The sequence below is a fragment of the Astyanax mexicanus genome, chromosome 22 (genome assembly GCF_023375975.1).
Source record: "Astyanax mexicanus isolate ESR-SI-001 chromosome 22, AstMex3_surface, whole genome shotgun sequence".
NCBI classification, from domain to species: Eukaryota; Metazoa; Chordata; class Actinopteri; order Characiformes; family Acestrorhamphidae; genus Astyanax; species Astyanax mexicanus.
Genome location: NC_064429.1, coordinates 4,649,181 through 4,793,359, shown reverse-complemented (window position 1 = coordinate 4,793,359; position 144,179 = coordinate 4,649,181). Strand labels below are relative to the sequence as shown.

General features: G+C 38.1%; 3 protein-coding genes and 1 long non-coding RNA gene across 4 annotated transcripts; all 4 read left to right on the top strand.

The window, feature by feature from the left end:
- Positions 1-78,789: 78,789 nt before the first annotated feature.
- Positions 78,790-134,828, top strand: LOC111191572 (deoxynucleoside triphosphate triphosphohydrolase SAMHD1-like). The gene is made up of 8 exons (XM_049470840.1): positions 78,790-79,072; positions 129,662-129,740; positions 130,278-130,328; positions 132,753-132,913; positions 133,020-133,132; positions 133,417-133,484; positions 134,532-134,689; positions 134,774-134,828. Exons 1-8 carry the CDS (start codon positions 79,017-79,019, stop codon positions 134,826-134,828), a joined length of 741 nt encoding a protein of 246 aa, XP_049326797.1. The 5' UTR covers positions 78,790-79,016.
- LOC111191578 (deoxynucleoside triphosphate triphosphohydrolase SAMHD1-like) lies at positions 83,412-111,754 on the top strand. Its single transcript, XM_049470462.1, has 19 exons — positions 83,412-83,489; positions 84,014-84,070; positions 88,811-88,971; positions 89,062-89,177; positions 91,542-91,609; positions 91,745-91,891; positions 94,333-94,433; positions 96,243-96,354; positions 96,436-96,527; positions 98,989-99,095; positions 99,394-99,554; positions 102,141-102,203; positions 104,124-104,198; positions 107,626-107,730; positions 107,811-107,908; positions 108,785-109,197; positions 110,562-110,692; positions 110,994-111,077; positions 111,543-111,754. Exons 2-19 carry the CDS (start codon positions 84,035-84,037, stop codon positions 111,648-111,650), a joined length of 2,178 nt encoding a protein of 725 aa, XP_049326419.1. The 5' UTR covers positions 83,412-83,489; positions 84,014-84,034; the 3' UTR covers positions 111,651-111,754.
- A 2,224-nt stretch (positions 134,829-137,052) lies between the features above and the next one.
- On the top strand, positions 137,053-138,341 carry LOC125786846 (uncharacterized). Its single transcript, XR_007428847.1, has 3 exons — positions 137,053-137,956; positions 138,041-138,132; positions 138,253-138,341. It is a non-coding gene; the product is annotated as an uncharacterized LOC125786846 (long non-coding RNA).
- A 1,694-nt stretch (positions 138,342-140,035) lies between these two features.
- On the top strand, positions 140,036-143,705 carry LOC125787059 (deoxynucleoside triphosphate triphosphohydrolase SAMHD1-like). Its single transcript, XM_049470839.1, has 4 exons — positions 140,036-140,059; positions 141,224-141,310; positions 142,840-142,944; positions 143,064-143,705. Exons 1-4 carry the CDS (start codon positions 140,036-140,038, stop codon positions 143,226-143,228), a joined length of 381 nt encoding a protein of 126 aa, XP_049326796.1. The 3' UTR covers positions 143,229-143,705.
- Positions 143,706-144,179: the final 474 nt, after the last annotated feature.

Sequence of the window (144,179 nt, the reverse complement as noted above, 5' to 3'; positions counted from 1 at the left end):
CACTCAACATTTACATCAAATATAAACAAAATACAAAAAAAGTCCAGGTAGCTGCACTGATAAAATAGCAATCCGCCAAAGTCAGAGTGCACCTGCTCCCTCTTAAAGGGAATGGTGAGAGACGTGCTGATTGGTTTATTTCAAGTTATGGCTGAAACACACCCATGATTTACTAAGAGAATTAGTATACAATATGTACTTTTCCTGTCGTTACGATAGCAAAGACACACTGACACACCCTAAATCAAGCAGTGCAGTGCACAGTTATTGGCTTGCCCAGAGATCATTAAAATAAAGGGCCCTATTAGGGCTTTATTTCATGCACAAGTAAACGTTAAGAGCTAAAAACTGCTAAAATAACTTAATAATAACTAAATAATTGGGGGGTTTCCTTAATGATTATAAACGGTGTCCACATACTTTTGGTTATATACATCAATTCATAGATACTGATGCAAAAAAGTTTAGTTTTCTGGGGAACAAACTTGGAAATTCCATAAAAAAACAATAGAAATTAATTAAACCAAGCAAACCAAGCAATTCAGTCTATTTGATTAGATCTGACTCCTTTGAATCATTAGATGATAAGGAGAGAAGATAAGTGGGTGATATCTTCCCCTGGGAGGGGCTTCTTCCCTCCAGTTACCCTACCAGTGATAAAGTAATTGGCTCATGGTCATAATTAAAGTAATCCAACTCACTTTTTGGTGTTTAGCATGCGGCTATTAATATTCTCCTGCATGAATTACTGAGTTTCTCCAACGCTTAAGGTACTTTAAGTATGTTTTGTATATTAAGTCGACCCTCAGAGGCGGGCGAATTAAAAGTCGTTTAATGTTTCCAGTCCGTGCTCTCGGCAGACCTCTCTCAGCTCCGTAATTCGGAATGGGCTTTTTTTTTTGTGTGCACGATTAGCGCATGATTAACAATAGCTCCTTCGCCAGCGCTCGATTAAAAAAAAAACACGGTAGCATGTTTGCTTTAATTAAGCTGTGTGGACTTTTTTTTTTTCTTTCTTTGGAGGCGAGTCTATTTGCAAGATGAAGCAATTAGGAGCTAGCTCATTGAGAGCTTGCTTTGTCATTTATATCATGGATATATATATCATAGCATTAAATAATGGACTATGGAGGGTGAGAAAACATGCTGAACGCTTTACAAAGCATGTCGCATGACGCTGCTCAAAGCTATTAAGTGGGTTCCTGAGAACATATGGCCAGGGACTTGAGCAACATGTATTAAATGTCATTAAAAATCTATAAATATGCATACATACATTGCATGGCTAGAAAAAAGGGTCACCACCTGGATTTAACTTAGCATATAAGTAAGAGCCTCCTATTGGATAATAATTACTGCATGGGTGATCATGGCCCAATTCCATTTTACCCCTTGGCCCTACCACTTACCCATACCCCTTGTTTTGTTGTTGGAGTGTAACCCTTCCTCTTGGAACAGAGTTAGAAGAGGAGTTGAGAAATTTAAGAATTGAGAAACCCTTCAAACCCCCCGATCCGACATCAGAAGCTCTAAAGTTTACAAACCTAGCTGTTGGTTAACAAGTTATTTTATTGTATGTCTTCAGAAAGGGGGGGGGGGAGGGGGGGGGGGGGTGGTGCAGAAATTAATTTGTAGTGTCCATACCATTATTCCTCTGTGATGGGGAGCTCAAATTAGCTTTAATTAGCTTTTACTTTATTTTATTTTTCCATTCCGCCTTAAATGCAGCAGCTTCTGCTGTCTGTTGCAGCATTTAAGGTGGAATAGGAACGTTAGCTAGCTAGCTACCCACTGAGACAAACTACTAGCGATCTTGTTTATGCTTGTTATGAAGAATTCGACCATAAAACATTGAAACTACACATTAAACTCTGGTAAAATAGTGCTAAATGTCACTTTTTTTTGCCATCTTACCAGTGATGCTTACACCCCCTTGGTTTGAAGTGTGCTGAATCTGAAAAAAAAATAAATTTAAAGGGCTAACAAGCCATATCTCTTCCCCCTTACCTAACCCTACAGCCTAACAAGAATCGGACACCCCTTCCCCTTGGCGTGCAGATGCAAATGGTATTGGGCCTATGTATGTTTCAGTTATTTAACCCTAACTGATGCAGGGAGTAGCTTCTCATTGGTTACACAACCATTTGGAAAGGACTGGAACAACGTTATCTTTAGTGTCAAATGCAGGTTCTGTTTGAAATCCAGCAATGTTCAGGTTCAATTATGGAGAACTGGAAATACTTTAGTATGTATAGGTCTTTTCGATAGTACACCTCTTGGTAAAAAATTGATAACTGGTAGTCATGCCTCTAAAGTGCTCTTACAGACATTTGACAGTTGACAGTCTTCGAGAGAGGGCATGTTATTTGACATATAGAAGCAGTATAGTAATTTCCACAAATTGCCTCCCATATAAGCCATCCATCAGGCAGCCACTGTCAGCTTTGTCTGCAGTGGTGTCATGAACGAGAAACCTGAACAGCAGGAGACTGGAACCACATCGTCTTTAGCTTCAAACTCTTTAAATAAAATTAAATTCTGTTTGGAATCCAGTGAAAGTCCAATAACATAGCCAGTCAGTCACCCCTACACCCCTACTCATACGATGTACACTAGCAGCTTAGCGATATGTCCAGGAAGCAGGAAATCCTTTAGTACGCGGGAGCGTATGGCCGTGGATTCAAGCAACATGTTGTAAATCTCATTAAAATCCGTTAATATACAGGAAATAAGAGCTCCATCAATTGGAGGCTTTGAAATAGTTCCGATCCTTCTCTCTCCCTTCATTATTCTCTCAAAGCCACTTTCATTTGCCCCTGTAAAGTTCCTCGGCTGTGAGGATTAGTCATTACAACCTCTTTTCAATTTCCGATCCCGCTGAATATGGATGGGGTGAACTGGGGAAGATTTGGTGGATTCATTCCCAAGGCCGGGAAAGAGAGAGAGAGAGAGAGAGAGAGAGAGAGAGAGAGAGAGAGAGAGAGAGAGAGAGAGAGAGAGAGAGAGAAAGAGCTTGGAGGGGTTCATTTCCAGCCTGGAGCTAATCTCACCCAGAGCATAAAACCATTGGTTGCCTTTACTCCACATCGAAATGAGCCTGCTGTGTTGGGCCACAAGATGTGACAGTGGGCCAAAACCTGAAACAAAAGCTCCTGATTGACAATCAGGCCCTGATTAGGCACCTGCACTGACTAAGCAAAGAAAAGCATAGAGCACCAATCAGCAAAAACACCATGGAAAAGTGTGGAAAGACAAGAAAATGATAAAAATAAAATAAAATAAGGAAACGAACGTTTTCAGGCCTTGTGTCAATGTTGAGATGGATCGGGGGTGTTTAGTGGTGCAGTTTAAAGTATATTAAAAATGGGAAATAAAGGGAAAGATCTCAGAAGGAGGATCAGCGCCATTTATCAGTGTTCTGCTGAGTGCACACTTCTGAAATACCATTTTAATTTGGTTTTTTTTTTACTTCCACAGCTTAACATAAATGCATACATCACTGTTATCCAATGGCCCCAACCAAACCCCCAAAGAAAGTTTCCAGAGAAATAAATCCCAGGAACGTCTTCATACATTGCATATTTAATTAATTAGACCAGTGTTTTCCAACTCTGCTCCCAAAACCCCAGATCCACTTAATCAGCTAATTAATAATCACTTTCCCGGTTCCGAACATGAGTGTTAGAGCAGGAAAGCAATGAAATAAGCAGTTTCCGAACCAGGATTGGGAAGCATTGCATTAGATCACTGGCATTTGTATTAGTCATTTTTATACTCAATTCATGTCACGTCCTGGTCTTGTCTCATGTCTCTGTGTGTTATTCCCACGTGACCTGTGCTCCTCTGTGTCTCTTGTCAGTAGTTTTCCACCACGTGTTTCTTATTTGTAGCCCCGCCCCCTAGCCCCAGGTGTTTCCACTTCCCTTGTGTGCTATAAAGCCTTCCTTTGTCACTTGTCCTCCGTCTTTCTTTACACCTTTACCTGTCGTTCGTCTCTCTCTGTGTTTCAAGCTTATCTCAGTGTCTCTCATAGCCTTAGTTCCTTGTTTCTTGTTTATTTCTTGTTTTCTCGTTTATAGTTTATTTCCTTGTTTATTTCTAGTTTCTTGTTTTATTTTATGTTCCCTAGCTCCTTGTATATATTCCCTTTTTGTTTATTATTTTCATTATCTCTAGTTTATTTATGTTCTCTAGTCTCCCTCGTTTATTTTGGTTTATTATCTTTGTTACGTGTTTACTTGTTTGTTTGTTTATTTGTTATTTATTTATTAAATTATTTATTTCGCCCTGCCCCTGCACTTGGGTCCGTCTACCTTGTCTACCTGCCTGGGTCACCCCACGTGACAATTCATAGTAAATTAGTTAATGTGTTTAGATAAAATATGTGTGCCCATGTAACCCCGGGGTTCCTCCAGTGTTTCTCTAAGTATTTATTAATTATTTAATAATCAAGGAAACTTTTAAGCCATTTAAGCCTAATTACACAAAATGATAATTAGTATATTAATGCATTATTAATAGGTTACTCACATTTACATGAAATAGCACACACAAATAGTAAATATCAGATTTTATCCTACAAATGTGTCGAAATAAAATGCATGCATGAATCCAAAACAGCGACTTAACAGGAGAGAGAAAAAAAAACTTCTTTCACTACAAGTCAATGTAGAAATAACGAATATTTATTTTGCTCTATTTATCATGTAATTTTGAAACAAATAAGAGACAGTTTGTAGGATTAAATTATGTAGTAAACTAAAAATGAACAAACAGCGAAATCCAAACCATCACTGATCATCAGTAAATTGTACATTTCATTTAAAGTAAATCAAGGGAGCAGAGTCTGGAGGAAGAGTGGAGAGACACACAGTCCAAACTGCTTGAGGTCTAGTGTGAAGTTTCCACCAATCAGTGATGGTTTGGATATAGAGAGACATGTCTGTCATCTGCTGGTGTTGATCCACTGTGTTTTATTATCAAGTCTAAAGTCAGTTCAGTTTTGTTTTCCCACAAAATCTTACAGCACTTCATGCTTCCCTCTGCTACTGACAACTTTTACGGAGATGAGGATTTCATTTTCCAGCAGCACTTGGCACACTGCCCACAGTACTGCCAAAAGAACCAATTGATCTTATATAATATTTTTTTAAAATTCTGATACATTGATTTTTGGGTTTTCATTGACTGTAAGCCAAAATCAACAACAATAAATGAAAGAAACACTTAAAATAGATCACTCTGTGTTTAAGACATCTATATAATATATGAGTTTCACATTTTGAACTGAATTACTGAAATAAAGTAACTTTTTGATGATATTCTATATTTATATATATATATTATATATAGCTAGTTCCAGTAAAGCAAAACTGGGTCTATCTATTAAAATAAATCTTGCTAGTAAATGAAAGCATATAATTACTGACCTCATCACCCTGCACTACAGTTATTACAGGAACTTCTTCAGTTAATATGTTTTATCATTAATGCTGCAGGTGATTCCAGTGCTTATGCTGAGTCTGCTGTAGTAAAGGAGCAGGAATTAAACGTTACACTGATTAAAGAGGAAGGAGATGCTTGTTGAATACCTGCTGATTACATGGAGAGTCTGCCCTCTCCAGTCGATTAGCCTGAAAATAGAAAGAGTATCTTGATGTTAAGTTAAAAAGACAGGACTCCTGTTTTCGTCAGGGTGATTTAGTAATACACATCAGCTCCGGGCCAGACCTTCCACTCACTGTATGCAAATCAGAGACATACTTAAAATTCTTTAAAATTTCTTGTTTCTTTCTGCACGGTTTACAAACCTGCGTGCTGGGAACATGCAGTGTGTGTGTGTGTGTGTGTGTGTACACTATACTGGATTTAGAACTAGATCTTTATTTTTTAATAATCCAGTAGCTGCAGTGTTGTATGACCCAGACAATCTGCTTTTTTTATTTTTTCTGTATCTTATCAATGACTTTTTGTCAGGGTAATGTCAAGTTTGGACAGAATTTTGTCAGGGTAATGGCAATTTCAGACATCATTTAATCAGCAAATTTCAAATTTGGATAGTATTTTGTAAACTAATAAAAAAAATGTTTTTAAAGCTCAGCACACTTTATAAACAATGTATGATATACATATATATATATTAAAATATTAACACACTAATATTTTTGTGTTATTTTTTTTAACGCCAATGACACCATCATTAAAATTACACCATCAAGTAGATCTGGGCGATATGGCCCCAAAAAAAACAGATTTTCGATTTAAATCGATTTTTTCCCCTAGTAAAATCTCCCAAAAGTCGCTAGAAGTCGCGAAATGACGTCATTGCCTAATTTATATAATACATGTTTTTGAAGCTGTAAAGGATTAACATTGTGAGAGAGAAAAAGGTGAGTAAAAAACACTTTAAATATGTTAGAAACGATAAAAATAAACTCCAACAAATGAACAACTTCTGTTGCTTTTTAAATAGGCAGTCACGTCTCAAAATAACTTAATTTTTACATAAATTACATAAATCAGTTTTTTGCCGTGTTGTTAAATGTTATTATAAGAGCAGTTTTTATTTTATAATTATTTTTTTTAGCTTTCTTAAGTTTTCTTTATTTTTAAACCTGTTATAGACAAATTGTTGAATAGCTTTTTATAAAGAGGAAGACACTGTGGAGGAGGTGAGTGACAGGCTACGTGGTGAACAGTGGCGGATGCTGGTCTTTCAAGGAGGGGAAGCTCAATTTTCTTAACATATGTAGTTTTATTTATACGTAAATTCTTCTCTCCCTGAGATGTTTTTTTTTTGTAAACAAAAGGCATTATTTTCAAGTTTTCACTACACAACAAAAAGGTACCCATTCTTTACACTGAACAATTACATAAAAAAGACCCTATGACATGAAAAAACATAAAATGATCAGTAAAAAAAACATTACGCAAAATCTTTGAAGTTGGTAAAGGAAAAAATGCAGGTAAATTTAGTTCCTTTTAGGACAGTTTTAATTTCCTTAAATAATCCCTTTATTAATTTAAATTATTTTAATTATTTTTTATGATAACACAGTACTTACTACTGGCCCCTGTTCATTTATGTCCTGAGATGGTTTCATCAAGAGGAATGGCCATCAGTACATTTTATTTATTACAGCACTTCCAGTCAGCCAGCTCACTTTATCAAACCAGAACAGCTGAAAATACCTGTAACTTTTCCCCACCTTTTACACCAAATTAATCAGAAAAGCACCAGAAATAGAAGCTGGATTTGTCGCTAGTCGTTTTTAATAAAGAAAATGCCGCTATAAGGATTAGGAAAGTATCTGGTTCAACTCAGAACAGAATGAAAATGCTTTTTACACTAAAAGATCGCTGATTTGCTCATTTCGCTGTCAATCAAAAAGGGACTCCGCCTCAGACAGATCATCCAATCATCATGCAGAAGCTGAGCGTCCGGGCCGGCCGAGGACAGCCCACTGCTCCATAGACCCCCAGAGACGCTGAGCGTCCGATGGGCGGGACAAAGCCCAGCATTTATCCAATGACTCTTCTCGTTTCGCCGCACGCTTTGCTCCGCTATTGAAGTCTGTGCACTGTTTAAAGCAGCGCTGTGAAGCTGCGGGAATGAGTGAGAGGAAAGCCGCGGCGTTACCGGTGATAAGAAGAAGCTGATTCTGAACTAAGTTCAGCGCGGTGTAGCGCATATTTAATCAGTGACATGTACACACAACAGTATATATTTAATCACTTATTTTATTACATTTTAGGGGAAGCTGAGCTTCCCTTGCAGTCTTAGAGCAATCGCCACTGGTGGTGAATGAGGTGAGGGATTGACTGAGACTTTGTGAGTTAAATTCAGTGAGTTTTTTTTTTCGTGTCACACTGAAGACACTTTTATATTTATATTGCTGCTCTGTAAATAAGGGGCGGGGTCAGTCAGCACGCACAGTGTGTTGGTGGAGTGTTGAGTGTGTGAGACTGCACTGTGAGTGGTGTGGGGCGGGGTCACGGCAGCGCTCGCTGAGGACAGTAACTGACGTCTCTGTCGTCAAAAGTCTCCAAAAACACCACAAAAACTTGTGTCGCTAGTCACTTTTTTACAAAAAAAGTCACTAGAGGGTCTAAAAGTAGCTAAATATAGCAACAAAGTTGGCAACACTGCTCCGCCATCATGGTGCGTGTGTGTGTGTGTGTTGGGGGCGCGGGAGGCAGAGAGAAAAGGGCGGGGCTGCGCGCGGGAGAGAGGGGCGGGGCTAAGCTCAGGGGAGCGTCGGTGGTGAAAATTAAAACTCAGAGAAAATCAATTTTCATAAAAACACATCGTCCTTAACTGTAAATTCGAATTAATCGATAAAATCGATTAATCGCCCAGCTCTAGTATCAATTTTGACCCTGTGCTTGAAATTCAAAAATCCTTATATCCAACGAGATAGTAAAGTAAAAGAAGTTTCCTCTATCTATTTTATTATTACTATTAAATGACTTCATTTCAGTTTTTATTTCAATTGATTTCCTTGATAGTCCTGTTATTGGCTGGACCTGAAGAGATGAAATGGCAAAAATAAAGGGAAAAAATTGGGGTGACCCTGTAGTGTGTGTGTGTGTGTGTGTGTTTTTCAGTCTCTGTGGTGACCCAACGTCCCCAGGATGATGAGAACATGAACACTGTGATGTTTTGGTGACATTTAGCTGATCTGAAAATGTTCCTCTCACAGCTTTTATAATAAAAAGGCCAAAGTTTTATTTTGGGTTCCTGAGTTTAATGTCAGGGTTGAGTTAGGAGCAGCACAGCAGTATGAGCAGAATTCACCTGAACACACTTCATCAACTCAGACTCATACTTTATATTATTCCTGTTTTTACATTTGCATTTCTAATGAACTTTTATATTAAAAAAATGTTTGACTGCTTTACGTTTTTGCTGTACATTTTATTTGAGCCTGATTTTCTTAAACCTTAATTTAATCACTTCTAATATTTTAATCAGATTTGTAAACAAAAAAACTGAATGTTGGGACAGAATGTTCTGAGGTTATAGTCAAGCTGAGATAGAACATGTTAACATCTACAGCTAAAACTGAATTTTGCCAGGTATTTGTCAAATTTGGACAGAATTTCTTCAACAAATTTCACATTTGTACAGATTATTGCCAAGGTAATGTAAAATTTGGACAGAATTTCTGCAGCAAAATTTTAAATTTGGACGGAATTTTGTCAAAGTAATGATACATTTGGACAAAAATTCATCAGCAAATTTTAAATTTGGACAGAATTTTGTCAGGGTAATTGGCAAATTTGGTCAGAATTTCCTCATTAAATTTTATATTTGGACAACATTTTGTCAGTTTTATTTCACATTTGGACAGACTTTCATCAGCAAATTTAAAATTTGGACAAAAATTTGTCAGGTTTATGTCAAATGTGGACAGAATTGTATCATGCTGTGTGGATCTTTTTCTTCTTTTGTAAAATTTGGACAGAATTTCATCAGCAAATTTTTAAATTTGGACAGGCTTATGTCAGGGTAATGTCAAATTTGGACAGAATTTTGTCCCCACTGTGAAACATGGTGGTGGCAGCATCATGCTGTGGGGATCTTTTTCTTTAGAAGGGACAGAGAGGTTGGTTAGAGATGATGTGAAAAAAACCTGTTAGAGGCTGGAAAATCTAAAGATACAGTCAGACCTACAGTGGAACGGATTAGATCAGAGAATGCTCTTGATTCAACCTGGCTGAGCTTGAGCCCTATTAGTATTAGTTCCTTAAAATCTCAATAAAATATATTTAAAATGTGTGGTTCAGAGATCAAGCAGTATAAATACTTCTGCAAGCCGCTGTATCGATCCTGAGAAGTGAGACAGACCATTCTTGTGAGCGTCTTTACCTGTGAAGCCAGCGTAACACACTAACTGAAACACAACAAAAGACAACAAAAGCTCAGAAGAGCACTGCCTACAAAAAGCGCTTTTGACGCAGCACAAAACTGGCAGAGAATAGGTGTAAGAATGACCCGATAGGAGCGAGTGCCAGTGCAGGAGCAGCTCCTGACACTGTGTTAAATCACAGGTGGCACCTCCAACTTCCACAAAGAGAGCGAAGAGAAAGCCTGGCATTTAACGGAAAAAGGAAAAAAACTTTCCCTGCTTAAACTTTTCTTTTTTCGCGACGAGAGAGACTCCACAATATGGCTCTCATTTATCAAACACGGCACCAGACAAAACACGCAGTTCAGACTTCATCGACTTCTCCTGGGCGCGTATATTTCAGCCTGCTCAGAACAAGAGCGCTGGGCTGGCTCCATTCCCCACAAACATGCCATCATATTAACTACAACACAAAAGGCCAAATACGGGTCTGGCTCAGCACTTTTTACCCAGAGCTGGAGAAAAGAGAGCCAGCCTTTTAAAGTGGGTGCAAATGAGTGGCTCCTGGCCAGGCTCTGCTGTTCCTGGGACTGAACAGAACCAAGTGGATATTGACACTGGTGGCACTTTTCCATTTCAGCTCCTGGGCACCAGGAGAACCGCTGCATACACTGGCATCCGATGCATCAACATAAACGCACTTGAACCATAGACTGTGTATAGCAGGACAGAGCATCGTCTCCGAAAGTGAAGCCACCACAGGTCGGGCGCCCCCTGCTGTTCGGTTGCAGAAAGCTGTGTAACCCCACCCATCCCCATAGGTTTCAATGGCAAAACAGACAACTTTCAATCACATTTTTTTTTCAACATACTGTAATTCTACCTCCATTATTTAAATGTGACAGCTAGTGTAACCTCTGCTTATATTGTATATAAATTTTTATATCTCCACAGAATTAGTTTTTTAAAACGTTATTCAGCTCTATATAAAAAGGTGTGGTTATTGTAAAAGGGCTGGGTTACGCCTAGCCGGGGTGGGACCAATGACTGTATGGCCGGGATCATAGACTGTGTATAGCTCTGTGGGGGCAGCCCTCAGGGGCTCCCTCCCTCCTCTGGTCTCTACTGCGCTCTACAGACTCGGGTTTCAGGATCGCCAACATGGAGGAAGATTTTGGCTTCATTTTCATTTAATGAATGGGAACAGCGACATGGCGTCCATATTTTTTTACAGTCTCTGACTGCTTCCAACTGGTCGCATGTGGGGGATTTAATAAATAGGAAATGGTTTTATTCCAGGTTAATTTTCTGTAAACTAATGTAAATAAATTTATATTTATAAATATAAATGTTCGACTGAACTTCATTAGTCTTGTAAACAGCATATAGACTAACAAAAGCAAACTTTTAGAATTAAATTCTATGTTAATATTTAAAAAAAACCCACCAGAGACCCCAAAGATCTCTGCAGCCTTTCTGCACACTGTACTACACTGATCAGAGTCTCTGTAAATCAGCAGGGATTGATCATAAAGGACAGGGAAGTTTAAAGCCGCAATGATTAGCTTTTCTTCAATGCTTCTCTGTAACGCTTGAAAGCGAAACTAAAATGATTTCATAAACTGCGCTGAGGACACATATCAGGCAAACATCTGCTCTCTGATTGGATAGAAACATCGCGTTGGATAAATTAATTTGCATAAAGTTTACCTCACAATTAGATGATGGGGCCATGGTGAAGGCGAGCAACAACTTGATTTAATATTTATTGTGTAAAGAGGGAGAACAGGAGACATTAAACTCCAAGTGTTGGTCCCGTTAAGCTCCTGTCTGATCAACTCCAACTCCAACGCCAGGCTTCGTGCATCAATTGGACACAAGTGCGTCCTCAACTTCGTATCTAATGTAAACTGCTCTGTTTCCCCATTGGATCACCAAGACTATTTCTCCAGCAAATCCCAAGTGAACTTTGTGAATCGTGAGTACTGTCCATGTTGCACTGTTGCCATGGGTATCAAGACACTAACTCCACTTGCACAGGCTACATTTGGGTAGTCCACGTCTTGGTGAGATCGTTGATTGCTAGACATGATTTTTGAGACTTCCTACCTACATTCACTCCTGAAGGCTTACGCTACCTCCCGCTCGCTGTCCTCCTCCAATGAATGTCGCCTCGCTTTACCAAACAAACATTCACACAAAGTAATCCAGACTGTTCTCATACAGAGTTCCCCAATGGTGGAACAAACTACCTTCTACTACCAGATCAGGAGAATCTCTCACTATCTTTAATAAACTCCTGAAGACAGAGCTCTTCAAAGAGCACTTACTCTCCTAACACATCTAACTAACTACCTTCTACTACCAGATCAGGAGAATCTCTCACTATCTTTAATAAACTCCTGAAGACAGAGCTCTTCAAAGAGCACTTACTCTCCTAACACCTCTAAATAACTAACTACTTCTAACCTCATTTCCTTCTTCCCCTCCTTCACTTCTCTATCCCATTATTTACCTTTGACCTCCTTTAAGCCCTGTCTAAAAATGTTTTACCTTTAACTTCTATTACTTTTATACTTGACTATTGTAAGTCGCTTTGGACAAAAGCGTCTGCCAAATGTAATGTAATGTAATGTGATGTAAAACTTCATTCCATTCCAACAATCCACTACTGTGGTGCACTAATTTGATGCCAATGAATGATTTTAGCATGGCAGTGATTGTCAAGGTAGCGCTGTGGTCACAAACTGACCATTGATAAAGGTTTAGAAGATGGCTAAAACAAACAGGGCTCACACCACAATCACCACAATCACAAATGCTATGACAGTGACAGAGGTGACCATTATGACCTGGAGGCCGGCCGTCTGACCAGCAGCTGCTCTGTAATTTTGCCCCTTCTTTCGATTTCTTTGCTTTCCTCTAAATTGCTGAGATGGATGCACCTATAAAAGCAGGCCAACGGCTGAAGATTTTAGAATGCTCCGAGGGAAGCTTTCGGTGGTAGCACATGTTTTATTTATCAGCCATGTTTCCTGCTGGGTTATCGCTTTTACATACTGCTTTATTCATAAACACAGTGCGCACTTGCCTCCTCACATACTATCCCTAAATTTGATTTATTAATCTGTGGGACTTTTGGGGAATGCTATACACAGCTGCTGCTGCTGTTCTGCTCCCTTGATCCAAAGGACCCAGTTTATTCTGTTTTTATATTGGTATGAGGGATGTTCTGCAAAGTCCCCTCCAACTTTTTTACAAACATCTACCTTGTAATTCCGCATCGCTGGTATATATAAAGTTAGGGACTGGAGCCATTGGGCGATCTATAGGTAAGACATCAATCGTGCACCATGCAGCTTGATTTAAAGTAGTGTGTCAGTGAGTCTTTGCTATCGTAACAATGGGAAAAGTACGCCTACAACTGTACACAGAGTGTGAGATAGCAATGAGCACTGTGATACACCTTACAGAGGGTATAATATAGGGCCCATTCTGTTGATGAATAAGAGGTTACTAACCAATAATCAATCAATAATTGTATGATTTTGACAGAGAGATCCTTTTCTAGACTTTACAGTACAGGTTCAGCAGCTCAGCTCGTGAAACTCACAGATCAATCACATGCATTGTATAAGCCAATCAGATACAGTGTCTGCTAAAGGGAGGTAGAAGTAGGGGTTACCAATAATGTGACCACTGAATGAAAGTAGAAGGTAGGGGTTTCCAATAAAGTGGCCACTGAATGGAAGTAGATGAAGTAGGAGGTTCCAATAAAGTGACCACTGAATGGAAATAGAGGTAGAAGTAAATGTGAATGTAAATGTAGAAGTTAAGGTTTCCAATAAAGTGACCACTAAATAAAGGTAGAAGTAGGGGGATCTAAAAAGTGGTCATTGAATGAAAGTAGAGCTAGAAGGTAGGGGTTTCTAATAAAGTGGCCACTGAATGGAAGTAGAGCTAGAAGGTAGGGGTTTCCAATAAAATGGCCACTGAAAGAAAGTAGAGCTAGAAGGTAGGGGTTTCTAATAAAATGGCCATTGAATGAAAGTAGAGCTAGAAGGTAGGGGTTTCTAATAAAATGGCCACTGAAAGAAAGTAAAGCTAGAAGGTAGGGGTTTCCAATAAAGTGGCCACTGAATGGAGATAGAGGTAGAAGGTAGGGGTTTCTAATAAAATGGCCACTGAATTAATATTAATAGTTCCAAAAAGTGGCTGCAAATTGAAGGTAGGCGTTTCCGTTAAAGTGGCCACTGAACGGAGGTAGAAGGTAGGGGTTTCCAATAAAGTGGGCACTGAATGAAGCTGGATGTAGAAGGTAGGGGTTTCCAATAAAGTGGCCACTGAATAGAGGAAGAGGTAGAAGGTAGGGGTTTCTAATAAAGTGTCCACTGAATGGAGGCAGATGTAGAAGATAGGGGTTTCTAATAAAGTGGCCAACTAGTTAAGGTAGAAGATTCCAAAAAGTGGCTGCCAAATGGAGGTAAAAGTAGGAGTTTTCAGTAAAGTGGACACTGAATGGAGGTAGAGGTAGAAGTAGGAGTTTACAATACAGTTTTTGTCAATAAGGATAGAAGTCAGGGTTTCCAATAAAGTGGCCTTTGCATGAAGGCAGAGGTAGAAGTAGGGGTTTTCAATAAAGTGGCCACTGAATGAAGGTAGAAGGTGGATGTTTCTCATAAAGGTGCCTGGAGTCTGGAAGTAGAAGGTAGGGGGTTGTAATGAAGTGGTCGTTGAGTGTATATCTAAATGGATAAGGCGTAGCAACAGTTTTGTGTTTTTTCCTCCTGTAGTGGTCGAGCAAAACAAATCCTGCCGGGGTAACAGCGGGAGAAGGCCTGTCCGTGTCCCTGTCACAACCCGTCGCCTCGCGCTGGAAAATGAGCCGCTCCAGGCACAGCCAGAAGGAATGAAACCTCTTCACTGATTCTGATCCAATTTGCGGCCTGCAGGTTACAGACTTGTGCATCCATTGAAAAGGACAAGGCTCCGTGATTGGTATTCAGGGAGGCGCGTGGACCGAGCACATGGGGATTGATGGCCTCTTTTTCTGGGAGCGAGGTGGCGGGGTGGAGCAGAGAGCTTTCCACACGGCGAGGCCTCGGAAACGGAGGAGCTCGCAAACGCTAATAGCAGGGGTTCCTAATCCCGGCTGTCCTGCAGGACCTGCTGCCACGAGGAAGCGAGGACTCGACCACACATATTAGCGCTGTCTGTCTCTCCGAGATAAGTGGGGCGGAAAGTGTAGGCAGCGGGGTGGCGGCGGGGTGGATCCAGAGTGCAGTCGTCAGTAGCGTGAACATGCAGCCGGTGCCGAGTTGTTTGTAATTGTATGCGCTTTATCAGCAGCGATGCAGGTCCAGCGCTCGAGTCATGCTTTTCCATACACCCGCGTGGTTAGCGGATAACCGTGCGGTTATCTCGGTGGCATTTCCAATGCATAGATGCATTGTGGAGAACGCGGGTTTGTCACTCCCTCCTGGAGAACATCAGATACAACAAGCCGAAACTCATGCAGTTCCTGAAGAAGCCTTTCTGCAAATTTTATTAGGAACCCTCAGCTCCCGAGATTAAGATTCAGATCACCTTTTCAGGTCCTGAATGTGATTATATTGGGAGAACTGCATGAACAGAAGACTGTACAGACCCTTGCACACCGAGTACCTTAAAAAAATTAAAGTGATTTTTGATCATCATCACAGAAGACAGTACATTTTTGTTGCCTTTCGTAAACTCTATAAACAGGGCTAGATACTCTAGCATAGTGTTTACACTTTACATACCCTTAAGCAAATTTTTAAGTATTTTAATCCAAACAAAATGAGCTGTTCTTCCAATGTCTTTGTGATCATACAGTCATATGAAAAAGTTTGTGCACCCCTATTAATCTTAATTATTTTTAGTTCTAAATATTTGGGTGTTTGCAACAGCCATTTCAGTTTGATATATCTAATAACTGATGGACACAGTAATATTTCAGGATTGAAATGAGGTTTATTGTACTAACAGAAAATGTGCAGTATGCATTAAACCAAAATTTGACCGGTGCAAAAGTATGGGCACCCTTATCATTTTATTGATTTGAATACTCCTAACTACTTTTTACTGACTTACTGAAGCACAACATTGGTTTGGTAACCTCATTGAGCTTTGAACTTCATAGCCAGGTGTATCCAATCATGAGAAAAGGTATTTAAGGTGGCCAATTACAAGTTGTTCTCCTATTTTTCTTGGCCTGCCACTTCTGGGCTTAACAAGAACTGTCCCTGTGCTCTTCCATTTCCTTACTATGTTCCTCACAGTGGAAACTGACAGGTTAAATCTCTGAGACAACTTTTTGTATCCTTCCCCTGAACAACTATGTTGAACAATCTTTGTTTTTAGATCATTTGAGAGTTGTGTTGATGAGCCCATGATGCCACTCTTCAGAGGAGATTCAAATAGGAGAACAACTTGCAATTGGTCACCTTAAATACCTTTTCTCATGATTGGATACACCAGGCTATGAAGTTCAAAGCTCAATGAGGTTACCAAACCAATTTTGTGCTTCAGTAAGTCAGTAAAAAGTAGTTAGGAGTATTCAAATCAATAAAATTATAAGGGTGCCCATACTTTTGCACCAATCAAATTTTGGTTTAATGCATATTGCACATTTTCTGTTAGTACTATAAACCTCATTTCAATCCTGAAATATTACTGTGTCCATCAGTTATTAGATATATCAAACTGAAATGGCTGTTGCAAACACCCAAATATTTACAACTAAAAATGATTAAGATTAATAGAGGTGCCCAAACTTTTTCATATGACTGTATGTTTCGTCCAAAACCCTGAACATATATTTATACTGCTCGACTATTATTTTAAGGAATCTGACAAATGAAAAACAAAAAAAAAATAATGAAAAAAACACCTCAGATAGCATGAAGAGTTGGCCTGTGCTCAGCTATTGTATGCAGCATGGAACTGGGTTTGAATGTGTTTTATATTCAGCCCATTCCCATACTATACTCTGCAACTGGGGTGTTGATGCATGTAGGCCGGGTCAATTCCAGTACTGGAACATAAACTCAGGTTGATTCCTATAGATAGACTCAACCTGCGTTGGGCTGATGAATTTCAGACATGTGCTATTCAGCCCAGAAATAGCCTGGGTATTTTTGACATCTGGGACCATACATATATGTTATTGTTTTTAAAACCTACTGTGCATTTTCTTCACACAGAAAAATGGTGTGAAAGTGACCTTAAGTGTGAAATATAATCCCACCATCAAGCGAATCAAGCATGCGGTGCATGTGTGTGTCCCGCTGTTTTTCTCTTCAGAAAACTTGCACCTGTGTGACGCCCCTTCAACGAGCCGTCTGTCAGCATTCAGTCTCTCCGCTGTGCAGAGAATGAGAGAGAGAGGGGGTTATAAAGAGAGAGAGGTTTAGAGAGAGATCATAACACTATCAGCCAAATACGTCTCAGCTCTACATCATCACATAAATCAGCTTAATCACCAGTCTAATCACAACTCTTCTTAAATAATTACAACATATAACACTGTTATGAATATCTTATTTAGTTATCCCTTTTTATTATGTGTTTATATGATTTACTTTTATATGTAAGATGTGTTAATGTTTGTGTATGTATGTATGTTTTGTTTATATACATTATACGTATTGTTATATATTGTTTACCTTTTGTATATTAACTTCTTGTTTCATTGCTTTGGCAAAAGTTGTTAATAGCAATTCGTGCCAATAAAGCTTAAATTTTAAATTGAAAAAAATTAAATTTAGAGAGAGAGAGAGAGAGAGAAAGAGAGAGAGAGAAAGAGAAAGGGTTAGAGAGGGGGTCGAAAGAGAGGGGTTAGATAGAGAGAGAAAGAGAGAGAGAGAGAGAGGTTTATAGGGAGGGAAGGTTAGAGTGAGAGAGGGGGTGAGAGAGAGAGAGAGAGAGAGAGGGTTGAAAAAAAAGAAAGAGAGAGTGTTAGATTGAGAGAGCTTTATAGAGAGAGGGTTAGAGTGAGAGAGAGAGAGAGGGGTGGTTAGAGAGAGAGAAGGGGGGTTAGAGAGAGAAAGAGAGAGAGAGGGGGTTAGAGAGAGAAAGAGAGAGGGGGGGTTAGAGAGAGAAAGAGAGAGAGAGAGAGGGGGTTAGAGAAAGAGAGAGAGAGAGGGGGTTAGAGAGAGAAAGAGAGAGAGAGGGGGTTAGAGAGAAAGAGAGAGAGAGGATTGAAAGAGAGAGGGTTAGAGAGAGAGAGAAAGAGGTTTATAGAGAGGGATGGTTAGAGCAAGAGAGGGGGTTAGAGTGAGAGATGTTTATAGAGAGAGGGTTAGAGTGAGAGAGAGAGGTTGTTAGAGAGAGAGAGAGAGAGAGAGAGAGAGAAGGAGGAGGAGAAGGAGGCGACGGCGTCTCTGGTCCCTCCCCAGAGTGAGCTCTGTCTCGCAGGCTCTGGGCTGATTGATGTTGGCTGTCATGTTGGGAGCAGATCTGTTTTTCTGGAGCTGGGCCGTATGTTAAGCGAGCGCAGCAGGTAAAAGGGGGGTGTTTAGCTCCCGTGTGCCGACAGCGTCACGCCGCCCCGGCGCTGCCACCGACACCGGGACCCTCGCTGCTTCAAAGTCATGCGGCGCGTGACTGAACGCCGAGGCTGCTCCGAGAAGGACGGACGAGGGACGACTTTAAAGTAGCGGCCCGACGAAAAAAATCACACTTACAGTTTCTCACAGTAAATGCAGTTGATCAGACAAGACATGCTGGCTGTCTGAAGTTCAGCTTCTTTAGTTTTACTCTGCTGGAGCTGTGAGGCCAGTGTAGCAAACAAGCAACAGATAACAAGCAGGCCTACAGTATACTCTACCAGTTAGCACAACAATACTAGGCCTGTTAGGATTACTATTTTAGTAATTTATTATTGTTACTAATATAACTAAAAAATAGTATGTATTTCTACAGAAGTCACTGTATTAATTACATTATCAGTCAAACCAGAATATGTTTTATATTTTAGATTATTTTAAGTAGCACCTCTTGCTTAGATGACAGTTTTGCAGATCTTGGCTTTATATGAGGTAGATTCACCTGGAATTCAGGCTTTCAGTTAACAGCTGTGCTGAATTCATCAAGAGTTAATTACTTGAATTTCTTGCTTTTTAATAAAGTGTTTGAGAGCATCAGTTGTAAAGTAGAGTTACAGGTATACAGTGAATAGCTCGAATTGAGTAATGTTCTAATCCAGATTATGAGAAGCAGAACTACTCAACTAAGTAAAGGGAATTTTAAGAGCTTTGAAAGTATTCTCAAGTGCAGTCACTGCAAAGACTTCATTTAAATTTCATATTGGTGAAACTGGCACTCATCAGGACTACCCCAGGTAAGGAGCTAGAGTTTCCTCTGTTGTACAGTTCAAGTTAAGCTCAGATAAGAGCACCTAAATGCTTCACAAGTTGTGATAGCCTATCACTGATGTCGGAGGATACTTTCTTAAAGGGGCGGGGTTATGCCAAGATAACAGGGGTGGACAGGAAATTCTTGGACAGTGAGGTTTATACAGCTTGCTATTTTCATTAAAGACGCTAAATGAATAATTGAAAAACCTAAATAACAAAAAAATTACATTTTATCTCTAAATCCCCAAACACTTATTGCTATATTTCACCCCACCAACAGTCTATTTTCACTCTTTTGATGGCCAAAACACAGTCATGAATAATAAAGAGAAGTAGTTCATGCCTTTTGCTCAGTTCGAGATGCGCGAGGTGTACTTTTCCCGTCATTACGATAGCAAAGACACAATGACCCGCTCTAAATCAAGCTGCATTGTGCGCAGTTGACAGCTCGCATATAGATCACTAAAATTGGGACCAATGACACGTTGGAAAACTAGAAAGCTGTATTAAAAGTTGTTTAAAGTGAAGGTTAACTCTATTCTATCCTCTATACATGTAATAATTTGATCATAAACATTAATAAATGTATTATTACACAGTGTTTGTATGAAACGTGAACTTTAAGTTATGCTGCGACACAAAAGGCTTGTTATATTGATATTGACCCTGGCCGTTATTAAATAACAGTCAGAGCTTCTCCACGTCTGAAAACATAAAACAGGGGCCTGAAACCATTTGTTCAACTGTGAAATTACTCTCCTACCCCAGTCCGCAGGGTGCTGAGCGTGTGCTGCAACATAAATATTTATTCTATGCTCTGACTCTCTCTCATCATGATAAGAAATATGAGATATGTACAAAAGGAGAGCTGAGATTTGACTTTGGAATGTAACACATAAAAACTCCTGTCCTCTTTTTAAAGTCTGGAGAACGGCGAGCTCGTACGAGAACGCGTAGCCGGTTTCAGAGCTGTAGATTTCAGTAGCAGAGCTCAGATAAGTCCTATCTTTCCTGGAAAACCATCTGTGGACTTGAAAGCCTTTGAGAAGAGCAGATGAGAACAGTGGGACACGAGCAAACAGCAGTTTAAAATGCCAACGCGATCACTGCACACTGTCTGCTTCAGCCAGAGGAATATTACACTAAACAAAAACACACTTATTGGTGGGATAATGGTGCACCAGTGTTTAATGGCATCTGTTTGGAGCCTAGCAGTAACTGCAAGTCTGAATAGTGTTGTTAGATAACCAGAGTTGTTTACACAGTGAAGCAAATCGAATAAATTGACAATGTTCTAGTTTTTTTCCCCCAAGCTATTAGACTGTTAAACTCCTAAAATCTTGGTCAATTTAAGGAAACTCTGAGTCATATGCTTAACTAGTACTAGTATTTACTTTTCACACTTTACATATTTCTAACTGCATAAGTCACTTTATTAATAGATATTTATGTTTCTATCATAGAGGTGTGTATATTTTTGCAGATGTACATTGTATCTATGTATCTATTTGATATATCTATACTTAATATTTATGCTGCTAAATTTTATATATCTTGTATTTTACTTACATGCTATATTTATTTATTTTTCTCTGTTTTTTTGCGAGTCAATGCAACAAAATTTCGTTCTCTGTACAGGAGTGTATTAAGAATGACAATAAATGAAGTCTAAGTCTAAGTCTTTTAAAGCTCCACTAAGTAGGATGAGGATAGAGATTTTGTGCTCGTGGGCTCCCCCTACAGTTGCAGAGTGTAATAAATGTTTCAGGCGGATTAGTTTCTCCTTCTCGTTTTCTGGCTTTCACAGACATATTCGGTCTCTTTCCAGCTTCTGTCAGAGTGTCTGTATGTTAGTTTGTAAAGAATGAACCAGTAGTTCTTTTAGAACTGTTAGAACTAAAGGTCGGAAAGCAGGTCGCAGTTCTCGCGAGCGTTGGTGGAGTCTGGTTTGAGCTTAGAGGAGCTCCGGCACAGACACGAGAGCACCGCTATTCCTCCTATTACACCTCAATGCAGCGCTGCAGTGAGTTTCAAGCTGTAATTTTACTTCTTTAAAAAGATCAAAAATCAAGGAAATCCTACCTCGTGCTGCTTTAAGGTCCTTCGTTGGCATCAGAACCATTCAGTTCAGCCAGCTGCAGCAGTATTCAGCATTGCTGTCTACCAATCACTATTACTGTACTTACTGTTTTTTTTATTAAGGATTCTATGTGTAGTATCTTTCTATGAATGTTATATCTATGGAATGACGTATATACATTATACGTATTTATGTCTAAGAAATGTATAAGACAATATAGCCGTGTTTATTATGTATTATAAATTGTGATTAAAATGCATCATCAGCTCAAATTGTAACATGTTACAAATCTAGGTTCAAATATCCTTTTTCTGATCCTATTAATAATATATTCCCATGATTGACTATCACTCTATCACTTTACTTAAGAGTTTACAACAACATAATGTTATATATTGTATATTATTATAAGTTATTACATAATATTTAACATAATAATAATAATAATTGATAAGTGTTTAAGAGTAATAAACACAGCTGATAAAGGATTATGATCTCAATTCATAATGCATAAGAAACAAGCTATAATGTGTTAATCCATTTTTATAAATATGTAAAATCATGTTTATAATGCCTTATGAATGCATTTTAATTTGTTATAAGTATGTCCGAGTAAAACTGAGAGCCGAAAAAGGAAATGAAAAAGGAAGGAAAAACAAGTATCTTCATTTTTGTTGATTTTTATTTTTCTAAAATTGTTAGTTACATTGTCTCAAAATGTCTTGATTAATGGAACAATAGAAATGATTTAGAATTACCTGAAATAAACTATTTTTACATTTACTTACACTGATAGTAGAGAAGATTTTATCTCCCTCATGTAAATTTCTGTTTCGGAGATACATGTTTTACATTGGACATCGATGACATAAAATACTTAAATATACATAAATATATATTTTCAAATGTAGTAGGTTTCAGTTAATGACAGCAACTTCACCTAAACTAGTCCAAATACAAATGCTATCAAGTATAAAACATGTCTAATGCAAGTACTAAGTACTAATACCAGCACAATCAACACAAGTTTGAGAACAAATACCACAGAGTCTAAGTGCAAATACTATTAAGTTTAGGTATCACGGTACAATACGATAAAATACAATAAAAAAACTAAGGCAAGTTAAGAGTGCAGGTACTCTAAGACAAATCAAAGTACATATAGTTCTGATTCCTAAACAAATTCAAGTACTAAATCTCTAAAATCCAAGACTAATGTGAGTACTACTACCATTAAGTCCAAGACAAATCAGAGTAAAAATACTAGCAAATACAAGTACAAATACTATTAATTCTAAATACAAATACTTTCAAGTACAAATAATATCAAGCTAGAGTGCAAATACAAATACTATAAAGTACAAATATTATCAAGTCCAAGACAAGTCAGAGTACAAATACTATCAAGTCTAAATACAAATACTAGCAAGTACAAATACTATCAAGTTCAAGACAAGAGTACAAATACTATTCAGTACAAATACTATCAAGTTCAAGACAAGAGTACAAATACTATTCAGTACAAATACTATCAAGTTCAAGACAAGAGTACAAATATGATTAAGACCAAGACAAATCAGTAGACAAATACTATCTAGTTCAAGACAAATTAGAGTAGAAGTACTAGCAAGTAGAGTACAAATACTATCAAGTCTAAATACAAATACTAGCAAGTAGAAATACTATCAAGTTCAAGACAAGAGTACAAATACTATCAAGTTCAAGACAAGAGTACAAATACTATCAAGTTCAAGTCCAAATACTATCAAGACCAAGACAAATCAGTAGACAAATACTATCTAGTTCAAGGCAAACTAGAGTACAAATACTATCAAGTTCATGTCCAAAGACTATAACATTTAAGACAGGTCAGAGTACAAATACTATCAAGTCTAAATACAAATACCATTCAGTACAAATACTATCAAGTTCAAGACAAGAGTACAAATACTATTCAGTACAAATACTATCAAGTTCAAGACAAGAGTAAAAATACTATCAAGTTCAAGACAAGAGTACAAATACTATTCAGTACAAATACTATCAAGTTCAAGACAAGAGTACAAATACTATCAAGGTTAAGTCCAAATACTATCAAGACCAAGACAAATCAGCAGACAAATACTATCTAGTTCAAGGCAAATTAGAGTACAAATACTATCAAGTTCAAGACAAGAGTACAAATACTATTCAGTACAAATACTATCAAGTTCAAGACAAGAGTACAAATACTATTCAGTACAAATACTATCAAGTTTAAGTACAAATACTATCAAGACCAAGACAAATCAGCAGACAAATACTATCTAGTTCAAGGCAAATTAGAGTACAAATACTATCAAGTAGAGCACAAATACTATTCAGTACAAATACTATCAAGTAGAGTACAAATACTATTCAGTACAAATACTATCAAGTAGAGCACAAATACTATTCAGTACAAATACTATCAAGTAGAGTACAAATACTATTCAGTACAAATACTATCAAGTAGAGTACAAATACTATTCAGTACAAATACTATCAAGTAGAGTACAAATACTATTCAGTACAAATACTATCAAGTAGAGTACAAATACTATTCAGTACAAATACTATCAAGTAAAGTACAAATACTATTCAGTACAAATACTATCAAGTTCATGTCCAAAGACTATAACATTTAAGCCAAGTCAGAGTACAAATAGGGGATAGGAGAACAAATCACAAAATGTATTTTGTCAAAACAAACAAATACCATATCTGTTGATTCTGCAGATAGAAAGTGTTTAATTAGTACATAAATATAGAAAGTTGTGACCCGAGAACATGAGACAGTGTGAACTGGAGGTACAGTCACTGAAGCTGCGTTAACGCTGCACTTACGTGGTTCTGACGTGTCCCGTGTGGTGTGAATCCGGGGTAGGTATGACTCAGCGAATAAGTGTGATTAAGTGTGACTACTAGTCCAGGACAGACAGTGATTTCCAGTGATGAATCACCACTAATGGTCATCAGCAGATCTGAGTTAACTTAATCTTGTCCATGTCCTTCTTCTTCTGCATCTGCCACATGAAAAGCTACTGTTTTCCAGCTGGTCTTTTAGAGTTCAAGCTCGTCCACAGAAAGACTAGACGTCCAAAACATGCTTTTTTTAGGTTCCTCTCTTTGACAGTGACATTTCACAAGCTATCTCCTTCAAAGTCTTGGGATCAGCAATAACATGTTGGCCTTATGAGTGAAGATTGGGTGACAATTAGCAGAAAATGTCATCTATCCTCGATATGGAGCCGCAGCGTTTATCTAGATGTTCCACGGGGGGATAAGGGTAGCCAGGATCCAGTAAATGGCAGAGCGTCTCCTGAACCGACTGACAGCTTCACCTTCAGCTTGCCGGAGCTCAGAGGATGTGGATATCTCTTACATAGCAAAGGATTGCTTATCCAGACACATGAAACTACCACCCAGCTAACAGAGAACGCTATAAGAACGTCGTTTAGCGATGTTTAGAAAAGGTTGCAAGAAGGTTAGCCTGTAACATTACAGAAATAATAACAATCCAGGAAACCTGTGATATAATAATGGTTTGCATCACAAAGTTAACGTTAACATAAAATGTTAACATTCCCAAAACTAAGAATTAAAACATTGACGCAAGTAATGCTGCAGGGATGATACACAGTAAACCTTCTAAAAACATTTCTGGCGTGTTGCCATTGCACACCCCATCAACAGTCTATTTTTACACCTTTTACACGCACACATCCTTAAAATAGCATTGGACTTTTGGAATATACAGTCATAAAAAGTTTGGGCACCCCTTTTAATCTTAATCATTTTTAGTTGTAAATATTTGGGTGTTTGCAACAGACATTTCAGTTTGATATATCTAATAACTGATGGACACAGTAATATTTCAGGATTGAAATGAGGTTTATTGTTTATTGAAAGAAGCATTTTCTGCAAGCCACCTGAAGTGTGCTTTTGCATTTGACTCTGTTTGTGGCGTGCTTGCAGAAATGGCTTCTTTTGCATCACTCTTCCATACAGCTTCTCCTTGTGTAAAGTGCGCTGTATTGTTGACCGATGCACAGTGACACCATCTGCAGCAAGATGATGCTGCAGCTCTTTGGAGGTGGTCTGTGGATTGTCCTTGACTGTTCTCACCATTCTTCTTCTCTGCCTTTCTGATATTTTTCTTGATCTGCCACTTCTGGGCTTAACAAGAACTGTCCCTGTGCTCTTCCATTTCCTTACTATGTTCCTCACAGTGGAAACTGACAGGTTAAATCTCTGAGACAACTTTTTGTATCCTTCCCCTGAACAACTATGTTGAACAATCTTTGTTTTTAGATCATTTGAGAGTTGTTTTGATGAGCCCATGATGCCACTCTTCAGAGGAGATTCAAATAGGAGAACAACTTGCAATTGGCCACCTTAAATACCTTTTCTCATGATTGGATACACCTGGCTATGAAGTTCAAAGCTCAACGAGGTTACCAAACCAATTTTGTGCTTCAGTAAGTCAGTAAAAAGTAGTTAGGAGTATTCAAATCAATAAAATGATAAGGGTGCCCATACTTTTGCACCGGTCAAATTTTGGTTTAATGCATATTGTACATTTTCTGTACAATATGCATTTCTGTACAATAAACCTCATTTCAATCCTGAAATATTACTGTGTCCATCAGTTATTAGATATATCAAACTGAAATGGCTGCTGCAAACACCCAAATATTTACAACTAAAAATGATTAAGATTAATAGGGGTGCCCAAACTTTTTCATATGACTGTATTAACGCTGATGGGTGTGGTGGTCTGGAAATTATGTGTGTTCAGGTAAATTTCTGGCGCGTTTCTGTGTGTGGAAAAGTACACCTTGTGTGGCTCGAATTGCACAAAAGGCATGTACTAATTCTCGTAATTAATCATGGGTGTCAGCATGTCGCTTGCCGTATCATTCCCTTTAAGAGCCAGGAGCGCTCTGACTTTGGCGGATTGCTATTGTAACGGCTCAGCGCTTCTTTATTTCTCAGCAGAGTATATTCTGACACGCTCGTTCACGCTGTAAAAGTGCTCCATTTACGGGAAGATTTTATTTAGTATATTTTATTTAGTATTCTGTTTATTGTTGATGTAAAAGTTGGGGTTTGTGCACTGCTACACCTATCATCATAGATATATTCACAAGCACTGTTGCTATTTAAAAATAGACTGTTGGTGGGGTGTAAGATAGCAATGAGCATCGTGACATGACGCACCTTGCGCAGAAGTTTTTTTTTCTGTTGCATTCTGAGCACATAAGGAAACGAATAATGAAGGGAGGACAAATCCCAAATATCATGTGACCCATGATTTGGAATGTAAGAGACCTGACCAGAACCAGAGCAATTATTCAGCAGCTGAACTACCAACAAGAGAGCGTCTGCCGTTTCTCTAATGGACGCGGGAGATGTGCGCAGACGAAGCACATCACATTTCCATAACAATTCTGTTCAGTGCAGCATCTTTAAGGCTGCATCTTTATCTCCTGACTCTGAGAATGACCTTCATGTTCCTCCATGTGCTAAATCCCTTGTTGGTGTTATTGGTGATGTGTGTGCATGTCTGCACTGGGCTTTATAATGTATTCCTGTTTGTTTTATTCTCTCGAACGGAATAACTGAGTAGCGCAACACACAGTCTGGGCCCACCTGCGCATCCCTCTCACATTTTTCGGCGAATGCGCTCTTAGCTCTGTAAGATTGGACCCAAACAAACGCTGCTGCGCTGCTTTATGATGGGAAAACCTTATGCACAGGCAGGCTGAGGCAGGAGCGATGCGTTTGGCCCCGGCGGCCTTCATGTTTAACCATTAAAGCAGGCCAGTTTGCATGTAAATAAACGCAGAGCCGTGCGCTCCATACAAACAGCGCTTTCTGTGTTTCAGTGTTCATAATCGCCCAGCTGCTGCATATAAAACAAGACGCTAACGCAGGAGAAGCATTCAGGACACCGGGGACTATTCCCCATTGTGCTTTAAGGAGTAATCGCTACTTTTCGAACAGATTAAAGCCGTGGAGTTTGTTAGCTCGCAGGGTCCTCGCGGCTTCATCCGCGCATTTGACTTTTCTTGTTTATTCATGAAGAAGAGCTAGCTGTTGGCTCAGTGTGGCCCTTCGTCCCCAGGTAATTCAATGTGTTGGCAAAAAAAAAAAAGAGAGAAAAAGAGAGAGCGAGAAAGCATAGTGCGAGAGAGATATAGTGCAAGAGTGAGAGAGAGAAAAAGAGAGAGAGAGAGAGAGAGAGAGAGAAAGAAAGCATTCCCCAGGGACACATTACCAAGTGTCTTCGTCCCCCACCCTCCCACTCACTTTACGGCCACATCCATCTTCTGCGCCTAAAACAATCTGTCTGAAAGGCTTTTTACCGAGCATCCTGATGAAAAAAACAGGGGTAAAGAAGGACTTTTCAAAAGGACACTCTACATATTATTGTCTACACCCTTCACCCTTCATCTTTAGCCTGCAAAAAAAAGTAAAAAAAAAAAAAAAAAAAAGTGATCCACTGCTTTAATATCTCAGAGGGGCCAGTCGCACCACCGTTACCGGCAATTCAGAAATGCAAAAAAGAAAAGTGTCGCCCCTAAACAGGAGCATCGGCTCGGCTCGGCAGGGCTGGCGCTCCCCAGAGACCGGGATTTCACCGTAAGTCGTAAGGAGGTTTGAAATGAAAATCTGCTGACATGTACTGATTGAGCCGTCACTTCAATTTCGCTGTTTATAATTCAACTCCGTGTCTCCTAACTCCTAACGCCATTTAATACCCCGGGGAGGCGAAGCCGAGCCGCTTAACTGACGTCTACCCCTGAATCCAGATTCTCAATGTGCTTTAAATATTTGTGTAGACTATAATGGATTTCCACATTATCCACACTAAAGGTCCGCATGGAATAAAACACGGGGCCCCAACCGGATCCACCCGTACCTGTGACTTTCAGACACCCAACACCCAGTACCTCAAACCTGACCAGGTACCAACAATACTTTTAGATTTAAAATCTGAACCAGGCACAACCCCCTCGTTCTGCACTCAAAAAAAACTATGCTAAAATAGGACTGTACTAATAGAGTGTGAACAATTACAATATATCATCTGTAATCTTCAATGTTTTAACATTATTTAAAATGTAACGTTATTCCTATTGCACACTGACAAAAATAGTGTGCTTGATCTACTTAAAAAATTCATGTAAACTTTTGCATCAGATAATAAGGTAGATCAAGCAAGAGTAGTCATTGTATTTACTACTTAATTTTCTCCAGTAGTGCTAACATACTTTTTCAGGAAGTGTCAACTTAAAAGAGTTCATTAACACTACATGGTTTTAAGTATTGTCAACTTAATTTCCTCTTGTACACTGCTGCCTTAAAAAGCTGAGTTAACTCAACTTAAGTGTTTAATTTGTCCTTTTTAAAAATGATCTGTTTAGTCAAATAAACTAACAATTCATCTTTATTTTAACTCATGCATTCAAGTTAATAAAATTGTAGTAATATTTACATAACTTATCATTTTAAGTTAATCATGGGTATCCTCAACATATTTAGTATATTATTATTTAGCTAGCAATACTGACAGTATAATAATGGATCAATACAGGAGTAAACTGGGTAAAGAGTGAACTCTGTAGCTCAAATCCAGCATACTGTGATCAATAAATACACAGAATAACGTTAATGTGCTCTTACAGCTCTACAACACTGAGACCTGCCAATCAACAGGTATATTATAATTACTGCACGCCCAGGATAAGGTAGCTTTGGGCAACAGACAACACAAAGATGGTAAGTAAGGGAGAGGCCACACCCAATATGCAAATATCTGGTACCAGGAGCCTATAGGAAAGCTGCATGAACCAACACTGTAGAAAGAGCATTGACTAAAACCCGAGTAAATATAACAGGATTTTTGTTTGTTGTGCAGATTTGTTGTGTACCTAAAAAGATTTGTTGGGATTACAGAAATAAATTATATTAAGGAAAAAATACACAATGTGGAGTAATTAAAAACTAGATATATTCATGTAAAGGTAGAAACATATTTTTTTGTTGTTAATAAAACAGATTTAATTACGTTACATTTACTAACGCTCAAAACTAAACTGAAACTGTTTATATAATTGAGCCTTGAATAAGTTATTGAATAAGTTTTAAAAAAAAAAAGCAATTTTATGTAAAGGTATTGCAATATCACGCATTCGTTAAACCAAATAAACTAAACCAAACCCTGCTGTGTGAACCAAACCTAGTTAAATAAAGTTAAATAAACTTAACACACCATGTCTTTACAGCTTATTTGAGTCAAAACATGATAATGACTTGACTGAGTTAAGTTGAGTCAACAAGTCTCTTAGTAAAGTAGTTATTGAGTAAAGTAGGTCAGTACAGTTCTGTAATATTCAGTGATATAATACTTGTGCTTTTCAGTTTTTTATATAAAAAGCAGGAACAGGTCATCTCCATGCTTTGTCTGGCAGTCCCATCATTAAAATTCTGAAGCTTCCTCAGTGGGACTCCTCTGCTGTACCTTTGTAAGATCACGTTGAGTAAAGAGTAATTGTCAAGGCAGACCAGTTCTTCATGAAATTGACTTTGTTGGGTGAGTCACATCTCATCTTAAAAGATCAAAAGTGCACATCCACCACATCGCCGCCAGTGGAAATCGCAACGGAATATTGCATATCAAAGAGAATGGAGCTCCGTCCTCCGGAGGAAGAGATCTATCTTCCCCTCGCTTGCTGTGTGCAACCTATGCTAATCAAAGACACAAGTATATCTATATGATTTATAGATTATAGGGAGTCGAGTATGTGAGCGTTTCCTAATTTCCTCAGAGAGAAAGTTGTGGAAATGTGCACTAAAACCGTCGAGACTGTGGTTTATTGGGAGGTGCAGTGAGCTTAATTGTAGTGCTGTAATACATATTGTTTTTGAATTTGTTGTTTCATTCCTAGACTTGGAATTGATTGTGCAACTTGATCATTAATGGCTATTTCATTAGTTTCAATAGCAACAGTGCTTGTGAATATAACTACGCCCATATGTACATTTCTGACGTATTGCTATCTTGGCAATGGAAACACAGGTGCACCACTGACTGAATACAAGCCAGTCATACATCAATAGTCAGATGTTCATTGCTCACGATCATGTACCTTGGCCAACAGGCGCACAGGATGTGCCAATGCATGTACACCCCCATGAAACACACAGCAGTGCACAAACCCAACTTTTACAAGACTAAATAATAACATTGGTGTTCCCATAAATTTGCTTCACAGCGTGAAAAAGCAGGTCAGTTTTCTTTGCTAAGAAGCATTGCACACGTCTAGGTAGCTGCACCCTTAAAATAGCAATCCGCCAAAGTCAGAGGGCACCTGGCTCTTAAAGGAAATGGCAAGTGACACTCACCCAAAACAGATCCATGATCAATTAAGAGAATTAGTACATCCTTTTGCACATTTCGAGATGGACAAGGTGTAGTTTTCCCATCGCTATGATAGCAAAGATACACTGACATACACTGATCAAGCTACATGGTGCCAAAATAGGGAGCATTGTATGGGAAAAATGACCTATGATTGATGTATGAATAAAACTTTAATCGTTTTTCAAAAGTTAAGTTGTTGCAGCAATGCAGGAGCACTTATTGTGATTGGCTGTAGAAATCCAGGACTCCACCCTTATGTGAAATAAATAAAAAAAAGATTGTTTATTACTCAGACAACAAGATCAGATTGCACAGGCTGAAATTATAAACACTGACACGAGCACAGATTACCGAGCGCATTATACAGTCGACTCACAGATCAATAGGGGATCATTACTCCTAGAAGGGAGAATGAATCATTGCCCCAGAGGACGTCTGATTAAGAGAGTCAAATGATGGGCCCAGACGGAGTCTTTATTGATCTGGAAAATGATTTTGGGACGTTTGTCTTCATTAAGGGGTCATTCCCCTGTCATCGCCTCAGTGTTTGTGCATCTGCCACTGCTAACGCGCAGCCGGCGGAACGCACGCGAGTAAACACGGCACAATGAAAGTGACAAAGTGACAGTTTACGAAGTGCGATTCTCCTCACCTCCTTCTCCTGCTTCTCATTTCCAAAAGCATCTGCTGGGCTGCAATGAACAAGGGAAGATAAATCGTCTATCAGCCATGCTGCAGGGAGGGCCTTCGCTTTTTTCTTCCTCTCTGGATTCTTCTTTCAGAGCAATTTATCTAAGTTGAGCCTCGCTGAAGTCGAGTAGAAGGTTCAGTCCCTTGGAACGGCGAAAACATGAGGGGACGAGTCAACACCGACTAGAAGAGCGTGTCGATCCTCGCTTACGGAAAAAATTAAACTTAAAAGTTCATCAGAGTATCCAGGACCATTTTTTTTGTAGGCCAGCTGTCCCTTAAAGAGTCGCCGGCTGTAATCATTCTAAAAGACCCAATTATGTATTCTGGGGAAATGGGTCACCTGCCAGCCCCTAACGTGGAGCCGCTCAATCTCTCCGGCTCTGGTCTTTCCAACGCAGCAATTAGTTACAGTCACCCTGAAAATAACCCCGGTGTTAATGACATCCACAGCTCTCATCATAACTCCGCGCGCCGCTCCACAGCCGTCCTCCGAGGCGCCGCGGCACCTTCATTTGCATTTACTTATGGAACGACGAGGTCGCAAACACCGAGGAGAGGAACAGACATGACTGGGTTTGGAAAGCTGAAACTTCCTGAAATTATCAGGGAAAAAAAACGGTCACTTATCCCTTTAAAGCACTGGTCCTTTTAATGATTTCTGTTTTCTTTTTAAATTAAAACACTTCTCACTTCCAAAAAGTCACACTTCTCATTTAGATCTCATTTAGTATTTAATATTAACCCTTGTGTGGTGTTCATATTTTTTTGTTACTCGTTTACTTTGTTACTTGTATTTAATTCAGCAAAATTAAGCAATTTTACATTAAAATGCTTTACACATGCTCGCTTCACCTAAATTGCAAGCAATATAAACAGCTTACATGGTTAATATTTGCCCTTTACCTTTCTTATGTTACATTTCTTTCAAAAAGTGCTACTCTTTTTTTATTAGTTTTTTAATAAAATGTAAAAGAAAATGAATTAAACTCAAGATATGAGTAGAAAATTTGTTTAGTTTCAAATTTACAAATGAAGCAATGTTTATTAACCCTTGGCCAAACATACTGTATGTAATATAAATGTGTGTGTGTGTGTGTGGGGGGGGGGTGTACAGTGTGTGTTTATTGAAAATGTGTTTTGATATATGTTTCTCACAAAAAATGAGCCAATGCCAATGAGTTTGAGTTAGAAAAAATATTTTTTTTAGTATCATTTGATGAAAAATGAAAACGGGTCCCACAGACCCGAACACCACACAAGGGTTAAAAGATGCTTTACTGCAAAAAATCTATAATGTCCTATGGGACTTTACAATTAACAGTTGTTAAGACTTTAAAAAAAAAAACGTTTTAAATAACTTATTTATTTATAACGCCTGAGTTAAGACATTTGTGGTCTTGTAATTACTGCTTTTACATTTACCTGGTAATCTGATTACTGTAATAACCTGTCTTACTAAGCCATTGTCACTAATCAATAATCAATACATGTACACAGACATTTATAATTTACTAACATACCATACTTAAGTAGAAGTTGCAGTGTTCTTTAGGTTTAAGCACCAAAATATTAAACTGTTTTTGTACTCAAGTATTGCAAGTAGTTTATCGTAAAATGTATAATAAACTGTATAACACTAATGCTATTACAGGTGTAGTAATGTGCAGGGCAGCCATATTGGATTCTGAACTTGGAGAGACTCTCTCAAATTGATTAAACGAAATCTGACCCATCACACCTGATACATGGCAAGTCGCTCATTTTAGCCCTTTTTCCTGCCATCCTTCTGTATTAGGATTTTTCTGTACATTTTCTGTCATATATTACAATAAAATAAAAACATTCCTGTACAACCTGGACCTCTCCAACCTAAAATTTCACTAACTTTGCGAGAACTGCCCTGGAACAACAAATCAGAAACATAGATGGATGCAAGGAGAGAGAGATGGCATTACGGCATCACGGTTAGGTGCAGGGAAGACGTGGAGGCGGACGTAAATGCAGGTAAGAAAGAAATATTTAATAAATAAATAACAAATAAACAAAGAAACAAGGAACAAGTAAACACGTAAACATAAAACAGGGAGATACATACAAGAAACAAGGGAATGAAGTAAATAACTGAAACTAGATAAACAAATAACTAAAAACCAAAACAAACCAGAGCAACCCGAGTGTCACGCCGCCTCAGTCTCCTTCTACACTGTCGGACTCCATTTCCCAGAATCCCTCTGATTATGACGTCAACAGCACCCGTTCGTCTTCACCCAATCGCATTACACTCCGACGCTCTGATTCTCCCATGTTCTGAGTTAGTTCCGGTTCATCTCTATCTGGCTCCGGTATTTAAGGCAGCAGTTTGTAAACAAACACCGCGAGGTATTGCTAACTTATGTTACATACTAAGCGTTTTCCTGTATATTGTTTTTGCCTTCTCGTTACAACCCTGTTTTCGGATTATCGGTTTCTGTCTTTTGTTTTGCCCTTTCTGGATTTGATGTATGGTTGGACTGCTTCTCGGTTACGAACTCGGACTGTATTTTTGACTACGTTTTCTGTCATCTGTGAGATCACTGTTTGCCTGGCTATTCTGTTAGCAGTGTCTGTTAGCCATCCTGCTAATAAACCTGTCTGTATTTTTAATTCGGCTCGCGTCACTCCTCACTACCTGGCGTCACACAGAGAACATAAACTAAACCAACTAGAGATAATGATAATGAATAAACAGGGAATATATACGAAGATGAAATATATATATATATATATGAACAGGAAACACACCAGAAGTGGAAACACCTGGGGAAGGGGCGGAGCTACAAATGAGACACGTGGTGGAAAACTACTGAGACAAGAGACACAGAGGAGCACAGGTCACGTGGGGAAAACACACAGAGACATGAGACAAGGCCAGGACGTGACAGATACACACTCATACATACTATGTACATATGTATAGTATCATACCTACCTCTTCTGACTGCAGAAAATACCATTGATCACAACAAAATAACATTAAAATAAAAATACCATATATAAATACAGTACAGGCATAAAGTTTGGACACACTGTAAACTTTAAAAAGTACATAAAACTCCACATGTGTTCATTCATAGTTTTGATGCTTCAGTGAGTAACTACAATGTAAATAGTCATGAAAATAAAGAAAACACATTGAAAAAGAGAAGTTGTGTCCAATTTTTTGGCCTGTACTGAATATAATATAATAATTAAAATGTATCTTATTTTTAAATCCGAAAGTTTACAGATTTGCAGCTGGCCACCAACGTCAAAAAACGTTAATTTCAGGTTGAATGTTGGCCATGATGCCCGATGTCTAAAATGTTACGTCAGGATAACGTTTAATACTGTTACGTTCCTGCAGGGATGGATATTCCAGGTACATTTTCCTACTTTGGGCTAAGAAATTCCAACATCCCAAGTTGAACAGGATGGCAGCATTAGTTTGTCACAAAGTTGGTGTTGAGACCCACCAGTAGAGGGAAGCAAAGCTGGGTAATTCATTATGACTGTGTATATTAACAACTGCCTTCAGTCCAGGTCCTGAAGGCATGCTGCCCTGCCCATTTAACTGAGAAACACTAAAGCCCAATTTCATTTCTCTTTTGGAACAGAGTTAGAAAAGGAAGGGGTGAAATCCTGCCTCTAAGAATTGAAAAACCCTTCAAGAAGTCAATACAGAGCTAGTTGTAGCAGTGGACCGCTAAAGTTCAGCAACCTAACTGCTGCTGCTTGACTAGTTAACTTTAGGACTTTATCTTATGTCTTTAGAAAGGGGGAAGGTGGTGCAGCAATTGATTATTATTGTCCATTTCTTAATTCCTCTGTGACGTAGAGCAAAAAATTAGCTTTATCAGTTCCACCTTAAATATTGCAGCCTCTATCATCTCTTGCACCATTACTAGCAATTTATTATGCTTGCCCTGAAGGAAATGGCCATAAAACATTGAAACTGCACATTAACCTATGGTAATAAAGTGGTTATTGTACTTTTGAGCAAGGAAAATACTCAAATTTGTGGGTTTAATTGGTCGCTTGTGTTTGTTTCTGTGCCATCTTGCCTGTTATTCTCATAGTCTTCTGTTTTGAGTGTTCCTCTTCAAAAAATCTCAATTTAAAGGTTCAAAAAGCCCCAACATTTCCCCTAATCTTCCTCTCCAGCCTATCAAGAATCAGGACACCCTAGCTCTAGATGTGCACACTCATAACAGAGGGGTATCTGAATGTGAATGTATAAGCTACATGTAATCCTCACTACATAAAACCTATACAAGTTTAATACAGCCATTGTGTTCTGCTTGTTTCAAGAATCTGCCGTTCCTGATAAAGACAAACCACTAAACTTCATCTGAAATGAACTGGAGGGCAGAGATGACAAGTGAATACAGAAACCATCAAATGAGCTTCAGTGACATGTGGGTTAATGACACTCATTAAATATTCCAAATCAATTAATGCAGATCTTTCTAACAATTACTGGCTGCAATTTAGATGATAAAATGCCGTAATAGACGCTGATTTAGGGAAAATGTCAAGTCAGAGATATTGATTATATGCCAGGATAGCCCTGAGCTAAGAAAACAGCTTACTGCATCAGTTCTGACAACTCCTCCAGTTCCTACAGTACACACTGGATATTACAAGCAACATGCACTCACTGGCCACTTTATTAGAAACACCTGCCATCTGCTTCCTGCACTCAACTGGCCACTTTATTAGAAACTCCAAATTTGTAGTTCCACTCACTGGCCACTTTATTAGAAACTCCAAATTTGTAGTTCCACTCACTGGCGACTTCATTAGAAACCCCAAATTTGTAGTTCCACTCACTGGCCACTTTATTAGAAAACCCAAATTTGTAGTCCCACTTACCAGCCACTTTATTAGAAACCCCAAATTTGTACTTCCACTTACTGGCCACTTTAAATTTGTAGTTCCACTTACTGGCCACTTTAAATTTGTAGTTCCACTTACTGGCCACTTTATTAGAAACCCCAAATTTGTAGTTTCACCTACTGCCCACTTTATTAGAAAGTCCAACTTTGTGCTTCCTCTTACTGGCCACTTTATTAGAAACCTCAAATTTGTAGTTCCACTTACTGGCCACTTTATCAGAAACCCCAAATTTGTAGTTCCAGTCACTGGCCACTTTATTAGAAACCCCAAATTTGTAGTTTCACCTACTGTTCACTTTATTAGAAAGTCCCACTTTGTGCTTCCTCTTACTGGCCACTTTATTAGAAACACCTATCCTCTGCTTCTTGCAATCAACTGGCCACTGTATAAGAAACCCCAGCCTTAAATCCCACTCAACGGGGCACTTTATTAGAAACCCCAAATTTGTAGTTTTACCTACTGGCCACTTTATTAGAAACCCCAAATTTGCAGTTCCACCTACTGGCCACTTTATTAGAAACCCCAAATTTGCAGTTCCCCTCACTGTCCACTTTATAAGAAACACCTACCTTCTGCTTCTTCCACGCACTGGCCACTTTATTAGAAACGCTAACCTGTTGTTATGCACATTGGCCACTTTATCAGAAACATCAACATTGTGCTTCCATTATCTGGCCACTTTATTAGAAACCCTAGCTGAACATCTACCATGTGCTTCTCCTATGCAATGGCCACTTTATTAGAAACTCCAGCTTTGTACTTCCTCTTACTGGCCACTTTATTAACACATGGTGAGCTACGAGGTGAGGATATCTAATGAAGTAAAGGTGAAGGTTCCAGCTTAACACATTCCTATTTATAGTGTAAAAAGGTACTAGCTCCCTTCATTCTTCATTTCCAGTGCAAAAAATGAAGCCTCACAGCCTAAAACACAGTCTAACAGGAACATGCTGTGCTAATAACACATCTGAATAATTCACCGCATTATCAGACCTTTCACAGTCATGTGGTTATGAGAACCACACATTACATTAACCACACGATGACAGCCTCTCATTTGAAAATCAAAAATTACGAAAATCAATCTACAGCTAAAGCCCTGGTTTCATTTAAAGGGCTGCAGGGAAATGCAAATGGTATTGCAATTTTTCTCCCTTAGGCCTGAAAGCCTGAATGCTGAAGCTCGCATGCCTGATAGCATCTTCAACAAACCACAAATGCAAAAAAGTTGGGACAGTATGGAAATTGCAAATACAAACGAGTGTTTTTTTACATTTACTTTAACTTTCATTTGATTGCAGACAGCATTTGCACAAGGTGTGTTACATGTGTTTTATCTGATAAACTTTTTTGCTCAATTTAATTTATAATATACAGTGTGAAAAAGTATTTCCCCCCACAGATTCCTTGTGCTTTTTTTTTTATCAGATGAACAAACATATTAATATCAGAGAAAGATAACTGAGTAAATATATAAAAAGCAATTTTTAACTGATAATTTCATTTATTAGGGAAAAAGAAATCAATCCAAACCAACCTGGCCCTATGTTAAAAAATATTTGCCCCTAAATTAACATTATAAGCTTTGCTTAAGTTTTTTTTTTTGTGTGTGTTTTTAAAGATTTTGTGGTAGAGAGAAGAATTCATGGTTCTATCGGTTACAGCAAGTTATCCAGACCCAGATTCAGCAAAGCAGCGAAGCAGCCCCAGACCATCACACTAACCCTACCACCACCATGCTTTCCAGCATGATGTTCTATGTTTCTATGTGTTCATGTTAATTTTACACCAGATGTAACAAACAGGACAAACACCTTCTAAAAAGCTGAACTGAATATTTTTCCAATATCCTAGAGATCATTAAGCGTTTTTTTTTTTTTTTTTCAAATGTAAGATGTTCTTTAAGAAGTTTGAGTCCTTTTTTGGTCAGCAGTGTTTTTTGCCTTGGTGATCGTGATGGCAGCAGATGATTATAATCATGATTTGGTCTATCTATCTCTTTAAGGAGATAGATAGGCAGAGGATCTCCTGTTTGTAATGAATGCTTAAGACAATTATTAAAATGCAAAATATTTAAAAGGGTACAATCAGTATTATTGTATGAGCTCAAGACCAAACATGAAAAGGACCATCCAGACTGTTATCAGCAACACGTTCAAAAGCCGGGATCTTTCATAGCATAGTTTTTTTTTTTTTTTTACAAAGTGGGAAGCTGCTCCCAAAATCTTTTCTGATTTTGGGTACACACTAAGAAAAGTAAGTACAGATTTGTATTTAAAAGAGTACAAAGTTTATCGCTGGGTCTGTACCTTATATTGAGGTACAAAAAAGTACCTTTCAGTGAAAGTCCTTTTTTGCACCCATGTTTTTTGTGCCAGTAAAGATTATAAAGATTATAAACATTATCATCAACTAAATATGGCTCAAAAACTTGATTATCCAAAATTGTCTGGCTTTTAAATACAAATATGTGCAAATAAAATATATATATTTGTAACGCTGTGTTGAAGGACGGGACGAGGAGAGCGGACGCTAATGCAAGTAATATTTATTGAAAAACAGAAAACAAAACATAAACCAAACAGAAACTCAGACACATGGAGACCAACTAACAGACGGGATTAACACAGCCGTGACAGACGTGAAAACGCACAAGAACCGTCAAAAACACTACTGAAAGAGACGCTTAAATACACACACAAGGCGGGAAAGAGAACAGGTAACACCTGGGGACTGACTAACGAGGGGCGGAGCTACACATGGACACAGGTGAGTGGAAAAACACCAGGGAAGAAACACAGAGAAGCCGGGACACGTGAGAATAACAGACATGAGAAAAGACAGAAAACAGGCAAAAGATGTGACAGAACCCTCCCCTTAACGCGCAACTCCCGGGGCGCGAAAAAACAAAACCCCAGGAGCTGGTCAGGAGAGGGTGGAAAACAAGGAACAAGACACCAAACAAGACTAAGACTGAGCACAGAAGACAGGAGACTGGCCAGAGGATGGGACAGGAAACTGAAATGCAGACTGGACAGGGGAGAAAAGCCGGGACTGGAGATTAGACACAAATGGAGACTGGGACTGGACCGGGGACAGGACACAGGGCTGGACAGGAAACTTGAAAGGAGACTGGACAGTGGACTGAGCTGGGGATGGAGCTGTGGACTGGACATTGGACTGGGGACTGGACACGAACAGAGACTGGACAGGGGATTGGACAGTGGACATGAACGGGAACTTGATGTTGGACGGAGACAGAACAGGGGACGGAGGCTGGACAGGGAACTGGACGGTGGACGGAGACTGAACAGGAGACTGGACATGAAACTGGACAGGAGACTGGACGGGACTGGACATGGGAACAGGGACGAGGACATTAACAGGGACTGACACGAACACAGTAATAGGGACAGGAACAGAAAAACCACTGGGGACAGGAACTGGAACATGGACAGACACGGGAACCATGACAGGGAGAGACAGGGGCACAAAAAACACAAGAGGCAAAGTCAGGAGGTCTAGCTGGCCTAGGGACACGGGGCCTAGGGCCAAACATTGTTCTTGGAGTGGGAACAGGGGTAGCTGGAGCTGCTGGTGCTTGAGCAGGCGCGGCGGGTGCAGCTTGAGCAGGCGCGGCGGTTGCAGCTTGAGCAGGCGCGGCGGGTGCAGCTTGAGCAGGCGCGGCGGGTGCAGCTTGAGCAGCTTCTGCCGACACGGAGGCTGGAGCAGCTTCTGCCGACACGGAGGCTGGAGCAGCTTCTGCCGACACGGAGGCTGGAGCAGCTTCTGCAGACACGGAGGCTTGAGCAGCTTCTGCAGACACGGAGGCTGGAGCAGCTTCTGCAGACACGGAGGCTGGAGCAGCTTCTGCTGACACGGAGGCTGGAGCAGCTTCTGCTGACACGGAGGCTGGAGCAGCTTCTGCAGACACGGAGGCTGGAGCAGCTTCTGCAGACACGGAGGCTGGAGCAGCTTCTGCAGACACGGAGGCTTGAGCAGGCGCGGCGATCCTAGGAGCTCGTGACCTGGGAGTAGGCACAGGAGCAGAGGCGGGTAGCCCAGGCACGTGAACTGGGGTGGCAGCGGGCACAGAGTCAGAGACGGCCGGAGCTGCGGGCAGCGCTGATACAGAGGGCGAAGACGCCGATTCAGCGGGAGCTGAGAGTGCGGCTGCCGCCAAGATCCGGCCTGGAACCGCAGATTCAGCAGTGGGCGAGACGGTAGAAACCGGACCGGAGCTTGCTTCTGGAGCAGGAGTCGCAGACCTGGAATCCGGCCGGGCTGGAGAGCTGGAAGCAGGTGGGGCTTGAGAGCGCGGTGGAGCTAGCAGGCTAGCTAGCTTAGCCGGAGCTTCAGAGAGCGGCGCTGCCGCCGGCGCTTTCTCGGAGCGCGGAGCCTCAGCCGCGAGCTTCTCGGAGCGCGGATGAGCCGCGGGGGTCTCGGAGCGCGGAGCCTCAGCCGCAAGCTTCTCGGAGCGCGGCGTCTCGACCGTGGAATTCTCGTAGCGCGGATGAGCCACGGGAGTCACAGAGCGTGGCTTCTCAGCCGCCAGGGAATACGGCCACGGAGTACGGGCTGGTGCGGGGTAGAGCTCCTCCTCCTCCTCGGAGCTACTGGGAGCATATCCCAGGAAGTCCCACGGGCTGCGCGTCCTCTGCCTCGGGCACTCATGGCTCGACCCGAGGCTCACTGCACCGATCCTTAGCGCCCCCCTAAGAAAATCCTCCCTCCGGAAGGATTCTTCTTCCGGCAGACAGGAACTCTGAGCACGCTGCGAGTGCCGCCGCCTCCCTTTTCTCCTCCGGCGCCGGGAAGTGGAGGAGTCTTCAGTCCCATACTCCTCCTGAGCGCCGCGAGAGAATGGAGTGGGTCGGATCGCCAGCCTGGATCCATAAAATGGATTACTTACAGCGTCCATGGTTTTAGGTCGGTTCTTCTGTAACGCTGTGTTGAAGGACGGGACGAGGAGAGCGGACGCTAATGCAAGTAATATTTATTGAAAAACAGAAAACAAAACATAAACCAAACAGAAACTCAGACAAATGGAGACCAACTAACAGACGGGATTAACACAGCCGTGACAGACGTGAAAACGCACAAGAACCGACAAAAACACTACTGAAAGAGACGCTTAAATACACACACAAGGCGGGAAAGAGAACAGGTAACACCTGGGGACTGACTAACGAGGGGCGGAGCTACACATGGACACAGGTGAGTGGAAAAACACCAGGGAAGAAACACAGAGAAGCCGGGACACGTGAGAATAACAGACATGAGAAAAGACAGAAAACAGGCAAAAGATGTGACAATATTGTTTATTAGTACAGTGATACAGAATACTGAATGTACCCTTTGGCTGGTTAAATGGTACAAATCTGTACTTATTGCTGTTAGAAATTTCTTTGTACTTCAGAGGGAACAAATCAGACCCTGTAAAGACCAATATTATACCTTTGAGGGTACAATTATGAAGAGTGTACATTTGAGTACAAAAAAGTACTCATATCGTACCTCTGTTTTTTAGAGTGTAGAAAAATGACACCATGTGCTTGTGCCCAATGCCGGCTTCACGCTTCTGAGCATCAGTATTGATCTACGTGTGGGTTGAGTGGGTTAATTAAATGGGAAAGGTAAGCCCGAAAACAAAATATAGAGCAGAGCGGACGGAGAAGACGCGCCCCTCCTTTAGATGTTAAAACAGCAATCAATACGGCATAACCGGGGAATATCTGTCAACAGCCAGCAAACGGACAGGATTGAGAGTGATCTGCTGGCAGGATTAGGGAGCTGGCTTCAGACGCCGTGGCTCAGTTCGAGGTTTTGTTGAGCATTTATAATGAGGTGCAGAGGGGGGCCTGTAAATTGTTTTGGCCTGGAACTGGAGTTCTCTCGAGGTGCATCAGCAGGACTCTTTTCCAAAGTCAATAATGCACAGTACGGTGCACAGCACAGCCATACTAAATTTGTTTCAAGAGCTATTTTGAGCACAGAACATTTTTGGTTTGGTTTGGTTCAGCTTTTATAATTCATTTGAACAATGGATCAAATTTAACACATGATGAATAAGAAACCGATGAGATCTTGATTACAACAACAAGTTAATAGTTGAAATGGATAAAAGCTTTAACTGTGTGAATGTAATGTGTTTGTATGGGAATGTAATATGGTTTGTATTGTAATTACAGTTCTTGAATCAGAAATTGGAAATGAAAGTTTATTAGGGAAAACTGTTCAAGGAGGCTCTTGTACCCTGTTGGAGCCTCTAGCCTGGATACAATGCAGCAGAATGCAGCAGCATGTCTGGTCTTCAACCAGCCAAAACAGGCACATGTCACCCCTCTGCTCATTGAGCTCCATTGGCTACCAGTTGATGCTCGCATCAAATTCAAAGCTCTTACAATCGCCTACAAGGTGATCACAGAACAGTTCCTTCCTACCTGCACTGATCACTCCTGAAGGTTTACGCCACCTCCCGGCCACTGCGCTCCTCCAATGAATGTCGCCTCACTTTACCAAACAAACATTCTACTACCAGATCAGGAGAATCTCTCACTATCTTTAATAAACTCCTGAAGACAGAGCTCTTCAAAAAGCTCTTACTCTCCTAACACCTCTAACTAACTACCTTCTACTACCAGATCAGGAGAATCTCTCACTATCTTTAATAAACTCCTGAAGACAGAGCTCTTCAAATAACACTTACTCTCCTAACACCTCTAACACACTAACTACTTCTAACCTCATTTCCTTCTTCCCCTCCTTCACTCCTCTATCACACTATTTCCCTTCGACCTCCTTTAAGCCCTATCTAAAGATGTTTTTACCTTTAACTTCTATTACTTTTGTACTTCACTACTGTAAGTCGCTTTGGACAAAAGCGTCTGCCAAATGTAATGTAATGTAATGTAATGTAATACAAGATGAGGTATATTTGAGAATGGAGGCGTAAAGGTTTGAAAGATTTAGTCAAATAAGATCCTGGTGTTTGTTGTATCTGGTGTGATACAACATAAGAAAAACAGTCCCACTCTCAAAATATCTTTTCCTTTTTATTCAAAGAATCTTCCGGACAAATCAGAGTTTTTAAAATGCAATGAACAATAAAAAATAAAGAAAAATGAATCAAAGTTTAAGGGGAAAAATGACATTTAAAACAGGAATCCCTGCAATGAAAGATGTTTAAAGTCTGTAGATTGGACCTTATTTAAAGCAGAACAGGACTGCTTTTTATGCAGACTTGTGGTGATCTGGAGTGAATTGCTATGAGCATGTATGTCCCATCAGCAAGAGAAAAAATAGTCTGCCAGCAAAATAATGATGAAACCGGCTCGGAATGTTTTCCCCTGCGCACAGCATCCATCATCCGCGAACGATGATCCGCAGGCAAAAAACACATCCCTAATTCATGCTGTAGCCATGTGTCACTTTGAAAACCGGATCCAACTACACATGTTTACTGGAATTTACTAATCCAGTGCCAAGCTTTATACTGTTCCCCCGAGGACTGAAAACCAATTGCCTGTGGCCCGGCTGAAAAATCGCCCGCCAGGATCACCCGTGTAATTTGCAGCAATGCGGAACATCAGGCGAGAAGGATGACATCAGCGCCGGTCATGGCTGCTCCAGACGCGTCAAAGCCGGTGGATGCCCGTCAGCTCGGAGTGGACGTCTGCTGGAGGAGTTGGCCGGGTGAGGTTTTGCCTGCCAATAAAAGAGCAAGATCCTGCGCATTGGTCTAGCTCATCAGCCGCCGCAACGACATCGCTGCGAGCGGCAATATATCCAGGATTCACCTGAGAAGATTCACTGGCGGGCGCTATTGATCCGAAGCTCAGGCTTGTGTCCAAGAATATCATTTCCTCCATCACACCCCGGCAGGGCCGTCCGGGGGAGGACAGATTGTATTAAAGCAGGAACGCTTCGATTATGAGAGATGAAAACAACACGGCGGTGATCCTTCAGAAAGTCAGGGATTCAGTTTTAATGGAAAAAAGTGGCGCCCTCAAACTCGTGCCAGACCCCACCTTTGTATCACATAACGCACTAAAGGAACAGGTCAAAACAGAGCTGTGTTTCTCTGCACTGACCTGGGTACGGGCTGGGTAAGCTTTTTTTACAGAGAATAAATAAGCTCCTGCAACAGGAAACAGCAGAAGCACCGTTTCACAGATAAGGGCAATGGGTTTCTCACTAAGGCTCTCGAAAGTGAATAGATGGGTAATACGCTCGCGGATGGCCCAATTAGCTGAGCAATTTTGGAGATGTAATAACACTACAGAGATGTAATGGGAACACTGTAGAGGACAAAGGCATGATTACGCACATGCTACAGCTTGCATGGTTATCTTATGTACAGTGATTTTCTCTGATAGTGTCTTCCAAATGAACTGTGCCCGTATACAGAAGCAGGCTAAATTTGTTATTCTTTACATCACACTGAACGAAATCGAAGTAATACATTAGTCTTGACCTTGGTAGTAAATGTTCTACTAGGCTTGACTTGAAATTGACAGTCTTTGCTCTTAGTCTTGGATGTGGTAGTGTTTGCACTCTAGATCTTCACAATATCTGGTCTTGGACTTGTACTGAAATTGACAGTATTTGTACATTGATATACAGTACCAGACAAAAGTCTGGACACAAATCATACAGACTATAAAGGAATGATAATGAATCATGTAGTAACTTTGAAGGTGTTAAACAAACCAAAATACTTTAATAACTGATGAATGTATCCTTAGACCTGTCACAATAATTATATTATCGACTTCAATAAGTGGACATGACCTCAATAATTGTATTAATCGTGAAATTGACCATTGTGTTTGCACATACTAAATGCACATATATTGTGACCCGGTAGCGTGGAATAAAAAGAGACACAGACAACTCAAAACGTACCTTTATTAGGAAAAAATCAACACCCAAAATGAACTTTAAGAGTAACAGCCAAGTGCAGCTCTAGTCCCTTAACTTTAGTGTCTCTTAGGTTTGTATTGCCTTAGCCTTTCTCTTACCATGAGCATATCTCTCGAGAGAAGGCTGAGGCAGAGTCTTTATGCTGGTCCAACGCGTGCCAGCTGGGACAGACCGGGGCTGTACGTCATGGTGTGGGGCAGGCCCATGGTTCCCCTGCCTCCGCACTTCGTAATGTGTTTATTTATATGTATGTTGAACCTACTGTAACCTTCTTTGGTTCAAGCTGGGAACTTTTTGCGTTCCATAATTAGGTCTGTGAACAGGAATGGAAAGTTTGTTGTCCTTAAAAGGTTGTAATTCATTTGTGGCATTATGATATTATGTTATCATTATTGTAGTGCCATTTAATGGTCTTAAATAAATGGTCTTGCAGTAATTTCTGGGACAACATATCGTTCCCAAAAACATTTTATCATGACAGGCCTACATATCCTGTACAACAGATGGAGCTCTTGCTCTTCCTAAGTTTTTAAAATGTTTTGGATTGACTGATCTTCATTTCTTTTCATTTTATTCTTTACTTAGTTGAGTAGAACATTACTCAAATAGAGCCATTCACTGTATACCTGTAACTCTACCTCTTCACAACTTTACAACTTGTGCTCTAAAACACTTTAAGAGACAAGAAGTTCAAGTATTTAACTCTTGAGCGCAGCTGTTAATTTTAAGCCATTTCAGGTGACTCTATCTCATAAAACTGAGAGAATAAAGCCAAGATGTCCAAAACTGTCATCTAAGCAAGAGGTGCTACTTTAAAGAATGTAAAATGTACATAAACAGGTTATCACCGAGCTTCAGAAAGGTTTACTAACCATAGCTAGGTAATGTATCACCACCAGTAGCATATTAAAGAAGAGTATTTATAACACAGTGAAATGTATGTATTCACTGATTAGCTACAAAGTTGCTTGCCACCATGTGTCAATCTGGCAACCCACGTGAGCCTTGCATCTGTGGAAGTACAGGTGGGGCAGAAAACTCTATTGAGTGTTTGGAAATTAGACTCTACATGCAGTCCATCTAGGCATGCTGACCACATCTTGATGAGGGCAGAGGTGCCAGCGAGGGACGGGGTCATTCCCAGATTTAGCAATGTGAGCTTTAGCATTGTGAGCTGCTTGATGCACGTGGGCCCTGACCTTTGATTGCCAATCTTCATATCAGATGGAGAAATGGCAAAGGAGACAGTAAAGGTCAGTCCTGAGGGGCGTATCTCTGCCTGCTGGTTGTGAATTTGTTTCATAAGCACATCTGCCAAGCATGCTCCGTAGGTAAATCACTCTTAAAGGTTATCGTCAAGTGCCGGAAACTAGATACAGGAAATTTTACCTCAAAACAAGTGGGAGACATCTTCTCTTTATACAATCATGGACTTTCCAAATATGTGCAACAGTAGGAGTGAACAAGGTCATAGAAAATAAACAAAAATAAACTATTGCAGAGAGATAAATACTATATGGGCCGAGTGCTTTCTGACGTAAAATAAACGTCCTGGCCCTGTTTCCTGTCTGTTGTCACACATGATGAGGGGATAGACGTAAGTGCAGAATATAGTGATATATATATATTTATTAAACAAACAAGATAAATCAAAACAGTAAACAAAACGCGGGTAGCGCAAAAAACTCAGAACGAAGAAAACTATGAACAAACGTAGGTGTAACTAAATATATAAAACACTATAACTATAACACAGAATAACTATAACAACACTAGAAACATATAATTAACAAACTTTGTAAACTAACTAAGATAACAAAACAACAGACCTGGATTCAGGGACCACAGAACACAAAACTAGAATACACGGAAGACAAGGATACAAAAGACTCGACACTGCACATTCAAACAGAGGGGCTTATATACACGAGGAGAGTGAGAAACACCTAGGCTTGGATGACGAGGGGGCGGGGTTACAGACAAGACACAGGTGAGAACACTAATTGCTAGGGCAGGGCTGGGGCGGAGCTAGGGTGGAGACAGGTACAAAAACACAACAGAAGCACATGGCTGGGAAACACATGACAGGTAAACAGAGGGGCAGGAGCACAAGAGACCAAATGAGGGAGAAACACAAGACAGACATGGGCTAAACTGTGACATCACCCCCTCTCAACGGTGCCACTACCAGAGGCGCTGAGAGAGAGGGGACAGAAAAACAAAAGACATAGCTAGACAAGACCAGGGGAAGAACACAGGGGCAGGAACTGAGACAGGAGACTAGACAGGGGATACATACTGGGACTGGAATGGAGACTGGGGAGGTGGAAAAAAACAGAGACTGGACAGGGGACGAGAACTGAGACTGGACAGAGGGCTGTACACTGGACAAGGATGCAGACTGAACAGGGGGCTGGACATTGGGCAGGGATGCAGACAGGGCAGGGGACATGAACAAAGACTGGACAGGGGAAGGAGACTGGATGAAAGACTGGACAGGGGGCTGGACGTTAGACTGGGACGGAGACTGGACTGTGGGCGAGAACATAGACTGGACAAGGCGCTTAGACTGGACAGAGGACTTGGGCTGGACAAACTGGGACTGGACAAGACAGGATGAGGGAACCGGGACAAACACACTTACTGGGACTGACACAAATACGGTGACAGGGACAGGAACAGAAAAACCACCGGGGACAGGAACGGGAACAAACACAGACACAGGGACTATGACAGGGAGAGACATGGGTACAAACAAATGAGGGTGCCCAGGACTGGCAAAAGTTCTTGAAGTCTGTGAGACCAGCCTGGGCACAGTTCTGGGGGTTGGCCTGGGGGTGTACAAAGTTCTGGGAGAAGGCACAGGGTCAGAGGCGGGCACAGGGTCAGAGACGGCCAAAGCCGCGGGCACAGGGTCAGAGGCGGCCGGAGCCGCGGGCACAGGGTCAGAGACGGCCAAAGCCGCGGGCACAGGGTCAGAGGCGGCCGGAGCCGCGGGCACAGGGTCAGAGGTGGCCGGAGCCGCGGGCACAGGGTCAGAGGTGGCCGGAGTCGCGGGCACAGGGTCAGAGGCGGTCAGAGGCGGCCGGAGTCGCGGGCACAGGGTCAGAGGTGGCCGGAGTCGCGGGCACAGGGTCAGAGGCGGTCAGAGGTGGCCGGAGTCGCGGGCACAGGGTCAGAGGCGGCCGGAGTCGCGGGCACAGGATCAGGAGCAGTGGGTACCAAATGGGCGGCAGGCACTGCTGGTGCTGGAGCTGAGGCTGTAGCAGCGGGAGCTGCTGGTGCTGGAGCTGAGGCTGTAGCAGCGGGAGCTGCTGGTGCTGGAGCTGAGGCTGGAGCAGTGGGAGCTGCTGGTGCTGGAGCAGCGGGAGCTGCTGCTGCTGCTGGAGCTGAGACTGTAGCAGCGGGAGCTGCTGGTGCTGGAGCTGAGACTGTAGCAGCGGGAGCTGCTGGTGCTGGAGCTGGGGCTGGAGCAGCGGGAGCTGCTGGTGCTGGAGCTGGGGCTGTAGCAGGCGCGGTGGGTGCAGCTTGAGCAGGCGCGGCGGGTGCAGCTTGAGCAGGCGCGGCGGGCAGCGCTGGATCGGAGGTGGCGGGTGCCGCGGGCAGCGCTGAAGCGGAGGCGGCGGGTGCCGCGGGCACCGCTGAAGCAGAGGCGGTGGATACTGCTGGTACTGTGGAGGATGGACCATGCACTTGGGAAGCCTGGAACAGGTATTCTTCCAGTTCCAGCAGTCTTTCGAAGGTCCAGTACTCCTCCCCCAAACCCTGCCCACTTCTGCGAAGATATTCTGCTACGTCCATATTTGGGTCGAGTCTTTTGTCACACATGATGAGGGGATGGACGTAAGTGCAGAATATAGTGATATATATATATTTTAAACAAACAAGATAAATCAAAACAGTAAACAAAACGCGGGTAACGCAAAAAACTCAGAACTAAGAAAACTTTGAACAAAAGTAGGTGTAACTAAATATATAAAACACAGAATAACTATAATAACACTAGAAACATATAATTAACAAACTTTGTAAACTAACTAAGATAACAAAACAACAGACCTGGATTCATGGACCACAGAACACAAAACTAGAATACACGGAAGACAACGACACAAAAGACTCGACACTGCACATTCAAACAGAGGGGCTTATATACACGAGGAGAGTGAGAAACACCTAGGCTTGGATGACGAGGGGGCGGGGTTACAGACAAGACACAGGTGAGAACACTAATTGCTAGGGCAGGGCTGGGGCGGAGCTAGGGTGGAGACAGGTACAAAAACACAACAGAAGCACATGGCTGGGAAACACATGACAGGTAAACAGAGGGGAGGAGCACAAGAGACCAAATGAGGGAAAAACACAAGACAGACATGGGCTAAACTGTGACACTGTCCTCTTGCCTGCGTTTGCCCCACATGACATGTGCTCCTGTGTCAGTAGTTTTCCACCTGTGTTAATTTGTAGCTCCGCCCCTAGCCCCAGGTGTTTCCACTTCCAGTGTGTGTTAAATAGTCCTTCTGTGTCAGTGTTTGCTGTCGGTCTTTGCACTAACCACTGTTGTTTGTCTTTCCTGCGTTTGCTTTCTTGTTTTCGTAGCCATTGCCTTTGTTTATTCCTTGTTTATTTCTGTGTTTATCCCTCCTTGTTTATTCTCTTGTTTATCCTTGTTATTTTCTAGTTTCCTGTGTATTTCCTTGTATATATCCCTGCCCTGTTTAGTTTTGTTTATCTAGTTATAGTTATTAGTTTCCTTTGTTTGCCTACTTGTTTGTTTATGTTGCTAGCCCTGTTAGTTTATTCTGTCGTGTTTGTTGGTTTATTACTATTATCTCTTGTTTTGTTTAGTTTATGTTCTCTCGTTTCACTTGTTTGTTTTGGTTATTGGTTTATTCATTTATTTGTTTCTCTGTTATTTATTTATTTAATACATTTCTTTTACCTGCGTTTACATCCGCCTCCACATCTCCCTGCCTGGCGCTTCTTGACACAAGGAGAAACGACACTACAGATACTCTTAACTAAAGTCTAATTACCATTCAAGAAACATATTTTATTTTCCAATTAACTTCTAATAAAAAAAACTCATCAACCAATACATTTGAAGTCAGAATCCGCCTCTTTTTGAGCTGCTGCTAATGCAGGATTACCGAGTAGCATCACATCACGCTGGTAGGAAAGCACAGTGACTCGGTTCTGATACATCAGCTCACAGATGCAGCCTTGTGCTTATCCACATCACCCTAGGAGTGATGAGGGGAAAAAGCGCCTTCTACTGTACAGTACCCACCCAGAGAGAGCAAGGCCAATTGTGCTCTCTCGGGGCTCAGGCAGCTGATGGCAAGCTGCACGACCGGGATTTAAAATAGCGATGTCCTGATCATAGTGGAACCACTCAGCACCCTGATCGTCTCTTTTTGATAATGGCGGCTTTTTTTTCCTGTAAACAGAATTCATAATTAGCATTACCAGAAATCCTTTTTTATGTTGCAGTCAGTCTGTTGGAATTCCTAGAAAAAATACGATATTTATTAATTCATGTTTATTTGTTCATTCTTGCATGTGAAATTTTGGTAAGCATAATTCTAAAATTTATGCAATTCTTAAGTTTTTATTGTGTTTCATTGTTTTTTTTTTTATTTTTAATTAGTATTGGGGAAAGTTACTTTAGTTATGTTTCCATATGTTGGATTTTGTTAAACTGAAAACATTGTGGGAAAAAAAACGTTCTGGTAACGCAATGATGCAAACTGTTATTGCATAACACATTTTCTAAATGTTTTATTGAAATATTTTTCTGCAACATTACAGGCTAATCTGCCTGGAAACTTTTAAAAACAGACAAAAACAGAAAGACGTACATTGGTATTCAGGCCTTTAATGGATGAAATGAAAATGCCAGACTTGGCAAACATTAAGATTAACAATATGTACTCCTAAAATAATCAGGGCATGCCGAAATGTATGAGCTATTTCTGTCAATGGCTTTTGATCACGTCTTCTCTCTTTCTGTCTTTGCAGTTTAAACCCGATGTCAGGGAGGAAATCCAGTGAAAGGGCAAGGATATATGAAGTTGGTCTCTATCTATTTACCTTTTTAAAACACCCTACAGGCCAAATGTCAAAGTGTTCAAAGCAAAATCAAAGTCAAACAAATTCAAGTCGAAGTTTTCGCTGCTTTCATCTCCGTGCCTAATTTAAGATGTCTGGGGCCCTGTTGCTGTATCAGATATTTAAAATCCCGCGTGGAAAATCGCTGGCGTTCCCTGTCTGCACAGCTTCCTGTTGAAAAGTCTGTCTAACAAAGACATCTTCCGGAGCTTTAAATACCAAACAGCACATCCACAAAAGCAATTTACAATAGATTAACATCATCGGCGGCCCACAAAAGCGCTTCCTATCAGGGGGAAATGGAATTAATCTCCCAATGCAAATAAGATGAAACAGAGAAACTAATTTGCTCTGACACAAATTGCCATTAAATTCTGACCTGAGAGCAAAGAATGACGGCTCTGACGCATTGTTATTGCATTTTAACGCAACGTGAAAACGCTCGTAATGGTTTTATCTTAAAACTGACATCTCGGAACAGCTTGCATAAGCTTTGCTTATAGAAAGACTGGCAGAAAGGACAAAACAGCGAGCGGCACAAGAAAAAACGGGCTTAACAGTGAATCAACCGTGCCGCAATTATAAAGCCAGCTATGCGGCTGAGTCATGCGAGGTTGAATGTCAATTGTCGGTAATTGTCATCTGTGAAAGATGCCCGACAGTCACCGCTGCCGCTCAGAAACCACTCACAGCCAAGGCCGACCCACGACCCTACACAACCTGAAGCACAAAGCCCGGATTCTGAGCTGCTGAAAAGTCGTCTCCTGACCTTTTTTTCCTACATTTCCAGATGTGTTTACATACGAAGAACGCCAAAGGAGGTCTATTTAAGCCGCAACTGTTGCCAATTGCTAAACGTGATGGTGGATCCATAAAGGTACGAGCCATCATCTCATGGGAGTCGTTAGGTGTGATGGGTACTCTGCATAGTCATAACAGCCAAGAACTATGAGCTTTTTTTCATGAAACCTGGGCTACTCTACATTAACTGAATTATGCATTTAAAAAAGTGCATTCTCTGTGGAGTGTGTGTAATTGTGTGTGTGTGTATGTGTGCACTTACTGATAAATGTTAAATACCTTGGAAAACTAGCTCTAGAAGACTGCTCTTTTAATCTAATTTGAGATTCTCATCAGAATCTCAGCAGATATCAGATATCTGATCTGATATGATCCTTGTAGATTAATATTAAAGACATTAAAACAATTAGGGACACATATGGAATTACATAATAAACACACAAAAAAGTGTTTTTTTCTCCAGAACCGAGGCTGGAGCAGAATTAGCATTAGTCGCTAACCGCAGTGCTAGCTCTTTCACTGTTCAGAGGTAAGTATATTGGACTGTAGTCTGTGTGTGTGTTTGCCGTGTTAAAAGAGGCTTAGTGGGACAAACCACTAGCTGATAGCGCCCTGGGTTACCAGAACACCCAGGGTTTACTAGCGCTAAAGCTAACTGCACTTAAATACTGGAAATCTAAGCTTACTGTAAATAAACGGAATCACATTACTCACCCAAATAAACAGTTTTCACAAGAGAAATCTGTGTAGATTAACATCCAGCACTCATTTGACTTTAAAATAATTTATTTTTTTAAGAATTACAGTTTTTACAGAATTTACAAGAGAAACATGGCGACTTTAGAAGAATTTAAAGTATAAAACATATTCTGCTTTAACACTTTGATGATGTGACTCTACATCACAAAAGCTGACTGAGAAAAGGTAAAAAAGGTGCCCAGTTTGAAAACTGTTAAATATAAAACACATTCTGATTTGTGTAACAGATTTTTTTGCCTTCAGGGTTTGGATGAGGGTCATTCTACAGAAATGTCCACTTTTCTGTCCCTAGACATAACAGGGCAGTTGCATTTTAAAACCCCTCAAATTTAGGGATTTATTTACATTTTAAGATAAAACAACATTATATTTGAACAATTATACCTTTTTGAACCACTTATAAGTTAGTTTTTCTTTTTAACCATTTTAGTGTTTTTCCAAGTATGCCCAAAAATGCCTGTCCCCGCTGTCATGCTGGGAAACTAAGGGCTTTATTTTTGAATGGAAAACATATACTTTATTCACTCAACCTCAGTTATGTGTCCATAAAGGTCCAATATATCACACAAAATATAAAAAAATACAATATTGCAAATAAATATAATAAAATATTTTAAAATACATAATAAATGTGTACGTCCCCTGGATTCATGTCACTGGTGTTACCGTATGACAAAAGACTATTATTTTGACATACAAAGCCATGCTGATGACATCACAGGAAGTCATATTGCTTCCTCTCTGAAGATCAACGAAGACAGATACATGGTAAGATCAATGTCATTTTTCATTTTTTATAAATTTTATCATCTACCCTAAGATTTCATTCGAAGCTTTAGTGCACGTCACTGGTATGCCCTACTTTAATCTTTGGAAAATGAACATAGAATAATAAAAATGGATTCATTTATATATAATTCAGTTTGTAGTTCATGACTGTCAACATGTGGTTTGATTCCCTGTGGCAGCCATTTTGTAAAATAGGTTTTTTATGACAGTTGTCACTGGTGTTACCGTCACTGGTGTTACAATCCTATGGGTAACTCCAGTGACTATGATGCCCATGTGTAGATAGTCTTTATTCAAAGCTTTTTTTAAGTTAATTTGCATATTATATTATATTTAGATTTTAAGTTAATAACATTTTGTGTTACTGTTAATCCTGCTTTGGACAGCTATGGCTAAGCTGAGTGCAGCTGAGAAGCAGAGGAGGTACAGAGAGTGTAGGGATGCTGACCCTCAACGCAGGCAGGAATACCTCCAAAAAAGGAAAGAGAGCTATGTCAGAGACATCGAAAGAGGAAAGAGGAAGAGAATAAGTGAGCTTACTGAAAGAAATAAAAGAGTGCAGCGCAAGGAATGGAGGGTTCGCCAGCAAAGGTGCAGGGCAAGATCTAGGACCGGAATAGATGGACAGAACAGCGCAGAAGCATTGACCCCTCCCTCAACACCTAACACACCACCCCGCGACAGGCCAGGGTACAAGTTGAACTGCAAAAGGGAGACTGTAATATCCATATAGTTGAAAACTACAGAAAACACACACACACACACACACACACACACACATACACACACATAAAGAGCAAAAACAGGGAAAAGTAAACAGTACCCCCCCACACACACACCATTTTCCATACTCCTACCAGATTCATATATGAGAGAGAGAGAGAGAGGGATTTTCTAAATGTCATATTTTTTGTTTTTACAGACAACTACAACACAGCAGGAGAGTACGCAGGAGAGAGTCACAAAGAAAAAGGAGGGAAATAGAAAAGCTGAAACTTGAAATCTCCAGCTGGAAAAGAAAATATGAAAGGATTAAAAAGCGTTGCAGTCGACAGAAGAATGCCAGCCTGGACAGCCCAGAGCTTCACACACAAAATATTCTTTGTGGTCAGCGAGTTAACACCAAAGTCAGAAAGACCCTGACATCCCATTTTGCAGTTTTGGGTGCATTAAAATGCAAGTACAAAAGTTTGAAGAATACAAAGTCCAAACAAAGCTTGGCGCAGTTGTTGACAGAAAAAGTGATCAAGAAATATAGGTGCAAAACAGCTCTAAGGAAAGCCATTACTTGTGAGTCCCGAATCTTAAAGAGAACAAAAAGCATCCCTGGAAATCAGCAACAGAATGAGAGAGTGAAATCCATCCGACAGTTTTTTCTTCGTGATGATGTCAGTAGACTGACAACTGGGAGGAAGAGCACCATAACTCTTCAGAAGGTTAAGCAACAGAGGAGGCTTCTGACAGATTCAATGCTCAACCTCCACAAGAAATATGTGTCAGAGCACCAGCAGATCTCCTATGCTTTTTTCTGCCGTCAGCGACCATTTTGGGTTGTTCCCCCTTCTGACCGAGACAGAGAAACATGTCAATGTAAGACGCATGAGAACTTGCAGTTCATGGCGGACAAGTTGTTTAGGCTTGGCATTTCAAACTCCAGCAACATAGAGGAAATGTCTGACAGCACTGTCTGCAACAGTTCCAAGGCATGTGCTTATGGTGATTGCACAGAGTGTAAATCATCTGCATACCTTTTAAGCCAGTCTTCAAATAGGGAGGTGACTCTGAACCAGTGGTGCCATGAGAAGGTTAACATCACTCAGCAAGGTGAAGAGACACGCCAAAGTACAATCACTGTCAAAAAAGATGTCCTACTACGAGAGGATGAGCTTGTGACACAATTCCAAGACAGACTCTTTAACTTCAGGAAACACATTTTCAACATCCGCTGGCAATTCAGCGCCTACAAAAATATCAGAGAAAACCTTACGGCAGAAGACTCCCTCATCCACATCGATTTTAGCGAGAACTATTCTTGCAAATACTCCAATGAAATTCAATCTGTCCACTTTGGGGGGTCACATCAGCAGGTGACCCTGCACACCGGAGTGCTCTATCTGGCAGACCAAGACCCCATGCCTTTCTGCACAGTGTCCCCTAGCAGGAGGCATGACCCACCTGCTATATGGGCTCATTTGGATCCCATCCTTCAGTTTCTGGCAACAAACCATTGTGGTGTCAAGCGTCTTCATTTTTTCAGCGACGGGCCTGCCACGCAGTACAAAAATTGCTCTAACTTTTACATGCTCTCTACTGAGCCACACCAGAGAGGATTCACTACAGTGACATGGAGCTTCTTTGAAGCCAGCCATGGCAAGGGTGCACCAGACGGAGTGGGGGCTGCACTCAAGAGACAAGCAGACACACTTGTCCATCAAGGGAAAGACATCCCGGATGCCCACACATTTTTTCAGCTCCTTAACGAGGTTAGCAAGGTGAAGCTGTATTATGTGAAAGAGGAGGAGGTTGCAAAGAAGAAGAGCACCTTAAAGCCCCTGTCTACCATCAAAGGCACCATGAAGATGCATCAAGTAATCAGCGTCTCTCCAGGACTGATAAAATACAGAGACATCAGCTGTTTCTGTCAGGCTGCTGATGGTGTGTTTGATTGTCCGTGCTACTCGTTGCAGGAAGTTGTCCTTGTACCAGAATCAATCAGTCATCCCAGCAATCAGTTCAGGCCCACTGTCATTGGACCTCACCACTGTGGTCAATGGTGTGTTGTCCAGTACGATAACACCCCTTACCCTGGCATCATTCTTCAGGTGGAGGAAGGAAGTGTGCAAGTAAAATGCATGCACGCCAAGGGAATTAACATGTTTTACTGGCCAAGCCTCAGGGAGGACGTGAACTGGTATGAGGATGACCAGATCATGTGCTTTATACCAGAACCCCTGGCACTGAATCGGCGCTCAGTTCAGATTGAAAAAAAAAAGTGGGAATTCATCAAGGAGCAGCTAGAGTAGGCCTATTAACATGAATTTATCGCAGCTAGAGTAGGCCTATTAACATGAATTTATCACAGCTAGAGTAGAGTATCGTTATTATCAGTTCACACAAGTTTGTTTGTCTCACAGGTTGCAACTAATACTTTTATACTTTATGCTACTTTATACTTTATAGTTCCATGATATTGAAGAAAATAAAGAAGATGCCGCACACTCTGCTCCATGTTTTATTTAAAGTGACGTTCTGGCTGTCTAGCTTTCTTCAGACTTAACAGAACACCACTATCTAATGTATCTTTATGTTCCCCCATTAATGAACACCTGGTCACTTGGAGCATCCATTGGCTGATCACCCTTAATGACTCTGAGCACAAGCAAATTAGTCCTCACTAGGGGTGACCCAGAGTATTTACATTGTTTTTACATATGTTTACAGATTGAAATTAAAACACCAGTTCCATAGAACAACAAAAAAAAAGAAAAACATTTTGAAAACATAACACATTTTGCAAGTAAATTCTCAGAGAAAATGCCTCATTTGTGTTAAGGACTCCATGGAAGTCTTATGGATGTCACTGGTGTCTCATTATGTCACTGGTGTCACCGTGTGCACTTTCGGGAACATCACATAAAAACATGTCAAATTTGTCATGGTAGGGATTTTGAATTAGTTCAAATTTCCTCTACTCAAGAGTTCACATTTACAACATTTAATTTTTACTTCATCTTAACTGTTTTTAATAACATTTTCATTTTTAAAGTAAATACACGGTTACAAAACTGAAGAAATGTCATTCAAACACAGTTGTAACAAACATAAAAAAAAAATAATAATAATTATGTCTTGATAATTAGCCTCATCATTATTGTACAGTTACTGTGATTGCATGTGCAACAGAAGTTAAGAAATAATATTGAATAAAAGTTGCTTTTATTCAAAATGAGGTCAGGTAACACCAGTGACAAATACACGGTACATGAAATCTTCAAATAAATGTACAAAAAAGGCAAAAAGCCATTTAGGTGTACCTTATGTATGTTCCTATAGCCAATTAGTACAGTAATAATGTAGTATAATTTTAAAGCCTAGAAAAAGAAATTTATTTTCAAGTTTTGCCACATGTCAAAAGTGAACGTTTTTGTAGAATGACCCATGAATAGGCTGTGATTTGGTCGTTTTTTTTTTTTTTTTTACAAAATGAATAAAGAAAATAGATCAAAAAACTTTAAGAAATTCAGAATGAATATGCTTTAATATGGACTGTGCCTTCCGCCAAAAAGTAGTTCCACCACAACTGTAACAGAACTGAAACTGTGAAACGGTGTAAAGTTTATACAGACTAACACCCCGAAAGTTAGCTTGAAAGCAAAATTGTGAATAAGTGAAGATGGTAACGTTAGGAGGGTGAAATAACGCTAATACTCTCCTCTCCTGCTCTGTGGAGTCGTCTTCAGGTGAACGCTGTGCATTTTTTGAGCATTTCTGCTTGTTTTGCTGGGTGGTGTTGGTGGTTTTAGCTAGCCGGCTGGACTGTGGTTAGTGTAGGTTAGCGTAGCTTGTTTTAGCTCAGCATTAGCTTAGCTTAGCCTAGCCTGGCTGGTTAAGTTACCGTTCTGTCTGTCAGACGGAATTAGCCGAGCGATTTTCTTTCCCTTTTTTCCACAAAAGACGAGTCAGCGCTACGGGCGAGCACGCCGTGGCTGAGCGCTAGCCTGTGCTAAGCTAACGCTGCTGCCTGTGGAGGTGATGATTCAAAACTGTCCTGTGTGTATACGCCGTTTCTCGGTAATGCGTCGGCGGAGTGATACAAGTTTAGTGTGAGAAGGCCGTGATGTTATCACAAATATCAGCACAGCTAGAACACTTCTCAACCAATCAGATTGTGAGGTCAGAACTAACTGTTGTATACTCTAAAATGAAGCACATTTTAAAATAATTAATATTATATAAATTAATATTATGTTATAAAATATTACATAACACACTGAATTTAAGGTGTGTTCAATCTTTTTCCTGGTATTGCAGATAGTTGTCTATACTGTGAGAAGAAGAAGAAATGTTGAGAGCAATCTGCTCTCACGCTCTTGTAGCATTCATTCCCGTTCTTGTTCCCTTTCTCTCTGTGTGATCTGTAACTCTGCTGCTACACTAGGCGTAGGTTGGTGTCCTTTCGGTGCCCTTTCATGTTGCTAAATAAGCTGTCACCAAGCTTTAGCTCTGAGCTCCACGAAATCAACGATGCGCCGCCTGGAATGCTAACCGTACAGACTGCGTTGGATTTCATAGAGGTCCCACCGCCCCCCAAAAAAAAGTGTGAAGAAAGTAGCAATTTGTCCATGGCAGTGAGAAGATGTATGATGAGTGTAAGATGGCAGTATTAAACTATCTAGAGTCAGCGTGCCAAATCGAACACATTTTTGCTTATCAGTCTAATTAACCTATCTTCAGCGAGGCACCGTCTTTAAATCACCCCCATCTGTTAGCTGGAGGAAAGTGCCATCTCGGCTCCTCCACCCCCCCATCTGCGGCGACAAGTCAGCGATCAGCCTGATTCATGAATGTGTCCCTCTCTCGCCGTTTGCCGCTGCTGGAATATTAGCGTCGCTGGTCCCAAACTAAATATAATCCCTGCAATATGCTAATTCATTAGCGTGACAGCTCTCACTATTTGTCCTCCTGCCAGACACTCCCTGTTTGTAGCCTATTGTTGCCATGACAAGCATCTGTCACTGTTAACGTCCCGTCTTCCGTGTCACGCTAATGCTAGCTTGTGTTTCAGATGGCCTACGCTGTCTCACCACTCTGCTACAGTGAGACTGCCGAATAACCACAGGGGATGTGAGCACATTATTTTCCACGTTTGCTAAATTTAGTCGGAGTGGGAAGTTCGTGTCACAGTAATGGAACAGTAGAGGCAGTGAGCAGTGGAGCCCATTAGGATCCAGCGCAGGGGGTGCTAAGCGCTAGCCTTGCAGGGCCTGTTTTTCCCAGCCTGACACGTTAAAAAACCTTCAAGCGTTTTTGCTGCAAAGCTGGTGCGGGGACGCCGTTCCAGGAGGGTCGTCACACTAAAACAGATTAGAGTTTAAAACCTGTGGTCCGGAGAGACGCTCCCTGTGAAGAGCTGACCCGCGGTTGCCCTCTCTGACCACACCACTGTGTCTGTGTCTAATAAGAGCCGGTATGAGACATGTCTGGCCGCCCTCGGCCTGCGCTCGGCTGCCACCGGTGTCTGTCACACAGGCCAATTATCCAGGCCAGCCCTCAGTGGAGACAAGAGGACACCCTCTAATGCTAAGAGCTTGTTTGGAGGACAGCGCCACTGGACATCACATTCAGTGGCCTTTAATCTGAAAAGCTGCGTAAAAACAAGCTTAAACTGGAGCGCGTGCAAAAAAGACCTACAAGATGATTCAAGAGATTCTGTATCTGGTTCTTCTCTGAAATATTTAATTTAAAATCGCCACACCCATTAGCCTGTAATGTACATAAATAGGGCCCTAATTTAGCGTTCTGTTGGTGAGCCATCCACCACGTACTGTGCACCTTCATTTAGGGCGTGGCAGTGTGTCTTTGCTATCATAATGACAGGAAAAGTATGCATTGCATGGCTCAAAAATAAGCACAATAGGAAGGTAGGAAGTTTCTTAAATAATCATGGGTGTGTTTGGGACAAAACGTAATGTGAAACAAACCAATCAGCGTGTCACTTGACACTCCCTTTAAAAGCCAGGTCCGCTTTTACTTTGGTGGACTGCTATTTTAAAGGCATAGCGCTTCTTTGTTTTTTTTTCTTTCAGCAGATGAAAACTGACCTGAGCAATCACGCTGTGAAGGTGCATGAACATGTAATTTACCGGAATGGTTTTCAATTGATTAATAGCCCCCATTTTAAATGTAGTAGAAGTCAAATATCAAAGTAATGTCAAAATCCAGACTGGAATAAAGTAAAAATCCCTGATCTTACATATGGACAAAAGAATCAGAATAACTTGACCAGTGACATTTGTGCATACTCCGAGTTCATATTACTTAAAATAGGGTAAAAATGCGAATTGATAGGGATTAAAGACGATGTTCATAAAATAAGTGAAACTGGTAAGACGGAAAGTCTTATCAGAGAAATTTGATAAGTTCACTTGCTAAGATTTTGTTTCTTTGCAGAGTATAAATTCAAGTCTCTACAACATGAGAATTTTTTGTAAAAAAACAACTTTCGGATTTGACCTGAGTCCAGATTCAATTCTTTGGGAGCAAGTCTAAATGAAGTCCAAAGGCCTGAATGGTCTGAACCACCCAGTTTTTGTTTCCAGTCCTTAAACTGGTCTGAAGCCATCATTACTATTATTAATGATAATGACTGATTGATTTTAAATCAAACATTTTACCCATTTGTGAGATCATGCAGCAAAACCAGACTGGGTTCAGACCGTACACAACTTTGATTATCTTTTGAAGAAAAAGCATTGTGCACTTCCTGATATCCACTTTGTAAATACGGAAGGTTCTGTGTCCTGGACTTGAACATATTTCAGTACAGTTCGCTTAGAGCAACAGCAGGAATGGCTTTTGTGACACAATGGTCTGGGTAAATCAGGTTAAACTGCAACTTTACAGTTGTTTGGCTTAAACATGAGGAATATATTTGATGGTACGGTTGGATCAGGGGCTGATACTGTTTTTACACCTGTCGAAATGAACCACACCAAAAGCACAAATGAACCAGAGTCATTTGAGTTTTAACCAGACTAAACCATACTGTCGTGAAAACTCCCCCTTAGAGTCATTACTGAGTTTTAAAACCCCAACAGACAAATCTATCACACAGCAAATCGAAGTATCCCAGTATAGATGTTCCTCTCAAGGGACTAAAACTGTGGTGAGGATCGCCTTGGTAACAGAGCGTGGAGACATATCCCATGGTGCACAGCATGCGGCTTCTCAACCTTCCTTGTGCCCACCATGAAGCGAAGCAAGAAGCCTGGAGGCATTTTCAGCTCTCGTCTTCATTACAATCCACAGGTGGGAATAACAACCTTACCGGGCTTGTCAAAAATGACACACACACACACACTTACACACACACACACACACACACACACATACACACACATCCACAAAACACCTTTTTGCTTTTTCATTTTATCTCCATACTGACCCTGAGACTCTTCCTATTCAGTAAACGAGCATGTAGCTGAGCACTAGGTGGACATGAGTACTGCAACAGAAGACCCTGGTAAGAAACATGTAAAATTCATGTGTCAGCTTGTTGGCCAGAGGAGGATTTGAAAAGGGCGTGATGGAAGCCTGAGCTCTGAGAGAGAAACTCCACTTCTTAGCCCCCTCAGACCACAAAGTTTCCCTTCATGCCAGAGTTCAGAGTAGACCCAGTGGGTGCAAAAGTTAGTCAAGTCTGTAGTCTCTGGTTTGGAGTCTAACTAAAGTTTCTAGATGAGTTAAGACTGTACTTTCTGTAAGTTTTAGTATTTGTGGAATACTTGAGTCTCTGAGTCAAGCATGAGCATGGGTCAAGTTAAGACATTTCTATAAATGTCATCTCTATAAAACTCTATAAACATACTAATAACACATTATAATGCATGCATAAGGCATTAGAAAAATGGCTATACATTTATACATTTATAAAAATGTATAATTCATCATAGCCATGTTTATTATGCATCATGAACTGTGATTATAAATCATTAATAGCTGCGTTTATAACATGTTATACATCATACCAAGAAACTCAGTCCCAGCTTGTAGACTTGTATCATGACTAAAAAAGCTTCCAACTTATAAACACACCCTCAGTAATCCTATAAATATATTTTTTATATACTCATTAATTATTCTTGTCTTGAATATAATATTAGTTTTTAGTAAATTATAATGTATTATAACAGGTATTTGTGCGCTCTAAGTAAAGTGCCAGACTTTCATTGTGGGACAATATTATTAACGATAGCTATTTACTATTTTAACATATATATATTATAAACACAGCTTATAATGTATTATGATCACAAGTTATAATGCTTAATAAACATGGCTATAATGGGTTATGCATTTTTATAAATATTTATAGCCATGTTTATAATGCCTTATGAATGCATTATAATATGTTATGACTGTAGTTATAGAGTCCAATAGAGATGACATTCATAGAAAGTGTTACCGAAAAGTGTTCAGTTTTTTACTCTCTTTGTTTGGTCAAGTACTCTATCTATGTAACTTTGGGGTCTAAGTTTTTAGCCACAAGGCAGAGATGAGTGTCAAATCTATTAGATCTGAGACCAAGTCAAGTCAGTACTATCTGCTTGAGGCATGAGTGCAAGTCATGTCTTAAGCCTCTAGAACAGGGGTGTCCAAACTACGAGGGTGCGCATTTCTAGCGCAGAAAAACGGGGTAAAAGAGTCTAAAAGCGTAGAGGGTGCGCATTTCTAGCACAGAAAAACGAACCAAAGAGTCTAAAAGCAGAGAGAGTGCGCAGTTCTAGCCCAGAAAAACGGGCCAAAGAGTCTAAAAGTGGAGAGAGTGCGCATTTCTAGAGCAGAAAAACGGGCCAAAGAGTCTAAAAGTGGAGAGGGTGCGCATTTCTAGCGCAGAAAACGGGGTAAAAGAGTCTAAAAGCGGAGAGGGTGCGCAGTTCTAGCGCAGAGAAACAAGTCAAAGAGTCTAAAAGTGAGGAGGGTGCACATTTCTAGCGCAGAAAAACAGGGTAAAAGAGTCTAAAAGCGGAGAGAGTGCGCATTTCTAGCGCAGAAAAACGAGCCAAAGAGTCTAAAAGTGAGGAGGGTGCGCATTTCTAGCGCGGAAAAACAACACTGTTAAAGATAAAGAGAGTAAGTCAAGTAAAATGAAATGTGTGTAAATGAAATAATCAGGAAAATGTATTATTTAAAGTGGTATATTTCATTATTTGTTTTATTACAGAGTCTGTGGCCCAAAAAAAGGTTGGACACCCCTGCTCTAGAATGTCCAAATCCTACCTGTTTTTTTGGATTTGAGTTCTTGTTGAGTCTCAAGTCTTTGGGAGTGAGTCCAAATCAAGTTTGTAGGCTCTGGAGAGTCCAAAGTTGAGACATATCTTAAATCTTTTCTGAAAGTAAGTTCAAATCTGTGGTCTCTGGGTCAGGAATCTGAATCAAGTCTGTAATATCTAAGACAGGATTGTGAGTCATGTCTTAGTCTCTTAGCTGTAAGTCCAAGTCTGTTGTCTCTAAAGAAGTCAAGTAGTTTAGTACAAGTCTGTCCTGCTGTCTCTGGGTTTGAGTCAAAGTTGATTTCCAAGTTTCTATGAGTGAGTCTAAATCAAGTTCAAAGCTTCTGGTGTGTGAGTTAATGTTTGTATCTCTGGTCATTGGGGTCAAGTGTGAATCTTCAGTATCGTCTCAAGGTCAGATCTCTAGTCCCTAGGTATAGGAGTCCAAGTCAAGTCTTCTATAAGACTATTTAATTACATTAATTTTTATTAGTTATTCATTGGGGAAGGACAGGGACATAAGAAAACATGAAATTTGAGGAAAAATGAAGAAAGAAAAGAAACAAAAGATGAAAAAAGGAAGGGAACAAACAAAAAAAATCAAACAGCTATGGGTTAGGATAGAAACGAAGATAAAGATTAAATTAGAGTTGAATTATTTCATTAATTCCATTCAAAAAGTGCAACTTACATTATATTCATGCATTGCACACAGACTGATATATCTCAAATGTTTATTTTTTTTCATTTTTATATTTAAAGGGACAACTAATGAAAACTCCAAATGCGGTATCATACTTCCTTAAGGACAATGGAAAAAAAGGATTTTTAGAAATGTTGGTCAACTGAAAAGTATGAACATGAAAAGTATATGCATGTACAGCACTCAAAATTTGGTCAGGGCTCCTTTTGCCTCAATTACTGCATTAATGTGGCGTGGCATGGAGTCGATCAGTCTGTGGCACTGCTCAGGTGTTATGAGAGCCCAGGTTGCTCTGATAGATGCCTTCAGCTCCTCTGCATTGTTGGGTCTAGCGTATTGCATCTTCCTCTTCACAATACCCCATAGATTTTCTATGGAGTTAAGGTCAGGCGAGTTTGCTGGCCAATCAAGGACGGGAACCATGGTCCTTGAACCATGTACTGGTTTCTTCGGTCCCTTCACCTGTCTATTAATGTGCTTGGACACAGCTCTGCAAACAACCAGCCCTCTTTAGCAATCACCTTTTGTGTCTTGCCCTCCTTGTGCAAGATGTCAATGGTCGTCTTTTGGACAACTGTCAAGTCAGAAGTCTTCCTCATGATTGTGTAGCCTTCAGAACAACACTGAAAGACCATTTAAAGGCCTTTGCAGGTGTTTTGAGTTAATCAGCTGATTAGTGTGGCACCAGGTGTCTTCTATGTTGAACCTTTTCAAAATGTTCTAATTTTCTGAGATACTGAATTTGGGGTTTTCATTAGCTGTCAGTTATAATGATCAAAACTAAAATGAATAAACACTTCATATATATCAGTCTGTGTGGAGGGAAATATACAGTATACAAGTTTCACTTTTTGAATTGAATTACTGAAATAATTCAACTTTTTGATGATATTCTAATTTACTGGCCATCACCTGTAGGCCAAGAAGCCTAGTATTCTGATGACCGACTTCCTGGTAGAAGTGTATAATGTGTCATGTGATCATGAGTCAGTGTAGTTTCAGTGTGAGGTGCATCCTGGGCAATGGAGTCCAGAGGCTGCAGATCGCAGGTTGATGATTGTGAAAGAGACAGGAGTGCTTACAGAGCTAGGTGTGACATCAGATCTTGGATCAAGTCTGTAAAGTCAGCACCAAGTGGTCCAGCGGACTAAAGCACTGCCACTATGATTAGGAGATCACTGGTTTAAATCCCAGTCATGCAGCTTACCATCAGCTGCTGGAGTTTGAGAGAGCACAATTGGCCATACTTTGGGTGGGTAGGCTGTGCTCTCTCCCCACATTACACACATAATGTTTGCAGCAATTTTAAAAAGAGGTTGTGGCCTGATTGCGTGAGATAAGGGGAATACAGCTGATTAGGTGGAATTATCAGCATAGCTACAAATCGAATGTGAAAGTCTCTGTAGTGTCTGGGGTGAGAATTTGAGTTGAGTTTTGCCAGTTTTTAGTAACTTTAATAAATATTTGATTTGAAATTTACAAAGAAATAATTTATATTTGCTGAAAATCCAGTTTAACAACCCATTGTGCCATTTGCTTCTCAAAGTCAAAGTCAAAGTGGTTTTTATTGTCATTTCAGCTATATACAGAGTACACAGTGAAACGAAACAAGGTTCCTCCAAGGACCATGGTGCACATAAACACAGTGTAGACAGAACAATAGTGCAACAGTACAAAAGTGCAGACAGACAATACAACACAATACAGACAAAGAATAATAAATAAATAACAAGACAGTGTGCAAATTTTGCAGTGTGCAAAAAAGACCAGTGAGGTAGTAATTACTCTATTACACAGTGTGCAATACTATTCTTACTATTCTTGCACAGTGTGCAATACTATTAATACTATTCTTCCATTACTATTATCTGCTGGTAAAACTTTAGATCTGTCCTTCAGAGCAAAGTTTTTCCAATAAACATTTTTTAAAGCCTGGTGCTATTGAAAGCTGTGAGGCTACTGTACTGTATATATAAACATACAGTCAAAGGTACATATGTCTGAATGGAGACAAAAAGTCTTATTGCAACTCTAATTTCTTCAGCGTTGACTCAGTGTTTGCTCGGCATCAGACCATAAAGTTTCCTTTCATTTATGAGTTCAGTGTAGACCTACTGTAGTAGGTGCAAAAGTTTGTCAAATGAATTCTGTGGTGTCTGGGTTTGTCAGGTATCTGTCTGAGTGTGAAATGTGAGTTACGTCTGAAGTCTTTGGGGATGAGTCGAGTTTATGAATGTAAAGTTAAGCGTAGGTCAAATCTTGAGTTTCTTGGTGCGAGTTTGTGTTGATTTTTAGTCACTTAGTGTATGGTCAAATCTGCAGTTTGAGGTATGAGGGTGTCTTTAGTCTCTGGATGCAAGTTTGAGTCATGTCTTCAGTCTCTTGGCGCGAGGTAAACCCTGTAGTCTGGGATAAAGGTCTAAATTGAGTATCTAGTCTCTAAGTGTGAGTGTAGTGTTGTGTCTTTTGGAGTGAGGTCAATTCTGTAGTCTCAGAGGTATGCGTCTGAGTTGAGTTTCTAGTCACTGGGGGCAAATCTGTAGTCTCAGAGGTATGCGTCTGAGTTGAGTTTCTAGTCACTGGGGGCAAATCTGTAGTCTCAGAGGTATTAGTCTGAGCTACATCTCTAGAATCTAAATGCGAGTTTGTTGTTCGTGAGTCACTTATAGCGTTTTTCCACTGTTGTGCAAACGGAACCATTCTGGTTTGTGAACCTAATTCGAACCATACGCAGTGCCTCCACCAACAAAAGTAGGTACCGGAAGCAGGTTTTTCACTCTGAACCGTGACAGTATCTGTGGGCGTGTCTGTTTGTAACAGGAGCAAAATGTCCTCTATTAATAATGTATGATGTGACGTTTTGACGTTTCCACTAAAACTGGTGGAAATAGGGTTTCCACCAGTGGTTAGCTAAAAAGCACTACGGTTCTTATAAGTCTAAACAGAATTTGTTTAAAAGTTATTTTGTTGGAACTCAGGGCAAGGTCAAATCTGTAGTCTCAGAGGTATTAGTCTGAGCTCCATCTCTAGAATCTAAATGTGAGTTTGTTGTTCGTGAGTCACTTATAGCGTTTTTCCACTGTTGTGCAAACGGCACCATTCTGGTTTGTGAACCTAATTCGAACCATACGCAGTGCCTCCACCAACAAAAGTAGGTACCGGAACCAGGTTAGAAAGTCCTAAAACCCTCACATATGCACACATGCGGTCTGCAGAAATACAGCGAGCTTCTCCTTCGCATTTCACCGAAACGTGCAAGTCAAAATGAGGCCTGTGGATTTCGTGTGGGTGAAAAACAAGCACGAGGAAGCAGTCACATGCAGTAAACTCACAGCCGTACGAAGGTCAGAGTGGAACAGCAGATACACGGGCAGCAGATCCACACGCCAACAACCATACACACACACACACACACACACACACACCTCCTCCTCAATCCCAAAGAAGAAATAAAGCAACATACTGCCAGAACAGATTTGCAGTATTCCTGTTACAGATGTTGCACATTTGTAAACTGCTTCAGTTTTGTAAACGGTCCTGTTCACGTGTTCATCAAAAGATAAATGTCATTCTTTTTATATCAAGCGCAAAATAATTTGACGAGTCTCAGCGAGTCTGTGTTTAAGATCTGAGCTGACGTTCTTTAGATAGTGGCCTTTAAATCCAGCTGCTCTTCTGCAGTTCCATCGATACTGAGTTGGATAAAAAAAAAGGTTCTTTTGTCCTTTTCCAGGTTTCAGAGGTGTCAGGAAGCGTCACAGAGCAATTACAGCTCACCATCGCTATTTCCAGCCAGACAGAGCAACGTTCTATACTGACATCTCAAAAAAAAAAAAAAAAAAAAAAAGGATCTGGAGACCGACTATTTAACCAGGGATTAAATAAGTTCTACTTTAGGCCACTTCATTATTTGAATGTTTTTAGTGAATAACAATATATCAACTATTTCTATTATTTTTACAGTAAAAAATCTAAAATCTGCTGTTTTAAGGATTCTTTGGTCCGGATCAGTTGATGAGTTTGTTTCTTTGGTCCGGATCAGTTGATGAGTTTGTTTATTTAAAGCGTTTCTCCCTCTGTTTGGTTTGGTTTTACAGAGACATAAACCTAAACGCACCAAAATGTGCACCAGTAAACCATGCAAGCACATTGTCTCCCCTGATTGGTCAGAGCTGTCTGGTGCGGGAGAAAGTAAATATAGTAAGAAGATTCTGTGTTCCAGTGCCAGAGGTGGAAAGAAATGAATTACATTTACTCATATTACTGTAATTGAGTAAATTTTATGAATAATTTGTTATTTTTAAAGTATTTTTTAAAATAGGTAAGTTGACTTTTACTCAAGTACATTTTGACACAAGTAATTTACTTTGCTACATTGGAAAACTCCCCCTTACTGAGTAAAAAATAAAGTGCTGGGAAAAAAAACAATTGTCTGAATTACAAAAATAATAATTGGGCAGATGCGCCGGCGCACGGATGCTCACGCGTGGAATAACGAGGCAGTAACATCCTCATGCAATACAAAATGTGCCCCGCGGGACAGAGCTGTCAGCTTTCAAAACTTCCACATCAAACCTGAGAAAGCATGTGGTGTAAATACTTTTATCATTAAACAATCTGCTTAAATGTTAAAAAAACATGTTAATAGCAGTTAAAGCAGAGCAATGACAAGTTAAAAATAATAATGAACTGTAAAACTATAAAAATACGGTTTATAGTCACATATATGACCATAACTTTTTAACAGTAAAGAAAAAAAATGGATCATAGAAACCTACACCACTAAAATGTTTTATGGTGTGGTCTGAACAAATACTGCCTGAAAGGTTTAAAATATTATGTGGAACGATTTAATTTATTAAATAATTAAAACTATGTAACTTTTACTCAAAGTACATTTTAAATTGAGTACTTTTTTACTTTTACTTAAGTAGATTTTTAGATGGGTACTTTTACTTTTGTAGAATTTTAGCAAAGTAAAAGTACTTTTACTTAATAAAAAATTTTCAGTACTTTTTCCACCTCTGTCCAGTGTGTATATCTGTGCGGTGTGAAGCTGCTTTAACACAGAATGCTAAAAAAATTGCTGCTGCACTTTTAAACACAGTGTTTTTTAATGGAACGTGCAGCACAGATGTACACATAGTAAACCAAAGTGTATGGCTGCAAGCAGTCAACGCTGCACATACTGCTTTCAGTATGTAAACAGCATGGAGCAGCAGAGACAATTGTTCATAATTGTGGTAATTACCGTTATCTGGCTAATATATCAGATTAAAGTCGATAGCTGGGTCGGATCGAGACCGGATCGCTACAAGCAAACCGCTCAAGAGTTCATTTGGGATCAGATTAAGACCACCTCCACTAGCTGGTCTCGCTCTGGTTGTTTTAATCCGCACCTGAGTGTGATTACTGTGTTCACACCTGCTCAATCAAACTGTGCTAAGAGTACAAACAAACCAGAGTCTGTTTAAACTGGACCAAATACTGCCGGTGTAAAAACACCGTATTTTTATTCAACCTTAAAGGCCCATCAGTGTAGATATATTCAGAAGCACTGTTGCTATTTAAACGAGAGAGGGCAAGAACAAACTGTTAAAAATAAACTGTTGGCAGGGTTTAAAATAGGGCCATATCGGGTTTTTTTTGTTTTGTTTTGTTTTCTTGATCATGAAGCTTATGTAGGTCTTCACATTTCAGTCACCTTCAACCTGCATTAATATGCTAGTTTTGCTGATTTTTGATTAGTATTAATTATATTATATAGTTATATATATATATATATATATATATATATATATATATATATATATATATATATATATCTTATATATGATCACTATAGTAAATTGTGCTAATGAAATATTTTCACTGATTTAATAATATAAGAATTCATAGCACAATATAGTTTTATTATAGGATACAACCATTTTCTCACAATACTTTAGAGATTATTATTCTTGAGGAAAGTGCAGTGTGAGCTTGTAAGTGTCAGTAAGCTTGTGTTCACTAAAGGGATCACGACCTTAAAGTGTATAAACTGTACAAATGCATTTTGGAAGTGTTTAGAGAATCTGCAATAAAAACAGCGATCTGACACTTTAGCCACCCTTTAAATCACCTGTTTGCCCAAACAAATGCATGTTTTTCTTTGTACTGTGTGGCATTTTGTTTCCTAACCCAATTAAAATGATACATTAAGCATATGCCAACATGTCTTTGGGAGTCAATAAAGCAATTCCCACAATATGCTCCTCTTTACTACTGAATCACACATTATCCAGACTAAACCTTTTAAAAATCTTTACAAAATGATTGGGAAATGGATTGTTTCTGTTTCACTCTCCCCGAGATCTACTTAAGATGCATGTGTGGGTTGATATACCATGAATCAGGGTGTCCAAACTACGGCCCAGGGTGTAAAAACAGGGCAAAAGAGTCTAAAAGCGGAGACGGTGCGCATTTCTAGCGCAGAAAAACAGGCCAAAGAGTCTAAAAGTTGCCGTAATTAAGAAGTTTAATATTAAGAGACATCATGAAATTAAACATCAATTTGAAAAATCTTAGTTTACACAACACTGTTAAAGATAAAGATAGTAAGTCAAGTAAAATGTTGTGTAAATGAAATAATCAGGAAAAAAGTATTATTTAAAGTGGTATATTTCGTTATTTGATTTATTACAGAGTCTGTGGCCTGTGACTTTAAATATATTTCTCCTTCTGGCCCCCAACAAAAAAAGTTTGGACACCCCTGCCATAAATACATGAAACTAATAGTGCCTATAAGACAAACTATTTGGACAAAAGTATTGAGACACCTGCTTATTCATTGTTTCTTCTGAAATGAAGGGTATCAAAAAAAGCTTATCCTCCTTTAGTTGGAGTAACTTTCTCTACTGTCGAGGACAGCTACACCCCAATTCTACACTGACATCTCAAAAAAAAAAAGGGTCTGGAGACCAACGATTTAACCAGGGATTAAACAAGTTCTACTTTAGGCCACTTCATTATTTGAGTGTTTCTAATGAATAACAATATATCAACTATTTCTATTATTTTTACAGTGAAAAAAATAAAATCTGCTGTTTGGAGCGTTTCTCCCTCTGTTTGATTTGGTTTTACAGAGACATAAACCTAAACGCACCAAAATGCGCACCAATAAACCTCCTCTGATTGGTCAGAGCTGTCTGGCGCAGGAGCAAGAAAGTAAGTATAGTGATATAATAACTCTCTCTACTGACGAGGACAGCTACACCCCAAGTCCTAACACATCCCAAAAGTATTGGATGGAGCTCTATCCTGATCTAGTGGGTACCCATATGTGAGGCAAATACAGAACCCATGGACAAAACCTTCTGGTTCCAAGTTTTACTAACGATTTAGGCACTACATTTAACTGTGTAGTCACTGTGGGTATTAACACTTGTGTTGTCTTAAGGGGCAAATACGACCCACCACCATGTTTAACAGAAGACCAAAACTGAATAACATTTTGTCAGCTTGGAAAGCAGTTGTTAGGCAGTTTTACTCAAGTGTCTGGTCATCATTTTAAAAAGCTAAATATTACCTTTGTTCATACTTCTTAGAAAGTTGTACAACACCATTTGTATTGCTATCTTGGCAGTGGAAAACACAAATGCTCCACTGACAGAATACAATCTAGACAGACGTCAACAGTCAGACATTCATTGCTATATTGGGAACAACTTGGTAACACCGGCACACCATATGTGCCCAACATGCGTACACCCTTGCTCTTTACAAACACACAAGGATACATAGCAGTGCACAAACACAACTTTTGCATCAACAAAAAACTAATTCCTGTAAATGAGCTGCTGGAGCTCCTTTACACCGTGAACAAGCAGGTCAGTTTTCTCTGCTGAGAAGCCTTGGACACATCCAGGTAGCTGCACTATTAAAACAGCAATCCGCCAAAGTCAAAGCGCACCTAACTCTAAAAGGGAATTGTGACATGCTGATTGCTTTATTGGTTTATTTCACGTTACGTCCAAAACACACCCTTGATTAATTAAGTAGTACATGCCTTTTGTGCATTTCGAGCCACACAAAAAGGTAAGGTTTACTTTTCCCACCGCTACGACAGCGAAGACACACTGACATCATTCTGCACAGTAAATTAATCTCCCTAAATCATTCTGCACGGTTGACAGCTCGCCTATAGATTGCTACAATAGGGCTGTAGGAATTAGTTCATGGGTGGGGCTGTTTTGTCATACTGCAACCAGCCAGCAGAGGTGCTAGAGCTGTGGTGGGAGCTAGAGCTGCCCTTTTAAAAGACGCTGCACTGTCCATGTCTTCTCCAATCACTGGTATGGCAGTGTCATCTGGACCTGCCTTTGTGTTTTGCTCTGGGGAGCTTCAGCGAGATCTTTGAGAGCATGAGAGGTGTTGTCAGCTCAACGCGCCAATCGATTCAACACCTTCCCCGTTCTCGCAAGCCAAGATCACGCAAGCTCCCAACCTCCTGCCTCGGCTCACTCTCATCTGTTTTCTGTCGTGACATTTCGCACAAAAGTTGCGAAAGCAGAAACTCTGAACCGTGAGCCCAGCCGAGACTGATCTACCGCCAGCGTCCCAAAGTCACTTTTACCAAGATTCGACTCCAGCAGTCGCCGTTTTGGGGCCTTTTCAGAGTCCGTAAAGGAAACAGTGGGCTGTCAATTTAAATCATTTCCACCAGGTACGGTCTGGGCTTTTTACAGAAGCACACAAATGCCAGCTTCTCTGGTTGTGCAAACCGATGTGGACTGATGTCGATGCCCCAGAGGTTTGCTGAGGAGTGAGGAAGACCCCCACCCACCCCACCAAAGCAGCTCCATCTGCTTGTCAGTGTCTGTCTGTATGAGTTGTATAGCTCACTCACGGGGAAAGTGCACCACTCCCCTAACACCCAGTGCTCCCCTCCCTTTGCTGAACTGCATGCTTACTGTATGCAGAAAGTATGGACCACCAGTGCCCCCTGTTGGAGTGATGCTGGCAGTGGGAATCATATAGAGCAGTGCAGGGTGACGGTGATGACACAGCATTCTTCAGTAAACACTGGCTCATGCACATGTACCGGCACAGGCATGTATCTGCTTACTTAAAATAGTATACTAATATGGTGTGTGTTTATTTTGTAGAAACATATATGGATATCAATTTAAGTAAAGTTAAACTTGACCCCAGTAATTTTTGCTAATTACATTATATGAAAATATATTCAGTTTTTAACATTGCGTAATAATTCATTAATAAATACATCCCTTTATTTTGTATTTCTATTATTTTTTTTTTAATTTTGCAAAAATGTTGCATAAAAATGTACTAAAGTCAACATGACAAAACTAAACACGCCTAACTAAATATTTTAAGAATGTTTCGATTCCATGTGTTGCAAGATCATCGTGCATCATGCAAGAAATCTTAAAGAAGGATTACACGGGTACGAGCACAGAGACAGGGAGTTTATTTATTATTTGGCGTGTGAAGCGTCTGTGTAGTCTGAGTTGGTTTTATCGACACAACGCTGCAGTAAATTCTGTTCAGTTTACACATTTTAAGTATTAAACCAAAAAAACAATTCATCTTAAACTCCTTAAACATTTTTACTTTTCCAAACCAGCAAATTTGAAAATAGAATTACAAATAGCAAATAGAATTGTAGTTTCTTCAGCGTGAATCGAGACCCATTGTGCTATGCCCTCTGTTGATGATATATTCTGTGAAGAATCCTCAGTTCCATGGAATCAAGTTTTTGTTAGCCTACATGCTGCTCAATAGACAGTGTTATGAAGCTCAATCATTTATGTTTATAAATATACGTGTATATATATTAGTTTATAGAACATAAAGCTTGTACAAAAGTATTTGCTATTTACAGTGCCTTCATGTGCGATGACGCTAAGGAGCAGTGTAAATGCAGCGTAAGGCTTATGTGCTTATACTTACAGTGGTGTGAAAAAGTGTTTGCCCCCTTCCTGATTTCCTGATTTTTTACATGTTTGTCACACTTAAATGTGTCGGAACGTCAAACCAATTTAATATTTGTCAAAGACATGACAGGTAAACACTAAATGCTATTTTTAGATAAAGTTGTTTATTATTGAGGGATAAAAAAAATCCAAACCTACATGACCCTGTGTGAAAAAGTGATTGCCCCTAAACCTAATAGCTGGTCGGGCCGCCCTTAACAGCAACTGTCAGGAATGACCCAGGCAGGGAGACGAGGAGGCGGACGTAAGTGCAGGTAAGGGAAAATGTTTAATAAATAAATAAAAAATAAACAAAGAGACCAATAAACACGGAACAAAGAAACCAAAACCAACGAGGGGTAATGGTAATAAACAAAGGAGTAAACAATAAATAAACAGGGAGCAATAAATAACAAAATAAACAAGAAACAAACGAGGAACAGAAATAAAACAAACTAAACAAGGCAGGGATATATACAAGGAGTGAACTAGGAACTAAACACTAGGCAGGGGACTGGGGAACTCGGAAATAAACAAGAAACTAAAAAATTAAACCAGAAATAAACAGAGGAAAACATGGAGCAAGAACTGGGGCTATGAAACACAGATAAACACGGAGAGAAAAAACAACAGGGGTTAGTGCAAAGACCGTCCAAGGACAAGTGACAAAGGAAGGCTTTATAACACACAAGGGAAGTTGAAACACCTTGGGCTAGGGGGCGGAGCTACAAATTAACACAGGTGGAAAACTACAGACAGAACACAGGGGCACAGGTCACGTGGCACTCACACAGGCACGAGGACAGACAGGAAACAGGGGCAGGACATGACAGCAACAACTGCAACCAAGCGTTTGCAGTAACTTGCAATGAGTCTTTTACAGCGTTGTGGAGGAATTTTGGCTCCACTCATCTTTGCAGAATTGTTGTAATTCAGCCATATTGCAGTTTTTTGAGAATGAACGGCCTTTTCAAGATCATGCCACAGCATCTCAATCAGATTCAGGTCAGGACTTTGACTAGGCAACTCCAAAGTCTTCATTTTGTTTTTTTTCTCAGCCATTTAAAGGTGGACTTGCTGGTGTGTTTTGAATCATTGCCCTGCTGCAGAACCCAAGTTTGTTTCAGCTTGAGGTCACAAACAGAATTCATAGTTCCACTTATCACAGCAAGTCTTCCAGACCCTGATGCAGCAAAACAGCCTCAGACCATCACGCTACCACCACCATGTTTTACTGTTGGTATAATGTTCTTTTTCTGGAATGCGGTGTTTCTTTTACGCCAGATGTAACGGGACATACACCTTCCAAAGAGTTCAACTTTTGTCTCATTGGTCCACAGAATGTTTTCCCAAAAGTCTTGGGGATCATCAAGATGTGTTCTGTTGTGTTTAGAATCACCATGTAAAATTATAAACTGCTACCTTTTACTGGTCAGATAATATAGACATTTAAACCTGGAATGACACTTTCTTTCTCCAAAGGACTGGAAAAGATTAAAAACTACTTATTTTATAACTTATTTTGCTTATTTTGTAAGCGACCCACTTGATCAAAGAGCCTGTTTTTAAAGCTGCGCTAAAAAGTATAAGCACTCTTTCGGCTCTAACTGTACATCTTACAATAAAAAGCTTTACTGTTTCGTAATCCGGAGGTTTAGGCAGTTTGAATGGTGTACATTCTGGTGTAACATGTCCGCATTGGATTAAATATAATACGTACAAGGCATATTTCGCCCTAAATGTTTATTTTCTGAATTATATACAGTTAAATAGGCTGGATAACTGAAAAGCAGAGATTTAAGCTTTAAAATTATAATTATTCATAAACACAGCCAGATATTAATTATTACATATTTCTGGCCCGTCGGCGGGCCAGGGCGTGTTAAGAGGTTAATGATGTGTATTGGGTCTCTACAAGATAAACTACGCTAAATCGACATTGCAAACGTTTGCGCAATAGCTGACAATTCAAGATTATTTTCATATCTCTGTTTACCGGCTGCAGCTGGAGTCTGTCCTCTGGAAAACAAACTTGTTAATTTTAAACATTTGGCAGCTTCTTCTTTCATCTTCTTTCTTTTTTTTAATCTGGCCTTTTCTGCTTCGCCTGGCCTCTTTTTACCCTCCATCACAGCCGAGTGATGCTTCTGCTATTCTGTTGCTGTATTTAATTTAATTTTTCCGGAAAAGAGCACTTGTGGGCGCAACCAACTCAAACATTTGGGAAGAGAGAATCTAATCTACTGCGAAGTAGGGGCTGTACTGTCAGACGAATAGAGAATGCATACGTAGTTGAATGGAAATGAATGCAAAAATAAGATTAGATAAGGGACAGATAAGTGTCAAAACATTTTTCTGTCCAACCGGCCCGAACTCGAGATTGACATGAGCCGGCCCATCGGGAATCCTCCCAAATCTCCCGATTAGCCACTCTGGGCCTGGTATTACCCCAAAACGGGTGAAGAGCAAAACACACCTCGTTCTGGCCCATGGAGCTACAGTAAATGCTAGCTCCTCTGAGCTTTAAGACCAAGGTCTGGGGGCAGAAATCAGGCAAAGGTAACACTTCAGGCTCATCCAGGGACTGTTCCACCACCATTGGTGAGGCTATGAAGTTGAAATTGTACTGGAGGACTAAAGAAAGTGAAAAATAACGGACTGTTGATATATTGAAGAGTGGCTAAATGGCTTACCACATGTTAGACCGGTTCCGCCAAGCCAATTAGAAACTAAAGCCAAAGTAAGAACAGTGACAGCTGTCCCTCCAAGGATCAGAAGTTCTAACTTCTGAGTGGGTGTGTCTTTATGGAGCACCCCAAACTCTTCACAGCGACCAAGGTTGTAATTTTAAATTAGAAGTTTTCCAAAAGACTTTTGGGAGTTTAGACGGGACAGGAAACTGAAATGCAGACTGGACAGGGGAGAAAAACTGGGACTGGAAATTAGATACAAACGGGAAAACAGACTGGACTGTAGACAAAGATTGGACGGGGGACTGGACAGAGCACGAAGACTGGACATATGGCACAAATGGAGACTGGGACTGGACTGGGGACAGGACACAGGGCTGGACAGGGGACTTGAAAGGAGACTGGAAAGTGGACTGGGGACTGGACACGAACGGAGACTGGACAGGGGATTGGACAGTGGACATGAAGTAGATGAGTAGACTGGACCGGACTGGACAGGGGAACAGGAACAAACACATTAACAGAAACAGACACAAACACAGTTACAGGAATAGGTACAGAAATAACACCAAAGACAGGAACAGAAACACAGACAGACACGGGGACTAGGACAGGCAGAGACAAGGGTACAAACAAAGGAGAGTACCCAGGACTGGCAAAAGTCTTAGGGGCAGTCTGAGAGGCCAGCCTGGGCACAGTACTGGGGAAGTGTTCAGGAGGTCTAGTAGCTGGCCTGGGAAAACAAGACCTGGGGCTGAACACAGTCCTGGGAACTGGAGCAGGAGCCGCGGGAGCTGAGACAGGGGCCGGCACGGAGACAGGGGCCGCAGGCATGGGAGTTGGCGCGGCGGGTGCAGCTTGAGCTGACGCTGAAGCAGTGGGCGCTGCTGGACCTGGTACCAGGGCTGGGGCAGCAGACACAGGCCTGATCCGGCACCTGTCCGCTGGCCGCCTCATGTTTCCACACGCGAGCTGGTGTGGAAACATGAGGCGGACAAATGCGGGATCAGGCAGTGGTAGGCAGGTTGGTGCGGGGAAAGGTTCCTCGTCCTCGTAGCTGCTGGGAGCACAGCCAAGAAAGTCCCACGGCCCCCGGGTAGCCCGGTCTCCCCTGTAGAGAGGACCGAGACTAACCGCACCTACCCGTAGTGCCCCCCAAAATTTTCTGCGCTCCAGCAATCCCCCACAGGTGAGAGGGAGCGCTGAGAAGGCCGCCGCCCACCTTTTCACCTCCGGCACCGGAAAGTGGAGGAGTCTTCGGCCGCGTACTCCGCCTGAACGCTGCGAGAGAAGGGAGTGGGTCGGACCGCCAGCCTGGTTCCATACCACTGATTACTTGCTGCTTCCATAAGAGCGGTCGGTTCTTCTGTAACGCTGTGTGAAGGAAGGACGAGGAGAGCGGACGCACACGCAATTAATAATTTATTAAAACAGAAAATAAACCACAAACCAAACAGAACAAAACTAAATAACAAACAGAACAGAAACACAGCCGTGACAGACGTATACACGCACAAGAACCGACAAACTAACAATAACGACAGAGAAGCTTAAATACACACACAAGGTGGGAAAGGGAACAGGTAACACCTGGGGACTGACTAATGAGGGGCGGAGGGAAGAAACACGGCTCATGTGTGTTATCTCCACATGAGCCGGGTCATGTGGGGATAACACAGAGACAGAAAACAGGGTAAACACGTGACATGCAGCTCCCGCTCCCTCTCTAATTTTCTTTTGTTTAGCACAGCCACTCGGTTTATTTTTCACTTCTCGATGCAAGCAGGCTATCAATAAATGCCAGTTCTTAATTGCAAGTAAATTTTTTTCTCATTTTTGCGCTGGAAAAATCCTCAAGTTTGGGTATTACCGGAACACACCCTGTTTGGAGCTACAGTTAATGCTAGCTACCCTGAGCTTCGAAACCACGGTCTGGGGGCAGAAATCAGACAAAAGGTAACAGCAAACAATATAATTACTTTGACAATTGAGTGACACTTTAATGTGATGCATACGTAAAGAATACTATAATTACCAGTATCAAACCAGGAGCCGAAAGGAAAAAGTGTATATGGTGAAATGATTGTGAACCATGCAATACTGACTGAATGTCAACTGTATTTAAAATCCTATAAGCATTGTTTATAGTGATGCACTTATTTAATCAAGGGTGTAATGTGCATTAACCGATCACTTCAGGAAGGGGGGGCGATATAAACTATTCAAGAAATAGAGAACTAAAATAACACCAAAGTTATAAAAAGGTAAATGATGGAACTAAAATAAGTTAAAGAAGTATAAAAAATAAAAGAACGAAATAAATTAAATAAAAAAAGGTAAAATGCCAAAAGTAAAACCAGTAATAAAACAAATTAAAGGATGAAATAAATAAAATAAATAAAAAGTCTAAAAAGTAAAAAAAAAATAGATAAATAAAAAGACAAATAAAGTGCATAAAAGGGAAAAAGAAAAAACTCAATTAAAACAGTTACAGGCTGTCTGAAGGTGGTTAGAGACTAATGGTTAATAGTATTACTAATAGTTGAAAAACAAACTGCTAATCATGTGACACCAATTACTTTGAGACTGAAAGTCGATGGCACATTGTGACGCAATATCTTGATCCAGATTGGCTGAAGCCGGTCAATGTCATGCAGTCCTACAGCTGCAGAACCCTTTAAATTACCAGCAACACACCTCACTTTTCACCCTGCGAACACACCTGTATCCAAACAGAGGAGCTGAAGAAAACTATCAACCAGGTGAGACGATTTAAACCATGACATACTGACTAAAATATCATCAATTTTAAAGCCTGTCAGCATCACTTATACTGGCTTTAGCTAGCTTTAATTACAAATTAAATCAGAATAACGCTTTACACCTTTTTTAAATGTATTTACTGGGTCCAGAACTAAAATTTTAACAGCTAGAGGTGTCAGAAATATATAAATTGCTTGATTTAAAACTAGAATCACGTTTGTTTTATTGCAGTAATTTGCCTTTTAGGTTTCTGCATTATGGTCAATAAGATCCTAATTTTACCAGTGCATTTACTGTGGGGTCTATGGTGCGAAAATCCACAACACTAAAAGAAAAATAGAGCTTAAACAAATAATTCTTCTAGACTTGCGTTTAGTTTTTGGTTTTATGAAAATAAGTTAATAAGTTTACTGTCAGGGTTTGACCCAGGCAGAGAGACGAGGAGGCGGACGTATGTGCAGGTATGGCGAGAAATTTATTAAATAAGTAAATAAACAAATAAACAAAGAACAGCGAAACAAACCAAAACAAACTAGGGAGACTAGAGAACAAGAAACTAAACAGAGCTAAGAACAAAAACAGGGAATAACTAAAGACTAAACCTAAGCAGGTGAATAGGGAACACGGAAACAAACAAGAGATACTAATGATAAACTAAAACCGAGCAAGGGAAATAAACTAGGGAAAACACAGGGAACTAGAAAATAACAGAATAAACAAAAGATATACAAATATATATATATATATACTAAGGAGGGAACTAAGGAGCACGAGAATAAACAAGAAGAATAATATAAACTACAAACAAAGAGGGGGGCTATACAAGGAAAACAAATGAATAATGAAACAAGACTACACTCTAAAAAACAGAGGTACGATATGAGTACTTTTTTGTACTCGAAGGTACATTCTTTATAATTGTACCCTCAAAGGTACAATATTGGTCTTTACAGGGTCAGATTTGTTCCCTCTGAAGTACAAAGTCATTTCTAACAGCAATAAGTACAAATTTGTACCATTTAACCAGCCAAAAGGTACATTCAGTATTCTGCATCACTGTACTAATGAACAATATATATTTTAATTGCACATTTTTTATTTGAAAGCCAGACAATTTTGTATCATCAAGTTTTTGAGCCATTTTTAGTTGATGACAATGTTTATAATCTTTATAATCTATACTGGCACAAAAACCATGGGTACAAAAAAGGACTTTCACTGAAAGGTACTTTTTTGTACCTCAATATAAGGTACAGCCCCAGCGACAAGCTTTGTACTCTTTTAAGTACAAATCTGTACTTATATTTCTTAGAGTGTATGAACTAAACAGAGCAAGGATAATTACAAGGATTAAACTAAAACAGGGCAAGGGAATGAACTAGGGATATATACAAGAAAATAAAACAAGAAACTAAACTAGACAGGGAATAACTAAACTAGACAGGGCAAGGGAGTAGACAAGAAAACTAAACAGGGAACTAGAAAATAAACAGAGATAAACACAGAGCTAGAATAAAACACGGAACAAGAAACTAGGTCAATAGGAACAGAGAAATGCAGAGACAGACAACGGGGGACAGTGCAAAGACCGACAGAGGACAAGTGACAGAGGAAGTCTATTTAACTAAACAGGAAACACACTGGGAGTGGAAACACCTGGGGAAGGGGTGGAGCTACAAATGAGACATGAGGTAATGGAAAATCACAGGCAGAACACAGGGGCACGGGTCACGTGGGACAACACAGGCACGAGGACAGACAGGAAACAGGGCCAGGCGTGACATTTACGCACTTTTAAGTAACAGTTTACAATCATATAATTGATGCTTTTAAAGTATTATAATTTCCCTATACTTTAAATTAAAATAATTTAAAAATAATAAAATATGTTCAGAAAATCCTACTGAACAAACACACATTAAAGTCCTGCAGTTTCACTTTAAAATATTTGCATTTATAGTTCACAAAGTTCATGCTTCAGTGCACATTCAGTGACCTGTCAAACCACCACCTATCAACTACCAAACACAGCTAATACTGGAATATTACAATCTAGTCGCATTACAGCTAACATAACAGCATTGTTATACTTTTATACAGGATTATATCCTTTATAACTTGTTGCCAGTAGAAACATAATCACCCATGCAGTAATTATACCTCTGGAATATAATCAAGAGGAAGATGGATGATCACAAACCACCAAACTGAACTGCTTGAATTTTTGCATCAGGAGTAAAGCAGCATAACGTTATCCAAAAGCAGTGTGTAAGACTGGTGGAGGAGAACATGCCAAGATTCATGAAAACTGTGGTATTCCACCAAATATTGATTTCTGAACTCTTAAAACTTTATGAATATGAACTTGTTTTCATTTGCATTATTTAAGGTCTGAAAGCTCTGCATCTTTTTTGTAGTTTATAGAATAAAACAACAATGTTCATTTTACTCAAACATAAATCTATAAATAGCAAAACCAGGGAAACTAATTCAGAAAATTAAGTGGTCTCATTTTTTTTTCCAGAGCTTTATACTGTGAAGTATACATGATATGCGCGTTATGACCAATTAGTTATGATCGCTGTGGAATTGTTTATTATTTATATTAATTAATTAATTATAATGTTTATTGTTTATTTTTTTCAACAAAAATGTAATGTAAAGAGGTATCATTTTATAAATATACAATCATAAGACTATAAAGTCCAACTGTGCACTATAAAAATGAGTAAATAAAGATAATATAAAATATATATATATAATGCAGTGTGACAGTTGTCTATGAATGGGTCATATAGAGCTGCTTTAAATCTGTAACACTAACTAAAATTAAAATACCTGGCCTAAAATAATAATATTACATTGTTTTTTTTTGTGGGCAATTTATATTATAATTTAACTGTTTTTAGTGCAATATCATGACATTAAGGTCATACAATTTGTAAATATATTTGGGCACATCTAAAGCACATATTTAGTCATTGGAATAAAGTATAATATTATAATATAAACTGCCCACTCAAATAAGCTTAATCTTAAACTCTGTAATGTTTTAAAACTGTTCTTTTAAAAGAAACAGTCAGTAACATTATAAATGTAATTTTGCAATGTACCATTAATTACAGTAAGCCACTCTCTTTTTATTAAAGAAATGTTTATATTGAATGTGACAGTTACTAATAATGAGTATTTCTATAGTGGATTACATCCTGAAATCAAACCCAGAGCTCACTCTGCAATTCGGTAAAAAAAATCAAGTGAATTAAATCAAATAAAAAAATCAGCAATGTCTGTATTTTTACTGTACAAATTGCAGAAATTGCTGTATATATTTTTTCATACATTGCCCACAGTATAATAAATCAACAAAAACTCAACAGAAAACACTTTCTATTTAAGATGGGAAGACAATGGTACATAATTACTATGATAATTGAGTGGCACATGATCTTGATTTAGAACCAGTTAATGCCATACAGTCATATAATTACCAGCATCGTACCAAACACTACTTCTTTATCTTGTGGACAGGGCAGTTGGTCAGAAGATAGAAGAGCACCAACCAACAATCGGAGGTGACCAATCGGACCAATCGGAACCAACAATCAAGGTGAGATGATTTTAAATATGATTTAATGTATCATGTATGACTTTCAATATTGAAATAATACAGTATTAATGTAGTAATGTGTAGTAATAATGTGGATGTGCAGAGAGTATGAGTCATTTTCTATAGTTTCTTGGTACTGCATTACTGCATGTTATTTACAATCAATAATTAATACAATGGACTGGTCTGTAAATAAGCAGTTTACAGACAATTTTTAAACTTTATGTGGTACAATTTGCACCACAGAATTATTCTCTTTCAATGCACAGCCTACAATAAAAACACAAACAAAAACTCAACTTAACTCAACTCATCTCGGAAGGGTCTTTAAACATTTGTGCAACATTTGCATGACAAAATGGGTCACGTGACCTCAAAACACTGTTTGAGGTTGCATAGGCAAATGATGATACTGACTGCTGTGTAAAAAACATTCTCTTGATTAAGACTACTGGCATTCAGGCCTGAAGCTGTGGAACATTAGATATAAGAAACATCAAACTTTTTCTTTATCTTGTCAACAGAACATTTACAGCATTAAGACAATGGCAGACCAACCTACATCAACTCAAGTCTACAAGGTGAGAGTACTGTGCACCACCACAGGTCGATGTGGAGTGAGTTACTTTCTATGATCAGCCAAATATAGTTTTATATATACTCTGTAATAAAGTAATTTGCAGATATATTTTACCCTTAACTTCAGTGAAGCACTACTGCACTTCACAAGATAAATTTTGGTCTAAACCCGGAGAATCAATCATGTTTAAGAATAAACTGTGACTGGATAAATGAGAAATTGTTTATTTGAAAATCGGAGTGGTCATGACTGGATTACACTCAACAGATAATCGGTGAAGGTAAAATCAGTGGAGGCTGTTACACATTACAAATATGAGCTTTTGTTCTGAAATACTTTGTATTATGCTATTTAACAAAGACAGAAATATTGTCATTTAGAGCATTTATTTGCAGAAATTAAGAAATGGCTGAAATAACAAAAAGCATAATACAAAGTATTTCAGCATGAAAGCTCATATTTGTAATGTGTAACACTGTCCTATATCATAACTACATCTCTGCTGTTTGTAACAAACCGTGTGTAAATCGGGTATAAGATGGTAGAGTTGTGATTATTATAGATGTATTAAACACCTTAATCAGGGTAAATTAATGCACTGGGGAGCGCTGAACAGCAGAGCGTGCTTTGCCGTGCAGCCACAGCTTGTAAAGTGTCCCACCGCGCCACCTGCTGTTCTGGGGCGATGCATTTGTATGAGGCGGGGTGTATTTGTGAGAAAATCTCAACACGAGTTTGCCACTCTGCTAAAAGTGTGCCAAAAGTCACGTGATTTACAAATGGGCTGTGCGTGTTCGTGAATCACGACACGGTAATGTTTAATAATCATGTTTTACCTGTTTTTTATTGCTTTTTGCATTTGTAAAACGTGTTATATTTGTTTGTAAAGAGCAATGTATTAGAAAACAGCTGTATATTTATTTGAAGTTTACGTATATATTTACAACCATTAGGTTTTGTGTTTGAAATCACACCGTGTGTGTTAAATAGTCAAATTGTGTATTTGTAAAACGTGTTGTGTTTGTTTGCAAGTAGTATAATATTTACAGAATACATTTTAGTTATTCGCGTAGTTTTGGCACTAATTTAGCTCCATACTTTTTTTACCTTAGTTCTTTTTTGTGTTCAGAGAGAAAAACCAAGCCTGTTTTGGGCTAAGACTATTAGACTATTAAACTAATTAGACTATTAGAGTATTAAAGTCAGGCTGAATATCTAATGTGGAAAGGTGGAGGACAGCACACAAGTGATCAAATCTGTTTTATGAACAACTTAATATAGATTTTCCTAAGTTTGGTATCCCATTACAGTAATATCACTTATATCTTGAATACATTAGAAAGAGATCTTTAAGAATTTAGTGTTGTAATATAATAACCCTTTGTTTGTTTGTTTTACTGTTTTTACAAACTCTTGTTTTATTTTTCAGTATTATTACTGGGAACATCTATTTGATCTATAATGAGATTAAAAAAAAAACATATTCTAACACTGTCCTGTAGAGATACTCTCAGGATGTACTTATGAAAGTAACTTATGAGAAAGTGCTGTAAGTAACTACTGTACACAGACTTTTGGGTTCATAGATTCACTTATTATATTGTTTTATTTTTGTTATATTATTGAGTTCCTTTCTGACCTGTTCCTGCTTTAACACTAGCTATATCTTTCCCACTGTGAGACTAAACAGATGATCTGATCTTAATGAGTTAGGGTTCTGTATGAGTTCTGTGTTTTAGTGCACTGCCGAGTTAAACACATCAGCTCATGAAATAACATCAGTATTAAAACGCGGATCTCTGCATGGAGATCTGTGTGACTCTGCTCTGCAGAAGCTGAAAGATTAGTGGTGTTTTTACCGGAGATGGAGTCGCTCCACGCGGTTTACATGTTTTTCGTGACGTCAAAGGAGAAATATATCCCCTCTCCCCTCTCTCTCTCCCTGCTGAACACTGTCGAGTTAACTTCCAGTCGAGCTCCGTAAGTAACGACAGGTTAATTCCCGGGTTTGTAACTGAGCGCGCAGCACTACTGCAGGAGAGCCTCCGCTAAAGTAGCAGTGATTGGATCTCTTACTAACTGGTCTCTACCTTTCACAGAACTAAATCAGTTCTGATTGGATTTCGTCCTTGCCAAACATTTTTGTCTCGTTTTTATTCGTTGACGAAAATGTCAGTTAATTTCGTCTCGTTGTGTGTATGGAGCAGCTGTCTGCTCCTCCTCCCGTCTCGCTGCCTGCACTCACACAGACACCGCTGCACACACAAATAGGGAGGAGTGTTCCCTGTCATATCAGAGCGATTTCACCGCAAAATGTTATTTGCGTTTTGTCAGTGTTGGATTAGAAGACCAAAAATAGGAAAGTACCGCAATGTAATCCATTTATTTTAGCAGAGTAACGGTAATCTGATTACCACTTACTGAAGCAGTAACTGTAACGCATTACAGTTACTCATAATTTGTGATCTGATCACGTATGCGGACATGTTATACATCATTCGAACCTCTGGATTACGGAACAGTGAACCAGTAGGATGTACGTTTCCGGAATTAGAGGCGAAAGAGTGCTTATACTTTTTAGCGCAGCTTTAAAAACAGGCTCTTTGATCAGGCGGGCTCACACGCCCAGCCCCCACCCCGCGCTCACCTCACACTCCTGTTTTAAACACCACTCCACAAAACAGGAGATCCAACAAACCAGTCTCGAGTAATCCTCATTTATATCCAAACACTGCTTGAAGAAATTTTAGCCATAAAAAAATTAATATCTATTTTAATCCGCAGTAACACAACTTCCCTTTAAGCGACCCGTATATAACATATGGACGGAAAGTTTAAAGTCTCGTCTGATCAAATATGTGTCAGCCGACTCTGTCGGCCAAATCAGGTGGCGAGTAGAATATACAAAAACCTCTTCTTTTCTGCAAAATAAGTTATAAAATAAGTAGTTTTTATTCTTATAAAGTTTCCAGTCCTTTGGAGAAAGAAAGTATCATTCCAGGTTTAAATCTCTATAATATCTAACGAGTGAAAGGGAGCAGTTTATAATTTTACATGGTGTTTTTAAACACTTTAAAGCAAAATACAGGGCTGCAAAAACACTTCATCCATATCTGAAAAGCGCCTAAAAATGTCGTTTTTTTTCCCCCCATATTTTGACCATTACATGTTCAATAAAATCATTTTATATGTTTTCAATTAATTTTGTAAAGGCTTCTAAGTAATATTATTATTATTTTTTTTTTTACCTTTTAAATTTTTATCTGATTTAAATTTGAATGAAACATGTTTAAGTGAAGTGTGATCTGTTAATTTACCAACATATACTTGAACTTATATGCAATATAAAGTCATTGTAAGAGCTTGCTGCTGTTTCATTTATTAAAATTTCTCCTACATGGAAAAAGTGGGCTGAAAAAGGGGCCCACTCCGGCCCTGGATTCAAAGATGAATACCAAAATGTTTATTAAATCCTGCCTTACCAGCACACCCTTTTCTAGCATAAATATTTAAACACATGAACCTTATTGTTATACATTATCTTTTACTGACAGTATTAAAAATAAAGGCCAACATATATGCATTACTGATGTAAATAAAATATGCTACCAACATTTAATCAAAGAACCAATCAATTTTGGGAAAACTGGGGGTAAGATTTGGCAATAAAATGTAAATTCCAAATTTATTATTTTAGTTATCTTATTTAATAGACTTTTTTCCGCATCACTTGCATATTTACACATGAAATTTTCCCACAAAATACAAGAATGACGAGTCTTTTAAGTGTTTTTTTTTTATCCGTTACTGTTAATTTTTCTCCATCTCCTTGTCTTCATTCTCTCTCTACTGGCAGGATAGTTGAATCTGAAATACAGACACAGGGAATAAAGAGATATTAAATCAGAGGGTTTAGCTTGGGTATGAAACAAATATAATATTGATTCAATACAACATAAAAGTCTCACCATCGTGGCTCATTAGCTAGCTAGTTAATAAAACTAAATATAGTGAGATGGTCAGATTTTGGTTATAATTTATAAATGTGCTTTATTATAGTCAGTCTGTCTGTTGAAGATGGACTAGTCTCTCCGATAATATAAGTATATAAGTACAAAGTCAGAATAGGCAGAATGGTCCGGGCTAAGCGCAACCATATGATTATGAGATCGCCGGTTCAAATCCTGTTAATGTAGCTTGCCATTGGCTACCGGAGCGAGCACAGTAGGACTTGCACTCTCTGGGTGGATACAGTAGATGGCGCTCTTTCCCCTCATCACTCCTAGAGTGATGTTGATCAGCGCAAGGTGTCTGTGAGCTGATGTATCAGAACCGAGTCTTTGCACTTTCCTCCGAGTGTGCTGTGATGATACCCAGCAATGCCGACTTCACATGTGTCAGAGGAGGCATGTTTTAGTCTTCACCCTTCTGGTGTTGGGGCATCACTTGTGATAGAGAGAATCCAAAGTGGGTTGGGTAATTGGCCTTGTAAATTGGGAGAAATTGGGATACAAATTAGAAAAAAAAGAAAAGAAAAGAAGTACAAAGTCAAATGATTAAAGACTACTGTAGAATACTGATTGAAAAATGAACCATGTATGATGCTTTACATTTTAATACTAACTAGCTGCAATTATTGTAATGACATTACTGAATAAATCATGCTAAATAATGTTTAGATGATTTTGTAAGAGATATATTATTTGCATAATCGGATATTGGAGATTTGTTTTGATTGCAGGTCTTTAATGACTCTGTTCATGGCCACATTGAGATGCACCCTCTGCTGGTGAAGATAATAGACACTCCTGAGTTTCAGCGCTTGAGGAACGTCAAACAATTTGGAGGAGGCTATTATGTCTATCCTGGAGCGTCTCACAATCGCTTTGAGCATTCCTTAGGGTAAAGTTCAGATTTCTGTTTGTCATATTCATATTGGTATGATTGAGAAAGTCTTTAGGTAATAAAGATGTATCTCATTTCTATTAATAGTGTGGCTCATCTTGCTGGAAAGCTTGTACAGAACCTGAAAGATAGCCAACCAGATTTGGGTATAGATGAAGAGGACGAACTCTGTGTGCAGATTGCTGGACTGTGTCATGACTTGGGTGAGCCACTCATTGCACATTAGACACTAACAGCTTGTCTGTGGTGACAAAACAATAATAAACTTTACAAAATGGTCCAACTTTCATAAAATATAAAAAGCAAAATACAAAAACAAGTATAACTAGAAAAGGTAGTTCAATAATGACTTTTAAATTGGCTAATGAATTTGAATAATATTTATAAACAGCTACAAAACTGTAAAAGTAAAAATCTAAAAACCTAAAGGACTTTAAATAAACAGCCATCCAAAATCCACTGCTATCTAAATTAGACTGGTTACTGAAATTCGTAAATTGTATTAGTTTTTAAATTTAGAAATAGTGATTAAAGTGGTGTCCAAAAACATTTGGCTAAATAGTGGAATGCAAATTTATCAGCTAATAGAGCAGTGTCTTAAAACATCTGAATAAATGTTCAAAAAACTTTTAATTAAATAATGGAATGCAAACATTTGCATATTAGAGTTATAATAGCATCAAAAGAGAATGAAAAAAGTAGAAAGAGAGAGAGACACGTAGACAGAAATGTGAGAGACAAGTAGAAAAAAAGAGAGAAAGAATGGGAGAAAGACAGTTATAGAGAAAGAGAGAGACAAGTGGTAGAGAGAAATAGAAAGTGAGAGAAACAAGTAGAGAAAAAGAGAGAGACAAGTACCAAATGCAAAAACTACTACTAATAATAAAATTTGACATTAAAGGTCACCTTCCGTCGTTTTTTCTTTCATTTTAAAATGTCTAGTTGTGGTCTCTAGTATGAATGAATGACATGTGAGCCGTTTTTGTAAAAAAAAAGTGCTCAGGTGTCTCTGTATAGCTCTTTTTTAATGGACTGCTTTAGGGGTGTGTCCAAAATGACCGGATTCCAGCTTTGCTCATGAATATTCATACATGCAAACAGCATGCAAATATCTCTCCTCTGATTGGCTAGGAGCACTGCGACGCCCCTCCACCGCTCTGCCGCTCACTGCCTCCCACCTCCTAACTGATGAGCGATGATGTTGCCTCGCTTCAGCTCCGCCTCTGGGAGTTTCTCGAGCCAAGGTGGGCTGGTCTGTGAGTTTCTGCCTACATAGGCAGAAAGATAATTCAAAATTCACCCGTTTTTCGGAGGGGGGGAGGGGGGATTTCTTTGCTTAGCTCCTGCAGACAATGGGGGCTGCAAAACAGTTTAATGTGCAGGTGTACACATTCAACTCGGAGAGACCTACTGTATTCCACAAAAAACAAGAAAAATCGGATTTTCGCGGAAGGTGACCTTTAAACACAATAGAGTGCAAAAATGTTTTCAATCACTGAACTAGAAGCAAACAAAACAAAGTGCAGATTATATCACCTATTTATTCATCATTAGCACTTTAAGTATGTGCTATACAATTTGTTAGATACAGTACTGTGCAAATTACTGTGTTTTTGCCTAAAAAAAGCAACAAATATGATTTGATGCAAATAAACATAAATACGGTAAAAAATAACAAGAACATCTCATTTTTAGGTAAGTATGGTATATCCTGTGAGCCAAGCTAAAGAATAAAGTGTAGTTCCAGATTTTTCCTGGATGCTCCTCAACCAGCATGTGTATATGTTCAGTTCCATCAGCAGCTCACCTGATTTAACATCAGTAAGCTCTATTTACCAAACCAGGTGTTGATATGATGAAACTTATGAATAACACTACTAAACATGGAGGAGGAGAGATTAGATGTTTTAAGGACAACAGGGCTGTAAAAGCTCTGCTTTATGCAAAATGTATGTGTATTTACTGAAATGATGGGTTATACTGAGCTAATAAACACTTACTGCCCAGATAAGACACTTATTCTTTACTGTAATTCACACAGGTGCCTAAAGCATTTGCACAGTACTGTATGTGCTATGAAATGTTAAAGTAAAAGAGTATGTAAAAATATAAGCTCAGCACAAAGAGCAGTTTTAATAGAAAATGTAAAAACTATAATTTACACATAGAGCCCTATTTTAGTGATCTATAGATGAGCCATCCACTGTGCACCATGCAACTTGATTTAGGGCATGTCAGTGTGCCTTTGCTGTAAAAACGACGGGGAAAGTACACCTTACGCAGCTTGAAATGCACAACAGGCATGTACTAATTCTCTTAATTAATCATTGGTGTGTTATGGGAGTAACAGAAAATTAACCAATCAGTGTGTCACATGTAAAAGTTGAGTTTGTGCTGCTGTGTGTTCATGTGTTTGTAACAAGCAGGGGTATACATGCATTGAATGTCAAAAAAAGACAACAGAATATTTGATAAAGTTGTTTAATGATTTGTTTAAAAGATTATGTTCTTTAACAGCTGAGAAAAAAAACTTTATCTGCCTATTTTTATATATTTGATAAATTAAGGTCATGGCCCATTCTCACATGCATTTGATGACTTCATGGACCAGGTTCAGGAGGATGATAAGTGGAAGGTACTGAATCTCACATCCATTATTTTATTGATTATCAAACATCCTTTTACAATTATATACTGTGTTATGAATCTGAGCTGCAATGTAAAGTATGCCCATAATTTTTTTCTAACCTGTGGATTTTTAATGGGACAGCATGAAGATCAATCAGTCAAAATGTTTGACCACCTCATCATTAAGGGCCACATCAAGGGCATCATGGAAAAAAAGTATAATTTAAAAAATGAGGACTTCGAATTCATCAAGGAGCTTATTAATCCAGACAAAGACAACAAAACTGAGGTAAATCTACATGTTTATTATTATTATTATTATTATTATTATTAGGACATTTTTAACCTTTACAGTGAAGATGATCAATAACCCTGGGGTGCATTTCCCGACAACAAATGATCTTAATAATTTTAAGCACCATGTAATTTTAAAAACACCAATTTTGTTACTGTTTCCCAAAAGCCTTCTTAGTATCCATAATTAGGACTGAGATAGCCTCGCTGAACAGTAGGTTTAGTGTTGATAAGCTGAAATGGTGGGAAAAAAGTCATTTATTCAAAGTAATTTCTTTTTCTAACATTTTGGTATTCTCTAATATTAATTCCATAACATTGTTCAGTTAAAATATTATTTTCAGGTATAAATCAAAATGACTGTCTCTGTTGTTCTGGTGTTTAAAACAGGTATTAACATATTACACTTCATACATTAATGCTTACAAATTCTCAGAGACCTTTACAGAGCTTTACCTGGCCTGTCCATCCGGGGTTATATAATATAACAGTAAAAATGTTATGACCCCCCTGTCTACCCCCTGTCTGTATGAAGGTCATATTCTTTAAATGGCTGAAATTCATAGTGTGAAAATAAAGTGAAATCACCTTTGTGTTCTATAATATGAGGTGAAGGTTTTATAGACTTAAAATTTTGTGGGAAAAAAATCAATCAGCTCTACAGAAATAACACACATTCTAAATGCATTGCTACTACTACACTGGCAAGAAAAAGTATGTGAACTCTTCAGAATTTCATGGTTTTCTGTAATAAAAAAATCTGTAATTTGTAATAAAATTTGATCTGATCTTCACCCAAAAGCAAGGGTATTGACAAATATAATGTGGCTAAAATAATAACACAAAGGTCTTTATTGAGAACAACCATAAAAACTTCATAGTGCCAGTGGGAAAAGTATGTAAACCCTTGGGCCCCATTTTATCAATCTATAGCACACCAGTCAATTGTGCATCATGCTGCTGGATTTAGGCCATGTCTGTGTGTCTTTGGTATTGTGAGGGCATAAAAAAAATATAATAATTATCTTAATCAATCATGGGTGTGTTTTGGGAGTAACGTCATTTAGCTCATTTAAGGGCATAGCAAAGTTATTTTATTCTTTATTCTGTTTATTGTTGAGTTAAAAGTCATGGCATAAATAATGCAATGCACATCACCATTAAAATTTCATCCCAATCGTAAGGTATAGTGAAGGGAACCTCATGATTTGGGCCTGCTTTGCTGCAACAGGGCCAGGTCAGATTACAATCATCGAGGGGAAGATGAGGTAGGCGTTATCTGCTGCAGTGCTGTAAGCCAATCAGAGGCGATATACAGTCATATGAAAAAGTTTGGACACCCCTATTAATCTTAATCATTTTAGTTGTAAATATTTGGGTGTCTGTAACAGCCATTTCAGTTTGATATATCTAATAACTGATGGACACAGTAATATTTCAGGATTGAAATGAGGTTTATTGTACTAACAGAAAATGTGCAATATGCATTAAACCAAAATTTGACCGGTGCAAAAGTATGGGCACCCTTATCATTTTATTGATTTGAATACTCCTAACTACTTTTTACTGACTTACTGAAGCACAAAATTGGTTTGGTAACCTCATTGAGCTTTGAACCTCATATCCAGGTGTATCCAATCATGAGATGATTGTTTCAGAGATTTAACCTGTCAGTTTCCACTGTGAGGAACATAGTAAGGAAATGGAAGACCACAGGGACAGTTCTTGTTAAGCCCAGAAGTGGCAGGCTAAGAAAAATATCAGAAAGGCAGAGAAGAAGAATGGTGAGAACAGTCATTTCAATCCTGAAATATTACTGTGTTCATCAGTTATTAGATATATCAAACTTAAATGGCTGTTGCAAACACCCAAATATTTACAACTAAAAATGATTAAGATTAATAGGGGTGCCCAAACTTTTTCATATGACTGTATTTGCATGTATTAATATGAATGAGCAAGAGCCCTAAACCTGTCTTCTTTCAGCGATCATTAATTCAATTATCTAAAGCAGGGCTAAATAGAAACAACTAAGCACTTTTTTCACATGTCATTCATCCATATTAGAGACACAACTAGACTGTTTAAAATTAATTTAAAAACAATGGAATGAGACCTTTAACAACTCACGAGTGGGTCAGAATTGTCTTCCGTTACGAAAGAGTTTAAGAACTATGTGACTTGCAAAGGTTTTTGTGGAACTCTCGTAATTTTAAGAATGTTCTAGATTATAGGTACAAGGTTACGAAGTTCTAAGATTTAACAAAGTTTTTGGAAATGCACCCCTGTATTGTAATATACACTGTATATAAATATATATTTATACTTCACTGTAGTGTATTTTAATAGTAGTGAAGTGTGTTTTATGTTGTTCTTTCTTTATGTTGTATCACTTTTGTCTGAGTTTAAATAAATCTGTTACTCTGCACTGCAAAGTGGCAATTTAAAGGAAGGACACAGGAAAAGTCATTTTTGTACGAGATTGTGGCCAACAAGCTCACTGGCATTGATGTTGACAAAATGGACTACTTCAGTCGGTGAGTTATACACACAATTTAACTGTATGCACGTTTTAATGTTTTAAATTAAAACTTGCATACAGTTAAATAATGATTTTTTTAATGCTTGTATTTCCCTGTTAGGACTGGAGAGTAATAATAGTGTAGTTTGGTTTTGGTCTAAAAACCTAGGAGAGGAGCTAGGAGCCCTATTTTAACGATCTATAGCGCACTTGGTAATTGCGCTTTGCGCAGCTGGATTTAGGGGCGTGTCCTGTGTCTTTGGTATCCTAAGGGCGCGTAAAATACGCCTTGCGCAGCTCCAACGGCGCAAAGGGTGTGTTTTAATTCCATTAATTATTCATGGTTGTGTTTGGGTCTAATGTGAAATAAACCAATCAGTGTGTCAGTTTCCATCCCCTTTAAGACACAGCTGTGCGCTGACTTCAGTTCATTCCTATTTTAAGAGCTCATAGGAAACTGCGCCGTCACTGTGAAGATAAACCAGCAGCTTATTTAAGGGAATAGTAAAGTTATTTTATTCTTTATTCTGTTTATTGTTTATGTAAAAACTGGGTTTACAACACTGAATATTTATCAAGCAATCAACCATCATTATTTATACTGGATAGGGCCCCCTCATTTACAATGCCACTGAGCATTTACAGTTTAAAAGGGCTAAAAAATATTTTTAAAAAATTAGAAATAAAAACTGACATTTAAAATATATATACAAATAAAATATAATATATATACAAATAAAATATACAAATAAAATATATATGTAAAAAAGGAAAAATAGGACATTTTAAAAAGGTCATAAAAATTGACATAAAAAGTAAAGAATTTATATCTTATGAAGAAAAAACTAACTAATTTGATCAATAAAATAATAATAATAATGAATAAAATGAATTAAAAACAATTATATAAAATATAAACTCATTAAAGTGTCAATTCAGTTTTAAATAATTGAAACAGCTCATTAAAACCTCAACCTCTACTTTATATTTGACCATATTTGATTAACTTTACTGGTCCCTACTCATCTTAATTTATTTAACTAAACTGAGTTTTTATATTATTTGTAGACTCGCGCTGAATTCAGGTCCGCGCTGCGAAAGAGAGAGAGAGAGAGAAAGAAAGAAAGAGAGAGGCGCAGCGCATTTTGCCTGATTTCTCTTGATTAAATATCAGTAAATATGTTGCTATAGTGAGTTTAATAACATGAATTTTACTACAATTGATCCAACGTTATTTACTAAAATGTTTTTTTAAGATTACAGAGGTAATCTCGCGTGCAATGCCACGTGCGCTGCCAAGCTCTGCTAAGTGTGCCTGCGGCACTGATCGCTGGATATTTTTTTATAGTTAATTAATTAATATATTTAATATTTTAATATATTTGTGATGAGAAACAAAGGCTAACATACAGCTTTATATTTCTGTGTATTTCAAATGTTTTGAATTTTATATAATTGATGGGCAACACACGACGCCAGGGTGACAACGTGCTTTATTTTTCAGATATGAAAAAATAATAATAAAAGTGAATTAAGGTTAAATAATAGCCAAGTGAAATAAAATAAATATGAAGTCGAAGTTCTTTTCTCTTTCAAATTTTTATTTTACACTGTATCAACAGTTTGGAGAGTGGATGAAAGCAGCAGATGGCTCAATAGGTAGCTTGCTAGATTAGCGTGTTCATTAACCGGACAAAACGAGTGGCTGCAAACACATTCACAACATTCAAACTTTGGGATGAACTGGTGAAATATGAGATCAAACGATACACATACTTTAAAAAATGAAATCAATCAGCAAATACCATTTTTTATTTTTTTTTAGAGATTGTCACCATCTTGGTATGACATCTAACTTCTCCCATGAACGCTACATGATGTTTGCCCGAGTATGTACAGACGAAAATGGTGAAAAGCACATCTGCATGAGAGACAAGGTGAGCATTAACGCATAGAAACTGTGGGTTGCAATGATACTGTAAAACAGAGGTGTGACCTTTTTGTTTTGTCTTTATTAGGAAGCAGTAAACATGTATGAATTGTTCCATGTCCGCAACCTCATTCGTCAAAGAGCTTGTCATCACAGGGTAGCAAAGGCAGTGGAACTCATGTAAGTTTATCATCCTATAAATTTAGACAATGTGTGTGCAGCAACAACAATCTAATATTTTACATTTTAATGGGCCCTATTTTTACAATCTATAGCGCACTAGTTTATTGCGCTTTGTGCAGCTGGATTTAGGGGCGTGTCCTGTGTCTTTGGTATCTTGGGGGCACGAAAAATAGGCGTGTTTTAATTCCCTTAATTATTCACGGGTGTGTTTTGGCCGTAACGTGAAATAAACCAATCAGTGTGTCTGTATCCATCCCCTTTAAGAGGCAGCTGCTCTGTCTTCTGTTCATTCCTATTTTAAGAGCGCATAATCTGACAGCGCGTCACACCGTTCAAATAAGGGAAGTGTAATGTTATTTTATTCTTTATTCTGTTTATTGTTTATGTAAAAACTGTGTTTGCAACATTGAATATTAATCAAGCAATTATCAAACAAACTAATTTAAAACAATCACAGGCTTTCTGATAATGCAGAATAATAAAAGTTTCAGTTTCAGTTAGTTTCAGTTTCAAATCATTGCTCATCAAAACCTCAACCTATCCTTTATATTTGTCAATATTTGATTAACTTTACAGGTCATTACTCATCTTAATTTATTCAACCAAACTGTGTTTATATTATTGAGCTCCGCCCTGCGAAAGAGAGTGAGAGAGAGGTGCAGCGCATTTTGCCTGATTTCTTTTGATTATTTATTCGTAAATATAGTGAGTTTATGCCATGAATTTTAGTACACTTGATACAACCTTATTTATTAATAGACTTTTTTTTATAGAAAAAAGAGATAATCCCGCGCCGCGCTCGCTGCCAAACCCGCTACGCGCGCCTGCGTTTTTTTTTTTTTTTTGCCCTGGACCAGATTTTCCTTAATTAATTAATATATTTAATATTTTAATAAATTTGTCCTGGTGATAAGAAACGAACACTAACATATAGCTTTATATTTCTGTGTACTTTAAAAAGTTTTATATAATTGACGGACAGCCTCAGAGGCCAGGGTGACAATGTGCTTTATTTTTCAGATATATAAAAAAAATAATAATAAAAGTGAATTTTTAGTTAAATAATAGCGAAGTGAAATAAAAAAATCGTGTTTAGTCGATTTGTTCATTATGTTTATTTTTTATTTCTAAAACTCTTGCATTTAAGTGAGAATAAGCTTCTGTTAGCAGAATGCCTGTGTCTGCTGAAATTAAGTTATTAAGTCTGTGTATTGAACATAGTCCTTATAAATGTCATGCAGATTTTTAATTATATTTTATTTTTATAGTTGATTGCTGAAGGCTCTGGGTAAGCTTTTTTTTTTACTGTGGTGTGGAAGTGATGGTAAGGGGTATTTAGGAGCGCAGGGTGCAGGGTGATCGCGACTGACCGTTGAATTTCGACGTCCTTTCACAGGATCAATCGCGTAACGCGTTTTTCCGCCACCAAGATAGAAACAGGCCAGACATTTACCTGAACACACGTCATTTCCAGACCACCACGCCCATCAGCCTTAATAGATTCCAAAAGTCTGTTGCTATTTTAAAGACGCGTGCGCAAACGTAACAATAGTCTGTTGACTGGGTGTACAAGGCAACGCGCCACGCTACACCCCTTGCGCGGGGTGTACGATAGGACCCAATATGTTTATTATGTGTGAGACATCTAGAATTGTGAAAAGTGCTGAATGTAGTAAATAAGATGATTGAAATATCACTTTCATGACACCAGTTTTTAACAGTTCAAATGGAAACAAACCCCCATCAAGGAAAATATTAACAAACAACTGAAAGATTTTGTCCACTTGTGATCTATTTGTATATGTTTCAATGGATAATGAAAAGTAAAAGGGAAAACGTTGTTAGGCTCCAGAGTTCAACTGTCTCTTGCTGGCTTCTGTCCAGCGTTTATACCATATCTATCGGACCTCGACCCACACAGTTCCACCAATCAGGTGTGAGTGGTGAGCTTCAAGGTCGTCTTTCCCCTTAGACCACAGCCTGTTTTTAGATAGAAACAGGCGTCTTACATTTCCATCCATTAACCTGCACAGAAATAACTCTGGAAACTCACAAATATGTTAGATAGTCAACAAAAACACTGACTAAACATACAGAAACTATACTGATTCCACAGAAAAGGCCTTAAAGCCTACTGGCCAACGTACACATAGCACATGGAGTTTTACCCACGGTTACATATGAATCACTCAAAGAAAATTAACCAGAGATCATGGTAATACTGGAAAATATACTGATTTTGCTAAATAATGATTAACATAAAATACTGATTTTTCATTTAATAGAAAAATAACACATTACACTATAAGGCAAAACTCCTCCATATCAGTTTACTACTTTCAGTTAGTAACCAGTATTACACACAGCCTAAGAGAGTCAAATTTTAATACAGTATCAATAGGTTGTTTTTTCTTTATGTATTTACAGCTTTGTCTTTCTCATGCATTGTTGTTTCCAGGATAACAGATGCCCTCATTGAGGCTAACAGTCACTTCAAACTGGGTGAAGAAAACCTGACCATCTGTGAAGCAGTGAACGATCTTAACACGTTCACACATCTAACAGGTTCCCCTCAGATCTACAAACAGAATGAACACTTGGTGCTTTGAAACAGTCACTCAGCCGCAGACAAAAATTTCAATGTTTTATAAAAATGCTATAAAATACACATTGCACATATAAGCTAAGAATATCAAAATACAAATACAATTCAAATTTGTTTACTTTATCAAAGAATCATATTTAGATTTAGTCCCAGGGACATTGGACTGGTTCTTTTTAAAGCATCTTTGCAGTACTAAAATATTTCGGTTTACTGCATCACCTTATTTTTAGTAACTTTCATTAGTTTTTTATTTTACAGATGACATTCTTCAGGAAATCGAACGCTCAACGGACGACAACCTCAAACAATCACAGGAGATCATAAAAAGGATAAGAGATCGTGATCTTTACCGTTATGTTGATGGGGAGCTATTTAAGCGAAATGAAGTGAGAAGCTTGAAAACTACTAAAGAAAAGAAGGTTAGTCAAACTCATGTTTCAGTTCCCAAAAAATGCTCCTGTGAAAACAGTTACTTTTGTTGCTTCTGCCACAGACTTATCCATTACAAGAGAAAAAAAATCATATTTAGATCTGCATGAGTCAATTTCCATGCCAACAGAGTAAAGATAGAAAGATGACCTGACTTTGAAATGATCAGATGATGCATAGGAAGTGTTGGGAAGTATACTGTAGTGTAGGGAGTATGAGGAAGGATAGAGTAGTATAAGGGAATATAGAGTAGTATTGGGAGTAAATGGGAGTGTAGGGAGTATATAGTAGTATAGGGTAGTAGAACATAGAATATAGGGTAGTGTAGGGTATATAGGGACATGTAGGGATTATAGGAAAATATAGGGTAATATAGGGAGTGTATCAGGATATAGGATAGTATTTGGTACTATATATATATATATATATATATATATATATATATATATATATATGCATGATGATTGGATGATCTGTCTGAGGCCCTTTTTGATTGACAGCGAAATGAGCAAATCAGCAATCTTTTAGTGTAAATATCCGTGATGGGAGCATTTTCATTCTGTTCTCAGTTGAACCGGAGACTTTCCTAATCCTTATAGCGGCATTTTCTTTATTAAAAACAACGAACGACAAATCCAGCTTCTATTTCTGGTGCTTTTCTGTAGCTGCTTGTGTTGGGAGACTGACTTCTATCACTCTTTCTGACTTCTATCACTCTTTCTGACTTCTATCACACTTTTCTATCACAGTTTCTGTCCAGCGGGTGCTGCTGAGCCCCTCCACCGTCACAAAGCACTCACAGACGGACACACTTCACACTAGCCTTGCACCAGTCCCTAGCTAGGTAGCAAGCTGCACATAATGTCAGACAGTTTTAATGTTGTGGACGGATTTTGGTGAAGCCATTTGATAGTCTTCCTTACAAAGAAAAACTTAAGAGTTAAACAGCAGAGCAGATCAACTGCTCAGATTAATTTGGTGTAAAAGGTGGGGAAAAGTAACAGGTATTTTCAGCTGTTCTGGTTTGATAAAGTGAGCTGGCTGACTGGAAGTGCTGTAATAAATTAAATGTACTGTTGTCCATTCCTCTTGATGAAACCATCTCAGGACATAAATGAACAGGGGCAAGTAGTAAGTACTGTGTTATCATAAAAAATAATTAAAATAATTTAAATTAATAAAGGCATTATCCAAGGAAATTAAAACTGTCCAAAAAGGAACTAAATTTACCTGCATTTTTTCCTTTACCAACTTTAAAGATTTTGCGTAATGTTTTTTTTTACTGATCATTTTATGTTAAATTATGTCATAGCGTCTTTTTTATGTAATTGTTCAATGTAAAGAATGGGTACCTTTTTGGTGTGTAGTGAAAACTTGAAAATAATGCCTTTGTCATGTCTGGTGCTGTTAGCTCCTCTGTCCCTTCCACACCCAGCTCTAATGGAGGCTCTCAGGTCAACAACTACACTACCCAGAATGCACCACCTGCTGACATCACGCACACACCTGATCACGTGACACCTCACCTGCTTCCAGTCCCGAATACTGATTACTGGCACTATTTAAGAGCACTCCACCCACACACCCACGCCGCGTATTGTAGGTTCTCCTCATTACAAAGCATTACTTTATCTCTTGTCTCAGTTTATCTTGTGTATGACCTTGCCTTTGTTTTCTCGACGCTGATTATTGCCTTTGCCTCTTATATTGGATTTCCTGTGTATTACCTGGACTGTGTATCACTACTGCCTCTTGGATTATCTCTGATACTGGATATCTCATGTATGAACTCTGGACTAGAGGGTATAGCATATTATAGGATAAAGTATGGTAGTGCAATGAGTGTAGGGCTGCTGGAGGAAGAGTCTGGGTGAGGCTGGGCTGCATCAGGACAAGGACTTACTGTACGTTTTACACTTTTCATCAACGCATTCTGCCATGCCAGATCTCTCGGCTCGCCGCGTGGGCGTATCCGTGACGTTTTTTTTCTTCAAATGAAGCAACAGATGTAGTCAATCATAAGTTTAAGTTTTTTTATCTTAATCAACCTCACTATAGATCTATAGTTCTATAAATCCATATTTTGCCATTTTCAGCTTCTCCTCCATGGTTCAAAGGCAGGATGCGCTGTGCTGGTGGACGGGGACAGCATCTTTCTTGCAGACAGCCTGCACTAACACTAAAATTTTAGGTAGCGGGCCACAAAATATCGTTCTGGGGCCGTGAGTTTCAGACCCCTGGTGTAAGGGAGTACAGGGTATAATAGAGTAGTATAGGGTAGTATATGAAATGTAGAGGAGTATAGGGTAGTGTAGGGAGCATAGCGGAGTATAGAGAGCATAGTGTAGCACAGGAAGCATAGGGTAGTATAGGGTAAACAGTGTAGATTAACATCCAGCGCTCATTTGACTTTAAAGGAAAGTCTTTTTCTATTACAGTTTACTTAGCCTAGCTTTACTAAACTTAGTTAGCTACTAGGGTAGTAAACAGTACAATTTCACACAAGAACATGCTTCAACATTCTTTGTAAATATTGATGATTTTCTTACTGTTCTTGCCATCTTCTTCACTGTTAGGACCTGCTGGAGAAATGGATAAAAAAAATAACAAATCAGCAGACCAATCTCTCACCTGAAGAGGTAAGAACAAGAATCTGATACTCAATGCAAACAAATCAGAATAATCTGTCAGAGAATCTACAATCTGACTGGTTCTGTTGGTATTTGGTTGGGTGGTGTTTTGTTATGAACAACATACAAATATGGGGCAAGAACAGTATTTACAGATATATCTTTTTACAGTGCCTTGAAAAAGTATTTATACCTCTTGAACTTTTCCACCAAGCAGAAAGTAGCTGTGTATGACCACCTTTCACTGCCAGTTGCCAGTCGGGGTATGTCTCAGGTATGTCTGCCAGCTCTGCACAGCTGGTGTAACATTAAAAAAGTGGTAAAGGTGTATGAATATTTTTCAAGGCAATGCAAGTCTATACAAATGTGATCGGAGTGCCAGCTTGATATTGCAAAGTTGCATTTCATTCTGGGCATATGGTATAGTGTGGGAGTTAGATTTTCAAAAATGATTAAAAAAACATAAAAAAAAACTTGCACTATAAAAATAAATTTGATTTGATTAGTTTGTTCATAACAAGAAATGTACCAGTTGATTTTATTCAATTAACAGCAAAAAGACAAAGATTGAACTGAACTGCATTGGTGGATCCATTAATAAATTTGGTTAATGTGAAGTGTGTATGTGCAGCTTTTGGTGTCACTTTTTGATTTGCTGTGTCTTATTCGTGCTTGATTATGAATAACTTTTACACAGTACAATAAAAAAAAATAATAATTATAATAAAGGAAACTAATCCGAAAAAGTTCGGAAGCAATAATACAAAACTATTAAAAAATAAATAAAATAATGAAAGAAATAAAAAGGAAATAAAGAACTAAGAGGAGATAAATAAGATTAAGTTAAACAGGTTCAGGCTGTCTGAAGGTGGTCAGATCATAAAAGTTTAACCCTTTAAAGCCCAAACCATTAAATGATTGACAGAAAATTTAAATTCTTTGAAACTGGAGCCTTTTTTGGTCCTTCTAAACAAACAATTTTTTTTTTCAAATATAAATTTGCATAAATGGGTTTCAATTTGTATCATATTTGATACAATGGGTCACAATGCTGAAAGATTCTTTTTTCTTGAAAAAACAAAAGTTCTTTATCAAGAACTTTATCAAATGCAAAAAGATGGAATATATAATGGAATAACATTTATATAAATGTGTTAGCTCTAAACAGACCTTGGGAATGCACACACCTGTATAGGTTGAGGTGGTATCTTGTGAGTGAGGCTGAACACTCGCTAGTGTAACTGTTAGGAAGGTTTTACTGAAATAGTTTAGTGCCCCTGCGTACTTAGGGTGTATTTACAACAGCACTATAGATTCCAGTTGAACTGAAATTAATTGTTCATTTGTAGCCTTGGTGCTATTCGTTTTAGCAGTTGTAAAAACAGTAATGACACTCAGGTGTGGACCAAAATAACCGTATTGAGACAAATGAGAGGGGGTAATCTCAGTCTGGTCCCAAGAGAACTCTGGAGTGGTTTGTTTGAGAACTTGATCCAGTCTCAATCCAAACCAACTATCAAATCACTACCTTAGGTTTGAGCTAAACGGCTCTTCAGATGCAGTTTAATCTGATTTATTACCCAGATAATCAATTCAGATAATCATACATTAAGAAACAGGCTGCAAAATATGCTGCTCTTTGTTAAACCGTTTTTTACACTGAACTCAGCTGCAGAACTCTGTTTACAGATGCGACTGCATGTAGCTTGGCACAAAAAAAATCTGCAATGAAATCCCATTAAAAACTAGTTTTCTGTTTCAGCATGAAAGCAGATTTACAGTGCACAAATATACAACATGATGACATTGTTTGTTATGACACATTTTATAGCACAATTTTTCTTGTGCGAAACTAAACTGAACCAAAGGAAAAAAGGTCCCAAGTAAACAAACACTTGCACTCCTTATGCCATCTTTTTTCACTTTTAGCAACAACTGAAGGATTTCCTAGACAAAAAAACCAATCAGCATCCCAAACTCTCGGCAGAAGATTTCAGAATTGTGGTAAGTACAAGAAACCTGTACCTTTTTTGATCAAGGTCTTTTTAATATTATTTTTACACATACATGTTTTTAACTGAACACAGAATTGAACATAACATACATTCTGTTCCTCTCCCTGTTCCCCCCCAACCCCAGACCTGCTTCAATCAATCTTAACATATTTACAGTCCATAAATATAAAGAATGCCATCTCATATCACAGAACTTCATGATACCATAAACAATTAAGGGACATACACACAATTTGGCAAATCTATGTGCCCAACTTCTCTATATAGGTCAGAAACCCTTGCCATACTGTGTAAAATTTCTGAAGAGATCCTTGAAGAGACTATCTAATCTTTTCCAACTTGAGGTGTTGCACAACTTCAGTTTTCCACTGAGAGAAAGTAGGGGGAAGAAGATCCTTCCATCTGAGTAATATCTTGCTAATAAAGTGGAGAATGCTAATGTATTACTTTTCCGATTGTTTAATATGATACCTGGTGGCACAATACCAAATAGTGCCGTGAATGGAGAATAATCTACTGGTCTCTCCAATACTTCGGAGAAAGTAGAGAAAATAGATTGCCAGAAATTATTCAGTTTTGGGCAAGTCCAGAACATATGCAGCAAATCTGCTTGCAATTGTCCACAGCGATCACATGTAGGATCCAAATCGGGTTTGATTCTAGATAATCTCGTTTAGTCCAGTGGATTCTATGTACTATTTTAAATTGTATAAGCTTATGTCTTTGACAAATAGAAGAGGTGTGAACTCTCCTTGTTATTTTTTCCCAGGTGTCTTCTGAAATTAATTCGCCTAGGTCCTCCTCCCACCTACTTTTAAGATAGTCCAAGTTCTTCAAATTGTGTGTGGAAAGTAGATCATATATTTTGCTTATAAGATGTTTAGAGGCTGCCCCTAATTCCAAAACAGAATCTAACATATTTAGAGTGGGTTGAGCTGGAAACTCTTCATATTGTGAGGACACAAAACTCCTCAGCTGTAAATACCTAAAAAAAATGTGACCTTGGAATATTGAATTTATCCATTAATTGTTCAAATGATGCAAATGTATTATCTATATAAAGGTCATGTAATGATGAGAGACCATTCTTTCGCAAGACATTAAAAGCATCATCAAGTATGTATGGTGTATACATATGATTTTTATCAATAGGAGCGAGTAGTGGGATCGTTGTAAGTTTAAATGTGCGTCTGAATTGGTTCCATATCTTTACTGACTGAATAACCGTGAAATTGCTGCTATAATTGGAGATGGGTTTTCCTAGTGGGAGTTTTGAACACAGTAATGAGAGTAGAGAGGAATGCTTACAATATGATTGTTCTAATAGTGTCCAGTCCGGGGCTTTGACTCTCGCTCAGTATTAAAGCATTCTGATGTTTGCTGCCCAATAATAGGATTGTAAATTAGGCACAGCTAAACTGCAAATAGGCAGATTTGTTGAGTACAGGATCACTGCAGCTCCTCCAGTGTGACCATGGGCATTTTGGCTGCTTCTCTAATTAGTGAGCTCCTTGCCTGGGCAGCAGTGTTGGGCACATTACTCTGAAAAAGTAATTAGTTATAGTTACTCGTTACTTCTCCAAAAAAGTAACTGAGTTACTAACGGAGTTACTCCACTATAAAAGTAATTAGTTACCAGTAAAAGTAACTATCGCGTTACTTTTTATTATTCGCCCTTCAAAAAAAGGAAATCAATTATGCATTTACTATTATTATTAGAAAAATAACAAAAAATAACAAACGAAAATAAACCCAAAATGTTGACAAAAATATAATCTAACGAATTTCAAAAAAATAAAACGAAATTCTCCACACAACCAAAGAAAATTACTAAAACTTGTAATACTGAAAAAAGCGGAAAAACGCGTCTGGGGATGAAATTAAACAAACCAAGCCACACAATATGTATATATAAAACAAAATAATGGACAAAAACAACAATTTAATGCCCGTTAAAATGGTATTAATATAACAGCTTCACCAAAAGAGAATAGAGCTTAGATCGTGCCCAAAAAATCCGACCCAGCCGGAGCCTGTGCACGTTCTGCCCAAGCCCGAATCATAAACTGTCATTATGAGCCTGACCCGATCCGCCCCATAAACTGTCTGTTTTCGGGCTGATTGAATGAGCGAAATATAATCAGAATTATGTTAATTAACACTGTAACAAAGAAGCATAGAGCTATTATTTAATTTAAATGATTTTTAAGAACAGCTACACACAGTGCTGCAAGTCAAACGCGGAGGCGTTCACGTGCGCCCAGAGCTACGTGATTACATTATTCGTTTTTATTATAGTTTAATTTTATTTTGTTTTTATTTTTTCTGTTCATTTTAGGGTGGGCTTGCTAGCGCGAGCGCTTTACACAAGAACTAACGGACCAGGAGGTGCCGCGCGCTCGGCACAACAACTCCCGCTGTACAACTGCGCTGTACAACAGCGCTTATAAATAAATTAAACACGAAAATGAGGGTATTCTATCTGTAATTTCAGTTCGTTTTAGTTAGTTTTATAAACACAAAATACAGTTCGTTGTTTTTCCTTTTAATTACTGTTTTTATTAGATTCAGTTAACACAAATGTTTTTCACTTTCAATTTTCGCTATTTCGTTCGCTTTAGTGAACAATAATAATTGGTTACTTAGCAACATTGTGATTATCACACCAGAGCTGTATATAAAATAAAAATAGGAGCCTGATTTCGGGTCGGTCCTCAGGTCAGGTGGGATTTGGGCAGAGAATCTAAGCTCTAAAATAGAAAGCAGCACCACAAAAACCAGAGCAGCTAAAAAGAGCTTAACGTCCTTAATTCGGAACTTGGGCTGTCCACGGCAATCACTGAATTGATTAGAGCAGCAAATCGTCACAATTGTGCCTCACTTCACCACGCCAAACCACCTAAACCTACAGGCACAGCGGCCAGAAGCTCAAGTTCACCGGAAAGAGGAGGGGTTAACCAGGGCAAAGCGAAGTAAAAAAAAAAAGTTCATAGAGCAGCTACAGTAACGTGCAGTAACGGGGTGTCGGAAATGGTAACGGCGTTATAGTTACAGTCATAGTAATTAGTTAGATTACTCGTTACTGAAAAAAAGTAACGGCGTTAGTAACGCCCAACACTGCTGGGCAGAGAGTTTGGGTGGACAGCCATGTAATGGTAGGTTTTCAGTTGAGCCATACTCCTTCCATTTTCTGATGATGGACTGTCTCGTGTGTTCCTTGGTTTCGTTGATGCTGTTTGATCACTTATGTCTGGTCGTCTAATTAGTCTGACTGATTAACTGTTGGTCTGTTGATTTGACTGTTGGTCTCTCAAATAAAATCCCAATAAAATACATTGAATTTTGTGTGTGATTATAAGATATTATAAGAACTGGACAGAGTACTACATGTATGTTTCTATATTTTGTAATTATAGGTCATTGACCTAACCTATGGTATGGAAGAAAGCAACCCAATTGACTCCCTGCTGTTCTACAAGAAAAATCAACCAGATAAGTCATACAAGCTGAGCAAAGCAAAGGTAAGGCTATAATTGAACCACTACACTGTCTGAATGCTGTCTTTTTTTATTTATTCAGTTTATACGTTGTGTCTCTTCAGGTGTCACATATGCTTCCTGGAACATTTGCAGAAACTAGAGTCATGCTTTTCTACAAGGGACTTCCCAAGAAGCATGTGAAAACACTCTGGGAAAAACTGTAAGAGGCACAATTTTTCAAAAAGGTTACACTTATATACAGTGGCTTGCAAAAGTAAACTTTTTATATTTTGTTATCTTACAACCACAAACTTGTATTTTATTGAGATTTTAAGTGCTAGATTACACAAAATAGAACATTGTGAAGTGTGACAAAAATTATACATGGTTTTCAAAATTTTAATTAAATAAAAATCTGAAAAGTGTGACGTAAGTATTTAACCCCCTTTACTCTGAACACCCTAAATATGCAATTAACTGCCTTCAGAAGTCACTTAATTAGTTATTAGAGTCCAGCTGTGTTTAATTTAGTCTCAGTATAAATTCGCCTGTCCTTTGAAGGCATCAGTGGTTTGTTAGAGAACACTAGTGAACAAACAGCATCATAAAGACCAAGGAACTTACCAAACAGGACAGAGCTCAGCCAAGAGGCCCACAGTCACTCTCTCAGGTGGGGGAATCTGTCCACAGGACTATACTATAAATCATACACTCCTCAAATCTGGCTTTTTGGAAGAGTGACAACAAGAAAATCACTGTTGAAAGAAATACATAAAAACTGTCATTTGCAGTTTGTAGCCAAAAATCAAGAGGGAACTCAGCAAACATGTGAAAGAAGTTTCTGTAATCAGATCAGACCAAAATTGACCATTATGGCCTAACTGCAAAGCGCTATGTGTGGTGGAAAGTAACACTATTCATCACTCTGAACACACCATCCCCACTGTAAAACATGGTGGTGGCAAAGCTGGAAGATACAAACCCCAAAAGACCGGAAGATGAAATTGCAGCGAAGGGTGGCCCTACTAAATATTGATAGTTTTTTATCTATATTCAAATTTTATTACATAACAGCTCCTCCATAAATTGTTTTCAGGAAGCAAGTCTCTGGCGAACCCACTGGTGCTGTCTCTGGCGAACCCACTGGTGATGTCTCTGGCGAACCCACTGGTGATGTCTCTGGCGAACCCACTGGTGATGTCTCTGGCGAACCCACTGGTGATGTCTCTGGCGAACCCACTGGTGATGTCTCTGGCGAACCCACTGGTGATGTCTCTGGCGAACCCACTGGTGATGTCTCTGGCGAACCCACTGGTGATGTCTCTGGCGAACCCACTGGTGATGTCTCTGGCGAACCCACTGGTGATGTCTCTGGCGAACCCACTGGTGATGTCTCTGGCGAACCCACTGGTGATGTCTCTGGCGAACCCACTGGTGATGTCTCTGGCGAACCCACTGGTGATACCCCTGTTGATCCCACTGATAAAGGAATCTATATTCATCTCGAAGGTTAATCTTGTTGTTTTACTACAAGAAATATAGACTGGTGTCACTGTTTTCTAATATTGTTCTTCTAAATCTTAGTCTAAACTGATGAATTGGTCATTTCCTAATAAATACAGGGTAAGTCAAGGGTGAGTCTCAGGACACCCTTTTATTTCAGAAACGAAAGAGAAAAGGACATATCTGAATTTCCCAGCAAGTAATGAGTGATGGGGAGTGATCTTTTACACTATGTCTGAAACATGGCTGCCATTTTGAAAGCTGCCATATTGGCTCAAAGACATTTTTTTTATTCTAATGGGAAGGTGGTCACGTAGGATATCGTGTTTGCACTTTTTTGTGTATGTTGTATTGTTGTTCCATGTTGCACCATGGTTCCTGAGGTAGGCACTTTCATTGCACTGTGTACTTGTACTCGTATAGAATGACAATAAAATTCTCTTGACTATCAAAGAAGACCAGAATTTTCTCAGAAATCGATTGCAATCAACAACTGACATCCAACCAACAGCCAGTTTTAAAATTTCTGTATTTTGAACCACAAGAGATATTGCAAATAGGATTGTGGCAATCGATTTCTGACAATAAAATGGCTTCCTGTGATATGTTACAAAATATTCCCATGACCTTTTGTTTCTGAAATAAAAGGGTGTCCAGAGACTTTGGACTCCACCTGTATATTAGGGCTGTAGATCGCTTAAAAATATGTAACTAATTAAAAAAAAATCGGTGAAACTGCTCGCTAACAGGAAGCTGCAAATCCTCATCCATCACTAGTTGGCGCTGCAGCAGCAGGAACCCCGCTGCCTTCACCCCCAGTCACAGAGCTACAGCCCAGCCACGGGCTACAGGCTCAGCTCAGTCTGGAGCGTTTTTACAGTTTCTGCAGTTCATATGTGTAGGACCAATGTGCCTCACAGTAAAGAAAATAAAGGTTTTAACTCCACTAACCGGATAATACCGCTCTCTACAGTTCATCTTTCAGCATAACCAGTGAGTCACGGAGTTAGTTAGCTCACAAGCTAACAGCAGATATCTCTAAGAACCACCAAAACACTATAAGCCTCTAATACATCACCAGAAATATAAATAGGATGTTTGAACCAAAATGGGTGAAATGATTGATGCGTTAAAGCTTAATTAACATGTTGAAGTTTTTAGATTAATCGCATGTCAACGTGGTAATGCTGAGAGCACTATATATAAAGAGTTCTTTCAAAAAAAAAAAATTCTATAAAAATATCCCTATCTGTTTTTGCAATGAGCTCTCTATTATATACATGAGAAAGAGAGAGAGTCTAAGACAGAGAGAGATTCTATATATTTAATAGAACATAACATTTTCTTTTCCTCATCTTCTACTAATACAGGTGAAATCACAACCTCCTTAACATCACAGCAAATCATCAACATGTGTGAGGATGACAACTACCAGTTCTTTGATGACAAAACATTCGAGTATACGGATCTGCAGCACTGGACGAATGCTGAAATGTGGGAGGTTAGTCACAGGGGTTTTTTTTAGGTTACTAATCTTTAAATAACTACTACATGACCACCTATGATACTCTCCTACAGACAAAATGCATTTTCAAATGTGTGTTAATGTATAGAAAAAATCTATTTATTTACAGGTTTTCTTTCTGCTCCTTGAGCCAGTTTGTAGCCTTGAAATAGTTCATGTGTTTGGTTAAATAACAAGAACATGTTTCTCCTGTTCACAAAACAAACTAATTCACAGTTTCAATGAAGTATCCTGCAAAGTCTTGATCACTGGCATTTTGCCATCTTTTCACTATCAGAGAAAGCTAGATGCCTGGCTGAAAGAAGTTAAGAATGAGCTTGATGGAAAAAAGCCTGATTTGGAGCTGAAGGACTTTTTAATGGTAAGAGCTCTAAAGCATATGCAGCAGAAAACAGTGTAATTGTGCTACATTCTGTGCTTGATTTGTGGTATTCATGGACAGCAGTCAATTTTGAGTATTAGTGTAATCTCAAAGTTTTGCTTAAAGTAGTATCGTCAATCACAACTTGATCACACTTTTTAACATTTTAAGCTTACAAAATAGCATTTCTAAAATTATAATTTACAAGTAACTATCATGTTTATGAAAAGAAAATATGGATTCCACATCTTGATGCATTTATTTGGCTAGTGTATTTTACTGATATACCTTTCTGTCCCTAATTGTTAATGAAATTACTATATACTAAATACAATTACAGTATAAAAGAGAACAGTTGCTTCAAAATTGTAATGATTTTAGTTTTTATTTTTATCACAATATTGTGAACATATTTACAAACTGTATATTAGATATTGACATGTTTTCAAATTTGTATTTCTGCAGGTCTCCTACTGCTTTAACACCACATTAATTAAGTTCATGCTGTTCTACAAGGGACTGTCCAAGATTGATGTAAAAGAATTTTGGGACTTAGTGAAAGCAAAACACTAAGGAGCTGTTCAAATGATGAATAAACTCCAATGGCCATACTGAGAACAGAGAAAAAAAGCCATACTATAAATAGAGTTCTTTCAGGTGGAGGCCACTGTGGGTAACACTTTATAATACTGTTCCATAGTTAATAGGTAACTAAGCAGGAACTAAGCAGTAACTAATTAATAGTGCTGCATTAACACCTAAATATTTTCTATTAACTACCAGGGAGTACTGAATAATTACTCAGTAGATAGTACTGAACTAATGATTATAGTAGTTCACTATTAACTTCACAATAATTACTGAGACTTACATATCTCCCAGAGAACTACTTACTAATTATGTCTTCTTTATAATAACTACTTATTAATTACTGCTCAAATCAACATTAACTACTGAAAACCCTTACATGCCACCTGGGGAACTATAGATCTAAATCAGGCATATTTGAGTTAAATGCATAATAATTGAAGGCATATTTGAATTAAGCAAGTGACACCATTTGTAGTAGTGGTAACCTTAATTACCTTATTATCCTCAGTTCCTTCCAAATATTAGCAACATATAGTAAAATACTACAGTGTGTATTACTCTGCTTAACCATCATTTTTGGAAGAAAAAAAAACAACATTTATAACGTAATATTATTGCATAGAAGACATTGATGGAAGTTCTCCAGAAGGCATCTAAGACTCTAAGAATGACTGTAAGACAGTAATAATGTAACAATCATTGCTTTAATACTAGGTATCAGCCTTATAAAAGTGTATCTTCAGCCTTTGCAGTCTCACAGAGATTTATTTAACTGCGCACTATTAGGGTAATTACGGTAATTTCACAGCGGACGCAGCTCTCCTGGTCCTTCGTGTAAATTCTCTGCTGCTGCTGCTGCTGGAAGAGGATTAAGAGCGACTCTGCTGCTTTCATGTTTCTGTATTTGATTGAAAATAAACTAGTTATCAAGATATTGAGATCTTTTCCAGCTTATTTTACCCCCGGATCAGAGGAGGACTCTTTGTGGGTTGTTAACCAGCTTTAGGATGTGTGTTAGCTAGCTAAGTTAGCTAGGTTATGTGTGTGTTAGTTAGTTGGCTAAGTTAGCTAGGTTATGTGTGTGTTAGTTATAGTGCTGGACGATATGGCCAAAATTTATATCACGATATATTCCTTAAATTTCGGTCGATACGATATAATTTCGATATCGATAAATACTTTGAAGGCCTCAGAAAAAGAATCCCTGCAATCTCTGCAGCTTGCACTGCAAATTTAAATTATTATTTAACTGTGTATTTGCACTTTTTGTATCAATCTATCTAATGGAAATCTGTACCTACTACTGTATGAAAATGTTTTTTAAGTCTTTGAAACCTCCTTTCACAAAAACTTTAATACTTTAGAAATAAAAGTAGTCAAAATAAATCAATGCTCAATTTTATTTGCATATAGCAAAATAATAACATGACATCCCTGTCAAACATAAGCCTATATAACTATTACAAATAAAAATAACTTTAAATGACAACAGAGGCAGAGCTTCTTATTCATTGTAAACAAATTTAACAGATTAAAACAAAAGTGTTTTAACTAGGATATATAATACAAGAAGCCTTTATATACATAAAAGCAACAAGATTTTCCCGTCAAATAAACAAACCTATAGGATTTTTCAACTATAAATAACTTAGTGACAACATAATCTATTAAAGTGCTTCAGCCAGAATACAAGAGGTATTCAACATGATATCAACGGCAAATAAACAAACCTAAAGGATTCATAAACTTTAAATAACTTAGTTTCAACATAACGTTAATCTATTAAAGTGCTTTAGTCAGAATACAAGAGGTATTCAACATGATATTCACGTCAAATAAACAAACCTAAAGGATTCATAAACTTTAAATAACTTAGTTTCAACATAATCTATTAAAGTGCTTCAGTCAGTATAAGGAAAATATTGTATGTAGTGAAGATGCTTGAGGTGGTGGAACAGATTAGATGTATTAACGTTACGCTGCTTGTCGGCTCCACTCACCGGCACAATTTGCAGCAAAGCGGCAAGCGAGCGGACCCGCGGCTGGGCGAGCGGAGCCGCGGATGAGCGAGCGGACCCGCGGCTGGGCGAGCGGAGCCGCGGATGAGCGAGCGGAGGCGCGGATGAGCGAGCGGACCCGCGGCTGGGCCAGCGGAGCCGCGGATGAGCGAGCGGACGAGCGAGCGGAGCCGCGGATGAGCGAGCGGACGCGCGAATGGGCGAGCGAAACAGCGGCTGACCGAACCGAGTCTACCCTAGCCTTGGATCCGCTCGTCCCGGCTCCGTTTCGAGACATTTTAGATGCGTAGCGGAGCGGACCTGAACCTAGCCTAGCCTAGCCTAGCCTAGCCTAGCCTAGCCTAGCCTAGCCTAGCCTAGCCTAGCCTAGCCTAGCCTAGCCATTTTAACCTAGCCTAGCCTAGCCTATCTGGCTACGTGCCTGTGTGATTGCGTCATCACGCACTGAGGTAGCACAGCTATGGGGCTGAATGTGTTTGGCTCTGCGGCGAGCTGACGCCAGTAAAAAACGCCTGTCCGTGACAGATTCTGTACATAATACATATCGATATACCACAAAAGTGATATCACCGTTATTGAAACATTTCTTATCGCGATAAATACCGATATCGAATTATTGTCCAGGCCTAGTTAGTTAGCTAGTTTAAATGTGTGTTAGTTAGCTAGGTTATGTGTGTTCGTTTGCTAGCTAAGTTAACTTTTATGTGTGGGTTAGTTAGCTAGGTTATATGTGTGTTAGCAAGTTAAATGTGTGTGTGTCAGTTAGCTAGGTTAAATGTGTGTAAGTTAGCAAGCTAAGTTAGCTAGGGGAAATGTGTGTGTGTTAGCTAGGTTAATTGTGTTAACTAGGTTAAATGTGTGTGTTAGTTAACTAGGTTAAATGTGTGTGTGTGTGTTAGTTAGCTAGGTTAAATGTGTGTTATTATTATTATTATTATTATTAATGTATATTCCAAGAATTTCCCCCCGGGGATCAATAAAGTATCTATCTATCTATCTATCTATCTATCTATCTATCTATCTATCTATCTATCTATCTATCTATCTATCTATCTCCCTTTATAATACTGTGGTATGATTTGCAGTAACTCCTAAAGAAGAACACAGTAACTCCTCAGTCATTAGTAATGGGTTACCATGTGCTGCTGTTAACTCCCGAAAAAAGAAGAAAGGGACCCCTTATTAATTATCTATGAAGAACACAGGGATGCCTAGTTCGTTATCTAACACAAATATTTATTCATTTAAACATGATTTCCCCCAGAATAAGGATGTAGGACACAGCCTAGAGTAAAGCTGTACGTGAGCCATCACTTCTACTGAGCACATCTCCAGGAGGACTGAAGAATATGGAGTCAAAAAAGGGTCATAAAGATTTTGAGTTTGTAAAACAGACGTCACAAATGTACTGAAACTTGTAACTGCGTTTAAACAACTGCATGCACGAAAATCCAAATCCACAAATTAACTGGAATGTGCAAACTTGAAACAGAAAGTAATATTAATAATAATTCAAATGTACAAATGCGAAAAAATATTTTAATTATATATAAATATATATTTTTTAATTTGTAAATCCAATCTCTTGAATGTGTGAATCAGTACTGCTCAAATGGCTTAAGCTGGGTCAGACCAAAAATCACATTGAATTTGTGAGGTTGTAAATGTGACAGTGGGTGTTTTTCACTGTGGAGCTAAAAATCCTCTCATTCACCTTCTCTGCTGCGGGTGCGAAGCTCTAGCTGCAGTTGCGAATTTTGACCCTGTTTTGACGCCTGATTGATGAACCAATAGGAAAGCTTTATCTGGACCAATCAGATTACGGGGTTTGTTTAACCAATCAGAACAATGGGTGGGTCTCTGCAGCTCAGAGTACTGGGCATGTCAAAAGGTGGTCGTCTATTGGTCTATTGGAGCTGACATTCCACGTGGCCGCCATTTTGGAGTCGGCCACCATGCGCCCCCCAGTGGATTAATTTACACTGAGGAAGGAGTTTAATAAACCGATAATATTCACAACTCTACCAATTTTTACCCGATTTACACACGGTTTGGTTTGTTACAAACAGCAGAGATGTAGTAATGATACAGGACGCTGTCACACATTACAAATATGTGCTTTCATGCTGAAATACTTTACATTATGCTCTTTATCAAAGACAGACATATGGTATAGCATATTAATTAGTACATAAATTAATTAATTTATTAATATATATATATATATATATATATATATGTGTGTGTGTGTGTGTGTGTGTGTGTGTGTGTGCATCTATGTACATAAATATAAAATTAATTCATATTATTAGAACATAATATAAAGTATTTCAGCATGAAAGCACGTATTTGTAATGTGTAAATCGGGTAAAAAATTGGTAGAGTTATGAATATTATCGGTTTATTAAACTCCTTCCTCAGTGTAAATTGATCCACCGGGGGCGCATGGTGGCTGACTCCAAAATGGCGGCCACACTTTCGACACGCCCACACCTTTCGACACGCCCAGTACTCTGAGCTGCAGAGACCCACCCATTGTTCTGATTGGTTAAACAAACCCCGTAATCTGATTGGTCCGGATAAAGCTTTCCTATTGGTCCATCAATCAGGCGTCAAAACAGGGTCAAAATTCGCAACTGCAGCTAGAGCTTCGCACCCGCAGCAGAGAAGATGAATGAGAGGATTTTTAGCTCCACAGTGAAAAACACCCACTGTCACATTTACAACCTCACAAATTCAATGTGATTTTTGGTCTGACCCAGCTTAAGCCATTTGAGCAGTACTGATTCACACATTCAAGAGATTGGATTTACAAATTAAAATATATATTTATATATAATTAAAATATTTTTTCGCATTCGTACATTTGAATTATTATTAATATTACTTTCTGTTTCAAGCTTGCACACTCCAGTTAATTTGTGGATTTGGATTTTCGTGCATGCAGTTGTTTAAACGCAGTTACAAGTTTCAGTACATTTGTGACTTCTGTTTTACAAACTCAAAATCTTTATGACCCTTTTTTGACTCCATAGAAGAAGAGCACAGGTTTAGAATAAACACCTGTAACACACTGACAGAACATTACAAAAATGGGGGTTAAGCAGACTACTGCACATTTCAGTGTGTCTAACATTTGGAAGATATTGAGCATACTAAGGTAAATAAGGTTAATATATGATAAGTGGTGTCACTGACTTTAATATCACCACTGATAGAATAACCTGCAGCAGCAGATAAACACACTGATAGAGGCTAGCGCGGCGCTGTAGAATTACCGTAATTACCCTAATAATGGGCACTAAAAGTCTGTGAGACTGCAAGGCTAAAGATGAACGTTTATAAGGTTGGTGCTGAAAATTAAAGCAGTGACCATTAAAACAAAATTGAGTACAGTCAGTCTTAGAGTCTTCTGGAGAACATAAATAATGTCTACTATGTAATAATATTACGTTATTTTTTTGTTATTTTTTTTCTTTTAAAAATGGGGTTTAAGCAGATTACGACACACTGTAGTATTTTACTATATGTTGCTAATATTTGGAAGATAATGATGATAAGGTAATTAAGGTTACTACTACTACAAATGGTGTCACTCAAATATGCCTTTAATATCACCACTGATAGAATAATTGTTTGTGTAGACTGATTTAGATCTATAGTTCCCCAGGTGGGATGTAAGGGTTTTCAGTAGTTAATGTTGATTTGAGCAGTAATTAATAAGTAGTTATTATAAAGAAGACATCATTAGTAAGTAGTTCTCTGGGAGATATGTAAGTCTCAGTAATTATTGTGGAGTTATTAGTGAACTACTATAATCATTAGTTCAGTACTATCTACTGAGTAATTATTCAGTACTCCCTGGTAGTTAATAGAAAATATTTAGGTGTTAATACAGCACTATTAATTAGTTACTGCTTAGTTACTGCTTAGTTACCTATTAACTATGGAACAGTATTATAAAGTGTTACCGCCACTGTGTGTAAGCAAAGACATTGAAAAAAGTCTTTCAAAAGTCAGGCTACCCTTGGTCAAATTTCTGTTATTGTGACTAGATAATTAAGTTGATCATAAACTGATATCCAAAAAAACTTAAGTTAAAGATTCAAGATTTAATATATTAGGCAAGATGTGTGTACTGTATGTGCATGTGTTAAATTTTAGAGTGAACATGTCATGGATCCCTATAGCTGTTTGTATAGATGTTATTAACAATTTACACTTAACAGTTATAGTTATATACGTTGTAGAAAGTACTGACCATGCAGGGTGCCCAATCATTTGCTTTAGGTAATTGTCCTTCTCTGCAAATAAAGTCATCTTGCTTAAAAATTAAAACATGTAGTTTAACATCTCAAATCAGGTCTTTTATTTTTATTTGTCTTGTCATTCAAACTGACAGAGATTTTGGCCAGTGGTACAGTTTTTATTTTTTAATCATATCTTACTTTTAAATTTAGATGTTTGTATCAAAGCAGGTTGATGTTTTTTTCTCCATTCAGTTGTATGCAAATGTGTTAGCTGCAAGTGTATAGCAATTTCATCTATTTTTTATCTTTTTTTAGCAATTAAATCTTACTTATAAGAAGAAACAGTTTGGTAGAATTTTGGTAGAAGGTGCTTTTGTTTAATTGAGGATGAAAGTCTGTTTCCATCAACTGAAAGTGAGTAAAGAAGATGGTCTGGAGTGTATTATGTGTGTGATGTTTTGGGTTTATTTTTTTATTCTTGTGAGTAAATTTATGATACCAATGAGAACACTAATCTGTCCTCTAACAAATGCAAAATATAATGTGCTGTTTTATGCTAATAATGTTTATCTATGAATCAGATATTTTTTTCTTTCTCTATTCCATTAAGACTTTTATTTTTTCTTATGATTTATTATCTTTCTTTATTTTGAACATTATATTCTAGTTTAAAAAAAACATACCTGGGTGACTCTAAATAGATGAGTGCGTGGCTGTAGGTGCAGCTGAACAGTCTGTAAGTGGAGAGACTGGCTGCAGTTTTAAAGATAAAAAATGATAAAATGAAATAGTATGATGTATAATGGCTTTGCTTTGATCATAATTAACATGAATAAACATATCTGTATGATTAAATGAATCACATTTTTTTTTTGTGTTAAGCTGCTGATGAGTTTGAAAAGTTCAGTGTCTGTATGTTTCTACATACAATGTGAGTTGTGATGCCTGTTGCTATCTTAAACCCTCGTCACACCTTCCACCTGCATCATTAAAATAGCAACGGTACTTGTGAATATAGCTACACGGATGGGTGTGATGTTCTGGAAGTGAGGTGTGTTCAGGTACATTTGTGTATTACTATATTAACAACAGAAAACACAGGTGCTCCACTGACTGGTTAAAACCCTGATAACAGTCAACAGTCAATGTTCATTCCTATCTTGGGAAAGCAGGTGCAGCATGCACGCTCACCTCCCCTCATGACACACATACATGGACACACAGCAGTGCATAAACCCAACATTTACATAAAAAATAAACAGATTGCAAAATAAAATAACACCTTCACAGCAAGAATGAGCAGGTCAGTTTCCTGTGTCCAGTGCTGAGAATGCAGAAGTGCTGGTCAGAGCACACCTGGCTCCTAAAGGAAATGGCAAGTGACACACTGACACACCGGTTTATTTCATGGTATGTCCAAAAACACCATGGTTTATTAAGAGAACTAGTGCATGTCTTTTGAGTGTTTCAAGCACGGTTCACAATTGATGGCTTGCCTATAGAATGCTAAAATAGGGCCCCTTGTGTTTAAAGCTAAAAGCAAAGTTATTAATAATTTAGGAATAATTAGGCAAATATATTAAACCCAAATCAGACTGTGTACAGCTTAAGGCTCTGCATCTCTCAGGCTAGTCATTCAGTTCATTCTGTAGCCAACAAGCACAGCTAAGCTTAGAAGAGACACTTTGTTTCTGTCTGCAGTGACCGCATATTCACCAATAACACACCAGTAAAACCGACATTCACAGTAACAATATTTATGATACTAAGATTCTTTATTTGTGCTAAAATCAGCAGATAATACAAAACAAAGCTTAACTGAACACATACTAGATTAAATAGAACCAAACTTCAGAAATAAAGACTTGCTTCTACAATCATATATATGAGTAGATTCTAATAATAATATAGTTATATAATATGAATATTTTTCCTCAGTGAGTTTTTTACTTTTGATGCTGTAAGAACTTTTTCATGGTGATAATGTAAACAAAATTCGACATAACATTTTCAATGCATTCACTTTAAAAAGAACAGTTTTACTTATGTAACTGTGAACATGTTAGGATTCAAGTGTATTGCTAAGTAATTAATTTACAATGCACTTTTGTTTACAATTATAAAATAATTGCTATTTTTTTACTTTTATTAATTTGGGTTTTTTTTTATTTTATTTTTTTACAATTGCTAAATGTATTTGCAGCAGTTTCAAGATATACCTAGGTGCAATTTGCTTAATTTATTATTTTTGTCTTTAAAAAAAAAACTAAAAATCTAAGTGTGATGAGAAAAGTTTTCAATTTAACATACCTGCAGACACCCAGTACTTGTTTTTCGTAGCATGTAATATTATAATTATTAACACATATAACATGTTCCTCCTAGTAGTATTAACTTGTTATTAAGTTTTATAAATAATTCTTGCACAGCTGTCATTATTTTAACGTAACATTGGAACATATTAGCAGTTTTTATTCATTTAAATTTAAATCATGTTACACTGTTGATTGTAAACATATTAAAACATGATTTTGCTGGTAGACACTCAAGCAATCTCACAACCCTAAGCACAATTTAACTACCACAGATGATTCTGACATGAACTAATCTTAGAGGCAGATGCTGAACAGCTGATATCTTGAGAATCAGAAGAACTAATAAAGCAGTTTATCTACAAGGGGCTCATAAGATCCTACTGAGGAAAGGGAGTAAAACACATCGAAGTGCTATAATTTTACTTTTGGTTACTACGCCTTTTCAAAGTTGCATTTAGCTGTGTGTGTGCTTCTTACACACCAGTTAAACCTTCAGCGACCAGACAAACCACATTTTCTAGAACAGCTGGTACTGGATTCTTACCAGCAAGTCAGCATGCACCACTGATGCATTAGTCACTGATCATTGTGATCACTCTGTACAGGTTCTTTAAAGAGAGTGCAGGTTTTCTCCCACACTGTTAGTGAAACCTTGAGTAATTAAGTAAAACCTGTGAAATGAAAAACAGGAAAATTCACTATAAAAAGAAATTCAAAGTAATTGCAGAGTGGTTTACCTCCTGAAATTAAATCCATAGCTCACTTTGCAATTCAGTTAAAAAAACTTTATCAAACAGTGTGCAGATTTGAATAAGCTAACACCGTCTAGTCTTGCTTTAAACAGCAATGTCTGTATTTTTACTGTACAAATTGTAAAAATTGCTGTATATATTTTTTCATACATTGCCTAGGATATAAGAAATCAGCAAAAACTCAGCTTACTGTCAACAGAAAATACTTTCTATTTAAGATGGGAAGACAATGGTACATAATGACTATGATAATTGAGTGGCACATGATCTTGATTTAAACTTAAATTTAAATTTAAGTGTGCACTAAGGGTGCTTTCACACCTGCCTCGTTTGGTCTGGACCTTCGGACTTTTCAGTTTGGACCGAACCAAAGTAGCAGGTGTGAAAGGGGCCGCGAACCATGGTCCGGACCAAAGGACCAGATTTTGGTCCGACCAAGAGAGGTGGTCTCGGTCCGGATCTTCTGAACCATGATCCGGTTCGCCTGCAGTGTGAAAGCGCTTTTCTGGAAGGTTCGAACTTTCAGATCAATTACAGGAAGCTGAGCAGTGCTCCTCTACAATGGCAGCAGAACATTTGTTTGGTGAATTTGAACTAATCTAGAGTACTGTACCTGAAGCTGCTGCTGCTGCTGTTATAAAATCACAATAGCAGCAGCATTACTATGGAGATGAAATTAATCTGTTCATTCATTTTATCCTGATCCTGGAAAGGCTTTCCACCGAATGAACCACCCGCTGATTTATCAACACGCCAACGTCAGACGCATGTCCTCCTAAAACCAATCAGCATCAAGTTAAGGAAAACGCATCGATACGTAAGTGATGATGAAAGGATGTAGGAGTATCACACAAAGGTCAAAAATAAGCGGATCAAATATATACAATGTAGCAACACATGAACCTTGTTTCAGACCACAGTCCGGACTTTCTGGTGTGAAAGCACTCTAAGTTTGCACTTATGGAAGGCTTCATATACTTAACGCTTTATTTACAGTGAGAAATGTCGGCTCTGTCAGACGCAGTCACGTGGAGCATCATGAGTCTGTCGCGTCGAGTCCGGGGGGATGCGATGCGATGAAAAGTTGAGCAGTGGTGAACTTTATGCAAATCCATGAAACACGATGTGTCTATCCAATCAGAGAGCAGGTGTTTGCTCGATACGTGTCCTCAGCGCAGTGTTTTACAACATTTTAGTTCCACTTTCAAGCATTCCAGAGAAGCATGGAAGAGAATTTCTGGCCTCTCTGTGCTTTATAATCAATCTCTGCTGATTTACAGAGACTCTGATCAGTGTAATACAGTGTAGAGAAAGGCTGCAGAGATCTTTGGGGTCTCTGATGGGTTTTGAAAATATTAATATTTAATTTAAATGTAAAAATGTGCTTTTGTTAGCCTATATGGTGCTCACTAAACAGTGATATGAAGCTCAATCGAACATTTATATTTAAAAATATACATTCATATTTATTAGTTTATAGAAATAAATCTTTTTTACCATGTAATAAAACGATTTAATTGGACGACGCAGGGAATGCCTTTGTAACGCCTACATGTGACCAGTTCAGGCCCGTAGCCAGCATTGTTATGGGGGGGGGGGATCTTTTTCTCCCAAAAGTGGACTTTTGGCTCTCTACTCCAATGCCCCTAAATACATGATTTGTTCGTCTGTTGCTCCCTACTGTTAACATAAATTTGGTATAAATGTAAGTTTTACTCAAACTTCCTACATCTGTGATGTGACTTCATTGTCGGTCTCTGTTGCTCACCTCAGTTGTCTGTTGCTTTGTACACAAACAGAGACAGAGGTAGAACTCCAAAACAGCATTTGCATGAATCTGGCACTAATATTTCAGAGGTGTTTCATAACATTGCAGGCTATGTGTGGAAAAGATACTGAACATTTTAAAATATATATTTTTTTATATTCAGATTTTAGTATTTTAATATCTCATAATTTATACTCGGCTAACTGTTGAGTTCTACTCTGTAGAGCAATTTACTCTTTAAATTGACATAATCAAGGTTGAATGTGTAGTGCCCTACCCTCTTACTTAAAACATTCTTAGTCCATTTCTCCCTTTATATTAGTGGCAGATTCATGCAAATGCAGTTCTGGGGTTTTATATATGGCCTTAGGAGCAACAGTCATGTTAAGAGTAAAATACACCCTAGCTTGATGAACCCTTCGATCCCCCCTGGCTACGGGCCTGCCAATTGGAGGGGGGCAGTTTGCTCATGTGCATTGACGCTAAGGAGCAGTGTAAATGCAGCGTAAAGCTTATGTGCTTATACTTACATTTTACTTAGATTTTTGAGGTACAGGCAAAGCATATAAGTACAGGTTGAATATTGTGTATCTTGATGTCTAATCTTACTTTCGATTTTGTCAGTATGCAAACTTGAGCTTAGATCTTTGTCTATTTAAACTAGTTAGGGAAATTCAGGTGGTCAGGAGACACACATTTCCTTACTATATCTGATAACTATTCAAATCCTTCTATTCAGAGCCTAATCAAAACACACATCACCACAAACCAGGATATTCTGTAAAGGTCACATCAACCTGATATCAGGATACATTTTACTATTGTTAATTAAACCGGCCTGAAAACACATTGTACTTGTTTAAATATTTGAGCACCAATCAAATGTATTTGGTAATGATTATAGCTGAATGAATATAGCTTTGTTTTTCCTGCATGTTTCCTCTTTTAACAAAAGCAGCTTATTCTGTGTGTACACATGACACTTAACCATTTGGTGCTGAAAACATTTATATGTGCACCTTAATAAAATATTTCAATAACAAACTTTTAGTCATGTCACACAAAAAACTTAATACCATGGAAATAATTTGATTGGTCAACGCAAAAATACTTTCTGTTTGAGATTGGCAGACAATGATACACAGCTCTGGAAAAAAATAAGAGGCCACTGTAATATAATCAAGAGGAAGATGGATGATCACAAGCCATCAAACTAAGCTGAACTGCTTGAATTTTTGCACCAGGAGTGTAAAGAGCATAAAGTTATCCAAAAGCAGCGTGTAAGACTGGTGGAGGAGAACATGATGCCAAGATGCATGAAAAGAAACTGTGATTAAAAACCAGGATTATTCCACCAAATATTGATTTCTGAACTCGTAAAACTGTATGAATATGATCTTGTTTTCTTTGCATTATTTGAGGTCTGAAAGCTCTGTGTCTTTTTTGTTTTTTTCAGCCATTTCTTATATTCTGCAAATAAATAAATGCTCTAAATGACAATATTATTTTTTGGAATTTGGGAGAAATGTTGTCTGTAGTTTATAGAATAAAACAACAATGTTCATTTTACCCAAACATAAACCTATAAAAAGCAAAATCAGAGAAACTGATTCAGAAACTGAAGTGGTCTCTTATTTTTTTCCCAGAGCTGTATAAATATTTTGAAAACTGAGTGACACTTTAATGTGATTCATACTGGCAGAACCAGTTATTCCCATGAAGGCCAACAAATAAAGAATAGTATTATTACCAGTATCAAACCAGAGGAGCAGAAGGGAACAAGTCTACAAGGTGAGCTGATTGTGGATCATTCAGTACTGACTGAAATGTCAACTGTATTTAAAATCCTATAAGCAGTGTTTATACTAGTTCATGATAGCTTTAATTACTCAAGAATAGATGCATCTTTCACATATACAGATTAGGTCCCAAGAGCTGAAGGTCTTTCAGGTTTCAATTGGAAATTAGCATGAAAACGCACAGACTTATCCCCTTAATTAATATTGGGTATAATGTGCAATTAACCAATCACTTGATTAAGTGAAACAGTGCAATCAAAACGCACATAGACCAGCAACTGGATATTTATGAAAGTCTATTTTGTGAATAACTCCTTTAATATTGAACACTGGCACTAGCTGTCACAACCACAGATAATGCTAAATTAATATAACTCTGCATGTGTAGAGTATATAACTCCACTAGCCTGAATTCAGGATACCTTTGGAGTCTCTAAAGAAAATAAGACTCTTCTGTGTGTACACATGAAACATTTAAATTTAGGGATGTGACGAGACACTAATACCACGAGACGAGACGAGACACAATATTGGGTTCACGATAACGAGACGAGACGAGATTTAAAAATTACATTTTGAAGAAAACAATGTTTTTTTGTTTTTTTTGACAAAATCATATACCGCAAACTTAACAGACTGGTTTCTCTCACACATTGATTCTATAAAGAATAGAAATAAGAATAAAAAAATAAAAATAAAACTTTTCTAGGTCTTATATAGTGCAAACAATAAGTGCAAACCACAACCAGTCATATTAAGACTAGGGTTTGTGTTTTCTCTCCTAAATCTCTTGTAATTTAACTATGCATAACCATAACCAGTCATATTAAGACTATGCTTGAAGTGCAAACAGAGACAGAACATGTTTTTAAATACAGTACAGAGCTAAGGGATTAGTACAGCTGCCTATGAAACAGTCACGTGTAGGATTTACTTACAGTATTTACATATGGTTAGTTTCTTGTTGGTCACTCTGTTACTGTTTATTGTTTTCACTGGAGCCAAAATGCAGCCAGACATACAACTTAAAAGTAGCAGAAGCATCTTCTATATCAGGGGTATTTAATTATATTAAATAATTAAGTGCTATATCCTGTAAGGTTGTTTGAGCTCAATGGTGTAAAAATATAGAAGAAGAAGAAGAAGAAGAAGAAGAAGAAGAAGAAGAAGAAGAAGAAGAAGAAGAAGAAGAAGAAGAAATGCGTCTCTGGACAGATTTTCCGCCCGTTCTCGTTTTTCCACCCGTTCTCGTTTTTCCACCCGTTCTCGGGCTCCCTATCTCCTTATAAAGGCGGTTTTTCAACACGGGTTCGATCCCGCATGAGCAGCGGTGTGTTTATTTATTTTTTTCCTTACCGCGTCTGCACAGATCTGATTGACTTAAGAGAGCGTTTTGTGATCTTACCCCGCACGTGATTGGTCTGTGAGTTTACTGCGCCGCAAAATTAAATCCTTCTCAGTAGTTTCGGTTTAGGTCCGCATTGGACAACGTTTGGGTCCGGACCGCGGTCCGCCCATTAGGGACCTCTGTTCTATCAAATGCCCGAATTTTCCTCTTCTGCTGAGAGCTGCTCTCACACTCGCAGCTACTGGGTTGCCAGATCCCTCTTAAAAAGTCCACATTAAACTGTTTTTTTTTTTCTCCCGCGAGACAGGTTTAAGCTTGACGAGAAATATCGTCACGTTTAATCTCGCAAGATATCGTGGCACGATATCTCGTCACACCCCTATTTAAATTTGTACCATAGTAAAATATTTCAATCAATCAATCAATGAACCTTTACTTTCACTCTGTAATACATTGAGGGTAACCCTCATTTTCAGTGCAGCCGAGCATTAACAAAATTAAAGTGAAAAAATAAGTTAAAATCATAAAAACAAGCAAACAATATAAGATTTAATAAAAAACATAATTCAGAATTAAAAGGATATGCAGACGGGCTAAAATATAAAGCAATACAATAAAGAGATAAATAATTAGAATAATAAAATATAAACACAATTAAAGAAATAGAGGACTAAAATAACATCAAAGTTATAAAAAAGGGTAAATGATGGAACTCAAAAAATTAAGTTAAAAAAAGTAACAAAAATAAAATAAAAGGACGAAATAAATGATATGAAAAAGGCAAAAGGCCAAAAGTAAAATGAGTAATAAAACAAATAAAAGGATAAAATGGATAAAATAAATGTAAAAGCTAAAAGGTAAAACATAACATCAGATACAAAGATAATAATAGTTGAATAACAAACTACTAGTCATGTGACACAAATACACTGAGACTGGCAGCTGATGGCACATTGTGACGCAATATCTTGATCCAGATTGGCTGAAGCCGGTTAATGTCATGCAGTCCTACAGCTGCAGAACCCTTTAAATAACCAGCAACACACCTCACTTTTCACCCTGCGAACACACCTGTATCCAAACAGAGGAGCTGAATACAACTATCAACCAGGTGAGACGATTTAAACCATGACATACTGACTAAAATATCATCAATTTTAAAGCCTGTCAGCATCACTTATACTGGCTTTAGCTAGCTTTAATTACAAATTAAATCAGAATAACGCTTTACACCTTTTTCAAATGTATTTACTGGGTCCAGAACTAAAATTTTAACAGCTAGAGGTGTCAGAAATATATAAATTGCTTGATTTAAAACTAGAATCACATTTGTTTTATTGCAGTAATTTGCCTTTTAGGTTTCTGCATTATGGCCAATAAGATCCTACTTTTACCAGTGCATTTACTGTGGGGTCTATGGTGCAGAAAATCCACAACACTAAAAGAAAAACAGAGCTTAAATAAATAATTCTTCTAGACTTGCGTTTAGTTGTTGTTTTTATGAAAATAAATAAGTTAATAGGTTTACGCACTTTTAAGGAACACTTTACAATCATATAATTGATGATTTTAAAGTATTATAATTTCCCTATACTTAAAATTAAAATAATTTAAAAATAATAAAATATGTTCAGAAAATCCTACTGAACAAACACACATTAAAGTCCTGCAGTTTCACTTTAAAATATTTGCATTTATAGTTCACAAAGTTCATGCTTCAGTGCACATTCAGTGACCTGTCAAACCACCACCCATCAACTACCAAACACAGCTAATACTGGAATATTACAATCTAGTCGCATTAGAGCTAACATAACAGCATTGTTATACTTTTATACAGGATTATATCCTTTATAACTTGTTGCCAGTAGAAACATAATCACCCATGCAGTAATTATACCTCTGGAATATAATCAAGAGGAAGATGGATGATCACAAACCATCAAACCACCAAACTGAACTGCTTGAATTTTTGCATCAGGAGTAAAGCAGCATAACGTTATCCAAAAGCAGTGTGTAAGACTGGTGGAGGAGAACATGCCAAGATTCATGAAAACTGTGGTATTCCACCAAATATTGATTTATGAACTCTTAAAACTTTATGAATATGAACTTGTTTTCATTTGCATTATTTAAGGTCTGAAAGCTCTGCATCTTTTTTGTAGTTTATAGAATAAAACAACAATGTTCATTTTACTCAAACATAAATCTATAAATAGCAAAACCAGGGAAACTAATTCAGAAAATTAAGTGGTCTCATTTTTTTTTCCAGAGCTTTATACTGTGAAGTATACATGATATGCGCGTTATGACCAATTAGTTATGATCGCTGTGGAATTGTTTATTAATTATATTAATTAATTAATTATAATGTTTATTGTTTATTTTTTTCAACAAAAATGTAATGTAAAGAGGTATCATTTTATAAATATACAATCATAAGACTATAAAGTCCAACTGTGCACTATAAAAATGAGTAAATAAAGATAATATAAAATATATATATAATGCGGTGTGACAGTTGTCTATGAATGGGTCATATAGAGCTGCTTTAAATCTGTAACACTAACTAAAATTAAAATACCTGGCCTAAAATAATAATATTACATGTTTTTTTTGTTTTTTTTTTGTGGGCAATTTATATTATAATTTAACTGTTTTTAGTGCAATATCATGACATTAAGGTCATACAATTTGTAAATACATTTGGGCACATCTAAAGCACATATTTAGTCATTGGAATAAAGTATAATATTATAATATAAACTGCCCACTCAAATAAGCTTAATCTTAAACTCTGTAATGTATTAAAACTGTTCTTTTAAAAGAAACAGTCAGTAACATTATAAATGTAATTTTGCAATGTACCATTAATTACAGCAGTGGTTCCCAACCTATGGGTCGCCAAAGATCCACATGGGTCGCGAAGCCCTCTTGATTTTAAGGGGTTTAATTTTAATACTATATATAGTCTAGGGTAAGCAAAATTCGCCGCACTGCGCTGCGCTGCGCTCTCTCTGTCTCTCTCTCTCTCTCTCTCTCTGGCGCGCGCGGGCGCTCTCTCCGGCAGCGCGGAGCTGAATTCAGCACGAGGCTGAATATAATAATATAATAATATAAGAATATAAAACTCAGTTTAGTTAAATAAATGAAAATGAGTGAGGGCCTGTAAAGTTAATCAATTATTGTCCAATATTTGGACAGGTTGAGGTTTTGGTGAGCTGTTTTACTGATTTGAAACTGAAACTGATATTATTCTTTTTTTTGTTTGTTTGTTTTTATTTTATATAAATTATTTTTTATTCATTTTAAATAGTTGTATTATTTTATTGATCTAATTATTTTTTTCTTCATAAGATAAAAAATCCTTATGTTTTATGTATCAATTTTTCCTTTTTTACGTGTTTATTTTATTCATCTATAGTAAATGTCAGTTTTTATTTGTCATTTCTAACCCAAGTGAACACAAGTGAATTAAATCAAATAAAAAAATCAGCAATGTCTGTATTTTTACTGTAGAAATTGCAGAAATTGCTGTATTTATTTTTTCATACATTGCCCACAGTATAATAAATCAACAAAAACTCAACAGAAAACACTTTCTATTTAAGATGGGAAGACAATGGTACATAATGACTATGATAATTGAGTGGCACATGATCTTGATTTAGAACCAGTTAATGCCATACAGTCATATAATTACCAGCATCGTACCAAACACTACTTCTTTATCTGGTGGACAGGACACTTGGTCAGAAGATAGAAGAGCACCAACCAACAATCGGAGGTGACCAATCGGACCAATCGGAACCAACAATCAAGGTGAGATGATTTTAAATATGATTTAATGTATCATGTATGACTTTCAATATTGAAATAATACAGTATTAATGTAGTAATGTAAAAATGTGTAAGTGTAGTAATAATGTGGATGTGCAGAGAGTATGAGTCATTTTCTATAGTTTCTTGGTACTGCATTACTGCATGTTATTTACAATCAATAATTAATACAATGGACTGGTCTGTAAATAAGCAGTTTACAGACAATTTTTAAACTTTATGTGGTACAATTTGCACCACAGAATTATTCTCTTTAAATGCACAGCCTACAATAAAAACACAAACAAAAACTCAACTTAACTCAACTCATCTCGGAAGGGTCTTTAAACATTTGTGCAACATTTGCATGACAAAATGGGTCACGTGACCTCAAAACACTGTTTGAGGTTGCATAGGCAAATGATGACACTGACTGCTGTGTAAAAACATTCTCTTGAATAAGACTACTGGCATTCAGGCCTGAAGCTGTGGAACATTAGATATAAGAAACATCAAACTTTTTCTTTTTCTTGTCAACAGAACATTTACAGCATTAAGACAATGGCAGTCCAACCTAATCAAGTGAACAAGGTGAGAGTACTGTGCACCACCACAGGTCGATGTGGAGTGAGTTACTTTCTATTATCAGCCAAATATAGTTCTGTAATAAAGTAATGTGCAGATATATTTTACCCTCAACTTCAGTGAAGCATTACTGCACTTCACAACATATTAAGTTGTGGTCTACATTAGGAGAATGAATCATGTTTAGGTATAAACTGTGACTGGATAAATAAGACTTTTTGCATATGACAATCAGAGTGGTCATGACTGGATTACACAATAATATTAAGATTACAAGATAATCGGTGAAGGAAACACCTCAGGATGCTAAAATGAACCACTGTGTACAGGACTGTGCCTTGTACAGTAGAAGGATGACAAGCTATGGCAAGCCAAACAGGAAATATATAATGAAATGAATATATATATATAAATGAACTGATATATATATATATATATATATATATATATATATATATATATATATATATATATATATATATATATATATATATATATTATATGTATATAATATATAAAGCTGATATATATATACATATATGTATATATATATATATATATATATATATATATATATACATATATGTATATATATGTATATATATATATTGAAAATGATAAATTTGTAATGAAAGCTGATATATATTTAATGAAAGCTAATGCGCTTTCATCCTTTTCTGACTGCGGTAAAGCCAGCCTCCACTTTCAAATGCTTGGTCAAACTAGCCACCGTGCTGTTTCCCAGATCCCGCATACACTAAAAATACAGAAATAGTGTGTGGAGGAACACATTTCAAAATAAAAGCTCCCCCTTCTGAATATCAAGTCAGTCTGCTGTGGTACAGGAATCCACCTGTTATCACAGTTCAATTTCATCTAGTCCTGATAGCAAACCTCTTGTAGACGTCACTCACTTAATAACATGACAGTATGATGTGTCATTTCAAAGTAAAGGCCCTTTACATTATAACAATTGTTATTTTTCTTTATGTTTAGACTTATGTTTAGTATAAAATAAATCTATATGTTATAACAGATCACTTGCACTTAGTTCTGTATATCTCTTAGTATAGTTCCACTCACTTAATATAAGGAAACTGATGTGTAAATTAAAAATGAATGCACTTTAAATTATAATTATAATATATATTTCAACTGTTATTAACTGTTATCACAGATAAGTTCTACTTAGTCCTGATAGTACAGCCCTTTTTGTGTCACACACTTAATAACAGGACAATATTATGTGTAAATTTAAAATAACGGCCATTTAAATTATAACAATTATTATATAACATAATGTCTTGATATTAGCAGGGTGGCACTGTAAGATGATGTTATTATGATGAATTTTTTTTTAAAAAGTTGAGAGATAAAATAATAAAAGTTGAACAATTTAAATGGTCTTTATTTTGAAAATAGACTTAATGATGACCTGTTGTTAAGTGAGTTACAAATACAAGTGTTCATGTATATATATATATATATATATATATATATATATATATATATATATATATATATATCAGCGTTCATTATAAATTTCCTGTTTGGCTTGCCATATATATGTATATAAATGTAGATCTATACAGCACTTGTAACCATATATCAGATTTTGGCCCCCAGAATGCTTTCTCATGTACCTTGTTTGGTCCAGACCTTCAGACTTCAGCAGGTGTGACAGGTGTCGCAAACCGTGGTCCAAAAATTTGGTCCAACAAAAGAGGTGGTTTCGGTCTGGTTCATTGGCTGTGTGAAAGCACTTTTCTAGTTGATTCAGACTTTTGGACCAATTATAGAAAGTTGAGGCAGGCTAACTTCACCCATTAAACAATAGAAAAAGAAAAAAGTGTAAGACATGAAAGGACAGATTATGCTGGTGATTCTGTATCTACTGTAACTGTAGATTAACCTTATTTATAAACAGAAATAAAAGGAATGCAAGGGGGAACCTGTTTCACTCATTCTGCTGTTGGAGTTGCATTGTGTCAGTGAGACAGGATTCAGCACGACACCTAGAAAGGCAACTCACTAAACTGACAGCATTCTACAAACCAATCAGTGTGAGTTATAGAGAGAAGCAGGCCATGTAGGTAATGGTCACTAACAGGGTGTAGTAAAGCTCTTTAGTGCACTCAGTCACTAAACTGCAGTGTGAAAACAAAACTAACTGGACTGAAAGGTACAGTATACAAGGTAACAAGTTAAAGTCCAAACTTTAAGACGTAAAAGCACCTTTAGATTCCATTGTTTTTATTTTTCGCATTTCAACACAACACTGAACTTGTTGTTTAGTCTTTGGCTGATATAGTATTTACCTCTTGATTGGTGTTATGTTATTCAACAAAACAGTTGTTTTAATGTTGTGGCTGATATTTAAATGTATAAAATATGTCTGCTTCTCATCATACACTACATATTTAATTGCAGGTGTTCTATGACCCCGTTCATGGCCACATTGCATTGGACCCTCTGCTGGTGTCAATAATTGACACTCCTCAGTTTCAGCGCTTGAGGAACATTAAACAGCTTGGTGGAGGCTATTTTGTCTTTCCGGGAGCTTCTCACAATCGCTTTGAGCACTCGATTGGGTAACTTTACAGAATCACTTACATTGAAAAGCAAAGTGTATTTTGATCACAGAAGCCTTTAACATCAGGAAATTGTAATGTATATTATATTTTATTTTATTAACAGTGTGGCTCATCTGGCAGGGAAGCTTGTCCAAAGTCTGAGAACTGATAATGAGTTGAATATAACTGATACAGATGAGCTTTGTGTGAAGATCGCAGGATTGTGTCATGACCTAGGTGAGGTGTTCTTGACTCTTAAAGATACTTGACTCAACTCAGATTCGCCTTTAAGGGTTTTTGACTAAGTGAAGTGAAGTTTCATATTTTGCCGGCTGCATGAATCACTAACCTGGCTGACTGTCAGCAACTAGTGGGAGGAGCCCCCCTTGAGGGGGATTCTGACAATAGTGTCGTTCACTTTCCTACATTGACCGTCACAAAATTTATGGCATTTTTTATTCCATATTTTTAAATTTAATTCTGTACCCTAATTTACACTGTTGTGTTTTTCTCAAATGAAGGTCATGGTCCGTTCTCTCATGTGTTTGAGGGATTTATGAAGGAAGAGAACCCAGGATCAAACTGGAAGGTACTTTATATTGCATGTTATAAATATTTATGATATGTGATAATTGACCTTTGATGAATTAATCTTTGTTTTCTAACAGCATGAAAAGATGTCAGTCAGGATGTTTGATTACCTGATTGAAGAAAATGGCATTAGTGAGATCATGAGAAATGAATACAACTTTACTGACCAAGACTTCCAGTTCATCAGGGAGCTTATCTACACACCCAAGCCACCCAACAACCCGAACCCTGAAAATCGCCAGGAAAGTCTAATGTTGTAATAATAACAATAATAATACATTATTATGTTTACAAATCCTCTACAGGACACAAACTTATTAGAGATGCACCAAACTAAAAACCTTTGGCCGAAGCCGAAATAGAACAAAAACATAAATTTGCCTTGAAAGAAAAAGTAATTACAGTTAAAAACCTTTATTGAACACTGAACATTTTAACATCACAGCAGACATACCAACAAAGCACACAAATTCATCTCAGCTGTGTTATTTTAATCAAGACTTTACTTTAGTAGTGATAAATGAACTTTCATGCATAAATGTATTTCAACAGTGCTATTCTAATAATAAATCAATTTTACTGAGCAGTACTAATCTAAAAATACATTTTACGTCAGCAGTGCTACTCAAGTCACATATGAGTGAAATTTACACAAAGAATTGGAAGCAGTCTTTTGGCATATAAACAAATGCTAATGCTAACTTAGTTCACTAAGCTAATCATCCTATCCATATGCTTTTATATCTTTTAGCTGGAAAATGAAAAAAGTTTTTAAAAGGTTTGTAAACTCATATTAAGTTTTAAAAGTGAGGCAGAACACATTATTTTGATTAACTTATGCGAGCAGAGTGTAATAATGTACTAAAACCTGCCGTTTGATACGCTGTAGTGCAATTTAGCCAAGCATTCTATGCATCCTTAAAAATTAGAATTTCTGTTAATTCACTGGATTAAATATATTACAGGAAAAAAACAAAAACAAGCTTTGTTTTTATTAAATAAATGTTAAATAATAAACAGTAATAGAATATGAAATCCTGCACAGTGTGAAAATAAAGCTCTGAAAATAAATCTAAACAAATCTATTGATTGCATCACACAGTGGTCATATACAGGAAGGCCACAGGAGAAGTCCTACCTGTATCAGATTGTGAACAATCAGACAACCGGCATTGATGTAGACAAAATGGACTATTTCAGTCGGTGAGTTTTATTCTTGTGTGTATTTACACGTGTGAAATGTAAAACAGCTTGAACTGTTGGTTTAATCTTTTGCCTTTTGTACAGGGATTGCCACCACCTGGGTATTAAATGGGTCATTATCATTATAAAGTGCCTTTGAGACATTGCAATTTCGATAAGAGAAAGGTAAGATTTCCCCTTTCACTTTATAATCATGTTATTAAGCTGCCCCTTGGGTGTTAAAAATACATATTGGTCAAGCTTAAACACTTTTTATGAATTAAATACAGAATGTCAAAATATGGGCATATTGCAAAATATGTCCACCCTGTCGGGGACAAATGTAAGCTTCAACTATATGTTATTTTTTACATAATTATAATTAAACATACCTTTTCAGAAAGGTCTTTTGTCCCTTTCTAGTTAACACATTTCAGATAATGGGAAAAGTCTTTGGGAAATACTAAAATTAGAATAAAATCACAGCTCATCTACAGCGATAGCCATAGGTCTTCTTTGTTTTTTAAAATAAAATGACAAAAACAAATGTAACTAGCAAAACTTTTTAATGGTTTTGTTTGGTCATCATTTGGACATCAGGAAATCACACACGGGGTTACTTTATATTCAATACATATTTAGTTTTTTTCATTAAACTTAAATTTGACAGGGTGGACATCGGCACGATAGGGTGGAAAATTACATGACAGGGTGGACAAATGCAATTCATTAAGTACAGAAAAACATTAGAAAGGATGAGTTAGGTACAAACTGTACTCAGTTAATTCATACACCAACATCAGAACACATATGCTTCTCAACAGAACATCAAAACAGAACATCAAAAAACATCTAGCGTAGGCCTACTCATCAGAACATTAGGACACGTATCTAGGTCTACTGTAATTGGTCCTCCATGTACTTCCAAATAGATGGCTCCACTGAGAAAGCACGCCTGTTAACTAGTTGCGGTTCCGGCATGAGGCACAGAATCTGCCAATCCCCATACCAGTTGATGTCATCACGAGGACTTGGCCAACAGAATTTGTTGATTCCTTTGTTGTGCATGCATTTAACTTTCACGCTGTGCTCCTCTACATCGAGAATGATACCAGGGTATCAGTGGCGGATGTTGGTCTTTCAAGGAGGGGAAGCTCAATTTCGGCCTACATCTTAACATATGTAGTTTCATTTATACGTAAATTCTACTCTCCCTGATATTTATTTTTTTTGTAAACAAAAGGCATTATTTTCAAGTTTTCACTACACAACAAAAAGGTACCCATTCTTTACTTTGAACAATTACATAAAAAAACGACGCTGACATGAATAAACATAAAATGATCAGTAAAAAAACATTACGCAAAATCTTTAAAGTTGGTAAAGGAAAAAAATGCAGGTAAATTTATTTCCTTTTTAATTTCCTTAAATAATCACTTTATTAATTTAAATTATTTAAATTATTTTTAATAATAACACAATACTTACTACTGGCCCCTGTTCATTTATGTCCTGAGATAGTTTCATCAAGAGGAATGGCCATCAGTACATTTTATTTCTTACAGCACTTCCAGTCAGCCAGCTCACTTTATCATCCCAGAACAGCTGAAAATACCTGTTACTTTTCCCCACCTTTTACACCAAATTAATCTGAGCAGTTGATCTGCCCTGCTGCTGTTTAACTCTTAAGTTTTTCTTCGTAAGGAAGACTATCAAATGGATTTTTACACTAAAAGATCGCTGATTCGCTCATTTCGCTGTCAATCAAAAAGGCACTCCGCGTCAGACAGATCATCCAATCATCATGCAGAAGCTGAGCGTCCGGGCCGGCCGAGGCCAGCCCACTGCCCCATAGACCCCAGAGACGCTTAGCGTCCGATGGGCGGGACAAAGCCCAGCGTTTATCCAATGACTCGTCTGGTTTGGCCGCTCGCTTTGCTCCGCTATTGAAGTCTGTGCGCTGTTTAAAGCAGCGCTGTGAAGCTGCGGGAATGAGTGAGAGGAAAGCCGCGGCGTTACCAGTGATAAGAAGCTGATTCTGAACTAAGTTCAGCGCGGTGTAGCTCATATTTAATCAGTGACATGTACACACAACAGTATATATTTAATCACTTATTTTTTTACATTTTAGGGAAAGCTGAGCTTCCCTTGCAGTCTTAGAGCAATCGCCACTGCAAGGTATCCATCATTGTCGTAGTTGACTACACACCATTCACCGATGTGTTTCTCTTCGATGACTTCTGGCCTCCAACTTTTATTTGGTTTTATTTTGGTTTTGACTGATCAGATGCCAGCAGGGACACTTTTTGAAGGTTGAAACATAAACAATATAGTATAATGTTATTTTATTACGTTATTATTGTCATTATTGTCAAAAAACTATCCACCTGTCCCCCCTGTCATGCATCATGTCTACCCTATCAGGAAAGTATTAATGACAGGGTGGACAACGATAGGGTGGACATTTTCAGCTAAAATTAGCAATTGATAAGCACATGGGGGCCCCTCAGCCAGCAGAGTTAGCATTAGCGAAGGTGACCTCAAAATAAATATGACAATATTTAAAAAAATTTTAAAATAACAATATTTTTTTATATTTCCCCATGATAGGGTGGACATGTTACGCTCGACACCATGCAACAAGAAAGACAATATGAAGAAAATTGTGAAATTAAGGTGTAAATACTTACTGATAAGGGGTCGTATGTGTCAACTATCATTTAAGATCGTCAAAATGGTGGTCGTGATGTCACCGATGACATCGGCTACTGCATTAAAGGGCCAGTTACAACATAATGACAGGGTGGACAATGATTTGAGGGACATGTATTAACTACTTAATATTTATATTAAATATCTGTTGATAACTACTAGAATTACCCATTTATGAAAGTTCTTGTCAATAATAATAAGACCACAAAAAATCATTTTAATTTTGTTTAATTTAATGACTTATTATACTCATAGTTGCTCCCACTATTGTGAGAGGGACATGGCAAAATCGCCTACACACACTTAAAGAAAATAGTACAAATTAATAAAAAATAACTCCAAGATGGCAAATATAGTATAGATATATGTGTTAATGATTATACATTTGTAATAAAAACTCAAAACATAATTATTTTACATTAAATTGAAAATAAATGTGTGATTCTGACTGGGACCTTGAAAGGCACTTTATAATGATAATGACTCAAATGTAACTTCTCTCATGAACGTTACCTGGTGTTCGCACGAGTTTGCATCGATGAGGAACTCGGAGCTCAGATCTGCATTAGAGACAAGGTGATCTTTAATACATAAAAAATGAAGAAAATGTGCTTTACAAGAAATGTTTCTCTTTTAAATTTTCTCTTTTTCCTCCTTTAGGAAGCGATGAACATGTACGAACTCTTTCACATTCGCAGCTACCTGCACCATAACATCTACCATCACCGGGTAACAAAGGCTGTGGAAAGCATGTGAGTTATCCATTAATCTAAATCATTCTACCAAACTAAATACATTTTACTTCATGTATTTATTTGAACATTTTACAATCAGTATTTTTATCAGCATATTTTTACTGTGTTTCTTTTTAGGATAGTGGACGCTCTCAGAGCAGCTAATGAAAGGCTTTCCATCTCTGCTGCAGTGAACGATCCCAGTGCTTACATGAAACTCACAGGTTCTCCATATTTCTTTTCACAATATTACCAACACCTCCTTGTTTCTACACTCATTATTAATTTTTTTCAGATTCACTGTTAATATAGTTGTATAATAATTACAGACTGTAGTTTTGTATCTGTTTCTCTGTAAACTTTATTCTCCTCCTTTTATCCTGTTCTTCAATACTCCTCCCCACAAGATAGAAAACCACCACAGATCAGCCCTATCGTACACCACGCGTTGCCATAGTACACCCCGTTAACATGCTATTTTTACGCCTTGCGCACACGTCCTTAAAATAGCAATGAACTTCTGGAATATATTAACACCGATGGGCGTGGTGGTCTGGAAATGATTTGTGTTCAGGTAAATGTCTGGCGTGTTTCTATCTTGGCGGCGGAAAAAAGCATTGTGCGACTGATACGGTGAAACGACATGTAAATTCAGCTGTCACTGGCGCACCCAGAGCTAAATCACGATAACAATGAGCACTGCGCTCCAAAAAACCCCATACCATCACTTCCTTACCACAGAACAATACACCTCACCCACAGCCTTCAGCAATCAACTATAAAAATAAAATATACTTTTAAATCTGCACAGTAACTATAATTTAATATAAGTTATATTTCTTTCTGACACTTATAAGAATTTATATTTATGTTCAGTATACAGACTTAATAACTGTAGCTTAGTATAGCAGATGTGTGCATTCTTCTGTTTAAGAATTTCAACAGATGCTTTTTCTCAATCAAATGCTGGAGTTTTTGAAATGAAAAATTAAAAGAAAAAAAACAAGCACTTTGACTGACCATAAATTTATTTTATTTCACTTCACTATTATTTAACTAAAAATTCACTTTATTATTTTTTTATATAAATGAAAAAAAAGCACGTTGTCACCCTGGCCTTTGGTGCTGTCCGTCAATTATATAAAACTTAAGACATTTGAAATACACAGAAATATAAAGCTATATGTTAGCATTCGTTTCTTATCACCAGGGCAAATTTATTAAAATATTAAATTTATTAATTTACTAATTAAAATCTCGTCCAGCGCAGGCACGCGAAGCGGATTAGATTCCCAAATTCAGGCTGGAGAATTAATGGCCATGTAGCTTGTTTTAACTGAGTAAACATGCAGACTACTGGCCGATAATACTCACGTCTGAACAAAGAAAGAGCTAGCGCTTAGCACAGTTAGTAGATAATGCTAATGCTGCTCCAGCAGAGCTAGCCTGGATTAGCAGCAGACTACAGGCCGATATTACTCACCTCTGAACGGCAAAAGAGCTACGGCTGTGATTTACGGCTAATGCTAATTCTGCTCCAGTCTCTGTGCTGGAGAACTAAACTGAAACTCCTGTATAACTCTGTACTTCAGTGGAGTGGCTTTACTGCTCATTAATACCTGACTGGTAGAAATCATACATAAGGAGTACCAGATTAAAAGGCACACTGACGATTCACTGAGGATTTTAAGTGTGCCTTAAATTGCAAAATATACAGTGTGTTTTTAGCATAAAGTTCTTTTGTTTTGTCTCAGAACAACAGTGTGAATTTTGATTTGTCTCTTCTACAGATTTCATTCTCCAACAAATTCTAGACTCGGCAGACCCAGGGCTCTCAACAGCAGGGGGAATCCTTGAGAGAATTTCTAAACGAAAAGTTTACAAGTTCATTGATGGCAAAGTTTTTAGGCCTAATGATGGGATGGACCGTGCTGAGAGATGGGAGGTAAATTGCTACATTTTAAAAATAGCCTTGTTACTCCCATATCATTTTAGCTTGTTTTCATTCATCCAGATCAATCTCTCCATCCAGATAGAGTGAATCTGATTGTGATTGGATGGCCTAGTGTATCCCAAATTTATCAACATTAACATTTTAATAGGCCTAAGCTTTTGTTCTTAGTGGATTTATTTTTTCTCCTTACATTACTTTTACTTTTATACTTTTATAAGTATTTTTGAAACCAGTACTTTTACATGTTTACTTAAAGAGTAAAATGCTTAAGTTGATTCTTCAACTTCTACAGAATTATCTTAAACCCTAGTATCTATACTTCTACCTAAAGAGTATGCATGGAGATCCTTTGGCACCTTTGGTGCTTCAAATAATCGTGTAGCCACAGCAGCAAAACATTGGCTCAATTGGTCTTTTTATGTATTCATGAAGAATAAATGGTGCCTTTACGATTATTTTCTAAATCAAACCCAGGTGGCAGAATTCATTCAGAACATTACCGAGCTGAATACCACTTTCCAAGCTGGAGTTGCATCAACCAGACTCCTGTATGAATCTAGGCCAGAGTAAAATATTGGAATTGGGCCTCAGTGCCCCAGTACCCCGATAGCCGAGTATAATATAATTCACGTGGACCAATGACCATATTATGAAAATCACATCTGGCCCAATTGTGCATGACCTATGACAAGTATCAGCCAATGCTGGCATACATCACCTGATTCTTCATGCTTCATGCAACACAGCTGCTAAAACCGTCGATAAGTTTTTTGTCAAATCAGAATAATTAAAAGTCTGGGAATGCTAATCTTGGCAGAACTATGAGAAACCTGCCCATAAATGCAACATTAAATAGAAGTTTTTTATTTTATTTAGCAAATTTATTTTTTAAAGAGTGTTAACATGTTTATGATGTTACATTTGAAGCACACTTAAAGAGACGGACCACAGTAGGAATCCAACTTTATGCTCTGCTTTGGCTTTTTATGTACATTTCATAAAGAAAGTGTTTTAGATTTGCTCCAACGTCCGCCTTGTCCCTATTATGCTGTATTGAAGATCCATTGATGATCTGATTATTGGGCTGTAGAATGTTTAACTGTGTAGCTGTGTTCTCTTGCACTTAAATAGAAACTGTTCTCATTTTACCTTCAGGAAAAGCTGCAGGCCTGGGTAGAACATGTCAGGAACAAGGCTGGTGGTCATCAGCTAGAGTTCAATGCACAGGATTTTAAAATCATGGTAAGTGTAGTAAAAATTACACAGAAGTAAGAGACCCTATTGTTGATGTCCCTTTTTCAGCCCGGGAGTTTAATGCCCAAATCCGGCCCACTTTTTCCATGGAGGAGGAATTTGAATAAATGAAACAGCAGCTAGATCTTACAATGCCTTTTTATTGCATATAAGTTCAAGTATATGTTGGCAAGTTAACAGAACACCCTTCACTTAAACATGTTTCATTCAAATTTAAATCAGATAAAGATTTAAAAGGTAAAAAATTTAATTTTATGAATAATAATATTACTTTACAAAGCCTTTACAAAATTAATTGAAAACACTTAAAATTATTTAATTAAACATGTAATGGTCAAAATATGGAAAAAAAAAACAAGATCAGATCCATAAAATTAAATATTTATATGGATCAAGTGTTTTTGAAGCTCTACATTTTGCTATAAAGTGTTTAGAATCACCATGTTAAAATTATAAACAGCTCCCTTTCACTGGTTAGATATTATAGAGATTTTAACTTGGAATGGTACTATCTTTCTCCAATGGACTGGAAACTTTATAAGAATAAAAACTACTTTTATAACTTATTTTGCAGTAAAGAAGGTGTTTTTGTATATTCTACTCCTAAAGAAGAGATATTGTGCACTGTTTATTTAAAAGGCCCCTCCTTCCCTCCAGCAGACAGCTCTCTTCTCTCTGAGTGTCGGGTAACATGCCCCCAACTCCCCTCTCCCCCTGCAAAACTCGCCACCTGATTGGCCGACAGAGTCGGCCGACACATATTTGATCAGAGGAGACGCCACTAATATAATTTAAATTTGACAATCTAATGCTATTTCTTAAAAAGAAGTGTTAAAAACTGAAATGCCTCCAGTAATATGCTTAGGAAAATTATTTGTAGTTTAAGCAGTTAAAGTAATTCTGTTGTTTTTGTTCTTAATAAAGCACCATAATTATGCTCATTGCTTTTTGTTTCAACAAGATCCAATAATTATTGTTTTTTCTATTTTTTGGTTGCACTTTAGAAAAAGGTATAAAAAAGTACTGCTTGGGTATCGGTACCAAATTAAAGGTACCGTACCAGTATCGGTATTGAAAATGTTAAAACGATACCCAGCCCTAGCAAGGTTTACACATCACATTTTAACCCCTACACAGCTCACTCAATACCGCCAATTTTGCTTTGATGAAAAGGCAAATAAACGAAGTTGAGCTGAGTAGTGTGGGAACAATGCAGAGGAAAATGCCCAAATGTTAGCCTCCAGAAAATATATGGCACAAAATTAACCATAATACTCACATTCAAAATGTTTGTCAATTAAAAATCTATTTTTCCCTTCCACATTGATAGTTCTGCCTTTGTTGCTGCCTACAAGTCTATGATTTATTAAAAATGCAATCAAAAAACATAGATATCCTCTAATGGTGGGTGTACAGTATTGTTCAAACCAAAAATGGCAATGTAATAATATTTAATAACACTTTTTTCCCTCATAATTACTGAAGGGACTTATACCAGTGTGTCTTCATCTTTACAGCCTATCAAGATAAATTGTGGCATGAACGAAGACGATCCAATTAGCTTTCTCCGATTCTACAGGAGAGATGAACCTAACATACCAATACAACTGTCCAGAGATGAGGTAAAAAATGTTTTTTTAAATATGAATTAATACATTTATTTAATATCTGACATAAATAATAAATAAATGAAACCTTTGACCAATAAGATTTTTTTTCTCAACAACTTAATGTTTTGCAGATCTCCTTCCTCCTGCCTGAGAGATTTGCTGAAATCAAAGTCATGGTTTTCTACAAAAGAGAGGACGAACATGTGGTGGATCTGATGAAGAGACACATTGAAGCACTGTGGGAGGAGCTGCAGAGAGCTCCTGAAAATCAGTCAGAGGTTCCTCTCTTAAACTGACTGTCACACTTTCATGTCTTGTGTGTTTCCTTTTCTGTTCCTTCTGCCCTGTCCTGCCTTTCAGCCTGTTTCCCCCCCCCCCCCCCACATTGGCCCTGTGTTTTTGCCTCAGCCCCGCCCTGTCATCTGTGTTCCCACCCGTCTTGTTAGTTACCCCGCCACCTCATTACCTGTCCCAGGTGTTCCTCACCCTCTTTGTGTATATAAGCCCCTTTGTTTCAGTGCTGCTTGTGGAGTCTTTTGTGTGTATACTATGCCATGTATGCGTGTTTTTGTTTTTGATCCCTGTGTGTAATTTTCAGCTATTCAGTTTCTCGTTTTCTTAGTTTTGGTTAGTCTTTGTTCTTGTCTTAAGTTAACCTAGCCTTGTTTATTTTTTTATGTTTTGCTTTTCTCATGTTTTTGCAACATTTATACACACATATCTATCTGTAACTCACATTAAATATGACAGCATTTATAAGAAAGCTGTTTTTTGGTAAAAAAAAAAAAAAAAGGTTTTATCCTTTATAACTTTACAAATAGAATTCACACATTTACTTATTATTTCTTGCATGTTTTCTTGCCGTTTTTAACTGTATTTGATATATATCAGAAATAAGAAAATTGTACTACTTTTTCAGCACAAAAAAATCTTATTCATTTATGGTAAATTTTTAATGGTGAATTTTGTTAAAATTCATATCTAAAGCTGTCAGAAAACAGAAAATTAATGTATTCCATTTATAACGTTGTTTTTTTTTTTAAATCATGGCAAAAAAAATGAATCTTGTCTTTTAAATATTTTGGGGCGTATTTGATTGCATTGTCTGGGCTGTCTTTTGTGAGGCTTAAGACATAGGAAAGTAGCTGTACAATAAATATTATGTAACCAACTGCGGTGGACATTCTCTAATAACTGGTATCTCCAATAAAATATTTTTTCTGCTTCAAATGCTTAGAGGCTTAAGA

Excerpts from the sequence above, each read along its gene's own strand:
- LOC111191572 (XM_049470840.1), top strand. The coding sequence starts at position 79,017 with ATGCTAGCTACCCTGAGCTTCGAAACCACGGTCTGGGGGCAGAAATCA. Across the intron at positions 129,741-130,277 it reads AATCGGAACCAACAATCAAG|AACATTTACAGCATTAAGAC; the intron begins GTGAGATGATTT and ends TCTTGTCAACAG. Across the intron at positions 133,133-133,416 it reads AGGATTGTGTCATGACCTAG|GTCATGGTCCGTTCTCTCAT; the intron begins GTGAGGTGTTCT and ends TCTCAAATGAAG.
- LOC111191578 (XM_049470462.1), top strand. The coding sequence starts at position 84,035 with ATGGCAGACCAACCTACATCAACTCAAGTCTACAAG. Across the intron at positions 94,434-96,242 it reads AAAATGGACTACTTCAGTCG|AGATTGTCACCATCTTGGTA; the intron begins GTGAGTTATACA and ends ATTTTTTTTTAG. Across the intron at positions 104,199-107,625 it reads CAGAAGATTTCAGAATTGTG|GTCATTGACCTAACCTATGG; the intron begins GTAAGTACAAGA and ends TTGTAATTATAG.
- LOC125787059 (XM_049470839.1), top strand. The coding sequence starts at position 140,036 with ATGGACCGTGCTGAGAGATGGGAG. Across the intron at positions 140,060-141,223 it reads ACCGTGCTGAGAGATGGGAG|GAAAAGCTGCAGGCCTGGGT; the intron begins GTAAATTGCTAC and ends TTTTACCTTCAG. Across the intron at positions 141,311-142,839 it reads CACAGGATTTTAAAATCATG|CCTATCAAGATAAATTGTGG; the intron begins GTAAGTGTAGTA and ends TCATCTTTACAG.